This window comes from Periplaneta americana, chromosome 12 (assembly GCF_040183065.1).
Source record: "Periplaneta americana isolate PAMFEO1 chromosome 12, P.americana_PAMFEO1_priV1, whole genome shotgun sequence".
NCBI classification, from domain to species: domain Eukaryota; kingdom Metazoa; phylum Arthropoda; class Insecta; order Blattodea; family Blattidae; genus Periplaneta; species Periplaneta americana.
In genome coordinates, this window is record NC_091128.1 from 11014386 (window position 1) to 11141512 (window position 127127).

The following is a 127127-nucleotide window of genomic DNA, read 5'->3' on the forward strand; positions in this document are numbered from 1 at the left end:
AGGAAGGGAAGAATACCAAATGTTTATCGTTGAATTAACAAGTGATGGCTAAGTGGAAGGACGTCATGTCTTACCCCTCCGCCCAGCTTGTGTACAAGGGTTTGACTCGCAAGTCAAGAAATGTTGATCCTTGATTAAATAATACTAAGGAAAGCTGGAAAATGGATAGCATTGTACTTTTTTCTAAACAAAATCGAAGACTGTTATAATGGAAAAGATTATATTATTGTTTCATGAATATCTATTTCATGTTTGGTGACAAAAAGTTTAGCCGATTCTGTATTTTTAATTTTTAAAGATATGGGTCATTCGCTGTCTCGTGAAACTAAATGCATTCGTGCGTTATAGCTCATAGTAAGAACGTGATGGTGGGGGAAAGCGAGTCGAAGTTTAGCGAAGGAGGGAAGCTTGTCAGTCCACTTTTTCCTTCTCCTCACGTGCAGGTAGCTTTCACGAGGTACCGAATGGCCTATAAACATCAGGTAAAAATTATCGAATCTTTATGAAATTGAGTAGCGAAAGGTGAGTAAGTAGACTACCTATTATTGAAAGAAAATTTATGCGGATAAGACGTTTATATTGGTGAGGTTCGTGATGTAATATGATATATGATACGATATTATATGATATATTTGATATGATAAATGATATGATATATGATATGTGTGTATGCAATGCCTACCCACTTCACATGCGTGATTCGGGTTTCGGATATTGCGGATAGATGGCAGAATTGTGACCCATTTTCTAGTTGTACACCACTTCGGCGGGTCACACTGTACATGCGTAGTATCTGTGGAGAGTTATGTCGTGTACTAGGGTGAGTGTATGTGTAAGTGTTCATGTATAGTATCTGGAATGAATGATGATCATGAAGATGAGGAATGGAGAAGGGGAAACCCGGTGTCGGCACGTAGCCTACTCCTGTCGAATAGCACCCAGAGGGCCGCCAGGCTTAACGTCCCCATCCGACGAACGAATCACTATCAACAGTGACATATGCCTTCTCTTCATATGCACTACGGAGAGATTTGGGATTTAACCCAGGCATATTGGTGCACAATCTAGTGATTAGAAGTTGTGCACCGCCATCTCTCCTAGTCCCGAGGTAGAAATTTTACTCGGCGGACCGATATTTAATATGTTGTGATATATGATATGATATGATATGATATGATATGATATGATATGATATGATATATGATATGATATGATATGATATGATATGATATGATATGATATATGATATGATATATGATATGATATATGATATGATATGATATGATATGATATGATATGATATGATATGATATGATATGATATGATATGATATGATATGATATGATATGATATGATATGATATGATATATGATATGATATGATATGATATGATATGATATGATATGATATATGATATATGATATATGATATATGATATATGATATATGATATATGATATATGATATATGATATATGATATGATATGATATGATATGATATGATATGATACGATATATGATGGGAGCCACCGGCGTGGCTCTGTCGGTTAAGGCGCTTGCCTGATGGTCTGAAGTTGCGCTCGTGCGCGGGTTCGATCTCCGGTTGGGCTGATCACCTGGTTTGGTTTTTCCGAGGTTTTCCCCAAACGTAAGGTGAATGCGAGGTAATCTATGGCGAATCCTCGGCCTCATCTCGCCAAATACCACCTCGCTATGACCAATATCAGCGACACTAAATGACCTATAGGCATCCAACAAGGAAAGCTCAGTGCGCAGAAAGCAGGAGACGTATGCTCCCGTTCCCAGTATGCTCTCACGCCTACTGCAGGGGGTAAGAGGGATATAGCATGTGCACCGCGAGGACTCCCAGCTGAGTTTTGGTTGTAGGATACCTATAGTAGTTGATACAGCGTCGTTAAATAACCAACTAAAATAAAAAATAAAAAGAATATATGATGGAATGTGTTGCGACCTTAAATTCATAGGTAAGGATCCACCATCACTCGAATAGATATACCACCCATTTGTGTTCACATAAATGCACGAAGGAAAGGAATTTACAATATCTAATGGGACATCAAGAAATGGAAGGGAGGTAGTCTAGGTAAGAGAGAGAATGGAAGATGATGATAGATAAGGAATGACAGAAATTCAGCTAAAATAGAAGAATAGAAAATAAACATGAAAAAGCACACACATCATAGGCATAAATATATTTCTTTTGCACATTTCTTCTGCTGAAGATGATGGTAGAAAAAGTAAAGTATTGTTACTGGGGAGCAGTCACGGGAGAGGAATAGCAAACCTGTTGAAAGAGGAATTAGGGACTGACTATGAGATTTGTAGCATAGTAAAACCTAGTACTGGACTTACTCATGTTACAGAAGATCTGGTAAAACTATCTTCTGGTTTTACCAAGAGGGATCATATTGTAATAGTGGGTGGGCCAGGGAACAGCCTGGATAGAGATGTTAGTTACTCTGTTGAGAGAGATCTAGAGAACATAAGTGAGGACAGCAGCCACACAAATGTGGAGGTAGTGGAGCTTTTTGACAGGTATGACACGCCGTGGCTTCATAGCAGGGTGAGAAGTATGAATGCACGACTTGGACGTGCCTTGATCAGACCCAATGCCTCTCATATTGATGTGATAGAGGTATGTAGCATTAAGAGAGATGATTATACATCTCATGGCCTACACTTGAATTCTAGAGGCAAGAAGAAGCTTTCGCATCTGATCGCTAATAGAATAAAGGGTAGGATTCCAGTGATTACCAATATAATTCCTGCTGTTCATCATAGGGCATCGCCTTTTTTAGGGTAAAATATAAATTAGAAAATGAAAGTAGGCCTACAGGTAATAAGAACAGTGAAGTAAATACAAATCATAAATTTTGTAGAGTTAATTCAAATTCAAAAACAAAAGATACCGGAAGTCAGTTTAGTTTATTTCATCAAAGCATACAAAGCCTTAGAAACAAGTCACCAGAGTTATTAACATTCTTAGAAATAGAACAAATAAACCCATATATAATATGGGTCACTGAACATCATATGAAACAACAGGAATTATCGGCACTTTCACTGGAAGGATACAAACTAGGAGACAGCTATTGTAGACAGAATCTACAGAAAGGAGGTGTGTGCATATTTGTTCGAAACGATATAAATTTTAAAAATATCAGCCTTTCAAAATATAGCAGAGAAAAAGATTTAGAGCTGTGTGCGGTAGAATTGGAATTAAAATCTGGTAATCTTATAGTTATAGGTATATACAGGTCGCCCTCCGGAGATTAATTTAATCTCTGAAACATTGGACACAACTATCAACAATATACCTCTACTAGAAACATCAACAACCAAATTTCTTGGTTTGCATATTAATAATACAATAAATTGAAAAAATCATATCAAAGAAATAACCCCCAAACTTAGCTCAGCATGCTTCGCAATTAGGTCGTTACAACAATTTCTAAACAGCAGTATCTTAAATACAATATATTTTGCCCATTTTCATTCCATTATGTCCTACGGAATAATATTTTGGGGAAATTCTGTAGATAGTAAAAATATATTCTCATTACAAAAAAGAGCCATTAGAATAATAGTTGGAGCAAAGGCTAGAGAATCATGTAGATTATTTTTAAAAAAATTAGAGATTCTAACCTTAACAAATCAATATATATACTCTACAATAAATTTCCTCTTATGTAATAAAGAAAATTTTCCAACTAACTCAGCCATACATAGTATAAATACCCGCAGAAAGAATGATTTTCATACGCCATCATCAAATTTATCATGCTTTCAAAGGGGAGTACGTTACATGGCGAGAAAATTGTTCAATAGTCTTCCTGAAGACATTAAGAATCATAGCCAAAACCCTGCGTTATTTAAGACAAAACTAAAAACTTACTTAATATCTCACACTTTCTATTCTGTAGATGAATTCTTGACATTTCACAGTACTGTGTAAATATAATAATAATAATAAATGGTAAACATATTACATGGTATAAAATATTATTGTTATTAAGGTACGAGTATTAATTTTGTACATATTTCATATTTGCATTTTATATGTATTGCATTTTATTGTTAAACGTAAGAATTGGACATGTTCTTTATTCTATGCTGTAAAGCAAATGTAAGAATATTATGGAACAAATCTATCTATCTATCTATCTATCTATCTATCTGTCTGTCTGTCTGTCTGTATGTCTGTCTGTCTGTCTGTCTGTCTGTCTGTCTGTCTGTCTACCTGTCTACCTATCTACCTATCTACCTATCTACCTACCTACCTATCTACCTATCTACCTATCTACCTATCTATCTATCTATCTATCTATCTATCTATCTATCTATCTATCTATCTATCTATCTACCTATCTATCTATCTACCTACCTACCTACCTACCTATCTATCTATCTATCTATCTATCTATCTATCTATCTATCTATCTATCTATCTATTTGGCTTCAATATTAACATATTCCGGGACATAAATTTGTGTAATTAGTTATTGTTCCTCCTATCATAAAGTTTTATTGGTAGTGATAATTATAAACATCCTTGTAAATACGTGGTTGAAATTCCACAGTGGAATTCAGTTTTACAATATCCTAATGGGAATTAACAATTTTGTGAATTTATGTATCCCCGTTGATGAAACCAAACCCCATCGAAGAAGGAAATAGAATAATTTCCTATTTTCATAATTTCATCACAAATAGGCTATACCTGGTGATCGAACTCGGACCATCTGTAAAGAAAATCAGCTTTCTAGCGCTTAGCTATAGACACGGCTGCAGTTCGAATGTGTCACTGACAACACCACGTCAATTCTATTGCCGACGTGAAGGAAGGGTGGACTCTAATTCATTTAAATAAAGTAGTAATTTTAATGCTACTAATCACATAATAGGCTATATTAATATTGTCATTAAAGAAAATATGAAGAGGGTTGGAAATTAATTGGATTACATCAGGTGCTTGTTTATGCGGATGACGTAATATGTTAGGAGAAAGTCTGTGAACTATTAGGGAAAACACGGGGATATTTCTTGAAGGAAATAATGAGATACGTTTGGAAGTAAATGCCGAAAATGCAAAGTATGTGACTATGTGTCGTGACCAGAACATAGTACGAAATAGAAATATAAACATTGGAAATTTACCCTTTGAAAAAGTGGAAAAGTTCAAGTACTTTGGAGCAAGAGTAACAAATATAAATGTCACTCGAGAGATAATTAAACGCAGAATAAATATGAGAAATGCCTGTTGTTGTTATTGTTATAATAATAATAATAATAATTATTATTATTATTATTATTAGTATTATTATTATTACTATTGTTATTACTATTATTATTATTATTATTATTATTATTATTATTATTATTATTATTATTATTATTATAGCATTGTTTTCTATGTTGTCATTTATAATTTCTGTGCACTTTTAACTGGTTGAGTGGAAAAGAATACCTTATGGCAGTAGTGTCAGAGTTGTAAGCTCCAATCCCGGTTGTGGAGCTAGATCGGAGCTTAACTTGCTTATGTCTGTGGAAACACCAGTCTAGTAGAGCGCTCCGCTCCGTTTAGTCCCTGTCTGATATCGCTGCCGTATGCTCTTAACTCTGCTAGTAAAATTAAATGAACTAAATTATTTCAAATTTATTCACAATTTTCATTTGAACGGTATGATGGTTACTCAAAATGAGTATGTGACAGTCCAGTAGAGTCTACATAAATAAAATGTGATAATAATTTAAATTGTAGGAAACATCATCGTAGTATATCAGTTTGATCAGTATAATGCATTGTAAACAGTCTATGAGATCTAGTTTTGAATCTTGAATAGAACATAAACTCCAGCACATACAAGATATGTACCACGCGTCAGATACGACGTCACATTTATGAATAGCTGACATACCGTCTCTAGTGATGATATGTGAATTAATGATGGCGGAATGAGTCCGAGATTTTACGTCGAAAGTTATCCAACAATTCTGCTTCAGTTGGCTGAGAGAAATCACAGGAAAAACCCAACCTCATTGTTCAGAAAACGTCAATTTTGCCCACAATTCAATGTGTAGTGCAGTATTTTACATACCTCGATGGCTGACGGCCGAAAAATTGTTTATTGTTTGATGTGTTCCTTCAGAAGGAAAATTTTCTTCAAGATCACGCTGAAAGTAGGACAGACAGGAAGTGCATGAAAGTATTTTGGTGTCAAGAATGCTCAAAATATGTTTTCTTTTCTTAAATTTTGCAACTCACTACATATTATGAAAAGAAAGCAAGTGATTTGCTGTTACTGTAGAGACCACAAGCAATGACAGAATTGTGTAGCAACTATCGGGAGTTCAGCTCTATTACAGTGCAGACTCTTCTGCTGTATTTCCGTACAAATGTCCATTTGAAGCGAGGTACGAGAGACTTTGCTACAAGTTTGCAAGTATGCCCTTATTTACTGTGCACAGTACTTAAACTTCTATACACTGCCTCCCTCCCCAATCCCACCCCCAACACGAAGTTGAGCATATGAGATGCGAGTTCATTACTAAGCCTGCAGGCAGTTCTGGCGGGTGCAAATGAAAGTTCTGTGTTCCATTCCTAGTGCCGAATTTTATTTCTTCTTCTTTAAACGTTTTCACAATTCAGCTAGTTTATAGCAAACTTAATGCAGTATTTCGTTAGACGTAAAGTAGATGAATACATAGTGGATTTGACACGATGCTACACGTCCCGAATAGGACAAGAAAATGTGCATACTATAAACAGGAAGATTTATCCTAATTGGAGGGAATATCAGCAAATTTTTTTTCATTTTGAACAATTGAGTTGAATATTAATCAACAGCTTGGGGTCCAAGGATTATACAGAGTGTAAGGGAATTAAGTGCCATTATTTAAACTGATGATTATTCATGTCACAAGCAAGGAAAAATGTCCTTACAATTTTTTTTCTAATTGCACTATTTAGCTAATTATTAAAGTTTACAATATTATAAGTTTGGCAACGTTGCTGGATGGAAAGGAGGAAGTTTACAGGTACACAGTACTGTTCAAGCAGGTACAGATATACCCATACAAAATAGATGTCCTGTTCTAATCCTAGATCATATATACCCAGATTGCTCGGCCTTATAGGCTTTGACGGTAACAACTTTTGTCAGGTTTACTATGCTGCCATCTAGTTGTTGCATAAGGAGTCACGTCATAACTTCCATTCGAATTGCATTAGCGATTGTACTGCCCTCTCGTGTTTGTTTACGGGGAACGGGTGGCGATCCTGGCGGTTGTTCTCTTCAAAGTGCTACCAATTTTAACATAGGGATGATCAATCTGTTATATATGTGATGTGGGGTTCTAATGCAGAGGTGGACCAGGACAACACTATAGTTTACATAAAACGAGCAGGAAATACAAATTTTCAATCTCATTAATAGAACATTATGGTAAATTATCATTTTATTTAACAGTATTGCTCCATTTTTATTGTACGTCTAAAAAATAAACATTAATGGTTTACTGCACAAAATCACACGAACTTTCTTTCTAATACAACATTTTAATCTCTCCCGCTTCCGTAAAGCAGTATAATTTTTAAAGAAGTTTCTGATTGTGTGATTTTTGGAACGGGGTAAGAGACTCTTAGGGCCATATTCATAGACATTCTTAGCGCGGGCTTCCGATGGATAATCGGCAAACTAACTGTTTTCGTATTCATAAACCAATGTTAGCGATATTATATGATATGAATCCTGTACAAGTAACCAGTTTATAGCCGGGGCTAGTTTAACACGCACGTAGCGCGGGCTAGCGAAATGTCTATGAATAACACCCCTAGCTTCTAATAATCGTTGAGAAACTGCTACAAAGGTTTGCCGATTAGGTAACCTTCTTTGCGGAAAACGTTGACGGTACATCGTTCTTGCCTCACTTGAATTACGATGACTTTCTCCATAAATTAATAATATATTATCATGATATTCCTGAACTATGAATGGCATTGTAAATTTTTATCGAATATCTGTACTGAACTGTCATCCGCTCGGCAGGAGACCTATGGACAAAGAGCTTGAAGTCAGCTCTCTACGTCTGTCAGCTGTATGAATACTAATGAACATGTTGCCACATCTCTCAAGCCATTATTTTTTAATTTCACGAACACATAATAGAAGACAAATATTTAATTAAACTAATATTAACTCTTTGCTAGATATAACTACTCATATAATTGTTTTCGTAATCTTACTAACAATAGAAGCAGTATAACGCAAATAAAATAAGGAAAGAAGTATTTTTTCTGCAAAAACAATAAAGTTTTGACTCTATATTGTATGAACATTTTTTTGATCCTTTAGACTGTCCCAGAAGAATGGGAAAAGGAGGCACTTACATTCCTTACATCCTGTATATATCAGAATTTTAAGAAATGTGGCAACACTTGTAGTGAAATAAGTAGGATGTGACTTGAGACTAACAAAATTAACGCAGGAGATAAATAAGTGAAATCTGTCGGAGTCGTGTGTGTTTCAAGAATTAATAACTGAAATTTGTTGGTCCGAAATAACGACAATCCTTTCTTCTTTGAATATTATTTCTTGTTGTAAGCTATTATTTCCTATTTAAATTTAGAGTATGTTTATTTTACTGCGGTGTTTCGTTAACATTTATTATGTGGAATTATTATATGAGGCGCTCAGAATAAAAGGGATTAAGTCCAAAAATTAGAGTCTGTATAGGCCAGTTTCTATCTGATGCTTTTTCCAATTCACTGCAGGCTAAAACAGGGAGATGCACTATCACCTTTACTTTTTAACTTCGCTATAGAATATGCCATTAGGAAAGTTCAGGAAAACACAGAGGGTTTGGAATTGAACGGGTTACATCAGCTTCTTGTCTATGCGGATGACGTGAATATGTTAGGAGAAAATCTACAAACGATTAGGGAAAACGCGGAAATTCTACTTGAAGCAAGTAAAGAGATAGGGTTGGAAGTAAATCCCGAAAAGACTAAATATATGATTATGTCTCGTGATCAGAATATTGTACGAAATGGAACTATAAAAGTTGGAGATTTATCCTTCCAAGAGGTGGAAAAATTCAAATATCTTGGAGCAACAGTAACAAATATAAATGATACTCGGGAGGAAATTAAACGCAGAATAAATATGGGAAATGCCTGTTATTATTCGGTTGAGAAGCTTTTGTCATTTAGATTGCTGTCAAAAAATCTGAAAGTTAGAATTTATAAACAGTTATATTACCGGTTGTTCTGTAAGGTTTAAAACTTGGACTCTCACTTTGAGAGAGGAATATAGGTTAAGGGTTTTTGAGAATAAGGTTCTTAGGAAAATATTTGGTTCTAAGAGGGATGAAGTTACAGGAGAATGAAGAAAGTTACACAACGCAGAGCTGCACGCATTGTATCCTTCACCTGACATAATTAGGAACATTAAACCCAGACGTTTGAGATGGGCAGGGCATGTAGCACGTATGGGCGAATCCAGAAATGCTTATAGAGTGTTAGTTGGGAGGCGGGAGGGAAAAAGACCTTTAGGGAGGCCGAGACGTAGATGGGAAGATAATATTAAAATGGATTTGAGGGAGGTGGAATATGATGATAGAGACTGGATTAATCTTGCTCAGGATAGGGACCAATGGCGGGCTTATGTGAGGGCGGCAATGAACCTCCGGGTTCCTTAAAAGCCAGTAAGTAAGTAAGTGCAAAAATTAAGCATTTGCTAATTTAAAGGTTTAATATGTACGACAGTGTAAGATCTTTCTAAATGATAGAATAATATGAATCTATTATTAAAGCCATGTAGCGGCCGCGAGCTGATGCTGCTCGCAATACACTCCGGCATAAACGTCGCTCTCACAAGCGTGAAGTTGCTCTACAGATTCCAAAGGTATGTTTGCTACGAAGACTGTAGAACGGCTGAAGGTATAAAAATGCCGACCACTGGTCTATATCTTCAGTCTGTCACGCAGGCGATTTGGATTAGATTTCCGGCCAGGCCTGGGATTTTAAAAGTCCATAGTGATACTTTTTAGGAACAAGGCCACATTTAGGGATTTTCTTGGGTTTTTCCGTATTCCCAAGTTAGGTAATCAATACCATTTCCTGCGATCTCTATTCGTTTATAATGCCGTTATTATTTCATGCCATTCCCCATCACCTGCTGCGACGCATGAGTACGGCTGGTCCAGGAAAGAGTAGAATTCTTTGTTCAGATCTAGATCTGGTTACTATGGAAACTTATTGTACCCAGCTCGTGTGGGTTGTCTCGCTCAAGGATAAGCATAATAGGTCTATTACGTCGTAGTTCTGAGACGTAGTTATTTAAAGTAAACCACTTTCGTTGCCGCGTCCATATCCCAAATGTTAGTTCGCTGATTATCCATCCAGAAGGCCCGGTTTCGATCCCCTGTAGATTGTGAAGGGTTTTATGATGGACAAAGTGAACGTTCCAAAGTTTTTTTTTTTTTCGGGATATTCCCATTTCCCTCTATCATTCCTCTAGCACTCCCCTCTGCCCTCTGTTGATCTATCATCTGCAGTAGTTAAAAGTAGTTTTGGATGGAATCTTGATGGTAGACGCTTTGCCGTTGCTACTATAAGGAGGTTCAGGACCCTGGGCCTTATCAGTAGCGACCGTATCCAGGGTGTACGGAGATAAGGTTGGTTGTACATAGACCATATTGGGGCGACGTCATGTTGGCGCGTGGCACAGGTACTGTGAGGGAGCTTGTTTGTTTGCAGTTCACGTCCTATTCATCATTCAAAACTTCACCTTGGAGATTGCTGAAAATTCGTTCTAGTGAAAAACATTGATACTGCGATGTCGTTTCGTACAATTAAAACTATCTGTTCATTTGCGTATTTCATTTATTTTTATTAAATTGGAGATTTATCCTTCGAAAAGGTGGAAAAATTAAAATGTGTTGGAGCAACAGTAACAAATATAAATGACACTCGGGAGGAAATTAGACGCAGAATAAATATGGGAAATGCCTGTTATTATTCGGTTGAGAAGCTTTTATCATCTAGTCTGCTGTCAAAAAATATTAAAGTTAAGAATTTATAAAACAGTTATATTACCGGTTGTTCTTTATGGTTGTGAAACTTGGACTCTCACTTTGAGAGAGGAACAGAGATTAAGGGTGTCTGAGAATAAATTTCTTAGGGAAATATCTGAAGCTAAAAGGGATGAAGTTACAGGAGAATGGAGAAAATTACACAACGCAAAACTGCACGCATTGCATTCTTCACCTGACATAATTAGGAACATAAAATCCAGACTTTTGAGATGGGCAGGGCATGTAGCACGTATGAGCGAATCCAGAAATGTATATAGAGTGTTAGCTGGGAGGCCGAGAGAGAAAAAGATCTTTGGGGAGGCCGAGACGTAGATCGGAGGATAATATTAAAATGGATTTGAGGGAGGTGGGATATGATGATAGAGAGTGGATTAATCTTGCATAAGATAGGGACCGATGGCGGGCTTATGTGAGGGCGGCAATGAACCTGCGGGTTCCTTAAACGCCATTGGTAAGTAAGTTTAAGTTGGCAGATTTAAGGCTGCAACCAGTATAAAAATTCATATCAAAATATATAAATACCATCAATACAGAAAGCAATAGAATAGTAATAATAATAAAAATAATAATAATAATAATAATTATAATTATAATAATAATTATTATTATTATTATTATTATTATTATTATAAATAATAGTGTAAATACAAGATGTAGATGTGTTTAGATACATATAATTCTGAAAAGAGTTAAAGAATTACAATTTAGTGTAAAATAAGACAATTTAATCCGAAGAAATGATTAACATATTGAAGGAAAATTGTTAGGCCCTATATTAAAATTAAATATTCTACAAAATTAATATTTGAAGACAGATCATAATCTCAGACACGAAAAGCGGTTTTTCTGACAATCGGCTTTTGAAAGTAGCCAATGTCTGACAGCCCTTTACACTATGTACAAAAAAAAAAAACACGCTATTTTCACTACTATACTCTGATGAACAGACTTAGAAACTTAGTACCCGAAAGAAACAGTTAACTATGACCAGGATAACATAGACAGTGAATTCAGAGATCGTCAGCGTCGGTGGGTGGACGGTGGGGGCTGGAACGACAGGCACTGTAGCATGACAACAAAGATTGTACACTCCAACAAAATAATATGTTGGTGATTTTGACTTGCCTTATTTTTAAAACAAATAAAAAGAATGTTGGAATATATTATGTACAATGTATAAACTATATACAACATGAGGTGAAGAACATACCTGATACACAATGTGTAGCATAACATATGCACATTATAGCCGATCTCTATTAACACTAGTTTATTTTCATTTCTCTCCTCTTAGTTTGTGCTTACAGCGTTACAAAGAACCGCGACATTCATTCTAAATGTGTCAAATGACAGTTTTCTCCGCTTTTCTGTAAAACAATTTCTGTACTGCAAAAAACTCCACTGAACATAATACGAAGTGATTGGACCAAAACAAAAATACGGTATATTATTGATATTTATGTGAGATATTTTAGATGCACTTTTATAAAAAAATGCATGTGTCTTATTCCACATAAATGTAAATAGCCACTGTTTCGTGAAAGCATTTTATTTGTCTTCCGTTTTACTGGTTCGGTAAGTGATGTTTTTGGTGTATTGTTGATATTTTTGGCCAGTTCATCGAGCAGAGTCGTGAGATTCATCTACAAATATCCATATTTTGTCTGCCACGACTTTCCTTATTTTGTGCAATGTACTTTCATAGCATATTTTTAAATAGCTATTCCTTAAAGTAGCATCAGGCGGGAGTTTTCTAGAAGTACATTTCTCCATGAAAGCTGTGAAGTAGGCACTGTTTACTTTATTGAAAGGGATATTAGCACCTATCATCATTTCAGAGATCAAGAAAAAATTGTTATTATTTGAAACTGACGCAGAAACTAATGCTAACTCCTCTTTTGAATGTTTTGAAAGAATATAAAGATTTTACGCGGATTTTTTGCTGTTACAATGATCCATTATGAATCGACATTTATCCCCTCGTATGTGATGATGTGTCCATTTAACTGAGTGATGTTGAACTCTAATCAGCAGGCCTGTCCAACAAATCCCAGGGTAGCCGTGCCGGTACGGCCCTGCCAGCAGCCAAACTAATACTCTGGACCTAGGTAACCTAAACCAGCGGTATTCTACACGTTCGGGTACCAAGTTTCTAAGAGTGCTGATGAAGAATGAAGGCTTACATGATCAAACATTATTTACACTGTTGTACCCAATTTAAAAAATAAGTGGGCTATAATATTATGTAAATACCTTGAATTACAATACACAACACTGTACATATGGTTAATATTAAAAATAATATTCTATCAATGTACGCCTGCATTCTTTATGAAAGTAAAAATAGCCTATTTTAGTGTACATAGATTAAACAATTTCAATTGTAAATATTCGTGCAATTGTTAAAATGGTCCGTGTTTTGTTCTGCCGCACTTTATGAAACAAGAGTCGCGTGAAGTATCAGTCAAGGACTTCGCTTGCTAGACGCACGCACATCATTCACTTAAAATCTCTAGTGATACTTAATGTTGTAGCCTCCTGGAACAAAGTACGGTCTCTAATGTCTGAGGAAGGGAACTGGTTCTGCCAGGGCTGAGGAAGGATGACACATCTGCCAGCACCGGATTCACGAATGCCACGCAACACACCTGCCTCACGTACACAATCATCGCCACAGATTCGACCTTTGAGATTATAGAGAAAGTCTTTTCCCGTGTTGTATACTTATTTTTATTTAAGTATATTTTAAATTATTTAATTTATGTACGGTTCTATCTTTCAAATAATTATTCATCAAAACAAACTGTAAACGATAATATTATTCAACTCCTAAATCTTATAATATGGAGTATACATCATTTTCACGCGACTAATTATTTTCTAGAAAGAAAGCGTGTACTTGTTTGCGTGCCACACCATAGCGGCAAGTTGCGCACACCGCTCGCTTGTGGGCTAAGTACCTAATAATGTGACAGCTTGCGGGGCGCTAGTTTAGATGTAAGTTCCTGGTTTACCGTAGAAAATGGACACGAGATAATGGAATAAACAAAACACGAACGCCAACTTGGAGTAACGCTTTGACTGCCATAAAAGTGGGATTAAGGGTTCATGCAGGAGCAGTATGTAGTACACACTTGGAATTTCAAGGGCCAATTTACTTCAACTTTGCACTTATTTCACAAACATTGCCCTTTTAACATTCTACAGCTGGCCCTAGCATCCACTTTCCTCTGTCTGCAGTGTTAGAGGTTCCGTCTAGGTATAAGTCCATAGCATGCGTGTTCACTCCCTAGCAACTTATCTTTCTTCATATGGATTGATTTTGTGTCCTACGCTTTATATTTTAACATTGAATAACTATTATCTATGGGCATACAAAAGACACGCAATGTAAGTCACGCTTGCGCGTTAACATTGCTGTTTAGTCAGCTATCCGAAATTTGCAATTCATTTTGAGGGTGTTCGGATAAGTCTCTAAGTAATGTCAAATAAATGTTTAATTATATTTTTCCGTCACTGACTTATCATATAATATCATAAAGTGAAACATTATATTACATATTTCACAATTTGTATAAACGATTTCGTCACTATTGTGACATCACCAGATACATGTAATTTTCAATATGTTAACCTAATTTGTACGGCATTTGATTGTAATATGAGGGGCTCACAACAAGAGTGGACTAAGTCCACCAGTGATCAGTTTGTGGATTAATACAATCTCGGATGAAGAAAACTTAGATTTATTCATTGCCATAACAAACAAAGTCCATAACCCACTTGTTACTCCACAGAGGGCAGCATTTCCTATGGAAGGTGAAGGTTGCTAAGCGTGAGCCAGGAGCTTTAAGACTCAATATGTCAGAACTATTCCAGATGAACTTGGTCCACTCTGGTTGTGAACCCGTCATATAGTAGAATGGAATTGTTAACACAATAAAGAGTGTCCCAAATTGACATATACACATTTTGAAAAACTATTTCTCAGCAACGAGATGAGACAGAAATACGATTTTTGCGGTTTTGTATTCCTTAAGCCCATACATGCTCAAAATGGGCCCCTTCCACCACAGTACACTCGCAATAACGACGTAAAACACAGCGACATACCAATTGGATTGTTGCTAATGGAATGTCATTACAGGCATGTTCAATCTGAACTCTAGTTCCTCCAGTGTTTGTGGTTTTGTGGCGTACACTGTGTCCTTTAGAGCTCCCCATAGGTGTAAGTCTGGAGGAGTTAAATCTGGAGATCGAGGCGGGAACTCCGCAGCACTTCCTCTTCGTCCTATCCATCTCTGATTGAGTGTGCAATTCAGAAAATTACCCACATTGACATGAAAGTGAGCTGGAGCCCCGTCTTGTAAGTAAAACTCATTTTCATTCTCAAAGAGGTCATTAAGACGTGGAATCGTGGTTTCCAACATTTGCAGGAATTTCTCACCCGTGACAGTCCCTTCGAAGAAGTACGGCCCAATTATTCCTTTGGAAGACAGACCACACCATACTGTTACTCCTGGAAGATTGACGGCCTTTTCTTGATAGATGTGTGGCTTCTCGTTAGCCCAGTACACACAATTGTGCTAGTTAGTTTTGCCATAATTTTAAATGCGGCTTTATCTGACCAAACAATTAAGTCTTGAAAATCTTCCCTTTGATCGGACATGTTCAAGAACCACTCACAAATTCCAGTCGCCTATCTGGGTCGTCCTCTTTTAGTGCGTGGACAAGTCTCGGAATGTAAGGCTTTCAGTTTTGAGCTCGCAAAATTCCATGACCACTGAATTTGCTGAAACCAATCTCAAGAGAACATCGCCTCATTGGCTTCTTTGGGGATTGTGCAAAACGTGCATACAAATAACGGGGGTGACAAGACTTTTGGACCTTATTGTACATAGGCCTATCAGGTAGAACCTTAATCAGAGATGAGGGGAAGAGGTAGCGTCAATACTACTACTACTACTACTACTACTACTACTACTACTACTACTACTACTACTACTACTACTACTACTTACTTACTTACTTACTTACTTACTTACTTACTTACAAATGGCTTTTAAGGAACCCGAAGGTTCATTGCCGCCCTCACATAAGCCCGCCAGCGGTCCCTATCCTGTGCAAGATTAATCCAGTCTCTATCATCATACCCCACCTCCCTCAAATCCATTTTAATATTATACTCCCATCTACGTCTCGGCCTCCCTAAAGGTCTTTTTCCCTCCGGTCTCCCAACTAACACTCTATATGCATTTCTGGATTCGCCCATACGTGCTACATGCCCTGCCCATCTCAAACGTCTGGATTTAATGTTCCTAATTATGTCAGGTGAAGAATACAATGCGTGCAGTTCTGTGTTGTGTAACTTTCTCCATTCTCCTGTAACTTCATCCCGCTTAGCCCCAAATATTTTCCTAAGCACCTTATTCTCAAACACCCTGAACCTATGTTCCTCTCTCAGAGTGAGAGTCTAAGTTTCACAACCATACAGAACAACCGGTAATATAACTGTTTTATAAATTCTAACTTTCAGATTTTTGGACAGAAGACTGGATGATAAGAGCTTCTCAACCGAATAATAACACGCATTTCCCATATTTATTCTGTGTTTAATTTCCTCCCGAGTGTCATTTATATTTGTTACTGTTGCTCCAAGATATTTGAATTTTTCGACCTCTTCGAAGGATAAATCTCCAATTTTTATATTTCCATTTCGTACAATATTCTGGTCACGAGACATAATCATATACTTTGTCTTTTCGGGATTTACTTCCAAACCGATCGCTCTACTTGCTTCAAGTAAAATTTCCGTGTTTTCCCTAATCGTTTGTGTATTTTCTCCTAACATATTCACGTCATCTGCATAGACAAGAAGCTGATGTAACCCGTTCAATTCCAAACCCTGCCTGTTATCCTGAACTTTCCTAATGGCATATTCTATAGCGAAGTTAAAAAGTAAAGGTGATAGTGCATCTCCCTGCTTTAGCCCGCAGTGAATTGGAAAAGCATCAGATAGAAACTGACCTATATGGACTCTGCTGTATGTTTCACTGAGACACATTTTAATTAATCGAACTAGTTTCTTGGGAATACCAAATTCAATAAGAATATCATATAATACTTCCCTCTTAACCGAGTCATATGCCTTTTTGAAATCTATGAATAACTGATGTACTGTACCCTTATACTCCCATTTTTTCTCCATTATCTGTCGAATACAAAAAAATCTGATCAATAGTCGATCTATTACGCCGAAAACCGCACTGATGAACTACTACTACTACTACTACTACTACTACTACTACTACTACTACTACTACTACTACTACTACTACTAATAATAATAATAATAATAATAATCATAATAATCATCATCATCATATTCATACTCATAATATAGCAGTAAGCTTAGTAATAGCAACTTCATAATGAAATTAAAGTCAAGTAAAATATGTATTCATTTAAAACTAATTATGCACTGAACAGATTTTTATAAAGAAGGAATTCGAAAATATACATGCATTTATGCGCTGTGAGTTATTTTATATTCATTGAAATACTCTTATTTGTTTAAATATAAGTTTTAATTTGGAATTTCCAATTAGCCGACAGCTAAAACTGCATGGCATTAATATATCTACAGCTTCGTAGTCAATATAATCAGTCGGCTTCATGGAAACTTTTTGTGTGTACAAAACTATGATTTATTCAAGTCTGGACATATTGAAAAGCACGAAAATTATTCCAAATAATGTTTCCACCAGAACACAAACGACATTACTTTACATTCACAATAACGTACGGAACAGTTCATCGCCATAATACTTTTTTTTTAATTGCTTATTATCGTTTGCCGTGGCAGTATTTTTGTTGTAATGTGCGATTTTCGCCTTTTTTCGCGAATTTATTTCTATAAATGTTGTTGGTTATAATCCTTCAATTTATATTTTAAGTCTAATCTAATCTACTGCCTGTAGAAAGTGCAACACCATGAAAGAATGTAGATAGGCATTTGAAAATTATACTAAATACAGGTTGTTTCATAATTCCTATTACAAACATCTAAGGGTTGTAGAGGGGACTAAGTAGATAACATTTTGATTGGGAACCCATGTCCGGAAATGTATCGTTGCGATGCAAAATAAGTTTGTTTTATTCTGACAAAAATGGTATGTGATGGAGTGAGGCGATGCAGAAAACGTTCGTGATATATGCGCTGTGCATTACCGGTTGTGTTGCATGTTTGTGAAACTTGAGAGAGGAACACAGGTTAAGAGTGTTCGAGAATAAGGTGCTTAGAAAAATATCTGAGGTTAAGATGTGTGAAGTTACAAAGGAATGGAGACAGTTACATAACGCAGAACTGTAGGCCTACCCATTTTATTCGTCACCTAACATAATTAGGAATATTAAATCCAGATGTTTGAGATGGGCAGGGCATGTAGCAAGTAGGCCTATGGGTGAATCCAGAAATACGTATAGAATATTAGTTGGGTAGAACTCCATAGAATTGATTGTAAACAGAAGACACAATATCAGGGGACTGCAGAAGTCGCCCTCAGCCCATTTTGTTTGCGTACCGTGAAGCGGGAGATTTTAAATCGAATCGATCTGCAAACTTATTTTGCATCGAAGCGATACATTTCCTGACATGCCTTCCTAATCAAAACTTTATCTACTTGGTTCTCTCTGCAACCCCTAGAAGTTTGTAACAGGAATTTTGAAACACTCTGTATAACGTAGGTTATGACCAAAGCTCGGAACTTGGGGACTTGTGTCTTTGCACGTGACTAAGCGACCGGACTTCAATGTCAACAAAATCCTGTTTCCAGCACGGAGGTACTGTCAGGTCTGCTACAAAAGTGGTTTCTGGCTGCAACAACATATTGATAATATTATGGTAGGATGAAACACGTAATTTCATAGCATATATATAATACAAATAAACTTGAGAAATATATCAAATTTACTGTTCTGCTGTGTACATTTTATTACAGTGTATGACTATCTACATTCGAAGATTTTTCGGTAGCAGACTTAAAATACTGAATGTTTTCACTGTTACTGTTTTCTGTTCGATTTTCAGCAGTTGCTAGCTGATCTCGTATCTGAGAAAGATAAGTATATCCTAAATTTTTCTCGAAAATAGTTTTCAATTAGTGTATCACTACTAGGGCAAGCCCCTCTACGTTTCGATCCATGGCTACGGACAGATTTTTCTACAATTTGAGGGACTGCAATGCCTTTTAATGAATTTCGTTTCCAGCCTCTAGTTTGTGTGTGGCACAACTTACAAAATATAAACTCTCCATTCGAAAAAAATAATGTATCTCCTCCGAATTATCCACGAAATTCTGTATCTTAAATTTAAAACAAAATGTATTTTCAAACTTCTATAATACCCATTCGAAATAACACGTATTTTCTATTTCCTCAAACAGACCGTTTACCTTTAATTCTCTGAATGTCATTGGCTTCGACATAACAGTTTCTTCGTCCGTCTTCCTGTCATTAGTCGTGGCCACTTTCTTAGTACACACGACTGTCCCTGAGCACTTGCAGCGTGAGCTGTGTGTACGTGGTACCTGTAACCTTACTCACTCACACGACACAAGTCCCCAAGTTCCGAGCTTTGGTTATGACAAGCGAGTGAGTAGGTAGGATTTAAAAATGATTTTTAATCCCCGAATGCAGCAGTGCCCTCTGAACTGTCGTGGTAGGCACATAAATAGAGAACTATTGCAGAGCCAGACGAGCAGTGCATTAGAGTCAACAGGCAGTAAATCTTTCTCTAAGAGCCACTATGTATCGTCGTGCTAAGAGGACGCAGTATAGAGAAACAACAGAGTTTGAACAGGGGCGTGAAGATGGATTTTGTATCGCGATATTGCTGCTCGTGTGGGCCATCATGCCGTTCACTATAGAGATGCGCGGGTGGAAGCACTGGTCCGAAGAAAATCGGACACATCGAAAATCCGGCAGTGGATCACAATCTGTGACGACACCACGGGACGAAAGACACCTCGTCCGCATGGTAGTGACGGATCGTTCAGCTTCATCACAAGTACAATTATTACGATGTATCGAAGTACATGATATTTCCATAAAGAAATTCTGCGTCATCATATGAAATTTTCTCCGCTCCACCTACCCTTCATCATATGATGGCGGAGAATTTCTGCATGGAAATATTATATGTACTTCGATACATCGTAATAATATACGATATGCGAAAATAATCACCTAGTAATTTAAGACGGCGCTCATTCTGTCGGATCCCGGCCACTCAGTCACTCGTAATGAGTGCACCTCTGCACATTAATGTGTTTGACATTGTGCCACTGTCACGTCTGTGACGCAGTGCATGAGAGTTGGCCACTAGAGGGAACCTAAGAGATGGTGGAGCTTATACTGAGAGGATTCAATCCGGCATCGGAGTGGGAATCCGGTGTAGCTGAGTAGATAGAGCGTCAGCACGTAGAGCTGAAGACCCGGGTTCAAATCCCGGTGCCGGAGAGAATTTTTCTTCGCTCCACCCATCCTTCATCATTTTCATCACAAGTCTTAACACGACGGTGGAGCAATGTCTGCTTCTACTGTTCGACGATGTCTGCTTCGTATAGGGCTGGTTGCACGCACTCATTTGCGGCGAATTTCCTTGACTCTTGATTAGTGCTGACCAAAGCGGGTGTCATGTTTACATCGTGTAATCACAAACATTCAAACGGGTACGAGGAGTTTCCTCTACATTGTTGTGTGTTTCATTCGCGTACTCAAGGCAAGCAGTGGCGGTATCATGTCGCTCTACAAATTCTGTCTCTACAAGCAGTAAGAAGTGGTTTCGTAAAGAATGAGAAGGAGAACTTTTCTGTTGTTCTGTCGGACAGAATATAATATATTTACTTTGCTCACTAATTCAATTAGGAGTATATAGAAACATTGTCATGCTGGATAATGTATTATTGTTATTATTATTATTACTATTATTACTACTGACCACTAAGTATGTGTTTCTATCATTCTTCTGTACGTTCATGAATATTGATATTTTTAGATCTTCTCCCTAGAAAGGTAAAATTATTAGGTTTTATCTCAATTTTAATCTTCTTAATCTTTAGATGGTGGTAACTATTTATTAGTTATTCATTTAATAATAATACTGTAGGAAAACTGATTCAATATTATGTGGCAACGAACTGTTAAACCCAGGAACTGACGTGTCTTACATCATAGCCAGGAAGAGAAAGATGAGATAAATAAATGTAATGAAGTCATCTACCTAATAGAACGCAACTTCTCAAAAGAGTAATGCTTAAAATAGCTTAAGTAACTTGTCCATAAGAAGTTTTTAATTTTGAAGGACTATGAATTTCTCGACCAAGTGTCGAGAGAAGAATTTAGAAAATTCCAGATTATATTCAAGAGGAAGGTTAAAAAAAGAAGCAAGAAAAATCTCATTATTCACTGGCTCTTGATGACAGCACTGACATCACTGATACAGGGATGCTTGAGATTTTATCCGCGGGATTGATCAAGGTGTTAGTACAGGAACCACCACTGGTTGTAGTTTTCATGCCAAGTACCTTTCCTTCGTCTCCTTACTTCATAGGCTGTCTGTCGCATGTAATCACTGCAGCTCGAGTTTTGGTTACCGCTGCCCTAGATCATCGACGTCTCAGGCTGCAATAGGCTCGTGAAAATACCAAGTGGCGTGCAGATTGGCAACACGTGGTGTTTTTGGATGAATCCTGTTTCAACTTGGACTATAGTGATGGTCATACACGCGTTAGACGATATCGTGATCAAAGGTATTATCCATAATGCATTGTTCAGCGTCATACTGGCCGAACGCTACGCATGATGGTGTGGGGCGCCATTGGGTATCATTCACGATCTCTGCTGCTACGTATTGAGAGTAGACTCAACAGCAACCGAGACATCGATGACGTTGTAGAGGCAGTCATACCCTACCTTCAGCGCACTCCTGACGCTATATTCCAGCAAGACAATGCCCGACCACATGTTGCCAGGAATATTCAAGATCTCTTCAACTCCCAGCACATTCAGCTTGTTCAGTGGCCTGCCCGTTCGCCAGACATGTCGCCTATTGAACATGTATTGAATATCATTGGTCGACAAGTAGTGCGTCAACAATCTCCAGCAGTCAGCTGCAATGAATTGTGGGCACGTATACAAGTAGATTGGAAAGCCATTCCCAAGAAGAGATCTAACGCCTCTTTGATTCAATGCCGCGATGTATAGCAGCTCTGATTACAGTGCGTGGAACTTTCACAAAATACTGAAGCACTCATGTGTATTGGTCTGAAACGTTAATCATTTGTGTATATCAATATTAGTAATATGTTAAATAAATTTGATTTAGTTCTCATGATTCCTTCATGGTGTTGCAATTTTCACAGACAGTAGTGTAGTATGAATGGAATAGCAAATCTTTCAAAGCTCTCAACTGATTAAAAAGTGTAAATACATTTTCAGATATGTCAATATTTACAGTATAGTGTAATAATGATTGAATAATAATATAATTTCCTGACTATAATTATACATTAATAACTTTTTTGCTTTTTACACAAATAAACATATTTCTCTATTGAACAATGTAATTAATGTTTCATTTTTATGTCTTAAAATGTCAGTGATTAAAAATTGTTCCACTTCACTTCACCAGAAAATGCCTATCACATGCTCGTAATTTTATATTAACGGCAAAGTTTTTATTATTACAGCTAATTATGAACGATAATAATAATATTTATTTATTTATCTGAACGATAGCAGCTCCCTGTATTAACAGGCTGCCACAGAGACAGAGCATATTGTGCAATAGGCAGTTGGAAGTATAAATAATATACATATGTTTAAGTTGAAGGGAGTCTTACAACAATGACAAGAAATGACTGAATAAATAAGTAGCTACTAATTAATTAGTTGAAGATCATTGTTGACTGTAGAGATGGTTGCGGAGTATAAATATTGATCCTCTCAGAGCTGCAAGAACGATGTCATCAATTGCCTTCCTCTGCAGGCCGAAACGTTGCCAGGTCTGGAAGAAGAAACCGGGAATAGTTCCGCGCCCTCCAACCATAAGGCCTATTACTTCAATTTGTTGTAGACCGTATTTGTCCATGAAATATGGAACGGTACGTACATAGATGTCGTTTTTTCCCTATTTACATCTTCAGTTTGGCTCTTTTGTTTTTCAAATCTAACGGTGGGATCGATGATGTAGCCATTGTTGATATTTGGCGGGATGACAATCATGTCTATTCTTCTTGTACTGCCATTGTCTGCCAGTCCGTGATCTTCTTCGAACACTTGAAAATTTATTGATCTAAACTGTTCGGCGATCATCGAACGAATTCTATGGTGTCGTGAGTTACGGAATACTTCACCGTGCGGACAAGAGCCCAGGACATGTGCAAGTGGTTCTGGCTCTCTATGGCATCGCCGACAGAGGATGTTGTCCCGAGTCCTGCCCGGAAGGGAACGTACGGAAGACACGTGTGCAGTCATTTTAATAGCTTCGCGCCACTCGCTAGAGGTTAGGCCTTCACGATATCGTACCCAGGAATTCGCCGGAGTAAACTCGCTGTATAGCTCTACGCCAAGACCTTTCTGAGGTAGCTTAGCCCACGCCTCTAATTCCTCTAATAACACTAATAATAATACGTTCACTCGACGATGAGGGATTGCGCCAACAATATACAGACTGAACCGGATGTCATTAATTTCAGGACGTTACTATTTGAGATATTTCAAACAAATAATTTTAATACACTTTTGCTCGTATTTACTTGCTTTTCGAGATAAGAATTCCTTTATATGAAGTATTTTATAGCGTGTTTTGGGAAAGCCATTGACTTACTTCCTAATATGCTTTGCCAATTTAAGAGTGGAGAACTTTGATTGGAACAAATATACTTTATCGTTCTGCAAAGAAATTTTACAATGTTACCTTGTTATATAAACTAGATAATTTATCGTGTGACAACACAAAAAAATCACATCGTAATAGGAAAAGCAGTATAATTTCGAATTAGAAATAAAGTACCATGACAAAACAAAATAAGGACAACCACAAAGACAAAAAAGACCACGATAAGTAATACAACAAGGACCACGATAATGGTCACATCATGGACTACGAAATGAACCACAACATGGAACACGATAAGGACCATGACATGAACAATGACAAGGACTACAATAGGGATCACAACAAGGATCACGGCCTCGACGAAGACCATGGTAAAGGCAATAATGACCACGATAATTTCCACGGCAAATACAACAAAGAATCTAGATGAAGACTACGACAAGGATAATGAGAAGGACACAATTAAGGATTACTACAAGGACCACATCTACGAGAGCGATCATAATAAGGAGCATTATAAAGAAAACAAGGACCGCGATAAACACAAAAAAATATCACTATAAAGACCATGAGGAGGACAACGATAATGGTCACGACATGGAACACAATAAGGATCACGACAAGTACCAGGACAAGGATCATGAGAAGCACCACAACAAAGACCACGACAAGGACCATGTTGCTTATCGTGGTACATGTGATCCTTATCGTAGTTCTTGTCTTTGAACTTGTCATAGTCCTTATCATGGTCCTTGTTGTCTTCGTCATAGTCATTATCGTGGTTTTGGTCCTTATGTGATCTTTATAGTGGTGCATTTCGTGGTCATTAGCGCGATCCATATCGAGAATTAGATCGTGATCCATAACGTAGCGTTAATCGTGATCCTTGTGCCGTAGTCTTGTCTTTATCTTTGTCCTTGTTATAAATAATAAATAAATAAATAAACAAATAAACAAATAAATGAATAAATAAATAATAGGTAGCCACGTAGGCAGGTAGGTAGACAGAAAGTTAGGGGGACAACAGGCAAGCAGATGGATGGATGGATGGATGGATTTGGTAGATGGATTATTTGGATAGATTAGATAGATTGATAGATTAGATAAATTGATAGGCTTAATAGATGGATAAATTAGATGGATTAATTAGATAGAAAATAAAAAAATATATAAATAAAAATAAATTATAAAAAAATTAATAAAGAAATAAAATAAATCAATTCACAAGTAAATGCAATGATTGTACAGTAATATAGTCCTACATTTAAAATAATTTATGTGACTGAGTATGAACAAGTTAGTCAATCTGACTTAACAATTATTCATCGTCAGACACCGGAACTTTGTCAGAATCCTTTTTAAATGTATTAAATTCATCTCCATTTTTGTCCACACCTGTGGAGTAACGGTCAGCGCGTCTGGCTGCGAAAGCAGGTGGCCCGGGTTCGAATCCCGGTTGGAGCAAGTTATCTGGTTGAGGTTTTTTCCGGGGTTTTCCCTCAACCCAACATGAGCAAATGCTGGGTAACTTTCGGTGCTGGACCCCGGACTCATTTCACCGGCATTATCACCTTCATTTCATTGAGACGCTAAATAACCTAAGATGTTGATACAGCGTCGTAAAATAACCCAATAAAATAAAAAAATAAAAAACATTTCCATTTTGAAAGTAAATCTGTACGAATTATAGCCTACCTTTGTGATTGAAACGTCACAGTTTTATGTTGCCCTTTTCGGCCTTTTTAAATATAAATGCCTAATTTACAAAATAAATGTTTTTTTGCCTTTATTTGATTATGTATCTATTATTTATTAATTTATTATTAAAAATTTCCAACAGGTATATTTTAATTTATTTCTATAACCGCTACTACAATGAAAGTGACTTCACCGAATGTATATTATTGTCTTTCAGTCAGTTCGTATTCTCTTTGCAACAATGAGTGCTGCCGTGAAAAAATGTATAACAGTAAGCGTTTTAATTATCTCTTCTGTTTATTTGACAAGGCAACAATGAGTGCGGGTCTAACGTTATTTTTCTTTCAGTTTTCATTGCAACGTTGTTGTAGCTAGCTAAATATTTCATATCGCAACATATGAGTACAACCAAACACAAAAATGGACTATCCTAGGCTACTGGGAAGAAGATTTCTTTGCTTCGAACAGTAATTGCAACATCGAGGCGAAAATTTCAGTTTGCATTCTACTTATGTAAAGCTTTTCTTGCTGCCGAAATCCCTTTGTGGAAAGTACAAGGTTTTGGGTCTAGCGCAAGGTTTTTGTAATTGCCTTTTATTGCGTATTTTAGCTATTTATAATGCCTTTTTGCCTGTATATTTTAATGATTCATAATGCCTAAACTTCCGGTCTCTGTTCATTATACAACCCCTATTTTATATTGATTTCTAAGGAGGACTGCCGGCTACAGCTTGCTTGACCACAAAAGGAATGAACTAATTACAATAGAATTGAAAATTACACCTATTTATGAACATCTCAACCACTATAGACAAAAATGGCTTAACCATGTCAATAGAATGGACCGTTCCAGACTCCCAAGACAATTTCTCCGCTAAATACCACATGGAAGACGATCTTTGGGACGCCCCCTGAAAAGATGGACGGAGACCGTATCAGGCCACTAGGCCTAATACCTGCAAGGACGATGATGATGATGATGATGACGATTTTGTATCGTAGGAGATAGAATTCGTAAGAAATTGTAATAATTCTATGACAATGAATGAAATAAGACTTCTAGATTTTTTTTTTCGTTCCAGAAAAACAGGAGTCAGCATATTGTAACGAAATATTCTCACCTAAAAATGAAGGGTTTGTCCTAATAGGTAGGCAAAGAATCTCCTTATCCCTAATGTTAAATAAGATGAATATTATAATACTTAGGTTAAGGTACATAGGCCTAGTGAGATGGCATTTAAAACAACTGTGGAAATTACTTGAAGGAGATATTCTTACCGTAATTTCCCATAACTATGGTCCAAAACGCATTATGTACTACTTAGTCCCTAAGTTCGGTGGTTGCCATTTAAGGCGCCACTGTGATGGAATTATGTTCCCCATAGATGCTTCTATCTACCATTACACGTGGCAATGATATGGAAGCTTAACAAGGTCAGTGTGCATCGTTCTATTGAATGTGTGAAGACACGAAATCATTCAGTTTGTGATTGTCTGTTTTATTAAGCTCTCCTCTGTAGAACTGGTACGTTATAGATATATGATTCTTTGTACAATTAAACCTGGCTATATAGTGTTTAGTTTCACGTAATAATTACACTGGCAGAGGTTAAGGACTCTGCATGAAAAATGTTTAACCTCAAGGCTAGAAGTCGGTCCTCAATTATGTACCACAATTTTTCGTGGACCATAGTTGTATTTCATTTTGAAATATTTGTTTGAATAAAATGTGATCAATGTGATTATTTACTTCTGCAAATACGGTATCTCAGTATATTCTAAAACACCATTTAACATTATAGTCCAGTAAGCAAAGAAACAGGCTGTTCCAGCATGAATGGTACTAGCACGAATGATGGTCCGGTAAAACGAAAACTTCAGGGTAGAAGGAAAACAACCGTCCCTGTGAGTGACTATGAGAGCGATGAAATTGAATTGGATACAGATTATGATTCAATTTCAGAATTACAAGAGAAATGGAGATTCGGAGGATCGAAATAAGCCTAATGAATGTAGTTCTCAGTACGATAAATAAACATTATCAGTGAATTTATTTGCATAATATTTTGCTAAGAATGTGCTAGTTTATTTTGATACCGTACTTTTGTTCTTTAATATACAGTAGTTGTTCATTATTGCAGATTTCACTTGTTTGTTGAGTGTTTATGTAATGTGTACTAATAAAGAGAATCCATGTACTTTTCATTTATTTTTAATATTTCTGTGCTAGATTATGTTTCTATCCTTAAATTAGAAACCCAGTGTATTGCTTTACGAATAATTAAAGCTCCAGCTATAGTCCATTCATGCTTTCAAGCATGAATATATGAGTGGACCATAGTTGGGCAACTCAGAATGCAACTATGTACCAATGCTTATTATTTTTTTAACACTTGTAATTAAATAATTTCAAACACATATGTCAATATTTATTTAATATAAACTTACAACAGTGCGAAGCCAACATTTCATTTACTCTGGATGAATAGTACTGAAGATACAAAGAGAAATGTGACAAATGTGGACCATAGTTAGGGGAAACTACGGTACCTGTAATATAAAGTTACTAATCGTTTGAAATGAGAGAGAAGTGAAAGAAAACTTAAACAGTGAAAGATATTAAGGTAATATGTTGTGCTTTTAAGATAATGATAACAGAAGTGGAAGTCGGAGAAGGAATGATAGTTGGCTTCTTTATTGCTTAGCTCTTGAGATCTTGGAAACTCAATAAAATTCTCTATATAGCCAATCCTTATCTGGCAGTGCTACATGATGAAACATCACATCTGCTACTAGAATTGCGCCCTCTCCACCTCTGAAGGTCCACTCTTAACACAAGGAAAAGGAGACAATATGTTTGATGATGTCGCAATCGTGAGGAGGGTGGAGTGGGGGGGAGTTAAGAAGAAAACAAGCGGCGAGGATGATAATAGGTGGCAGCATTTCGGGGAAACTTGGATAGCAGCGGATTTCTCATGGGATGAACAGGTGAGATTTTGTGAAATATCTCTTCCAGTGTCCGGCCAGTTCCCGGAAACAGTGATAATATTGTTCCAAGTTCTACAATGGGAATTTCAAGTCGTCTTCATCTTCTATGTTTGTGTGTGTGTGGGATGATACTTAGAATTATAAGAAGAGATAACTTGGGTATCTAAGAGCTATGACGTAGATTGGCAAAATTATTTCAATCTAAAGGCATGTGCAGGCATTAAAATATGGAAAGAAAGAGATAGATAATTGTTTTTATAACGCAACGGATTCGTTACTCAAATGCTGAAGTATGGATCGGGAGATTTGTCACTTGAGCGGGTATCAGAATAAATTAAAAGGAACATAGGCTATAGCACATAGCAAAAAAAGAAGAGTTAAGCAATGAAACATGGTGAGAAATTGAATTAATATAAGAACAAAGGACAAAGAAAATTTAATAAGTATTGAATGTTCGAAAACGAAGATATCATACTTTATAATTCTTTTATTTTATTATTCTTATTACACAATGAAAAGTTTCTATAAAAACAAAGAATAATGAACAGGAAGTGTAAAAAATAAAATAAATGAAATGAATAACTTAATCTAGTTTAAATGCTGAGAAAGAATAAACTAACAATTACAATGAAGCGTCGTGCAGAAATCTATAAATGTGTTTATGCATTTAGTTTCTTCGTCTTAATGCGAGTTACCTATATTACTGACGCTACATGGATCCTCTTATGCTTACTTACTTACTTACTTACTTACTTACTTACTTACTTACTTACTTACTTACTTACTTACTTACTTACTTACTGGCTTTTAAGGAACCCGCAGGTTCATTTCCGCCCTCACATAAGCCCGCCATTGGTCCCTATCCTGAGCAAGATTAATCCAGTCTCTATCATCATATCCCACCTCCCTCAAATTAATTTTTGTATTAACCACCCACCTACGTCTCGGCCCCGTCAAAGGTCTTTTTCCCCTCCAGTCTCCCAATTAACACTCTATATGCATTTCTGGATTCGCCTACACCTGCTACATGCCCTGCCCATCTCTGCTCTGTTCCTAATTATGTCAGGTGAAGAATACAATGCGTGCAGCTCTGCGTTGTGTAACTTTCTCCATTCTTCTGTAACTTCAACCCTCTTAGCCCCAAATATTTTCCTAACAACCTTATTCTCAAACACTCTTAATTTCAGTTTCTCAAAGTGAGAGTCCAAGTTTCACAACCATACAGAACAACCGGTAATATAACTGTTTTATAAATTCTAACTTTCAGATTTTTTGACAGCAGACTAGATGACAAAAGCTTCTCAACCGAATAATAACACGCATTTCCTATATTTATTCTGCGTTTAATTTCCTCCCGAGAGTCATTTATATTTGTTACTGTTGCTCCAAGATATTTGAATTTTTCCACCTCTTCGAAGGATAAATTTCCAATTTGTATATGTATGTATGTATGTATGTATGTATGTATGTATGTATGTATGTATGTATGTATGTATTTATTCACACTGCAATGGGTATATACCCGGTGGCAGTGGTAACTAATTACACTCAATAATGACAATAATAAACTTATTAATTAAAAATACAGTTAATGATAATACTAATAATTAATACTAATAATAATAATAATAATAATAATAACAACAACAACAACAACAGGGAATATACTAAATTAAATGAAACGATCACTTAAAATAACATTTGAAATATTCTAATTTGTATCTTAAAACTAAGGTCGAACTAAAACCCACGAGTATATGTTCATATCTGCACAAGTACCTTTCAACATTACACTCATTTCGCTGTCAACTCACTCACTGCACTGGAACTACGACACATTTCACTGATTCTATCCTGATTTCACTAACACTTCAAAAACATTTCACTGTTCAAATACTTTGCACTGCCACTATAACCTATACAGCTTCACTGACAGGAACACGTTTCACTTACACAGCACACTTCACTGACACGACATACTTCTTCACTGATACAACACACTTCACTGACACAACATAATTCTTCACTGATACAACACTTCAATAACAACATATCGTTTACACCCTTTAAGTACTGTGTATAATTACCGTCTATTAGTAAGGTCCTTAAGCCTATTTTTAAATACATTTTTGGTTGTTGGTAAAGCCTTTAGTAAGTCTGCAGCTAAAGCATTCCAGTCCCTGATAGTACGATTGAGAAAAGAAAACTTTCCAGTGTCCGTCCTCTGCCTTCTTTCCCTCAATTTATATGAGTGGTCGTTCCTTGAAGAGTAATTTGGCGGCTGCAACCTATTTTTTATTTCTTTCCAGGCAGGCTCACCTCTGTATGTTTTGAACAGTGCGCATAATCGAATTCGCGTTCTCCTGTCCGTGAGTGTGTCCCATTTTAATGGTGAATTTTTCCGACAACACTTAAGAGCCCGTTTTTGAATCTTTTCCAGTGTCTTAATATGTTCTAATCTGTAAGGATCCCAACATGCAGCACCATATTCCATTACTGGACGTACTAGTGATTTATATGCAATCTCTTTGGATTTATCAGAACCTTTTCTTAGTACCCTCATCACAAAGTGTAACGCTCTCCATGCTTTTCCCGCTGTGTCTGTAACGTGTTCCCCCCAGCCGAGATCGCTGCTAAATGTTATTCCGAGGTATTTACATTTGTTAACTTCCGGAATGGTTTCACCCCCTAACGTATACGATGCGACTATTTTATTTCTTTTCCTTGTAAAGCTGATGGCTTTGCTCTTTAGAGAATTTATTTTCATTTTGTTGGCTATTGCCCAATCATTTATTCTATTGAGGTCATTCTGGAGAAGAGTAGTATCTTCATGACTTTTTATTTCCCTGTATAACATACAATCATCCGCGAATAAGCGAACCCTAGCTAAGATATTAACTGGCAGATCATTTACAAAAGCCAAGAATAGAAGAGGCCCCAAGACACTCCCCTGCGGGACCCCGGAAGTAATTTCAATTGGGTTCGATAATTCCTCCCCTACCCGTACTCTCTGAGTGCGACAAGTTAAAAATTCCTTGATCCACTGGAGCACTCTGAAGTCAATCCCCGTTGATTGTAGTTTAACCAACAATATATCGTGTGGGACTACATCGAATGCGCGTGAAAAGTCAATAATCACTGCATCTACTTGGCTATTGGAATCTATTCCGTCTTCTAAATCCTGACATACCGTTACTAATTGACTCTCACATGAATAGCCCCCCCCCCCGAAATCAATGCTGACAGTTATGTAACCAATTTGAGTCATCCCAATGCTGCCTTAGATAAGCTGAAATCAAGTATTCCATCTGTTTGCAAACCACAGAGGTAAGGCTGACCGGTCTGTAATTTTTTGTATCTGAGCGAGACCCTGACTTATAAATTGGCACCACTATTGCATCTTTCCAATCTCGCGGGACAGTACCATTGTTAATTGATATTTCAAATATACGCACTAGATAGGGAATCATGGCTTCCCCTCCCAATTTTAGTACGTCATCAGGTCCTACTGATTTATGAGTTTTCAATTTAGAGATCCTTCTCCTTATGTCCCTAGGCTTGATAGAAAACTGACCCGTATTTTCCACAGAAGCTAAGTGTGGTACTATTGTCCTCATCCCAAAAACAGTGGCATAATAGGAATTTAATTTTTCTGCTTTTTCGCTGTCCTGTACGATAAATTGATTGCGGTCATTTTTTAGGGGGAGGCTCGAATAATTTTCCTTGCGTCGTCTCTTCACATATTTATAAAATTCCCCCCACTCGTTTTGTTCACCTTTGAAAAGTTTGTTTAGGTAATTTTCCTGCGCTATCTTCTTCGCATTAAGCAGTTCTTTCGATAGTTGTGTGAATTTTGTTTGTTTTGCAAGGCTTTCCTTGCGCTGTCTGTAGGATTTCCTTAGTTTTCTTTTCAGTTTCAGTATGTATTTATTATAATATTCCGGATCGGGATTGTTTGATAAGCGTTTAACCGGGATAAATTTCTGTATTCCTGTTAATATAATCTGCTTGAACTCCGCCCAGCATTCTTCTACACTACTGCCCTTTACTACCCATGATGAGTACTTTTCTCTAAGATAATTTTGGAAGCCTTCTCTGTCCGCTTTGTTATATTGCAAGATATTTTTGTTCTTTTTACCGCTTTGCTTGTACTTAGCATTCCATAATATTTCAAGAATTACCGCGTCGTGGTCACTAATACCTGGAATCACTTCAATACCTGCGACTATTTCTGAGGGTCTTAGAAGAAATATGTCTAGTAACGAATCTCCCCTTGTCGCCCTGTCTGTTACTTGAATTAAGTTATGTTTCCAGATGAATGCGTTTACTAATGACTGGGCTTGACTCATCCCTCCCTCTATTGTACCCTGCCAGTTTACCTGAGGCAAGTTTAGGTCCCCTGCAACGATAACATACTGCCCGCGGACTTTTCTATTTTCCAACATATCTCTTATTTTATACAGTACGTTCAAGCCTTCTTTCGGGGCCCTGTATAAACCGATGATGTGTAATATGTTTCGCGAATAATCATCCTCTATGTCTACACCCAACATTTCGAACTCCGAGTCCTTAAAATTTTCAGCGCTTTGCAGGCACTCTTTTACACATATAAAAACCCCTCCCCCTGTTCCTACACGGTCGCGTCTGTATTTAGTTCCATTTCGCACAATATTCTGATCACCAGACATAATCATATACTTAGTCTTTTCGGGATTTACTTCCAACCCTATCGTTTTACTTGCTTCAAGTAGAATTTCCGCGTTTTCCCTAATCGTTTGTGTATTTTCTCCTAACATATTCACGTCATCCGCATAGACAAGAAGCTGATGTAACCCGTTCAATTCCGAAATCTCTTTGTTATCCTGAACTTTCCTAATGGCATATTCTAGAGCGAAGTTAAAAAATAAAGGTGATAGTGCATCTCCCTGCTCTTTTCTCTTATGCTATTTCTCAAAATATATAGATGAAGTAAAACTTTTAACATATTGTTCAGTATGCCCAAAATTATAATGAACTTTTATTTGGTGGGACACATATACAGTAGTAGGCATGGTATTTTCATAATTCCTGAATTAATACATGGTGTCCGTAAATTATCTTTACAACTTCAGATGTAAATTACTAAATAATGGAACGAGGTATCTCAGTTCTGTTTTTTTTTTTTTCATGTGAAAGAGAATGTCTCAAATTTTCCCCCCACCTAAATGCACTTCAATGTGTGCTCCCCTTGTCGCACTTGGAATATCAAGCAGCGTATTCCGAATCTCACCGAACAGGTGGACACCAATGACATCACGCTGCAGCGAAATAGCAACAAAACTGCTGGAAGGTTCGTTAGCTATCTTGGCGGCTGTACAAGTTGTACTATATCAGTAACTAATCAAATGTCGTTACATGGATATTGCATTTTTCTACGAGACATCCACGTGGTAGAAAAAGAAGAAATTTGCGATATCGAAGATAGAGTGACTCAGCAATTCATCATGAAACAAGCGACGGTCATCATCTTTATCATCGTCTTCAACATCAATCAAATTTATCCCACCGCACGAGTGTAGCGGGTGGCCTATCAGTCGATTAGCCAGTGGATCGGCTCTTGCTAATTATAGTGCATCGCGACTGTCGCTTGTTTATTAACTCGCGTTTGTTTGTATTACCACAGGGACTAGCGCAGTTTTGCGTCACAAAACACGGTCCTCTGTTCATCTGAATCGTGTATTCACATCATTAATAAGTTAGCTTCGAAATTGTATCAGTCATTTTAACGCACTTAAATAGGAAGTATGTATGATGATGATGATGATGATGATCATAATAATAATAATAATAATAATAATAATAATAATAATAATAATAATAATAATCCATCATCATATAATAATAATAAAATAATAGTAAATTAATTAAAATTGAAATAATAATAATAATAATAATAATAATAAATATAATAATAATGATAATAATAAATAAATATAATAATAATAATTAATTAAAATTGACATAATAATAATAATAATAATAATCGCCAAATAATAATAATATCTTAATAATAATAATAATAATGACAATAGTAAAAACAATCCTCCTCCTCTTCTTCTTCTTCTTCTTCTTCTTCTTCTTCTTCCTGGCACGTATTAAGCCTGGTGGCCTGTTACGGTCTCACTCCATCGTAATAATAATAATAATAATAATAATAATAATAATAATAATAATAATAATAATAATAGTGGTAATAATAATAATAATAGTAATAATAATAATACTAATAATAATAACAATAATGAATTAAAATTGACTTAATAATAATAGCAATAATAATAATAAATTAAAATTGACTTAATAATAATAGCAATAATAATAATAAATTAAAATTGACTTAATAATAATAGCAATAATAATAATAAATTAAAATTGACTTAATAATAAGAGCAATAATAATAAATTAAAATTGACATAATAATAATAATAATAATATAATAATAATAATAATAATAATAATAATAAATTAAAATTTACATAATAATAATAATAATAATAATAATAATAATAATTTGCTTATTTCTGGAACTTGACTGTTCCTCTTTCATCCGTATGAAGACACTATTACGTAAATCAATTTACCGATAGAATTCTTACTCACGGGGGGCCATAGGAGGCTGTTCTCCGTTACACTCGCGATGATGCGGGACGGGACGGGACGGGACGGGACGAGACGAGAAAAGATTATTTTGGAGATTTGTTGGGACACCACAAGGGGACCAGACGTCCCGGATGAAATCCCTGTTTTACCTGGACCATGGACTTGCTCAACACAAGTTATAAATCGGGCGTACTATAGGGATCGAACTCAGGATCACAAGAATATGAGCTAACTCTCTAGTCACTGTACCGCCGCGGTGGCCCATAATAATAATAATAATAATAATAATAATAATAATAATAATAATAATAATAATAGCAATAATAATAATTATTATTATTATTATTATTATTATTATTATTATTATTATTATTATTATTATTTTATAATTTCAGTACTTGACTGTTCGTCATTCTCCCATATGAAACTAGTGTTGTAATTCAATTTACCGACAGATTGGTTGCCCAGGGTGCTCCATAGGAGCAGCATGATCCTGAATAGGTACCTAATCAAAGTATGGATCATAACATGATAGCTGCTAGCCAGCTCTCATGCTTTCCGTACCAAAAAATGTTAACTGAAAAAACTAAATTTTACACAAGAGACAAAAATCTGAATGGAGACAAGTAGGTTATAGGTGCAACCATCACACTTTGACACACTACAATGAAGAGAAATAATTCAATTTTACTAAGATAACTTTAACATCGTGTAGAGGCCTGCTTTATATTAACGAATCCACCGAAATTTCAATTTTTCAAATTTTGGAGTTAGCAAGTTTTGCAAAAACGGTCCTCTTAGGTAGACCATGGAAGTATAAGGCTTAAAAAAAAAAAAAAACCTCTCTCTCGTAGAAGAGTGTACTTTTGGTTCAGGAAACCTGTGAAGAAGACAGGAATATTCGTATTAAGTTATTAGTTATAATAATATTAATAACAATATCAATAAATGAAATTAATTACACAGTTCTACGGTTTATTGCTGTCCGATTTCACATGAAATGTCCCGCACAGTAAAATAATTTGCTCTGAATTATTATTATTATTATTATTATTATTATTATTATTATTATTATTATTATTTTGTTGTTGTTGTTGGCCAATGCTAAGGAGCTTCGGTTTTTCCATTCTCCTGCGAGCATCCCAAATTTTATTTGTTCAGCTGCGATGGTAAATCAGCATCTACTTCCTTTATTGCTGGGCATTGTAGCAAATGTTCTTTATCCATGATGGAGTTCTGATTTCTACAGAGGGTGCACTGTGGATGCTGGTAGATATTAATTCGATGTAGATGAGAGGAGAGACAATCCTGTCCGGTTGTTAAGCGAAATATAGCAACAGTCTTTTTTCGTGGTAAATCTGGGATGTTATTACTGTCTACCAGAATGTTCGAAAGTTTTCCTTCGCTTTTCTTCAGGAATTCCTGTTTACAAAAGGACTGGACTATGTCTTTGATCCTTATTATTATTATTATTATTATTATTATTATTATTATTATTATTATTCACGTATGTGGACGTAAAGTCGTTAAATTAATGCGTTTGTACGAAAACGTATTATATGCAGAAATCCTACACAATAGAAATTAAATTTAGCTGTAGGCATTTTTGCAATATGTGCGGAGTTCCCAGTACAAATGTTTATGCTGTAGTGTAACGATATTTTTCCTCGGGTAATCGTAGAGATAATTATGTTGCGAATCTATATACCTATATAATTTGAACTGGTAATGGAAATTACGGGAAAACGGCTGAACGGATTTTAATAAATGACCCCTCATTTTGAAGCTTAGAACTCAAAGTTTTTCAGAAAAATAGTAGTTTTCAGTGAAATGTCAATTTTACAACATAATTTTCCTATTTTCCAAAATCCGTCTGTCGTCGTCTGCTATATTGATGATATGAAAGTGAAACGTTTTGGGGTTTTATAATAGCTTCAATTAGATTTTGATTTTTATATGTTACTGAATGGCGGCTATATAGTATATATAATATATGTTACTCAAAGCTATAAAACTTACGTAAGATAATAATATTATTAAAAATCAAATATTTTTATAGTTATTAATCAAGTGGGGTTGGGTCTTTTTCATATATTTAATGGCGGTGTGGTGTAGATATTTACATGCGTGGTTCTCTTCAGTATTGGCTCGAGAGAGATTATGGAAGCAAATAACTTTCAGAATGTCTGATATTCTTCATTGAAAATAAATCTGAAAAATGTTTATTTGAACGTCTAATGAACTTAGTTTGCAGCATTTGCTGCACAAGCCACTAGTTATATATATTCCTAGCTCAGATAAAGATTAGGTATGAACTTTGAAAAACTATTCCACCTACTTTGCGCCAGTCGGCAGGTCCTTACAAAATTTCGTACAATAACTGATGAGCTTGTCCCTGGAGTATATTTATATATTAACTACATGTAGTACATTACATATCTATACTAATAATAAATCTGTAGCCGAAATTTTTCTGGTAATTTTCGCTTTTCCAAAAATAATTGGTGTTAACATGTATAATTAACCATCCTGAAACCGATTTTTTTTTTTAATTTTTGTTTGTATGTCTGTCTGTCTGTCTGTCTGTCTGTCTGGATGTTTGTTACCTTTTCACGCGATAATGGCTGAACCGATTTATATGAAAATTGGAATGTAAATTAAATTCGTTGTAACTTAGATTTTAGGCGATATGGCATTCAAAATACGTTATTTAAAAGGGGTGTTATAAGGGGGCCTGAATTAAATCGAAATATCTCGCTTATTATTGATTTTTGTGAAAAATGTTACATAACAAAAGTTTCTTTAAAAATGATTTCCGATACGTTTCATTCCAAGCAAAATTTTGATGGGACCAAATTGCACCAAAAACGGATGTTCTCTGAACCAAACGATCATATTTTAATTATTTGCATGTAATAAAAATTAAGAAACATGTCAAAGGAATTAACATTGCAAGAAATGAGTGCTCTCTGGACCGAAATGATCGCATTTTAATTATTTAAATACAATTTAAATTAAGTAACATATTAAACGATTTATCCTTCTATCAAACACGAATGTTCCCTGGATCAAATGTCCTATTTTAATTATGTAATTACTTTATATTTATTTCTAACAAGTGCAGCGGAGCGCAAGGGTACAGCTAGTATAAAAATAAATTGAGATGCGTATGAGTAATAAATGTTCATCACCTAACCATTTGAGTGAAACTTGGATCCCGCTACGCACCACACACGGGAGAAAAAGTACTTAAATAATTGAAAATAACCTCAAAATAAAATCATAGAACACCATTCTAGAGATACGTTGTGATCCTGAGAAGGTTGTAAAACTATCCAACCTACCCCAAACATATTCGTTTCTTATAAAGCCAACGGATGATTTTCTACTACATTTTCACACGCTATGATCATGTAACGCAGTGGTACCACAGTCTAGTACATACAGTCAGGAAGCTCAATATATAGGGAATATGCATCCTTAGATAGTTGCTAACTGCTAGGATCGCTACTATCGCCTCATCACAGACAATGCGAAATAGTACCGGCACAGTCTATTGTTCCTAGTACCCTCTACAACTCAAGCTTCGTGACTGTATATACTAGAATGTGGTGTTACTGTTATGATGTGGCGCTACGTGGAAAAGCACTATTTCCTTTGATACAGGCTAAACCAGCCTGTGTAGCTACCGGTACCAAACTAACAAAAAGCGCATATACAAGGTAGACCAAAAACCAGAACAAACTAACCCTAATCTGTCGTATTCTAGACCGTAAGAAAACTGACTTTCTATCTATTTACTTATTTATCAAAAACGTATATGTAACGCAAATCAAAAGTCTGAACAAACCAAATCTAATCTGCCATTGATCCCCGATCTTACAGAAATTACTTATTTATTTTTCCAGATATTTACAGCAATACGCTAATCACTCGTAGAGCCAACTGCCGATTGTGATCGCAATTATATTTGACGCCTCATTTATCTAACGAATAATTTGGCGTGAAATATTTCTTGAGTGAAATTGTGGAACTATACTTTATGAAAATGGGAGAAGTTCATAACTGTACCTATTTTTAAGAAGGGGAACAAGACCAACTGTAGGAACTTTCGAGGAATGTCACTTTTGTTGACATCGTACAAAATGTTGTCCAATATTCTTTTGAGAAGATTAATTCCATATGTAGATGAACTTATTAGGGGTCATCAGTGCGGTTTTTGGCGTAATAGATCGACTATTGGTCAGATTTTTTTCTGTATTCGACAAATATTGGAGAAAAATGGGAGTATAAGGGTACAGTAAATCAGTTATTCATAGATTTCAAAAAGGCATATGACTCGGTTAAGAGAGAAGTTTTATACAACATTCTTATTGAATTTGTTATTCCCAAAAAACTAGTTCAATTAATTAAAATGTGTCTCAGTGAAACTTACAGCGGAGTCCGTAAAGGCCAGCTTCTGTCTGATATTTTTCTAATTCACTGTGGGCTAAAGCAAGGAGATGCACTATCAACTTTACTTTTTAACTTCACTCTACGAGTAGAATATGCCATTAGGAAAGTTCAGGATAACAAAGAGGGTTTTGAATTGAACGGGTTACATCAGCTTCTTGTCTATGCGGATGACGTGAATATGTTAGGAGAAAATACACAACGATTAGAGAAAACACGGCAATTTTACTTGAAGGAAGTAAAGCGATAGGTTTGGAAGTAAATCCCGAAAAGACAAAGCATATGATTGTGTCTTGTGACCAGAATATTGTACGAAATGGAAATATAAACATTGGAAATATGTCCTTTGAAAAGATAGAAAAATTAAAATATCTTGGAGCAACAGTAACAAATATAAATGACACTCGGGAGGAAATGAAACACAGAATAAATATGGGAAACGCTTGTTATTATTCGGTTGAGAAACTTCTGTCATCCAATATGCTGTCAAAAAATCTTGAAGTTAGAATTTATAAAACAGTTATATTACCGGTTGTTCTTTATGGTTGTGAAGCTTGGACTCTCACTTTGAGAGATGAACCTAGATTAAGGGTGTTTGAGAGTAAGTTTTTTAGGAAAATATCTGGGGCTAAGAGGGATGAAGTTACAGGAGAATGGAGAAAGTTACACAACACAGAACTGCACGCATTGTATTCTTCACCTGACATAATTAGGAACATTAAATGCAGACGTTTGAGATGGGCAGGGCATGTAGCACGTATGGGCGAATCCAGAAATGCATATATATTATAGATTGTTAGCTGGGAGGCCGGAGGGAAAAGGACCTTTGGGGAGGCCGAGATGTAGATGGGAAGATAATATTAAAATGGATTTGAGGGAGGTGGGATATTATGAGAGAGACTAGATTAATCTTGCTCAGGATAGGAACCGTTGGCGGGCTTATGTGAGGGCGACAATGAACCTGCGGGTTGGTTAAAAGCCATTTTTAAGTAAGTAAGTATACTTTATGAAATGTGATATATTGGCCTACTTAATTTGTGACCGTGTTATTATTGTCTCTCACTTTCATTTAATCATGAAGTAAGACAAAACAAATCAAGATATCAGTCAAGTGTGTTGAACGTAGGGAGATCGAATTTTCTATACCATTTGTTTAACTTGATTGCATTTCTGTATTCATTTAATTTCAGAATAAAATTTTGCCCCTATGAAAATGTATATAAGAAAGCACTGCTTTGAAGAATGTGAATAACAGTTCTTTCTCATTCATTTAAAGTGTTCAATTGGAAAACAAATGCATATAGCAGTCGATGTTCCTTTTTATTTCCATCCCAAGAGATTTCTCTCCTCTGCAGAAACTTGTGCGACATAATTTCTCCATCATGTATCGGTTTCGGCTGCGATGTTCGTCTGTCACGGGCATAGTCTCCATGGAGACTGCGCAGAGCGGCCGAAAGCGGCGGCTGGACGGGGCCTTGGCTCAGTACCAGTCACGCAGGCGTCCGGTCCGGACAGTTGACGGTCGAGCCGCGCGCCGCGATTCAACTGTTTCCGCGACGCGGATATCGTTAAAAAACAAATGAATGTGTCGAGTGAACTTATAAGTGTGATACTTTACCTGTTAGCTGAGTCTAAGGCTCACACTGGCATATGTTTGTATGTAAGTGTTCAGATATATTTTTTTCCCCACTAGTAAACAATTTATGTGTTGATGAAAATTATTTTGGAATAGAATAAATATTCATTAAGTGACGAAGATGGCGCTGCGTAGAATTTGAAGTTTCTGTGATTTGATGATACACCTGCAGTATAAGTGCCTCTCTTCAAGAATACTTTATTTCTTTCAACATGTAATTTTGAATAGATTTCTAAACTTTATAAATTACACAACCGATTTAAAGTTACATTTTTAACTGTACATGCGAATTAAAATTTTATAAATATATGAGATCATTGAGTCCATGAAACTTAAGTCATTTTTGATTTCGTTAAAAGTTAATTTTTTTTAACGAAACCAGCTGTTCGTAGATTGCGTTGTATAATAAAATTAATTTCTGAATACGAGGGTAATTCATTGGATATTATATAATATTATTTTATAAAGAGACCTATACGGATATTTCTACTTAAAACAGAGTAAGTTACTAAGTCACATCAGACTGAATCTTTACAGATTAAATTGAAATGTAATATTTTAGTTTTCAATATTCAGATGTCATTTAAATATGTGTTCTTGTCGTTAGGCTATCTTAGATACTTTCGAAATTACAGAATTGAAGTTGAAGATGAAGTTTTTTCTTGTGCTCTTATTGTACCATTTTTATAAAAAGAAACTATAACAAAACAAAATAATCTGCTTCTTATTCAGTCTGTGCCTTCATGTTCTTCGAAACATTTTTCAATCTCAGACTGTTCGTATTGGAATTTAAAATGACTGCCTTCTATGTTGAGAATATGCTTCGTGTCGAAGACAGAAATTTTATTAATCGAGGTAGCGTATAAGCAGTCTTCAGATCACTACATTTTATTTAACCGAAACTGTGAAAATATCGTTTCAATACCTATAAGTTACATATAATTTTACAGGATGATGATATTTTTATATTCTACAATATAATATTACGCTTATAATTTAATGTTTCAGTAGGTATGCTCCCCTGTTAGTGAGGTAAGCGTGTGAAGTATACACTTCTCTTTGTATGTATGGTGAGTTAGCTCCCATTGTGTTTCCATTTGACCTGTTTCACAAAACCAGATGTCACGAATTTGAAACAATAATTCTAAAGTTAACCAGGCTATATACAGACGTGTGGGAGACACTGCCAGAGCAGAAGTCTAAATTTCTTTATAGGCTAGATTGTCAGTTTGAGGCATGAGTCTATAACAAAGATTACGGTAGACAGCAATAACGGGTTTGACCAAGAGTTTCCCAATTAGTTAATAGGGCTAAAGCTACACTGCTTAAGTTTTTATTACAATTTTAAATGTCTCGGTTTAAGCTCCAGTTTTCTCCATTACCTTATTTGAATTCTTGGATATAATCTCTCTTTTATTTCTTCCCAAACGACTTTTATACCTTTTCATATTCGTGACGTATATGAGTGTAGCGGAGTTTATTAGTTCCGTCCTATGGTCGAAAATGTATAGCCTACTAGTTCGGTCCGGTGCCAAGAAGTAAACAGTACTAGTTCGGTCCTGGATCGGTACTGGTTGGAAATCAACATTTTCCCTCCCATTCTATGCAGGCTTAGGACTGTCATAAGGCAGGGACGGGTAAATTCGTGACTCGAGACAGTAAACTGCAAAATATCCTGCCCGTTCTTTAAGGCATGGTTAAAAATGTTGATTATCATGTACATTGTATATTACCTATAAAACTTAGTAAACATTTTTTAAACGTCAGAGTAGTCACTGATACTAGGAGCTATGTTTTTGGGAGAAATTTATAGGACAGCGTTTTTATATATTGGAGTATGTTAATTCATTTAGACACAAATTCTGCTATTTTGTCTCTAATATGTTGTTCTTTGTTTAATTGACCTGGTCTTCGTGACTTCTAATTTATATGTGTGTCAATCTGAATTCGTTTTAGAACGTTTATTAATTTAAATATGTTAGGATCAGCCGTGTAGAATAAGCCATTTAACCTTGTATGTAAAGATTCACAACTGTTTGTCGTTATTTCTGTCGTAGCTACGAACGAATTCGATCATAATTCTGCCGAGAAAGTAGCATCAGGCTTGACGTAGCGGCACTCAAAGGCGTTGTACCCTACTTATAATTATAGTATCGGATGTACTCCTCCAGGACATAAACGGTAAATTGCTGCACTTCTTATTTTGGGTTGAATGCTCATCGAGTCTTCAGTCTCTTTGTTAATATAGTCTCTTTGATATATAACTTGTCTATACCTACATAGTTTGGACCGAATTAGTACTGAACCTTCCTGAATCCCGGACCGAATTAGTATTGTATTTTTGAGGCGTGTATCTGATGGAACAGAACTACAGTAGTATGCGGTGACCAAAACTCGAACAGCAGTGGTTACACGCGAAAGACAGGCTAAGAAGTAAGGAGACGGGAAAGAAGTGCATGGCATGAAAACTACAACCAGTGGCAGTTCGTGCACTAATATTGATTTCTTCATCAACCCCGCGAATAAAAATAGCAAGCTTTGCTATATCAGTAATGTCACTACTGTCATCAAGGACCAATAAAATAATATACAAATTTTCTTGCTTTTTTTAAAATATATTCCTCAATGAACACAATCAGAAATTTCGTAAATTCTCTCCTGGATATTTAGTCGAGAAATGCAAAGTTTTTCAAAATTAATTAACTTTTATTGGACAAATTATTTCAGCCACCTCGATCATTACGCTTTTATAAAACTCTCCTTCGTTGGAAGGCTTAAGAGAACAAGCTATTTCCTTTGTCACTAGATAGACGATTTCTTTACATTTATTTGTCATCTTTCTCTTCATGACGATAATTTAAGGCTGATTTCAGTTCTCGGAGTTCAATAGCTCATTTTATTACTACACTAGCACGTAACACTCAATCACTTTGTCTATATTATTATTATTATTATTATTATTATTATTATTATTATTATTATTATTATTAATCAATAACTAGTAACTGATAATAATCATCAAAAGATTAAAAAAAGAAATTAAAGTGGACATATAACTTAGTAATTATTTTATCATTCAAGGGAAGATGTAGGCCTATATATTGAGGCACGTATGAAAGAATTATGGTAACACTTGCTTATTAATAATAATAATAATAATAATAATAATAATAATAATGATCCTGTTATGCCTGTGTATTCAGCGTAATGCCCTGTAATGTCGCTTCTACTGGGTGTTCATTTCAAAGTGTGTCATGACGTCACTGTTGTTGGGTCACCAATTTGAAGCGAGTTTCAGCTTATATGTTAGAGAAGTTGCCTATTATTTAAGGCGTTCTTCAACTGAACTTGAGAACGTGTACGGTATAACTTGAACGTCGTAGCACCAGATGGCGGTCTGTACGGTCTGTGTGCTACCATAACCTCTTTCGAACTGCGTTTTGCGCCGGCAAGTCGTACGCAGGGTATTTATCATGGGTTGCGTACGGTAACATTCCACAACACAAATCAAATGCTCCGTGTCCATGTTGACCGTCGAAGTTAATGTCAACAAATACGTAAGTAATCGTCTTCACCCTCTCCCCATATCCCGACAGTAAAAAAAAACTCACCTCAGTACGTTGTTTCCAAACAGTTCACATTCCTGCCACTACCGGCGTTACCGTACGTATCGGTACGCACTCTTCAGAACGAACGCCGTATTTCTACCTCATAGGTTATACACCTCTGCGGAAGTGTAGGAAGATTGAATTCTCTAGGCTCATCGGCTAGACACATGACGGCATACAGCGAGCCAAGACACATTTTGAACTGAACACCCAGTATATGCTACTACTAATTGAACCGTTGAGAAAAGCAACATATTACATTTTCTCCAACAGAGCAGCGAATAAATTCCTCTTCTCATTCTGTACGAAAACTTCTGTTCCTGCTCGTACAGACAGAGGGTTTGTAGAGCGACATGGTACCGACACTGCTTACCTTCAATACATGAGCTAGACAGCTATGTATAGGAAACTCCCCTTACTATTATGAATGCCTTTGATTACACGCTGTAATCACGATACCCAGTTTGGTCACCGCTGGTCTACGTAAAGTTATTTAAGAATGTATGTTTCATTCTTGTGGGATATACAGACTGTAACTCTTGTCCCTATTTTTTTTTTTAAGTTACAGAGTCCCGCACATTCACAGGCAGTGCCGTGAATACGAATCTGTGCTTCTTGAGCCGGCGTGCGTATCACTTGCGGAGGCAGTTTCGTGCACTGACGTTTAAAGATGTCTGACCTACGATTTTATGATCGTGTAAGTGAACTTTCTAACGACGGGATAAGTCAGAACCAAGATATAAAAAAAATTACGAACTTTTAAATAGTTCCGCTAGATCTCAATAGGTGATACCTTTATTGAGGAGATTATAAATTATGATGTAGATTAAGCTTAAATTATTCTCACAATTCACAATATCAGCGGTTTCCAGCTAAACCCGGTGTTGTTTTACAATCAGCAGAAGGGTATAAATATTTAATTCTGTAATGCAGATATACAGAGAGTAAGGAGTATAAGTGTCATTATTTTAACTGATGATTATTCATGTCATAAGGAAGAAAAAATGTTCTTACAATTTTTTTCTAATTACAATATTTAAGTAATTATTAAAGTTTAAAATATTAGACGTTTTGCAACGTTGCTGGATGGAGAGGAGGGAGTTTAGAAGTTTACAGTACAGCTCAAGCGGGTAGACATGCCTGTACAAAACAGATGTTATATTCTAATGCAGAAGTGGACCATGCCAATACTGCTGTTTACATAAAACGAGCAACAAATGCAAAGTTTTATTCTCATTAATAGAACATTATGGTAAATTTACATTTTATGTAACAATATTGCTCCATTTTTAATTTTAGGTTTAAAAAATGAACAGTAATGGTTTTCTACACAAAATCACGTGAACTTTATTTCTATTGCAACATTTCAATCTCTCTCACTTCCGTAAAGTAGTGTCATTTTTAAACAAATTTCTGTTTGTGTGATTTTCGAAACGGGTAAGAGACTTCTAGTTCCTAATAATCGTTGAGAAACTGCAACAAAAGTTCTCCGATTAGGTAACCTTCTTAAGGAAATCGTTGACGGCACATCCTTCCTGCCTCACTTGAATTATGACGACTTTCTCCATAAATTAATAACATATGATATTCCTAAACTGTGAATGACATTGTAAGTTGTTTACTGTAATGAATACCCTGTAATGAACTGCCATCCGCTCGGCAGCAGAGCTATGGACAGGGAGCTTGGACTCAGCTGACTCGTACTTACGTCTGTGCAGAGTACTGCCTGCTGGACACGTTGCCACGTCTCTCATGCCAGAATATTAACAAATTTAAGCATGCATTTTTACTTAATTGCACTAAAACGTAATAGAACACACAAATAATTATTTAAGCTAATATTAATTCTTTGCTAGATATACCTACTGATGTAATTCTTTTCGTAATTTTAGTAACGATATAAGCAGTATGACGCAAATAAAACAAAGGAAGAAACATTTTTTTCTGGGAAACTATCAAGTTTTCACCCTATGTTGTATGGACATTTTTTGATCCTGTAGACCGTCCCCGACGACTGTACGGCACTTATACCCCTTACACCCTGTATTTATGTACGATTGGCAACACTGAATAGATCCTTGCCATCTGTTCATACAAATAATAAATAAAGAAGCCACAACAACAAATTATCGATCTCAGGCAATTAGTATGGGTCAGATATCTTTGAACGTCAGTGTACCTACAACAAACTGTTCCATTGTTTATCTAAGTCACCAGTAGGGTAGGGATAAAACGTTTGGATTGTGTACAGGGAGATTTCCCTATACGAAAGTCGCCTTAATTCCAACGGCACTCCATAAAATGGCCTGTTGCGTACAGTTACCCTTAAAAAGAATGAGACGATTCTTGGTTGTCGGAAGTTAAAGTTCTACAGCGCGGTTCACTCGATATCGACGTATAACGATAAGTACCATGACAAATAGAACAAGAATTGTTATAAGGACCACAACAAGGACAAGGATCAGAATAAGGATCACGAAGAAGACAGCCATTTAAGGCCACGATTTCACAACATAGCTCGGGTAACAAAATATCATTGCTTCTCTGTACCGAGTGGCAAATGCCGGCTATCGGATCTACATTCTGGACTGCTGCTGTCACTGTCTTGTCTCGGTAGCTCATATAGTAGCGTGTCGGTTCCACAGTATAACCGAAATGTTTCGTGTTCGATCCCAGGTAAAACTCTTTTTTTATTGAGGTGTAATTAAGTTGTTCAGAGTTCCTCGACTGCATAATTTGTCGAAAAATATGGAGAAATGAAGGATGACGATAATACATTAGTGTAGATAATGACTATTTAGTGTGATATAGAATTATTGAAATAAGGGGCATCTTGTACAGTAAGAGTTAATAAATCAACCCTAAATTAAATATTTAAATAACAGGATATAACAGGAAGTCCAATTATTGTTACGAAACTAATCAAATTAAATCTAATTACGTTAAGTAAACAAATCCCAAGTTATGACACCACATTGCTACAGCTAAATTCTATGTTATTAACATAAGCATTGAATAGGTCCGTGCTTATGCGTTGGACGACAAAACCAAACATCGAAAGTTCGAATGTTGCCGCGGAATGTAACTTCTTGCTTTTTATAATGTAAATCAGACTTCTAACTACAATCATTCATATTTCTTACATTATTTATTAATATTTATAGCCAACGTTGAATTTGTAAAGAAAAGACTTTAGAAATCTCATATGGAATTTGTGATCTGTAGTGACATAAAAATAGATTATCTCTCGGAACGTTTCCGTAAAAGTAAATTAAATTCACTCCTTGAAACTGGAAACCTTAGTTGTAGAGCCATTTTCCCACCCGCAAACAAGCTAAAGTAGCACAGCCATTGATAAAAGTTTTGTACACAGAATTAGACTGAATTCCTATTCGACAGAACCTATAATCAATGGCTTGTCTGAACATGATAAATAAATCCTAAGTGTTTCCAATGTCACTGAACAATTTCAAAATATTAATTTAAAAACTAAAAAAGGGTCGTAAATGCTGTATCTAGTGACTATTCACATTTATGTCTACAAAATGAATCTTGGAAAAACGTATATGATACTGGTACTACTGATATTAAGAGTAAATGTATTGTATTTTTCACTTTAATTTCAGAATCACTTTAGTGGATGTTCTCCACTCAATGTTGTGAAAAAATTCAAAAGTAAAAACATGTACATAACGCGGGGACTTAAAAATCTCATGTATTAAAAAGAAGAATCTCTATGTAATGAGTTGCAATGTAATGATCCTCATGTTCTTAAATTCTACAAGAAGTACGGTGTAATTTATCAAAAATTATGAAAGAGGGAAATAGAATACATTCGAATAGAAAAGTACAACATTCAGATAATGCACTTAAACCTATTCGGAATATTATTAAATTTAAACTTGTATATATCCTAAGAAAGAAAATATTTTTTCATTAAAACCAATGATTATAAAGTAGAGGAACCCAAATCTATTGCAAATTCTTTTAACTTATTATAGTATATGGTACAGAAATATTATTGACAACTTAAACATTCAAGATTTTGCAAAAGATACTGCAATTGATTACTTAACAGATGTATTTAATAATTAGTATTAATATATGTAATTAGTCAATAACTGCAACAGTGCTTTTTCATTCAATCATAACATGAATAAAATTGAATGCACATTAAATTAAGCACTATTGCAAACACGTAGATAAAATAGTTAAAATTAACTGAAGGGGTGAGAATGAAATAATCCAAAGCCATACTTTTAACAAAAATTGTTTTGTGCGAGTGCATTTCTTACACATATGGGAAAGCTAAGCTATTAATAAAGTATTGTAATAATTACTCAACAAATGACTTAGCCTAAGGACTCTAAACTTTTGTGAAAGTTTGTCTATTATTACATATATTTTTTTTTAATTTCATTTTAATTGTTAGTTTTTAATATATATGCATTTACATTGTATATGTGTGTATAAATGCATTCATTAGATTAACGTTTATAATATTATAACTTGTAATTTTGTATTGTTTGCGATCATTAACACTTAATCTCAGGACTTTGTGAATCTCTATTTCAACGTTACTTAGCTATTTCAACGTTATTTAGACAAAAAAAATCATTGTGTAGACTAAGAATCGAACTCGCACTTTTCTACACAACACGCAGAAGTCTTACCGTCTGAGCTATTGAAACGACATGAAAGCGTTCCTTTCTGTGCGGAGTGTCGATCTAGTCATGAAGGTCCATTGTCGATTTAACTACACGATTTATGTAATATATTTATATTTTATTTACGTAATATTATCATATTTTTTGCAGTTTTTGAAGTGAATTTCGGAACGATGCTAGTAACAAACCAAATAGCCTGAATTTAAGTAACTCAATATTCGTTATCTTGTGTATCGGTGCTCTGGTCTCCGATCATGCGCAGTGTCTTACATCTGAGACTTAGGAATATTCAATCGTCTCATCCTTTTCCAGGGAAACTGTACGTATTGCCACTGTCTACTACACAACTCATATGCCTACATTTGACAGTAGCGCTCCAGCGGCAGGCAAGTTAAATGATAACACAGAAGATAAATGATACCGTATTTCACGCAGTAATGGGGATGCCAAGTAACGCAGATGTAACATTCCACAGAAGTTGCGTGCTGTCAGCACCTACACTTTTCAAAATGAAGCGAATACAATGCGCTATTATTGTTAACCTACACACAAAATTAATCGAAACTTTTGTTCATTAAATCTAATCTTCTAAAACTTATCAGTATTTTCTACTCCTGAAAGAAAAAAATTAATGCAAGACGTAAGATGGGCAAGTAGGCCTGCAGGCAAATAACTTGTATTACTTTAAAAATAATATTACATCGATTGTACGTCATTTTCCACATGTATTTAAACTATTCTTCCTGACATACGAATAGGTAACTGATAACCAATAAGTGTTTTATAGAGCATAATTACCACAGTCTAGTATATACACTCACGAAGCTTGAGTTGCGAGGGTACTAGGAACAATAGACTGTGTCGGTACTATTTCGCATTGTCTGTAATGAGCCGATAGTAGCGATCCTAGTGGTTAGCAACTATCTATGGATGCATATTTACTACGTGTTGAGACGGTTCCTCGTATAGGATAAGGAGATTTTCATTAGATTAGTATTTCGTGTTAATATTCTCATATGGATAGGATGCGCGGACGTGTAAGTAAGTTTCAGAATGTGAGGCGGAAGTAACAGGTGGGCAGGAAGACCGAAGCCAAGCTACGCGGACAGGAAACATGTGTCCAGGCGTGGAGTTGACTGATGAGGGAATGCGTGGACTTTGCCTGCGGGTGGTCAGCAGATGACGCCAAGCCAGGTTCCAAAAGAGATGATCTGGTATATGTCAGAGAATTGTCAGGACGCCGGAAGTAAAGGGATGTTCTAGTTAACGAATAATTTTTGAAGAACGCGTCTTAAGTGACGTAAGTGTAATCATGGTCAATCAGGATTCTTAATAGAGACACGTGATATATAGATAGGAGGGCGAAATTGTACGTTTGGTGGTTGAAAGTAGAGGGTAGATTTGGCAGATAGACAGAAGGCATATAGTACGCGTACGGAGAGGTTGCACTCCACATATTCTCGGCGTACCTAACTGTGAAGGATAACAATTTACGGACTTAGAATTTTTCAGTGGGTTTAGTAAGAAGTCGTGTGTTGTATCATTATTATAAGCCTGAATTCTTTTCTCATCATTATTATTACATTCGGAATAAATTGTCATCAAGTTATCAACTCTCCGTTATATTACTGGTGTTTTATAGTACAAAATATATAATTACGTGAACTCAGAAATTAGTATACCAACTCGTAGGAAGTGAGAGCAGTAAATTATACACTTGGACGCGCATTTCTGCTAATCTGAAACGAACACTTAATAATAATAAACGTTCTCATAGTTCTTACCAACAACTTCTGGTGTGCGCCTACGTCATTTCAATCTACGAGCACGTCTCCCAAACCCCATGTCCCGACCGTTTCTGCAGCTGACCTGGGACCTCATCCTCTATCGGAGTAATCTCGAGGAGGCTGGCGCCCAAATTAATCAGTGTACATAGTTAATTATTGACATCAACGTGCCATCCTCGAGATACTTTCCATATACGACGGAGCTGGCAGCCGAGGGCAAGGAAAGGCAGCCGTGGGCAACAACGACCAACGAGGTCCCACCGTCGCAGATATGGCAACCCCAACGACGACCGACCGCTTCAGTGTTGAGCTTCATGACTATGATAATACTAACGTGTTGGTTATGATTACGTTATTACTTTATGACCTGTCCTGGTCTTAGGAATTCTGAATAACTACAGACTCGGAGAGATTTTAGTTTTTTGTTACTACAGTTTACAGCACTGCACACCTTTATTTTATTCAGAGACATTATTAACAACCCACGCCCTTTTCATAAGAACATGCTGGCATTAGCGATATTGGTCTATGCTAGCAATCCAATGATCTATTGTTAAAATTTATTTGTTAATTGAAATTAAAATTTCTTCATGAAACCTGTGTACTCATTTGTTCGCACATACGTCATATTAGCAGTAAGTGCAGGTAAATGTTTCGTATAAGTAGGATAAGTTGAAAGCAGGCCTACGTGTGGAAACTGGAAATGTGTTGCAAACTGCGGTAAACTCACCATAAGAGAAGCCAAATACCTGTACTGTGACTTAAAATAATAAAAAATGCCGGTGCTTAAGGAAATAGAAAAGTGAACTTCGAAATATATTCAGTGCATCTCGTATGCGTTAAATATAGATTTTTGTTATCACGTTTAAATCAGCCGGCGAGTTCACCCCAATTTATGGTATGGAAAATAATTATTTTCTAGGAAATAGTGTGGAATGCGCCACTCGGGAAGATCTGCAACGAAGCAATATTGCTGCGACCGCTAAGACTGAAAAGACGTCCTTGTTTTTGAGGCTACAAATATTGATTTTTTCACAGAAAATACGTACAGAGTTCAAATATATATTCAGAAATAAACTGAATTTGCCATCGAAAAATTTTATATCTCAAACTATGATTCACTTGCAAGTAAGAAGCAGAAGGATTTAAGTTTATTCTCATTTTCTCGAACTTATAACTTTGTTTCTGATTAACTGGGTGAAAAAGTCTTTAGGGTTCTAAAATAGAATTAATAAGAACCATATACAGTTACTGTATGGGATAAAGGTATCAAGTATAATTTCTTTGCTCTGTTATGTATATTCTATAATATTTAACTTTCCTGCCATTGGAGCGCTACTGTCGCATCAGCAGTCACGAGTTGGCAAAAAAAAAAGTGTCGAAATTGTGCGACTACATGTGTTAGACTGGCATTGCTGTGGATTAATGGCTGCACTGAATCGTGCCTTGCGCAGTCTCTCTCGGTTTATGGAGTGCAATTCCATTTCTCTCAGGAAACGTCATACAACGTCCCTACTGTAAAATATGTAAGTTGTATTTACCTATATAATTTCACATCACATTCAAAACTAAAACTAACATTTAATTTCGCTACAGATTTATTAAGGCTGCTTACTTCACCACATTATAGTGCAACACGTTTGAGGGCCTAAATTATGTAAAACAGTTTAGGCGGTCCGTCAAAATGAAATACGAAACTCAGGGTGTCTGGGACACTCAAAAGGCTGGAGCCTCTGGTCTAGTAACAGAGATGAGATGGAGACAGGAATTCATAAGTTGAATGTGCGAGCTCATACCGTAATTTTGGTGGGGGGAGGAGGGGGCGAGGACGGCTGGTGCTGCCCCTGTTGTTCGGGGTCTCCCCCCCCCTTCCACAGGGGTGTTGGGAACTTCGCCCGGCGGCAACTCGCACTCGGTGTAGTCCGTCACCTCTATTACCTCCTCGGACGGTGCCCTGAGGTTCTCCTCCCTGGGATGCATGAACTTTTTGCTCTTTTTGAGGATCACCTCGCTTAGTGTCGCCGCTGTAGGTCTGGTAGCGGTAGGCAGCGTAGGCCAAGCCGGCCACCCCAAACACCCGCATGCCGTTGGAGAGGAGTCTTCCTGGCTTCTTAGACTCCCTCACTCTGGGATGTTCGCTAACCCGATTTAATAATCCTCTCACTCTAGCAAACATGTTCCTGCTCCTACTTCAGAATTCACCTAACACAGCAACGCATTGCTATTGTTGGCATGTCTTTTCTCTCTCTCCATAGACATTTCGGTTGTCGTTTCCCTGGATACCATTCATGTAATGTAAACCCTTCCTCTTTTTATAACATCCATACTAGTGTTGATGCAGTCCTATGGTCGGCCTGGTATAGCGCTGGCCTTCTCTGCTCGAGGTTGCGGGTTCAATCCCGACCCAGGTCGAATGGCATTTAAGTGTGTTTAAATGCGACAGGCTCCTGTCAGTAGATTTACTGGCATGTAAAAGAACTCCTCCGGCACAACGGCAACGCTGATATAACCTTTGCAGTTGCGAGTGTCGTTAAATAAACCATAATATTTTTATGGGCCTATGTTTTGCCTGTGCTGCAGGCATCACAGAACTTGAATGTTATGAATCCATTAATATATTGTAACGTGTAACGGCTTGGATTCCACAGCAGGCCGCACATTAATGAGCAGTTTGTTACTCCGCGAAGCTGATTTGTTCAATTCTGTGGATATCGATTTATTTTTTTTTTTATTTACTCATCCACTACTTTATTTATTAATAAGTCATTCATTCAATCATTTCTTTTCTCATTTATATACACATTCATTTATATACGTATCCATATATATGTATGTATTCATTTGCTCATTTATGTATTTTTCATTCATTTATAAATTTGTTCGCCCATTTTGATGTTTATTCGTCCAATTATATATGTATTTAGACATTTAAATATTTATTAAGAAATATACATATTTACTTAATCATATTTTATATTTACTCCTAAATTTAGCCTATATACTCGAATTTATTAATTCATTTACGTATTTATTCATCCATTTATATATTTATTCATCTACTTATATATTTATTCATCCACTTTTATACTTATTTATCCACTTATAGGCCTATTTTATTTCATCAAATTATAAATTTATTCTTCCACATATACATTTATATATTTATTCATTCATTCATTGTTATATTTTTCATTCATTTCCACATGTATACCTTCGTTTTTAAATTATTCATTTAGACATTTATTCATTTATGTATATAATGTATTTATTCACTCGGGGGTTTTCCGGGGTTTTCCCTGAACCAACTGAAGCAGAATTGCTGGGTAACTTTTGGCGTTGCACTTCGGATTCATTTCGCCATCATTAATCCACATACAGTATAACAACAACAACAATAATAATAATAATAATAATAATAATAATAATAATTATCATCATCATCGATACCACAGCCCGGGTTAAGTTCACGGTGCGGCGCGCTGTACTTGTACAAGAGCGCGGCCTATCTGCTACCCAACCAATCACAGAATAGGAGTGGTAAGCTCAATAACACTCAGGCTGCAGTGTAAGCCTTCGGGTCCCTCCCCCGTACAAGAGGAAAAAAGAAGAATCGTTTAGAATTTCCAGTGAATTTAAATTAAATAGCTTACACATTCATCGTTACTCCGGTATGAAAACAAAGCAATTTTTTTACGTCTGTAAATTGAATTTCAACAAAACAAAAGTTGTGAAACTAGACCTCCTCAGTTTCACGTACTTTTTCAAGTAATAATGAATTGAAAGCAGGAGTCGTTACACACTGCCTGTTCACAAAGTTCTCTGCCCTTTATAGGGCTATACTACATCTGGATTTCACAGTTTTCATTCGTGTGAAGAACTGTTGACGGATACAGCACACAGGGTGATTCACGAGGATTTACCGCCACTTACAGAGCCTATTTCCGAAGACATTCTGAGCAAAAAATAGCATGTAAACATTTGCCCTAATCTCAATACTTTCAAAATTACACAAATTTAAATTTCTTTGTAAAATACCTTTTTTCTTTAGTTTTAAGGGTAACAGAATATTACAAATAGAGAATGAACTAGTCAGAAATATCATTATTTAATTGGCTAGTGTTCTGAAGCAAAAATGTGTTCTCAGTTGCTTTGCACATTATTCTTACGCACTTATCACAAAAACTGTTACAAATCATACGCCTTTAGGAACTTAATTCTTCACAGTTTAATTATGGATCCTAATCTACAGTCTTGAAGAATTTTCAAGAGTGGCGTGATTTGTAACAATTCTTGTGAGAAATGCGTAAGAAAGTGTAATTTTATAGTTAAAATCGAACAAAAAATTTGTACGAAGCAACTATGGAATTCACAACACACTCTTAGCTTCAGAATATTAGCTACCGGTAATTAAAGAAATGATACTCCTGAATAGTTCATTGTTTATCTTTAATATTCATTTGCCCTTACAACTCAAGAATAATGGTATTTTACATATAACTTCAAATAATTAGCATAACTCTGAAAATATTGACATTAGGACAAATGTTTATATGACGATTCTTGCTCAGAATGTCTTCGGAAATAAGCCTCGTAAGGGACGGTAAATCACCCTGTATGTCAGCCCTGGGAAATAAAAGGGATGGAGAAATCCCCGCCCACGTCCTTGTAAACAAACGCAGAGCAAGGCTCTGTGCGACCAGCTTAATTGTCCGTCCGCTGTAACATAACTGTGAAGGTGGAGTTGGTAACGGTCAGGCCTGGTAAATGTAGTTCCATACACAAAGCTGGCGAAAATTGAATCTCTCTGTATTATTATTATTATAAAGTATTTTATATTGTCGCCAGCACTGCAGAAAAATTCTTCTTCCCACTCTAAATTAAATCTCTCTTTCTCCCTTTTAGTTTGAATGCTTTGTTGTAGAGATACCTTGATGTGCTTCATTGCGTTCATGTTCTAAACAAGGGATGATGCTTATCCGGGGTTGAGGGGAAGATGCAGTGCAGGTTGCATAGTGACTGCGGAGTGAGTGAAAAGGCAAGTTATATGCATGTGCTACTTGCAAGGCAGTGTGTGAGTTAAGTTCTTTGACTCTATTCAATGAAGAACACAATCGTAGATGTTTCGAAGTCTTTTATTTTCACCAAAGATAGTCTCGTCTCAGCTTACATTATTCTGTTTAGATGTACAAAAGATGAAGATCCCTACTGCTGAGCTCGAGACCGCTTATATAGCTTTACATTACAAAAATCCCTTATCAAAGTCCAAAGTCATTAGTGACTACAAAGGTCAAACCGTTAGGCGCCCTATTGATCGTCATTAGAGGGTAAACACACTGGGTTTGCCAATGTTAGAATTGGTACTTTGTACCCCCTAATGGCGACGGTGAGTCGACTTGGATTCCTAGAGGACTAGGAATGCGAGGTCCATCCTCTGATGAGGATGAGGAACATAACTCCTTCCCCCTGAGCTGAGCAGTGCTGTCCTCAGGACACTTCGAGCCACTTGGCTTAAAAAATGTATGCTTGGAAAACAAATATAATGAATACAACTGTTTCCTCTGCATTAATATTATGATAAATATTACACTTATTATAATAATAATAATAATAATAATAATAATAACATTGATAGGGTTAAAGTCTTTAAGGATGATTTTATTGGGAACAATGGGTTGTAGGTCCCAGGTTGCGACCTGTCATTTTCTAACACAGTAAAACATTACATCAGAACTACTGACGAAGAACCTGTATACAGCAAAAACTAAAGGTAACCACCCCAACTGAAGGACATAATAAGTAAGGAAGTAGATAAACTTCTAGATCGGGGCATAATAACCCACAGTGAGTCACCCTATTGTAATCCGGTTTGGATAGTCCCAAAGAAGCCAGACGCCTCAGGTTAGTAATTGACTTCAGACAATTAAATGAGAAAACCATAGAAGAGAACCCTATTCCGAAGATCGAAGAGTTCGACTTCGACATTCAATATGTAACCGGAAAAACGAACTATGTGGCTGACGCCTTGTCCCGCATGAGAATTATGGAATTTCACCTGATGAGTTATGTAAGGTTCGAAACTTAGATGGAAGAGAGGGATTTTATGGACAAGGTTAGTTGGTTTTGGCTCCAAGGTAATACCCATGGTTGTGATAGGACAGGTCTCATTAGTTTATACAATATGTGGTCCTGATATCTGCAGGATGTTCTGTGCCCCTAGGCACGTTTGTACTAACATCTCTGTGCTAGTGCTGAAGAAAAGGATGTGTTCGTTGTTTAGTAGTTGAAATATCCGTGCGTTATTTTTGACGGATGCGAAGTCACATCCACTGGACTTAGTCAGATTGCAGGTGGTTGCGTGCCTGCTATGATCAATACATATATAGTATTGGATGCCTTTGGCACAAGATACACTGGACCATACGGGAATGGAACCTTGTAGGTAGTAACGTTCGGAAGGGACAAGTATAACGTTGTCGGTTGTGGGAACAGGATATACTGTGTATAGTTGGTAAATGTTATTATTTGTTACAGGTATTGATAGGATTACCACTAAATCATTCTCCACTATGACTGACTACCTGAGTTTTACTAAATTTAAGGTTTTCATACAGATGATAGGGGTCTGTATGTATTATTGATTTCTCAGGGTAGATGGAGCGTAGGTGATTCACAATATTTTCCAAATCAGATGGAGAAAATAAGTTCACATTGGTTGTATCATCGAATGAGAAACTGATAGTGTTTTCTATTGTCTGTATCACCTTGTATAGTTTCTGTAAACACATTGACACGTATTGCAGGTGTTCTAATATGCTTATTTCAAACCCTTCTTTTTCTAACATAATTTTTACTATACCCATGTTCAAATTTACTCGGTTTATTTCATCATAGAATTTCTGGACGATGGAATTACTGAAGGATATTAGTCTATTAACATGTCGTATTTCCTCAGTACGACGCCTTTTTAAAGAGTCTAGTTGTTTTTGTATAGTACCCAAATCATCCTGATCTAAATTGCCTGAGATAAATTTGATTACACTCCCCAAGCCGTTAACTAATCCTCTTAGGTTTTACGTCTCTAAGATTTCTTATGTGTAGTCTTCCGTTTTTCATTTTACAGTGGATTTTGTTGCCTTCTATCTTGGTAACCGTTCCCTCATTATACAAGACTTTTTACTTTTTGTTCCTAGTGAGGGGGTTTGTGACATAAACAGTCTCGCCAACTTTATAAGGGTGGTTAAAGGTAGAGGTATTGGTTTCGGGGTTTTTTCCCCGTAGTATGCGAAACTGATCGCTTTGTCTCTGGATATATTCGTGGATTGGAATGGAACGAGTGAAGATGTGGTCCAATGCGTCATAGTATGGGCCGTAGAGTACATTGAAGGGCGGTTTTTTCGTTGCGGAATGGATTGAAGAGTTGTAGTTTATGCTAACTGTCGTAATTAGCTGCGCCAAGGGAGTAAACTTGTCTGAATCACGTAATATACGTAGCTTCTCGAGCAGCGTAGAATTGAATCTTTCGACCGGAGAATTCGAGGAAGAATTCAGTGGCTTAGTGGCGTGATATTCAATGTTCAGCTCTTTACAGTAGTCTTTGATTATATTATTTTCGAATTCTCAGCCCCGATCATGGGTAATTTTCTTGGCCAGACCATGATGAGTAAAGTACAGCTGAAGTTGGTTTAACACTGTTAATGCCGTGCCGTTGGATAAAATATAAGCCTGTCCATATTTTGAGAATACGTCACAGATTGTCAGCAGACGGGTTTGCTCAAAATGAAAGGTATCTGTATGTATTTGAGCAAAGGGGTGAGGTACATTAATTGGACCTTGACTTTCTACCTGGTTGGGATGTCTTTCGTATTTGTTTCTGTGGCAAAGGTTGCACTGATTTATTATACTCCTGACATGCTCTCTCAAGTGGGGCCAGTAATACTTCGTGTGCAGGTGTTCTATGGTCTCTACAATTCCATTATGGTTAATAGCATGGTATTATGAAATTAACTGTCTTTGTTTCTCGAGGTTTTCTATGTCCTCCAGAAATTTCGTAGATCGAATCATCACAAGCTCCGAGGTAAATAGTTTCTGGCAACATCTAATGAAAGGAATCTCTATGGTCCAATCGTCAAAATACACCGCGTACTTATTTGAGGGGACAACTATCCTAAGTAAGAGGGTTTCTAAATGTTGGGCTAAGTTGTCCTTAGTGACTATCATCACATGCCTCACATTCTTCTTAAACAATTTTTTTCTCAAGTAACTTACATGAGTTTCCATATTTGACAATTATCTGGTTGCGGTTCTGGTTCAAATTTCTTTCTGAGGTCTTCAAAGTTAAAATAGGGTTTTCCTGATTAGAATTAATAGTTTGATCGTCCACCTCCTGTAAGTATTCGTCATCCCCGACGGAATGTCTGATGAAGTCTGAATCATCATTCGCATTTACTTCTATGCGGGACAAGGCGTCAGCCACATAGTTCGTTTTTCCGGTTACATATTGAATGTCGAAGTTGAACTCTTCGATCTTCGGAATAGGGTATTTGTCTTCTATGGTTTTCTGATTTAATTGTCTGAAGTCAATTACCAACCTCCAACGCTTTTCGCCTGAGGCGTCTGGCTTCTTTGGGACTATCCAAACCGGATTACAATAGGGTGACTCACTGTGGGTTATTATGCCCCGATCTAAAAGTTTCTCTACTTCCTTACTTATTATGTCCTTCAGTTGGGGTGGTTAACTATAGTTTTTGCGGTATACAGGTTCTTCGTCAGTAGTTCTGATGTAATGTTTTACTGTGTTAGAAAATGACAGGTCGCAACCTGGGTAATACAACACGTCAGAATACTGGGAACAAACTTTGGAAAGTTTTTCCTGCTCTAGATCATTCAGGTGTTGAGTCTGGAGGTATTCTTTTATATCCGAGTCTGTGAGAGAGTTTATTTCTAGGTTATTAATGGTCGTGCTCTCAAGAGGCTCTACCAATATTGGCTTCTCAAAGTCTAATTCCAATGCAGTCTCGGTGGGGTAGAGTAAGATCCAGGAAAGTGAGTTTATAAAATATAATATATACTTTATGAAAATAATATATAAACCTTTTGTATTTCGTATTTCAATAGTGGAAGGAAGTTGTTAATTTTTCAAAACAACATGATATCAAAAGTACAATACATTTTATCGTCTGCTAGGGAAAGAGTCTGTGATGAGGCGATAGTAGGGATCCTGGTGGCTAGCAACTATTTAAGGATGGATATTTCAACTGTCTATGTTTGCATATTTAGTAAGTATTGAGCTTCGCAACTGTATATACTAAACTGTGATAATACTCAGACATGCTATCTACTGTCCGTCCAAGTGGTTTTGTCGCAGGGTCGTAGAAAGAGAGGACATCACGTAACAGTTAATTACTTAACGACGCCCTTTTATTTAAGCTATTTCAAACAGTTGTATTATATTACGTAGACGTCCAATTCCTAATGTTTTAGAAAAGATCTAAGACAGACCAGCCACTAGCCTTTACATAGGGGCGAGCAGAAACGCGTGTGGGGGAAACCGGGATGCGACGTAGGCAAACGGACGACAGTATCTGTGCGAAAATATGATTCAATATTTAAAACTCTTTGGTCACTGGAAAACGGGAACATATTTCTGCAACGCACTGTACTCACTAATTCAGTACTGCTGACCGTATGGCTACTTTGACTGTATACGCGACCTTGGTTCTATGTGGTGGACGGTTGGAAGTTTACTAGTAGAGGGGGTAGGAGTGAAATACATTAAAAAGCTCAGGTACAATAATAATTGAAGTAAAAATAAAATGAAGTCCCTGTATTTGCAGCTCCTTTAATTATATTGAACTAAATATATCTGAAAACAAAATCAATTGTAAAAAGGTCGTCTTATATAAACAGTGCTATTATCATGGTCCGCTACTGCATTAGAACAGAGAATCTGTATTGTCTCAGTATACCTCTACTTGTAAACCTCCTGCTCCCGAACCAGCATCGTTGCAAAACGTCTAATTTTGGAAACTTTAATAATTAGATAAAAATTGCAATTAGAAAACAATTGTGAGGACATTTTTTCTTCATATCACATGAATAATTATCAGCTAAAATAATGGTATTCATACAACCTACACTCCATATATTAAGCTGGCAGGAAGACGTAATCCTCTGCCACACAGCATGGCTGGGGTTAGGTTGAACAGTGCGATGGTAGAGCCAGTAGAGGTGATTAAATAGAAATAACTCCCTTCATTAAGTTCCTTAGATTTTGTATTAAATGGTATCATACAAATTGCTGTTACAGTTTTTAAACTTGTGATGATTTATGACTCAATGTAAATTTATATATATATATATATATATATATATATATATATATATATATATATACTTATTTAATTATTCATTCATTCAGCCGAAGTATTCAGCCCATTTGCAACACCAGAAACGGAGTATTCAGCCCATTTGCAACACCAGAAATGGAGTAGTGAGCCCAATTGCAACACCAGAAACGGAGTAGTCAGCCCATTTGCAACACCAGAAACGGAGTTTTCAGCCCATTTGCAACATCAGAAACGGAGTAGTCACCCCATTTGCAACACCAGAAACGGAGTATTCAGCCCATTTGCAACATCAGAAACGGAGTAGTCACCCCATTTGTAACACCAGAAACGGAGTATCAGCCCATTTGTAACATCAGAAACGGAGTATTCAGCCCATTTGCAACACCAGAAACGGAGTATTCAGCCCATTTGTAACACCAGAAACGGAGTATTCAGCCCATTTGCAACACCAGAAACGGAGTATTCAGTCCATTTGCAACAACAGAAACGGAGTAGTCAGCCCATTTGCAACACCAGAAACGGAGTATTCAGCCCATTTGCAACACCAGAAATGGAGTAGTGAGCCCATTTGCAACACCAGAAACGGAGTATTCAGCCCATTTGCAACACCAGAAACGGAGTATTCAGCCCATTGCAACACCAGAAACTGAGTATTCAGCCCATTTGCAACATCAGAAACGGAGTAGTCACCCCATTTGCAACACCAGAAACGGAATATTTAGCCCATTTGCAACATCAGAAACGGCGTATTCAGCCCATTTGCAACACCAGAAACGGAGTATTCAGCCCATTTGTAACATCAGAAACGTAGTATTCAGCCCATTTGCAACACCAGAAACGGAGTATTCAGCCCATTTGTAACATCAGAAACGTAGTATTCAGCCCATTTGCAACACCACAAACGGAGTATTCAGCCCATTTGCAACATTTGAAACGGAGTAGTCACCCCATTTGCAACACCAGAAACGGAATATTCAGCCCATTTGTAACACCAGAAACGGAGTATTCAGCCCATTTGCAACACCAGAAACGGAGTATTCAGTCCATTTGCAACAACAGAAACGGAGTAGTCAGCCCATTTGCAACACCAGAAACGGAGTATTCAGCCCATTTGCAACACCAGAAATGGAGTAGTGAGCCCATTTGCAACACCAGAAACGGAGTATTCAGCCCATTTGCAACACCAGAAACGGAGTATTCAGCCCATTGCAACACCAGAAACTGAGTATTCAGCCCATTTGCAACATCAGAAACGGAGTAGTCACCCCATTTGCAACAACCAGAAACGGAATATTTAGCCCATTTGCAACATCAGAAACGGCGTATTCAGCCCATTTACAACACCAGAAACGGAGTATTCAGCCCATTTGTAACATCAGAAACGTAGTATTCAGCCCATTTGCAACACCAGAAACGGAGTATTCAGCCCATTTGTAACATCACAAACGTAGTATTCAGCCCATTTGCAACACCACAAACGGAGTATTCAGCCCATTTGCAACACCAGAAACGGAGTAGTCACCCCATTTGCAACACCAGAAACGGAGTAGTCAGCCCATTTGCAACATCAGAAACGGAGTAGTCACCCCATTTGTAATACCAGAAACGGAGTATCAGTCCATTTGTAACATCAGAAACGGAGTATTCAGCCCATTTACAACATCAGAAACGGAGTATTCAGCCCATTTGCAACACCAGAAACTGAGTATTCAGCCCAATTGCAACATCAGAAACGGAGTAGTCACCCCATTTGCAACACCTGAAACGGAATAGTTAGCCCATTTGCAACATCAGAAACTGCGTATTCAGCCCATTTGCAACACCAGAAACGGAGTATTCAGCCCATTTGTAACATCAGAAACGTAGTATTCAGCCCATTTGCAACACCAGAAACGGAGTATTCAGCCCATTTGCAACACCAGAAACGGAGTATTCAGCCCATTTACAACAGAAACGGAGTATTCAGCCCATTTGCAACACCAGAAACGAAGTATTCAGCCCATTTACAACACCAGAAACGGAGTAGTCAGCCCATTTGCAACATCAGAAACGGAGTAGTCAGCCCATTTACAACACCAGAAACGGAGTAGTCAGCCCATTTGCAACACCAGAAACTGAGTATTCAGCCCATTTACAACAACAGAAACGGAGTATTCAGCCCATTTGCAACACCAGAAACGAAGTATTCAGCCCATTTACAACACCAGAAACGGAGTAGTCAGCCCATTTGCAACATCAGAAACGGAGTATTCAGCCCATTTGCAACACCAGAAACGGAGTATTCAGCCCATTTGCAACACCAGAAACGGAGTATTCAGCCCATTTGCAACATCAGAAACGGAGTATTCAGCCCATTTGCAACGTCAGAAACGTAGTATTCAGCGCATTTGCAACATCAGAAACGGAGTATTCAGCCCATTTGCAACACCAGAAACGGAGTATTCAGTCCATTTGCAACATCAGAAACGGAGTATTCAGCCCATTTACAACAACAGAAACGGAGTATTCAGCCCATTTGCAACACCAGAAACGAAGTATTCAGCCCATTTACAACACCAGAAACGGAGTAGTCAGCCCATTTGCAACATCTGAAACGGAGTATTCAGCCCATTTACAACACCAGAAACGGAGTAGTCAGACCATTTGCAACACCAGAAACGGAGTATTCAGCCCATTTACAACAACAGAAACGGAGTATTCAGCCCATTTGCAACACCAGGAACGAAGTATTCAGCCCATTTACAATACCAGAAACGGAGTAGTCAGCCCATTTGCAACATCAGAAACGGAGTATTCAGCCCATTTACAACACCAGAAACGGAGTAGTCTGCCCATTTGCAACAACAGAAACGGAGTATTCAGCCCATTTGTAACATCAGAAACGTAGTATTCAGCCCATTTGCAACACCAGAAACGGAGTATTCAGCCCATTTGCAACACCAGAAACGGAGTAGTCACCCCATTTGCAACACCAGAAACGGAGTAGTCAGCCCATTTGCAACATCAGAAACGGAGTAGTCACCCCATTTGTAACACCAGAAACGGAGTATCAGCCCATTTGTAACATCAGAAACGGAGTATTCAGCCCATTTACAACATCAGAAACAGAGTATTCAGCCCATTTGCAACACCGGAAACTGAGTATTCAGCCCATTTGCAACATCAGAAACGGAGTAGTCACCCCATTTGCAACACCACAAACGGAATAGTTAGCCCATTTGCAACATCAGAAACTGCGTATTCAGCCCATTTGCAACACCAGAAACGGAGTATTCAGCCCATTTGTAACATCAGAAACGTAGTATTCAGCCCATTTGCAACACCAGAAACGGAGTATTCAGCCCATTTGCAACACCAGAAACGGAGTATTCAGCCCATTTACAACAACAGAAACGGAGTATTCAGCACATTTGCAACACCTGAAACGAAGTATTCAGCCCATTTACAACACCAGAAACGGAGTAGTCAGCCCATTTGCAACATCAGAAACGGAGTATTCAGCCCATTTACAACACCAGAAACGGAGTAGTCAGCCCATTTGCAACACCAGAAGCGGAGTATTCAGCCCATTTACAACAATAGAAACGGAGTATTCAGCCCATTTGCAACACCAGAAACGAAGTATTCAGCCCATTTACAACACCAGAAACGGAGTAGTCAGCCAATTTGCAACATCAGAAACGGAGTATTCAGCCCATTTGCAACACCAGAAACGGAGTATTCAGCCCATTTGCAACATCAGAAACGGAGTATTCAGCCCATTTGCAACGTCAGAAACGTAGTATTCAGCGCATTTGCAACATCAGAAACAGAGTATTCAGCCCATTTGCAACACCAGAAACGGAGTATTCAGTCCATTTGCAACATCAGAAACGGAGTATTCAGCCCATTTGCAACATCAAAAATGGAGTATTCAGCCCATTTTCAACACCAGGAACGGAGTATTCAGCCCATTTGCAACACCAGAAACTGAGTATTCAGCCCATTTGCAACATCAGAAACGGAGTATTCAGCCATTTGCAACACCAGAAACTGAGTATTCAGCCCATTTGTAACATCAGAAACGGAGTATTCAGCCCATTTGCAACACCAGAAACGGAGTATTCAGCCCATTTGCAACACCAGAAACGGAGTAGTCAGCCCATTTGCAACACCAGAAACGGAGTATTCAGCCCATTTACAACAACAGAAACGGAGTATTCAGCCCATTTGCAACACCAGAAACGAAGTATTCAGCCCATTTACAACACCAGAAACGGAGTAGTCAGCCCATTTGCAACAACAGAAACGGAGTATTCAGCCCATTTACAACACCAGAAACGGAGTAGTCAGCCCATTTGCAACACCAGAAACGGAGTATTCAGCCCATTTACAACAACAGAAACGGAGTATTCAGCCCATTTGCAACACCAGAAACGAAGTATTCAGCCCATTTACAACACCAGAAACGGAGTAGTCAGCCCATTTGCAACATCAGAAACGGAGTATTCAGCCCATTTACAACACCAGAAACGGAGTATTCAGCCCATTTGCAACACCAGAAACGGAGTATTCAGCCCATTTGCAACACCAGAAACGGAGTATTCAGCCCATTTGCAACAGCAGAATCGGAGTATTCAGCCCATTTGCAACACCAGAAACGGAGTAGTCAGCCCATTTGCAACATCAGAAACGGAGTATTCAGCCCATTTGCAACATCAGAAACGGAGTATTCAGCCCATTTGCAACAGCAGAATCGGAATATTCAGCCCATTTGCAACACCAGAAACGGAGTATTCAGCCCATTTGCAACTACCCATGTTTGCATTTTTACTACATATTGAGCTTCGCGACTGTATATAGTAGACTGTGACTCTATCTACACCACGACAGAAGAAGAAGGAAGTTCTGTAGGATTCAGCAAGTGGAAGCAACTACATGGCTGCTCATTGCATTTCTGTGCCTGACTCGCTGTGGATCAGCTGCACACCACGAGTCCGCTGCGCCCCGTCGACGTGGAGTTGAAATGAACGACGGCGACATGAGTTCGAGGTCCAACGCCAAAAGTTACCCAGCAATTCTGCTTCAATTGGATTGCGGGGGGGGGGGGGAATCCCAACCAGGTAATTTATCTGAACCGCGATTTGAATACAGGATCGCTTATTTACGATCGGACTTGCTAACATTAATCCACGGCGGCGGACTTGAATGAAGGAGGGTGATGAGTGAAATTCTTATTTCATGAAATTTATTAAGCTAGAGACTTGATTTTTTGCAGACTTATTTACTCTTATTGATATCAGTAATGATGACTTTAAGTCTGATGTTCATATTTTCAGTAATGAAATTTATTTAAATTTAAAGAAAAGTAATTTGCATACATTCAACATTTTTCATCTCCCCCAAATTTTAAGCATCATGTCTGATTTTTTTTTACAATACCTCCGATCTTTGTAGAAAGTTTCTATGTTCTCATAATTTTTTTAGTTTACCTTGTAAAGATAAGAGAAAAAAATTATACATATTCATATTCAAATAAAAAAAAAAAAATAGGTGAAAGTATGCATTTTATTTTTTATTCAAAAATTATTTTCTCTTTTTGAAAACATGCGAACATGTCTCTTATACAGGGACATCATTTTATGTTTACTTCAATTTTTATTGTACCCGAGTATTTGAATGTACTTCACTCCCACCCCTTCTACTAATGAAGTTCCCCTCTACACACAGATCCAAGACCGCATATAGTAAACAGCACTGAGTGAGTATAGTACGTTCCAGAAATATGTTCGCGTTTTCCAGTGACGAAAGAGCTTTCAATATTGAATCATATTTTCGCACAGGTGCTGTCCTTTTGCCTACGTCACATCCCTATTTCCCCCACCTGCTTCTGTTCGCCCCTCTGCAAAAGCAGGGCTGTCTTAGCTCTTTTCTGAAAACATTAATTTCTGTTAGGAATTGGACGTTTACGTAATATTATACAACTATTTAAAATAACTTAAATAAAAGGGCCTCGTTAAGTAATTAACTGTCACGTGATTCCCCCCTTTCTACGATCCTGCGGCATAACCACTTGGACGGACAGTAGATAGCATGTCTGAGTAATTTTATCTGTGCAGTCGGGCAGAATTGAAGATTGAATTTACAGTACGTATGGTACTCTTTTATAGAGTAGGTACAGAATTATTTCAACATGAGTTACTAGCACGAAGGACGAAACTGGCAATTGGAATTACATGCAATAGTCTATAGCGCGATAATATGCACAAAAGAACTGAAGCCTGTATCGAAATGAACGGCCACCATTTTCAAAAATGTTTTTAAATATCCATATTATGATTATTTTTCAATTTAACTTCATTCTCTATATTGTACGCTAATGTGCTGTAGACAGTATACAGTAATATAACACTGCATAATGAATACGTTCGAATGGCTAACTCAGTTCGTGAGTAAAAACACTTGTTCTTAATACAGTACTGTATTAAGATTAAACAAAAACCTAATGAAAATTATCGAACTCAGAATCGCGATATTTCCTAGTTTACGTAAATGGATGAACTACTTTTCTTCCCTCCTTTACCTAGTAAAGTGATTTGTTTGTGTGTTACGCAAGTATCATCGAACTACAGTCGTGGAAGGGGGAGCAATCTGTGTTTCCGGTTCTCTAAAGGTATAGCCAGGTTAATATTAAAAATGTTAGTAAAAATAAAATGATGTCCCTGTACTTTAAGGAACATGTAGTAAAAATGTCCAACTTTGTAGCACAACATTTGTGGCTGCCTTAGCAATGTGAATGAAGAGACGTGGGCTGAAAAGTGCGGGAGAATGACTTTAAAAGTTGCTATAAGTTTTATAGGCCTACAAAGAGCGCAGTCTTTTTATAAATATGGCGTAAATGAAACAACCGTTGTAGAGTTCTAAAACTTAGTCAAAGTGTGAAGTAGGCACCATAGCTTCATTTTCTACAAACAATTTAAAAATGTAATTTCGGAAAAAAAAAATTACTTAATTTTCATTCATCTCGGGTTTTAAGAGCCAAATTCCCTACAGAAACAATCCAACTTAAGTAACAAATCAATACCTGCAAGATAAATCGACGTGGACAGAAGCACTGATGGTCTGAGATCAGCCACGCTTGCGAACCTCTTCCCCCCCCCCAATCGCGCACCACGCATGTCAGATTTTATGCGCTATTCAGTAAAATGTCCTTATTCGTAAATTTAAAAACAAAGAATGAAAAAGAATTGTGTTGATGGTTAGTAAATTAGGCTAATAATAAGTAAGCAACAAAAAATAATGAAATGAAGAAAAGGAAAGTTAAGTTAAGCTTCTAGTGTTATATTATTTAGTTTTATTTATTGGATAAATTTCTAATAAAATATATTAAAATGCTGAGCTTAAAACTTCTAACGTAATATTTGTGTGGCGGAAAATGGAGAGTTAAAAAGGGCAAGGCTTGCGTTGAAAACCACTTAAACTGGGAACTTTGGAACTCGGCTTATGCTACGGCTCTATATTATATGGAACGGACTAGACTGATGCCGTGACCTGCAGAGGAGGATCCTTCTGCTCAACGTAATAACATTCAACTGGCGAGTGACAACGTCTTGGCTGCGGTGTGCGTCAGCAATAATGCGTTCACAACAGACCCGTCGTTGCCTGGAAACGTTCCTCAGATTCATGTCAAAGATGTGGCGAGCGAGATTCCTTCTGAATAGCGTTTTAAAAGCGTACGCCGGCGCCGGGCCCGCTGCGAGGCTGGCGATGGCGGGGGGCGCCGCGGGGGGTGCGTACTGCCTGTATTACCTGTACCGCGAGAACCTGATGGTGCCAACAGCGACTTTAAAACATGTGGCGGACATCCAGCAAGAGCCAGGCACGAGCAACGAGAAAGAAAACGCCCCTTCAACATCAAAACGGGGCGATAAAGGTGGAAAGAAAGAAAAGAGACGAGTAACGTTCGCAGATCCCCCTGTCACACGGGAGATTGAACCGGAAGAGATACCAGAGCCGGAGCCGGAGCCAGAGCCGGAAGCGGAACCGGAAGAACAGAAGAAGTCCGGACTGTTTGACTTCATCCGCCGCATGTTCGGCACCCGCAGGGGCTGACAGGTGAGTGCAGGGTCGGCAGCTCTGCATTTGATTTGGACGTTCAAGGCAGTCAAGGGCAAGTGGTGACGCGTTCCCCAACATTTTTAAACCATTACTCCTAACGTCTGCTTTGTCCACCACTGTGGAGTAACGGTTAGCACGTCTGACTATGAAACGAGCGGACCCGATTCAAATCCTGCTCAGGACAAGTTGCCTGGTTGGGGAGTGGAGTGCAGTTCCTTTGCCCTCGATTGCGTATATCCCTGACTTGATGAAATGTGGGAAAGTATTGTTGGAATTGTAGAGGAAACGGAAGTACTCCGAAAAATACCTTTGCAATATACTGTATGCTTTTCCACCACTCAGACCTGGACAGAGATCGAACTCGTGTCACCTAACTGTAAGACCAACTGAACTACCTTCACATGTAGCGTATTGTCTCGAATGACCCGCGGCATTGATTAAGCCACGCTCCCCAATTTTGAAAGGGAATAATTTAAAACAAATTACAAAAATAAAGCTTTCAACAAAAATGTATTCACGATACATTAAAAACAGTGCAATTCAGTTAACTGCATCTTCATTTCGAACCCACCTACGCGTACGATCTGCACGCATGTCAGTTGTCTTCCTTAGTTTGCCGTTTACACGTTACCGTACAACAGCCGTGGCGAGAACGTGACTAGCGAGACATTGTGGCTCGCAATGATAGCTGTGCATTTCGCTTGCTTCTAACCTCCGCCAACCCCCACCCTCTCACTCACTGGAGTCAAACTCCGTTCCATTTGTATTTGTCAGTGCTCCTGCCGACCATGCCACTGCAGTGCTCCTGCCGACCATGCCACTCCAGTACTCCTGCCGATCATGCCACTGCAGTGCACCTGCCGACCATGCCACTCCAGTACTCCTGCCGATCATGCCACTCCAGTACTCCTGCCGATCATGCCACTCCAGTACTCCTGCCGATCATGCCACTCCAGTACTCCTGCCGATCATGCCACTGCAGTGCTCCTGCCGATCATGCCACTGCAGTACTCCTGCCGATCATGCCACTGCAGTGCTCCTGCCGATCATGCCACTCCAGTACTCCTGCCGACCATGCCACTCCAGTACTCCTGCCGATCATGCCACTCCAGTACTCCTGCCGATCATGCCACTCCAGTACACCTGCCGATCATGCCACTGCAGTGCTTCTGCCGACCATGCCACTCCAGTACTCCTACCGATCATGCCACTCCAGTACTCCTGCCGACCATGCCACTCCAGTACTCCTGCCGATCATGCCACTCCAGTACTCCTGCCGATCATGCCACTGCAGTGCTCCTGCCGACCATGCCACTCCAGTACTCCTGCCGATCATGCCACTGCAGTGCTCCTGCCGACCATGCCACTCCAGTACTCCTGCCGATCATGCCACTCCAGTACTCCTGCCGACCATGCCACTCCAGTGCTCCTGCCGACCATGCCACTCCAGTACTCCTGCCGATCATGCCACTGCAGTGCTCCTGCCGACCATGCCACTCCAGTACTCCTGCCGATCATGCCACTCCAGTACTCCTGCCGATCATGCCACTGCAGTGCTCCTGCCGACCATGCCACTGCAGTGCTCCTGCCGACCATGCCACTCCAGTGCTCCTGCCGACCATGCCACTCCAGTGCTCCTGCCGACCATGGCACTCCAGTACTCCTGCCGAAAGTTCTGTCCAATATGGGTAGTGGGTGTGGCAGATGAAATGAATACAAATTCTTATTGGTTATCCATCAACGAATACAGTACTCTACTTGCATTTCTTGCCCGCCCCGAGACTTGTGTGTGCGCTTCTAGTACCACAGTGGGTTTCGACAGTTCCGTCTCACAAACGGCACAATTCTCAAATAGAAAAAGAAGAGTTCATTAGTTTAAAATTAGTGATCAATATGGATGTCCTAATCAATAAAATATTCTGTTTTCCTTTAACAAAAGTATCACTACAAAACACAGAACCAATTCCCATTCAAATGGGAAACTCATTTCTTAGTGCCAGTATAGGGGCGTGTCTAATTCTCCTACATAAGCAGTCGAACTTGAGCTTCCACTGTATTGCCATATACTGCATATTTTGCAGACTGTGTTTTCGTAATCACTTTCTTTTAATTCATGAACCTCTGTAATTTTAAGGGGGACAATAATTGTTGAAGTTAACTTCTTACAGCCTTGAGTGCAGGCTTCGGTCCTGGGCATAGAAACGCATGAAGTTCAGAACGCACGGACGATAGTGTTGTGTTGGTGGAGTGAAGTGGGAGATGGAGCTTGCCGTTACTTCGTGTCTCAACATGTAAACAGTCCGTCACAGTACGGCACAAAATATATTTCACCCTGTACAGATGCAGTGTGTACAGTACATTCCTAGTGTAGACAACAAATGTCTACCATTAAGGTATTAACCTTCAATCAGGTGTCCGTACGCCGAAGCCTGTTACACGTACCGCAGCCAAGCAGCAATAGGCCTGCACACAACGATCACGGACCCACCTGTGCTGCTGCAGTCGGGTGATGCACACGGGTCATGACGTCATTTATACTCTAAACCTCATACTGGTTACTCTGTGTCCCTAGGGCCTACGCCGAAGCCTGCTTATGTGCTAATCACTAAAGCTCGGAACTTGGGGACTTGTGTGTCGTGCGGATGAGTAACGTTACAGGTACAACGTACACAATGTTCAAGCTGCAAGAGCTCAGGGACAGTTGTGTGTACTAAGAAAGTGGTCACATCGAATGACAGGAAGACCGACGACGAAACTGTGTCATGTCGAAACCAATGACATTCAGAGGATTACAGGTAAACGGTCTGTTTGAGGATTTAGAAAATACGTGTTATTCGAATGGGTATTATAGAAGTTTCAAAATACATTTTTTTAATTTTAGGTACAGAATTTCGTGGACGACTTCGGAGATACATTACTTTCTTCGAATGGAAAGTTTATATTTTGTAAGTTGTGCTACACATAAACTAGAGGTTGGAAACGGTGAAAGACATTGCAGTCCCTTAAATCGGTGGAAAATTTATCCACAGCCGTGGAACAAGTCGTAGAGGGATCTGCCCTAGTAGTGACACACAAATTGAAAACTATTTTCGAGAAAAATTTGGGAAATACTTATCTTTCTCAGATAGCTAGCAACTACTGAAAATCGAATAGAAAACAGTAACAGCGAAAAACATTCAGTATTTTAAGTTTGTTCCCGTTACTTCATGTGAAGTGGAAATAAGTTTCTCTCGTTTCAAATCATGTTTAACTAACAGGCGAAGAAGTTATGGGCTCGAAAATCTTCGAATGTAAGTAATCATACACTGTAATAAAATGTACAGAGCAGAACAGTAAATTTGATATATTTCTCGTGTTTATTTTCATTACACATATGCTGTAAAATTATGTGTTTCAACCTACAATAATACTATCAATACATTGTTACAGCCAGAAACCACTTTTATAGCAGACCTGACTGTACCTCCGTGCTGGAAGCGAGTGTTGTTGACATGGAAGTCCAGTCGCTTAGCCACGTGCAAAGGCACAAGTCCCCAAGTTCCGAGCTTTGCTAATCACTTAGAGATTCCGGCTTCTTGTGCTAATTTGCGCGTTGATTTTGTAGGACTCCGCAACACTATATCCGAGATTTCATCAAGTTTTTCTGTCGTTAAAATTGTAGGTCTGACACTTCTTGGTGCATCGAGAACTGATTCGTTCCACGGAATTTATTGATCAAATCACGTACAGTATCGTGATTTGGACACCTGGAATTAGGGAAACTCATACGAAATTTCTGTTTCACATTTTCCGTAAATTTATCACCTTTGCGAAAAACGCATTCCACCAAAAACGCTCTTTCTTGAATAGGAAGCATTGTCACCGGTAGTCTTTAGCCCACAGTCGCTCACAATTAGACTGCAGTCTGCCCTCAACTGATAACGTTAACTAAATAACCCCCACTTAAAGATACACGGCCCGGCTGATGGTACCAACATATCTGCAGTTGCGAGCGCTATTTCATCGAGATTACAGACAAAATTAAGCTACAGGACGGAGATCTACTAGTCAGTTTTGACATAACTTCACTGTTCACCAATGTTCCTGTCAACGAAGCCACCTACATCATACACCAGAAACTCATAGCTCAAGATCTGCCGACAGAATGGGCAACACTAGCGGAGTTCTGTCTACAATCAACCTTTTTCCAGTTCCAAAACAACTTCTATGCTCAGAATGAAGGTCTGGCGATGGGCTCCCCATTATCCCTATAGCAGCCAACATTTTCATGGAAGTGATGGCTCTCTCGGCCACTCGGTTTTCAGGAAATCTACCCACACCAATAGATACCTACACGCCTCGTCACACCACCGCCCATGAGTCAAGAGATCGGTCATCAAAACTCTCACCGAGCGTGCTCATAGAATGTGTGACTCTGAGCAGAACTTCAATTCCTACACAAAAACAACGGATACGACAACAACATTATAAGGAAGTCCACATACAAGAACTGACGACCAGAAGCACACGAACAAGATCCTGAACTTATGAACATGAAACAGAAGGCCTTCCTCCCATACATAGAAGGAACCACAGACAGAATTGGGAAATTACTGAGTAAATTCAATATCAAGACGGTATACAACGCCCTACACAAGATCTCCCACTCATTAGTCAGTCAAAGATAAACTTCCATACTTCCAATCAGCCGGAATATACATGATCCCTTGCCCCTGCGGTCTAAAATACATGGGCCAAACTGGACGTAGGTGGAAGATAGAATGAAGGAACACATCCCACTCTGCAAATACGGACCATACGAAAAATCAGCAATAGCCTTACACTCGGCAGATTCAGGCCACGCCATCGAATTCGACAATATCAAGATAATAGATAAAGAAGACAACTTATACAGAAGACTGGTTAAAGAAGCCTTCCACATCAAACTACATCCCAACACAAACAAGGGGAAGTCTATTCCAAGATCATACTAAGGAACGAGAAACCAGGTCTTTACATGTACGCGGCGCCCCCCCTTCATCCGGACATCGGGCACGATACCAAGGTCACTCTTTCGGACCTTATGAGGGCCAGTATTTAATATGAAAACTCCCCTTCATACAGATCTCAACCGGATTGGACAACGTAAGACCAATCAGATGCCAGAAGGAGAACCTACGACTTATCACCGAAAGTACTCCCCCCTCATCGAGACTACTATATAATATATATATACACACATATATATATATATATATATATATATATATATATATATATATATATATATATATATATACGAGCTCGCAGAGTATTTCCTTATCCAACTGCTCTGAAGATGACCACAACACCAAGACAACGCGGTAGAAGTCCCGAAGCTTATCCACAGACCATGTTTAGTTACTGTTCATTAGTTTGTTTCTCTAGTTACTGCTTGTTTCATTAGCTACAATTTATTTGCAATCACACAAGCAGTGGTACTACTGATAAGAAATGAGCATGACCTTCCACCGCCGCGCCACTAATGTACAGCACAACTGTGCAGCCCTGCAAGTGCAGCTACTAATGTACAGCACAACTGTGCAGCCCTGCAAGTGCAGCTACTAATGTACAGCACAACTGTGCAGCCCTGCAAGTGCAGCTACTAATGTACAGCACAACTGTGCAGCCCTGCAAGTGCAGCTACTAATGTACAGCACAACTGTGCAGCCCTGCAAGTGCAGCTACTAATGTACAGCACAACTGTGCAGCCCTGCAAGTGCAGCTACTCAGCCATGTTCCCGTATGGGAATTGTTCAGAAGTGTTCACGGGACTAATGTCATTAAAATAAGTTCATATTTTACTTCTGTAAACTTAAGAGGAATTTTAAAACTTAATTAATCATCGTGTCTGTTTAGCTCAGTTGGCTAACGCGTGTTGTTATACAATGTTATAAACCCAACTTCGCAGGTTCAAGTCTTCTCGCCTCCCAAAAGGTAAATTATTACAAATTAAAAAAAAACATATTAGATATGGATGCAATGCACAAATTACGACGTAGTAAATAGAGAAAAGAGGAGATTGAGTGTATGTATATTTAAGAAATGGTAATAAAGAAGTAGAGATAGTGACATCTAGTAACTAATATATTAACTTCTTGAGTAATAGAATAGTTCAATGGAAAAGTATACGTGTGTGCCCGGGTACTAGGAAAATACTAATGAACTGTGAGATAAAGTTCAAACTGTGACGTAAAGTCTTTATCTCACTAGTGGAATAAAGTAATGTTGAATAAAAGCCTATTTTACAAACGCAAAAGTATTCAGTAAAGGCATGTTTTTCGTTATGGTCATGGATAAAATTGTATTTATTTTAATATATTCCATTCCTGTATAGACGTTACATCCAATGATAGGAATTTCCACACATTCCTTGTCACTCGTTTCACCTGTTACCATACCCACAATTAAAAAATGAGGGAAGATAATAATAATAATTGGAGATACTGAATTCGTAGCCAAGACGGTTGTTCATATTGCAAAAATACAGTAAAACTCGAGTTAGTCCACACCTGTGGAGTAACGGTTAGCGCGTCTAGCCGCGAAACCAGGTGACCCGGGTTCGATTCCCGGTCGGGGCAAGTTACCCGGTTGAGGTTTTTTCCGGGGTTTTCCCTCAACCCAATATGATCAAATGCTGGGTAACTTTCGGTGTTGGACCCCGGACTCATTTCACCGGCTTTATCACTATCTCATTCAGACGCTAAATAACCTAAGCTGTTGATAAGGCGTCGTAAAATAACCCACTAAAAAAAACTCTAGTTCAGTGATGTCTGCACTTAACAGTGAAAGAAACAGAATTATCGCACCCTTCTCAGTCTTAGATAATCTCGAGCATCTGCCTCCATTTTTGGTCATTCATTTTTTAAAATGAAAGTTTTGAAATATGATTCTCTGTGAAACGAAGAGTTTTTGGTTTACAACTGAGTGTTGAGATTTAAGATCTCTAACGTTTCGGGATTGCTCAAACGCTTCTTTACGACATCATGAGTGTCCTATTACCAGAGATCTGAAGGATTGCCTGCTTTGTTTGGCCCAGTACAGTGGATGTTATGTTTCAACACACGACTGGAAATCCAAAATTCTTCGCCTGAGGGTTTATAAAGTTTGTTGTTCAGTCAGCTGTCCGAAGACGGGTTTGAACTTCATAAGAGACACTAATAAGGCATCACTCATGAGGCAACTAAGCCAGGAGATATCGCTGTAGATTGGCCAGTTCCTTTCCCTCTCCATTGCATAGGCTACATCGCTGAATGGTTACGTATTACACCGAAGCAAGCCTGTCCTAAAACTCAAGTACATATAATTACCAGGCAGCCAGTGGCGGTTCCTCGGGGGAGGGAAGGGAGGAACGTCCTCCTCACATTTTTCTTCTTTTGAAAGTAAATACCAAATAAAATATGTGCCTTGAAATTCGAGGAAGATTCGATAATTTTTAAGTTCACAGCTATAAGAAAAACTCGGTTGATCGAGTTTTAAACGATGCGCGCTCATGTGCTGTAGAAAACTGTGAGAAGGATGCGAGATTGTCTGTGTGGAGGAAAGGCTCTCCATTCCTCCTCTACTGCAGTTAACACACATAGACAACAGCGCACTAGCGGCCAGAGAAAGAAGCAGAGTTTTAAAGCAAGTAAATGAACGGAGAGGGAGGAGATCCTCCCCTGAATCAGCGCATGGGCGGGAACCGACTGGTTGTGCAGCAAGCTCGCTACCGCTGCCACCTAACGATGCTGCATTCAACCGGACTATAACACACCTAGGAGGAGACACAACAAAAACAGTTTTAACGCAACGCTATGAAAGACATCATGTAAACTTTTTTTTAATTATAAATAAAAAATATTATTCATTGCACTTTATATAGGCTACTATTCATGGTTTGAAACTTTCGTGGATTTTTGAAAGTTAAAGTCGGGTTTATGTAAAACAAAGAGGAAGTAGTTCTACGTAGTTGGCCCCTGAAATTCACTTCTATTCATTGTTTACTAGACAGGGCAACAGCCAAGTTGTCAGTTTTGTACAAACATATTTGAAACTGAAAGTAGGTACTCCAAACTACATCATTTTTAACATAAAAAATTAATCGGCCACCGAGAGCTTTGAACAATAATGATAGTATGACTTTACAAGAACTGACATTCTTCAAAAGCATGTGATACTGAACTTGTAAAATGTACATGTGGCAACACAGACCACGTGGGTGGGTGCAGTGTTCTCGCTTTCCTCAGATCATTTCCCATTCCCATTCCCATTTCCGTAAAACGGTTCCGGTTACGAGTTAGTAGCTAGTCTCTTCCAACACGTGTGGTGCTGTAGTGTGCTCGAAAAATGCTACGAGGTTGTGCATTTCATTGTAATTGTTAATTTGCGCAATTATTCAACAATGAATGGAAGTGAAAACATAATATATTTTGGACAATTTAGGAAACTCAGTTTACAAGAACAGATTATTGCTATACAGAAGGGAAGGCCAACCCCAACACTACCTGGTCTTACATGTATGCATGTAGGCTCATTTGTAGCATGTTTCATTCAAGAAGGTGTCATTTCGTGCTGTTAACTTCTTTCCTCCTCTTAAGAAATATGCAGGAGCCGCCACTGCAGGCAGCGCATTTTCGTTCCCAAACAAGTTATCGGTTAGTACATCCTGGAGGTTCAGTGTTTTTAAATGCTTACGTCAGGACGCTATGAAATGTATTTTTTTCCCGTGGCGTTATAGCCCGTGAAGGGCCTAGACCGACCAGCCGGCTGCTGGCCTCACGCCCACATGCCGAAGCAGAGATGGACGATATGAAATGCATAGTTCTGTATAATAATAATAATAATAATAATAATAATAATAATAATAATAATAATAATAATAATAATGAAGCATAACGACTGTAAGTGGGATTGCTACTAAATTGAAATGGTCTGTCCAGCTACTTTTTAACCACGTAAACGCAGTAACAATCCGAATCTTCCGCTCTACAAAAATATCAGTGCTACATACGACAGAAAATATAATTAGATCAATAATAATACTGAAGTAGTATATAGAACATATATTGTAAAACATAATAGTAAATATGATACACATTAACTGTGTATACTGTATATACAATAAAATTAATTAATTTAACAAAATTAGTTCCATTACGGTGAACAAAAACATAATACTATATATTCAGAGATTATTGAAATTCATACATTTTACCATAATTGCTGGTAAAAATATATTTAAGCTAAGAAAATGTTCTTCCTACGTCACATGACGTTACAGAGACACAATATATGCAAGTAATTATTCATTTATCAAAACCTAGCCCGTTACAGTGAACGAAAACGCAATCTGAGGTTATGAAATGCAGATATTTTACGAACGTCATATACAATTTGTTTAAACTGAGAGAATATTCTTTCTAGTCACATGACATTACAGGGCATAGGCGAACAGCTTCCCGATTCTTGTGCTGTCATTCTGGCTGTTAATCGCCTATCAGTACAACTTCACGTATCCTGGTGATGTCATCTGTCCGTGCAGTTGTTGGTGTTCATCTTCTGCCCTCGGCAAACATTTTATGCTATTGACATCATATTTCCAAAAGCCTGCTAAAGCTTTGCATACGTTGTCATGACATTTTCACCGAGTTTCGCGATATTATGCGATTTCATTGTATCGACGAGGAGCAAACACACAACTCCACTATTCAAGCAGTTACTCCACACTTGCGGCTTGCAGCTGGAATTCGGGTGGAGAAGGACCAAGGTCAAACACATCTCTGACAGGAGGCTGCAGGGTTGCCTGATCAAAAATCAGTCTCGTTACTTTATTGTCCGACCTCGTATTCGTCTTACGAATGATTAAGCGAATCATTTGTGGAAGAATATAACGAGTGCATAGTTTCAGTATCAAAGAGTTGCCGAAGTTAACCTTTTGCCTTTTGCGTGGGACGAAAATTAATTAGATCCCAGTTATGTTGTCCTTCAAACTTGCTTACATAAAAAGCACTTATTCGACACATTCGCAGATGTAGATGAAGTTATAAGAGTCGTACCATTATTAATAGTGTTATCGGCATCAGTAAGAGAGATACTACAGGTTAACAAGGACGTTGACTTCGCGTCTTGAGAGGCGATAGAACGTCCGAAAATAAGTGACAACAACTATTCTCAGGAACACCTCTGCGTCGATTGCTTATAAAAAAAACAACATGCGTTGTACCAGTCAGATTTGTAATCGCCGCCCAAGTGTTGCTGGGAATAAAATGTACAAATTTGATTGATGCACGATTTGTTGAATACATTGAATTCCCAGCAACACTTGCGCGGCGACTACAAATATGATTGGTACAACCAAAGAGCTTGTAATATATAACTATTACAAACTCTTTGGGTACAAGCCTAGATCATATATGTAAGAAATAGCTCATCCCTATGTTAAAATCGGCAGCACTTCGAAGAGAACAACCGCCAGGATCGCCACTGTCCGCCGTAAACGAACACGAGATGGCAGTACAGTCGCTAATGCAGTTTAAATGGGAATTATGACGTGACTCCTTATGTAACAACTAGATGGCAGCATAGTAAACCTGACAAAAGTTGTTACCGTCAAGGCTTATCTGACCGAGCTATCTGGGTTTATATGATCTAGGGTACAACGTATGTTGTAATAATCTTGGTGCTAGGTATGTTGGTTACTTTGTATTTCCAGCAACACCTGCGTGGCGATTACTTCATTTGATTGGTACAAGGTTTGTTGGATACACTGAACTCCCAGCAACACTTGCGCGTCGACTACAAATTTGATTGGTGCAATATATGTTGGCTACATTTTATTCCCAACAACACTTGCGCGGTGATTACAAATTTCATTGGTGCAAGGTTTGTTGGCTACATTTTATTCCCAACAACACTTGCGCGGTGATTACAAATTTCATTGGTGCAAGGTTTGTTGGCTACATTTTATATTATTGAATTAATAAATGATGCATTTGATGTCTTGAACTCCAGGTTCCCAAGGATGAGAAAGCTCCTCTTAAAAGTGGTTATGGCCTCAACCATCGAAGCCATGAAAACACTTTGAAAAGATTTTTAGAAATTTGTTCTGTCATGCGGCTAGGGAAAAGACAGTCTTCTTCCATTCCAGAAAGGATTTTTAATCTCAATAAATTCTCTCATTGGACTCTTTACAGATGTAAAAAGCATCGGAATAAGTTACATTCTGACTTCTAGGTTGAATCAAGACTGCCTAGAAAATTATTTTTCTAAAGTTCGCGGTCTGGGTATATTCTATAATAATCCAACTCCCTTCGAGGTGAAGAATAGAATGCGTCTCTTAATACTGACTGGAACTACGAACGACATACCTTTGTCTTGTAGAGCCTCTGTTACTGAGGAGAGAAGTCAGCCTCCAACCTCTACTGATTTCGTAACATCTGTAAAAGAAACTGAAGAAGAATTCGAGAATTTTCTTTCTAGTGAGCTGTGCATAAAAGTAACTGACGACTCATCCCAAGTTTTAAGATCTAATAATTCGGGTGAAGGAAGTGAAGAAGACTTTCTTTTAGATATCGACCTCAGCGATTCAACGTGCACTAATGAAGATGTGACACACGACGCTTTAAAATACTTGGCAGGCTATATCGCCTTCAAGTGCAAAAACATTGATGGTTCTTTGGGTATCGTAACAGAAAAATTGCAGCCTGATACGAAACTGTCCACAAGACTGGATCAGTATAATTTCTAAAGGGGGCCTCACTTCTCCATCACCTGAATGGTTGGCTGCAATAATGGAGTTTGAAATTATTTTTGCATCTTTCCACGGACAACATTTTTCCAAGTGCAACAAGGTGATGGAAACACTAACATCTATTATACAGTCGAAGTTTCCCGAAATCCATTGGAAAATCATTGCTTTGTATGTGAGGACAAGGAGTTTCATCCGCATCAGGCATTTCAACAAAATGCCAAAATGGCAAGTAATTAAGAAGAATGCAGCAGCAAAAAGGAACCTGCAATGGATTTAGTTTCTTCAGCAGCCACGGAGTAGATTTCCAGCTCCAACATCATAACGTAAGTTCTAAGTTACAATTATTTTATTTGTTTAATATGTCTTAAGTAACATATTAAATTAGCAAAACGCCTTATTTGTACGATATGTTTATTTAGTGAAAATCATAAACGCGAGTAACTACGTTTATTGTAAGGTTGCAGAGTAACGTTATGTAATTTAATCTGCCCTAATATTGTTATTACTTTATGTTTTTCTCTTGACTATGATACATTTAATTATTTAAAAATACGCTCTAGCTCACCAATGTAGTTCTTTAAAGCGGGTTAGAGAAATACACATGATAAACAGTACTTACATTTACTAGGTAACGCAAGAGAATGTTTAAACTCGCGCTAGTGTCGTCTGCCTGATGACGTCACAGGGCGCTGACCAATGATAACGCATACTCCCGGAATGGCCTACCTGTAGATATTCTGAGTTCCTTGGAAGATGGCTGCTGAGATAGCAGTCGAAAGCTTGGAGCATTCCAAAATCCTAACTCGGCTGACATCCCGCGAAAACATTAGCGAACCAACGCCGAGAAAGCCTCAAATCATACATGAAAACAGTCAATTTTCCAAAGTAAATGAACCATATGTAGTTTGAAATATATATTAGACTGTGGTAGAACGCTGCAGTCCCGCCATCTAGGCGGGATTGTGTTGCTGCTGTGTGAATGGTTTCAAATCCCGCTGTACTCACAATAATTCGCGTCGGTTTCGCACATAGACAAATAACAGAGCGTACGCAAAACATCTGTACTTGTCTATGCAAAACATCGACGCACAATTCGATTTGTTGCCATCTATTGAGGAGTTATTGAAGGAACGAGGACTTATTGCCTACCACCATCGGTAGATGTCTCTCAGTTCATGTTGTAAACACGAGACGATAAAAGTCACCCTCGGCTCCCTTTATTGCGCATGCGCTATCGGTGAAGAAATTCCGCTTCCGGTGTGACGCTGAGCCCCGTTGTAAGCATAAAAATGTTTTATTTACCGCAGTAATTGTGAACTGGATTTCTTTTACTTTCATTCGAGATTGATGGATTAGTTTTCAAACTTCTGTAATAATGCCTGTGGTATGCAAACATTGCAGTACCATATTTAGTAATCAGTCGAATTTAAACAGGCATTTAAGACATGTACATAAAATAGAGCACGTGAACATGATATCGTATCAGTAATATTATATCTTTCTCTTGTAAAATTTCCAGTTTTGGAATTACAAGGTTTTGATCGCCACCCGACGATGAGCCATTAGTTTCACTGTCATTAATATAACCCAATTTATCATTGTATTCCCGTTCACTGCACTTTCAGTGGGGACAATTTTCTTTATTAAGCATTTATCCATTATCAGTAGTTATATAGCCGTTGCTAATCAATTAACGAGCACACACCTACGACGACGATCATAACAAAAAAAATCAACCTAAAAACGAGTGTTGATAATGGTTAGTTTTAAATTTTGGGTAATTAAGTAGTAATCATCAGCCAGGCCATCTTCCCGTAATAGAGATCCAGGATAGATACATTACCAAGTATATACATATATTTTAATAATTGTGTAGAAACAAACCATCGACAGGTCGCATCGGCCAGGCCATCATCTTACTACAACGGAGATCCAGGGTGTAAAGTGGATACTGGATGACAAGTTAATCATACATATACAAACGAAATTTAATAAAAGAAAATACATATGATAACGAAGGTGCCCTGGACCTCTATTGCGAGAATATGGAGGCCTGGCTGATTATTACTACATAATTACCATACACTGTTAATTAACTGTTAGCTCTGTGTTATTTCCGCTTGGTAAGACTTAGGACCATTACTGTTCGTTCCCAATAGTTCATAGATTTGAACTGAACTACAAAAATGTGGATCATGGATAGAGAAATGGAGCCACTCTGTTGCATGTGTGAAGATTCACCGATCTCAAATTCAGGAAAGATAGCGGCATTGTGAATTGCTTTACTAACATGTTCGACAGCTGACCTCCTCTATCAGTGATTTAGATGGATAAAAACATTTAGGGCCTACAGGAACTCATAAAGTTAGTGGTATGTTTCCTAATTTACCATGATATTTAAAATGCTATTGTTCTAAGGGTGTCCCGATTTGTTCTTTAGGATGGTTCCTTGTCCATTTTGTTACTCAACTGTGGAATAATAAATAATAATGAATATAGGTCTATACCGGTAATAATAAAAAAAAAATATCTTCTTTTTTCCGAGATGTTCCAGTCGAACCAAACCACTACTCTCTACAGAGTTCAAATAATAATCTTTGGCCTATAACCTACTTCATCTTTCAAACAAATTAATTCAATTTTTAGCTAAACTAGTGCTGAAGTAGTTCCCCGCTTATATACATGTTGCATATACGAATCTGTGACAGGTTAGATTTGGTTAGTTTAGGGTTTTGTTACGCCATGCATATATTTGTCTATGATGCATATACGATCAACTGTATCTACATAAAAAGAAACCCTTATAAATTCAACAATTTTCACTTCCGAAATCACCAGAACTACTTCAGCGCTAGTTTCGCCGCTTTATTTACATAGGAATATATCTTCGAATTGTTAACAAGGTTGAGATCACTCTTAATTTTACTGGATGTGATGCCCCTGGTTTTATAAATTTGGACACAAAGTGTCTTGCAGCCCCTCTGAAGTTGGCACTTACGTTTGGTGATATTTATTTGCATATCGAGATTCGTAAGTTGGTTTACAGTTGAAATATCCAGAACTACCTCAGCGCTAGTTCTTGCCGCCCCTCTGAAGTTGTAGATGGAATATTGTGTTAGCCAAGTTTAATATCAATACTACCACCAGAAATTAACTCTTAATACATATAGCCTATCAAGACTTATGAGGAAATATTCTGGAATACAATTATACGAAAATAACGTTTGACTTGGATAACAGGAGCTGGAGTAATAATTGTGAAATCTATCAATGCACTATTATTATAATTACGTAACTTGTATCACCGAAATGTAAATAATATATGATCGTGACGAAGGTGAATCTAGAATGCGGTGAATAAAACAATTTTTATGTTTACAACGAGGCCCGGCATCACACCGGAAGCGGAAATACTACACCGATGGCGCATGCGCAAAAAGAGAGCCGAGGGTGACTTTTATCGTCTCGTGTTGTAAACAGAGTCCGTGGATATACAGAGTAGCGCAATCACCGAGTCGGCCGCCATTGTTAGTCCTTTTCAACACGCTACGGATAGGAATATTTGAAGTAAAACTCAGATATTTTTAATTTGAAGGGCAAAAACGTCTAAAGGATCTTCTCACATTATAGAACATTATTATCAGTCAACATACTAATGTATAAAAACTTCATTTAATAATTATTACAGCATAAATACGCATTTAAGTGTTCAATATACTCCTTCATAAACATCACAGCAGCATGAACTTAATAAATTACAAGTAACAAATGGAAACAACAATTTTGCAAATAAAATAACAATAAATCTAAACATTTCCAACTGCATTCCTCGTGCAAACTCTCCGGCTTCCGCATATAAGGGCACACTATACTGAAATTTCTCGAAGTTTATTAGTTTTAAGAGTTCACAACAGTGAAACCAATAACTACCATACTTACGAAGCTAGATTCACCACATTTTGATCACTGGTATATCTGCTTATTAGTGACAAGTGTACAAAATTGCATCCGCCTATGATACGTGGTTTGCATTTTATTAATTATTTTATTAAAATATTGAACCGCTTTATATAAAAAGTCGCACTACAATTGACATTATTCTTAAGTGATTTTCACTTACATGGCTCCTTACATACATGGAATCAAAGCTTACTATAAGGTTTTGTTGTAAAATTAATAAGTAAATTGCTAGAATTTTTTAGTTAATGAAAAAAAATTAATAGTCATAAAAATTCCTAGTAATTTACCCATTCGCTGTACAGAAAATTCCAATAGTAATGTTTGTTTCTAGGTATATACAGAATCTTATAAGTGAATATCAATGAAAAATAATGTAAATTGTGACGCAAGGGACTTTTTGCATTAAGCAATACACTATATAATTAAGTTATTAATAAAGTGCAAACCACTTATCATAGAGAGAGACGAAAGTTTGTACATGTGTTATTATCAACCAGAATACTAGTGATAAACATTTTGTGAGTTTAGCTTTAAAAGTATGGAAGTTAGTAATTTCATTATAATGTCCCCAAGGATACACTGATGTGAGATTTTGTCATTTTTGGTAAGAAAATCGTTTCTTTGTTTTTATCTTTAAAAATTCATTTATGGTCTAAAGATGCCCTCTGCCAATTTTCATGATCATACGACCGGTCTATCAGCTGTTTAGGGTCACATTTTTAAAAGGCTGCGAGCTCTGTTAATTTAAATTCTCCGTCCACGACCCCCACTGTGAATTCTGCGACCATTTTGGAAATTACGCTATATTTCATACATTATTTATTATATTAGATTTCCGATTGAGCCAGTGTAGCTTCTTGACTTCTCGAAATATTTCTTCATAGAATCCAACAGGTGTTAGACCTACGTACTTCAAAGGCTGCTTTCCTTTAAAAGATATTCAGTTACAAAGGAGAGCACAACTCTTATCTAAAGGAAAATTCCACTTGTTGCTAGTAGCCATAACAACGTGTTTTCCATGCTTGGTTTTTGTTTGTGATACAAGAAATATTTGCAAGTTTCTAACAGTTTTATTGTTAGTGTTATAATAGTGTCTATAGTCCATAGTGATTTGTAAATAATATTGATCTATTATAGTGTTTTCATAAGATTACATAATTTTTAGTCATCTTTATTTACTAGTGTAGGTTAGGTGTGCACAGCGTGGTAGCGTATATAAGGATAAGTTCTATATATAATATGATAGTTCTACATGTTTCAAAATGCCTAGAAAATAAAAAAGACAGAGACCTGGTTAATTATTATTATCCCAAACTTTTGAAGTCAATTTTCTCCTTTTTAATTTTCTGTAAATTTTGCATTGCTAAAAATGCTACTCTTTCTACAGATTCTGTACTACATGCATGATTTTTTTGTAGAGGTTTTTGAATATGTTCTTAACAAAACTTACTATCAGTATTATACCTAACACTCATTTTTTTTTTTTTTTTTGTTCTTGTTGTTTAGTCAATTGTCCGAAGACAGATTTGAACCCCATAAGTACCACCAATAAGGCATCACTCATGAGAAAACTAGGCCAGGAGATAATGGGGTAGGGTGGCAAGTTTCTTTCCCCCTCCAATGCATACTTCGCCGATTAGCTACATATTCCACTAATCACACTTCAGATACTTACAAACAATTGTCTTCCTCTGACACATATCGTCAAGTGAGATGTACTGCCTGATTATATCTATATGCATATCAGCCAGAAGAGGTATTTTTTAATATTAAGTTTTTTATGCTCGAGTTGAATTTTTCTGTTTTTTACACTTTTAGTGCATTAAATATGTTTAATTATTTTTTAGTAAAATAAAGAGGAAAATTGTATAGTAAGTTTCGTTTCTGAAGGTCTGACACGTATGTAGACAAAAATTGTGGCCAAAATAGTAGCAATTTTTGGAAACCTAAATTTGCACAATTTAAAATTACAAATTAAAAGTACAAAATTTCATAGATCTACTTAGAACAGTTTAGAAAATTGAAATTTCACATCAGTCTAACCTTAATAGGGTTTCTAGTTTCCACGGTCTTTGTATTTTCTAATCTAGCCAAACAGTACAATCTTGTCTCAAGAACAAATTCAGAACTTCACAAATACATTTTGTCATTCTTGCAAATAGCAAATAGGATCAAATTCAGAAATGCTTGATTTGAAAGGGAGAAGATGGTAAAAATGTGACACTGATACTAATTGGTACGTGACTTTCATTTGTTTTATGTAGAAATATCATTGCTGAATCAACTTAAATTCTAGATTAGTTTTATAAAAATATTTTGGGGCCCAAATTTTGAAAAAATAAATATCAAAATACAGTCATTCATTAATTTCACAATGTATGCTCGCTTAGGTAGCGGATCGTTCCTTTTTATATTTATAGTCACTTCTTTCCTTTTTCCTTATTTCTTTCACCTTGTCACAGAGAAAACAAATGTGCGCTTTTTTCAGTTCTCTGTGAACAGTTCTGAACACAGTAGCATTGCATTTTTTCATGTTTAAATTACATTCTTTCCCTATGCAACTGTATACTGCATAGCGCGCGCTGGACAAACAATGGCGGATTTGTCGGCATTTGCCGGCTCAAACGATTGCTGTACTCTGGATATCCACGGACTCTGGTTGTAAACTGCAGTTGTAAACACAGTCCGTAGATATCCACGGACTCTGGTTGTAAATAACTCAATACAAGTTGCATCCCCCTGGTTTCGCATTCGCTACCGCTCCCGCGTCGGTGTGCGCAGTAGCTCATAGGGTATTACCAAAGAGTTTGTAATACTTACTAGAGACACATACCCGTGAGTGGCAGGCAAGAAAAATGTCACAAATTGAATCGGCTAGCATCCGCCATTAAAGGGAGTGTTTGCGGCGCAAAATTCGAAAACAGTACCACAATACATTGATGTAGCCTGGTGATAGACACTGTTTTAAACATCTTTTACAAAGGATGAGTCGTGATGAAATAAACATGAATGGCAGAGGAGCGCTATATTTATTAAAGTATTATAATGGTTCATCTTTGGCGATATTCTAAAAAATAAATTAAATCACCCATATGCACTCGGGATAAGTATGTGAAATAGTGAATAATGGCAATGTCAGCATTAATTTTCAGTATTACTAGTATTGTTTTAAGGACATAATAATGGATATTTACTGTAATATTTCAAGTGATCTATATTTCAGTCCTTTCATGCAAAGGAAGAGGAAGGTATATGGTGCTTAGAAAATATTTAGTGGTGAAATATGAGCTCATAAAAATTCTGGAAACAGATTTAAAATATAATGAGAATAAATTTTATCATAAAACAATCTATTCATTGTGTAGTTGATGACCACCAAGTTAGAGGTCAGTACAGACTTTTTAATACAATTAGTAGCGGTAATAGTAGGCCTAAAAGTAGTGGTAATAGTAGGCCTAGTAGTAGTGGTAATAGTAGGCCTAGTATTAGTGGTAATAGTAGGCCTAGTTTTTGTGGTAATGGTAGGCCTAGTAGTAGTGGTAATAATAGGCCTAGTAGTAGTGGTAATAGTAGGCCTAGTAGTAGTGGTAATAGTAGGCCTAGTACTAGTGGTAATAGTAGGCCTAGTACTAGTGGTAATAGTAGGCCTGGTAGTAGTGGTAATAGTAGGCCTGGTAGTAATGGTAACAGTAGGTGCAGTAGTAGTAGGTCTAGTTTTTGTGGTAATAGTAGGCCTAGTAGTAATGGCAATAGTAAGCCTAGTAGTGGTAATAGTAGACCTAGTAGTAGTGGCAATAATAGACCTAGTAGTAGTGCTAATAGTAGGCCTAGTATTAGTGGTAATGGTAGGCCTAGTAGTAGTGGTAATAATAGGCCTAGTTTTGGTGGTATTAGTAGGCCTAGTAGTAGTGAGATCTAGTTAGTAGTAGTGGTAATAGTAGGCCTAGTAGTAGTAGTAGTAGTAGTAGTAGTAGTAGTCATAGTAGACCTAGTAGTAGTGGTAATAATAGGCCTAGTTTTGGTGGTATTAGTAGGCCTAGTAGTAGTGAGATCTAGTTAGTAGTAGTGGTAATAGTAGGCCTAGTAGTAGTGGTAGTAGTAGTAGTAGTAGTAGTCATAGTAGACCTAGTAGTAGTGGTAATAATAGGCCTAACTAGGCCATCAGCTATGTTTTCACTAATTTCTTTGCATTTAATACAACCAAAAACTTGGAGTACATACTGTACATTACGGAAATTACATTATTAATTCATTTATTGTGAAACAAAACAGTTTTAGACAGATATAGTCTGAGGATTTTCTTATGCACTCTGCTATTATAATCCACTGTAATATGATGGCACCTAACCGTTACAGACATTGTTGAAACCAACCTTGTAAACCTGATTAATTTGTTTCTGGAAAAACTTTATCCAAGAAATATTCCGACATTCTGTAAACACATTCAAAGGAGGAACTGCATTTGGAACATTCTTTGAAATATTAAGATATGCATGCTTTCCTGAGCATCCTACAATAGTAGCTATGTTCGAACAATTATTTGCGGCGCAGTATTTCACCATTTTCTTATTATTTCCCTTCAAGTGTACTTATATTTATTCGCACTCCTCAATAAGCACGAACTGCTCGCACTCCCGGCGAAGCATCAACTCCCTTTAATGGCGGCCGAACAGCGGTTCAATTTTGTACGCGAAACTAGCGCCGTTGGTGTCTCTAGTTATATATTACAAACTCTTTGGGTATTACGAACGCAGGAGCAGTAGCGCCACGGTTCCGGGCTGCAGGACTCCACTGGCCTTGGTCGAGTAATATTTATGGTATATTTTAAAATCTGCACGCATGGATAAATGGATAAATATTTATTTATCCATGCTGGAGGTTTTTATTCGGATTCTGCTGTTTTTTTTCGAGGGAATTTTAGCGGCTTTTCATTCTTCTGCGTTGGCGACGCTGCTCAGGATTTAATCGGAAGCAGTGTTGCCAAGTCAGCGGTTTTGTAGCTAAATCTGGTATTTTCAGGACTATGGTCAGCTACAGAATTTTACCTCCAGCGGCTAGCTATTTATTTGGCGTTCTTTGATGATTCCGGCGAAAGGAGAGGATATTTTTAAGTTTTTTTTTTCTGTAAAGATGTTATATTGTTTTTATATTGCGGACAACAACATTAGTTAATCATAAACCAGAGATTAATATGGTATTATCACAATTTTTCATTGTGCAAGTATAAAATATCAATGTTTTATGATAACTCGATTTCGTACAACCATGTCCATTTCCTGCCTCATCCATTGTTGTACAAATAATGGTATGCTACATTCGTAAACTTTTAGTTTAATCATGTAGGCATAGTTTTTGTAAATAAATTGATATTTTTAATCATAAAGCGTAGATAATGAACTAATTACTTTCATTTATGATAACTTAAGCCCGGTTCAGACGGTGTGTGTTTCTGTGATGGATTCCAAGGTGGTTGCGCGGATGGGTCGCCTGCGTGGTCACTCACCGGAAGTAATGCACTCTCGTGGCTCCGTGGATGGCTAGCTTGCTGGATTTCGAGGATAAGTTCCTTGCTATTTTTCCTGCGTGCTTCTGTGCTGGTTCAGTGTCACCAAAATAGTTGTTCTCCAACTAAATCTTTTTTTTTATGTATTTCTTAGTTTCTAAGGATAGAATAATCAAATATAGAACTTTAGTTGTTTTAAACTTCTTGTTTAATTGCTTTGTTGCAACATTTACTATTGTTAATGTAGAATTTTAGTTGTTTTCCACTTATGGTTAGTTTCTTATTTATCATGAATGTTACCTAGACTGTTCTGGGACCTTGGGAGCGAGAAAACAACAGTGTGGATCAACCTCGGGAAGGTTGCAGAAGCTACTATTTTAAGGGGAGAGGATGAAAAGTTACTAAATTAAAAAAAAATTCTTTAAAATACCCTGTGATATGTGTGCATCGTCATTTTTAAACTTCCTGCATTATGGATTTTTAAATCATTCGCCCACTTTTATTGTTGTTTCCGGTAAATTAAATTTTCAAAAAATTGTTTTTTTTTTCTTTAAAATACCCTTTGATATGTGTGGAATACATTGCATAACATTTTGTGGGTATTTGTGCCCTTATCGGATGTTGAGACGCCATTTTTAAACTTCCTGCGCTATGGATTTTTAAATCACACGCCCGCGTTTATTGGTTTCCAGTAACTTCATTTTTTTTTTTTTTTGCTACATTGCCAGACAAAATGAATATAAGTTCTGAACTATTAAAGATACATGCATGATATTTAGAACACACATTCTTTAGACTATTAGGAAACTTTTCTCTGTAACAGAATTTTGTTAATTAATTTCATTTTAAAAATACGTGCGTTTGTTTGCAAGAAAGGAAATCAGAAAATTGTTATTAAATTTTAATTGTTTATTTTACCAACGTAGGGACTAATATCAAAATTCTGTTACAGACAGTTTGTAGAACATACTTTAGCAAATACATTGCAAAAACTGTTTGAATCTATCTTTGAAAACGGTTTAGATATATCGGTTTTAGTACAATCCTGCATTGGGTATATTTTTTTTTTCAAAATATTTTTAATTGGTTGAGTTGCCACAGCTATGAGCTCTCTACATACAAAAAATTAATAATTTACACCAAATAGGAAAAAGAGTTTTGAAAAATACCATCCTCTCCCCTTAAGAGAGCAAGTCGAAAATTTTGATTATGAATTCCCACGGTTGGACCAAAACCAAGTTAGAACTTTAATTGAGGCGTACAGAGAAGAAACATGTTTATATGCTATACAAACAGCATTGTTAAGACATCTTGGCCCGTATTTCTACACAGTAACCATTTTCGGCTCCACATTCTACTCTTTTTAATTTGATCCGTCTCCTCAGCGTTCAAAGCTACCAAACAGCAAAGGCTGCTAAACGTCTTCTTCGTACAGCTTCACATACAGCTTCCATATTTGATGTTTACAAATCGTACTGCGCCAGCATCTTCAACTTCCAAACTGGCCAAAGAGTTTGTAATACTCGTTGCTTACGGGATTACACAAGCTGGCGCATAGCACGATCGAGAGTAGGTCTCTGTGAGTCATGACAATTTCTGCCGCTAGGTTCGCCTCTCTGCCCTATGAAATGATGAATGGTACCATTACAAAGCATTGTGCATCGTGAAAATAGTTCGATTAATTGTGCATTACTGATTGAGTACGAATATTATAAATATGCCAAGCATATTACAGTGTTATTTGAAGTTTGTTCTTCTAATTAATACCATAAAGTAATGAAAGAATATAGCCTAGGCCTATACGTGATTTTATACTACCGGTATTGATGTTGATCGTGGTAAATTAATCCAATTTCACAGTGTTGTCTTTTGTATTGTGGTTCATAACAATTATAATAGTATGTGCGTGGAAATGTTTTTAAAATAATAAATTCTAGCTCATGATTTTAACTGGTCGTTTCAATGAGAGGTTATATTGGAAAGATGATCACAAATGGATAATTTACTGCAAGATTACAAGAACTGAATATAAGTGAGTGTTCCGTTGAAAGTGAAAGTGAAAATTTCGTTTTACAAGAGCTAAGTAGGCGTACACGCACTAAAATACTACAGCGTTTACTATTACTATGCTCAATATATTAATCAGTAGGCCTATAGAAATGTTTTCATCACTGCAAGAAAAAATCGCGCAATAATTATACTTCTCAGTTATTGTGACGTCCGTATTTTTTTTAAAAAGAGAGGGAAACGTTAGGCCTTCTTGCAAATGCGTAATTATGAATTCAAGGAAATTAGTTGCAATATCTTATTTAATAACAATATTAATAATATTAGGTGAAAAGGGTAGGCTATAGTGCGTATATGTAAGATGTCAAGTTAATTTATTTCCGGAAATGTTTAGTGTATGAACTGAAGTACAGAACAGACAGTCCCTCAGTTTATATGTAATATGTTTTAATATCAAGAATGACAGCCTTTTATTGTAATATAATTGAGGAGTAGAAGTTTGCAAATTACGTCTATTGTCCATAAAATATTGTACGAAGCATTTAATAAGCAATGGTGAGTCCTTTAAATGTCCCAAATGTCAATGTCTTTTAAGTGTTCTGCTATGAATATATAGGGCAGAACAGCGCTCCGAGCGGTGGAATTGGCATTACGGGGGAACCACTTCAGACTCGTTTTTCAAGCTCTATGCGCCAGCTTGTATAATCTCGTAAGCAACGGTAATACTTCAAACTCTTTGGATCCAGCATGCAAGGCAGCTCGCTCCGTATGAACGAAAACCATCACCGCAGCACCACGGAACCCAGCACCGTAGCCACCACGGCACCCAGCCTGCTAGCCACCTTGGAATCCATCACAGAAACAGGCACCGTCTGAACCAGGCTTTAGAAACTAAGAAATACATAAAAAAAAGATTTTGTTGGAAAACAACTATTTTGGTAACACTGAACCAGCACAGAAGCACGCAGGAAAAATAGCAAGGAACCTAACCTCGAAATCCAGCAAGCTAGCCATCCGCGGAGCCACCAGAGCGCATTACTTCCGGTGAGTGACCACGCAGGCGACCCATCCGCGCAGCCACCTTGGAATCCATCACAGAAACACGCACCGTCTGAACCGGGCTTAGACCAAAGACGTTGTAGTTATATATCTAGACACACAATTGGCGCTGGTGTCGTGTACAAATTTGAAACCTCTCGCGCAGGTTCGCGCGACGCCATGTTTGGGGAGCACGAATGATTGTTTCTATAAAGCATTCGGAGTTTAGAAAATACAATTGAGTATATAGGCGTTTTCTTAGTGGATTTCCTCCTTCACTGTAATATAGCTAAACTTATTTACGTATTTTCTAACGTATAATATAAAATAACAGAAGTAAATCTAAATATTGTAACTAAGCATTGTTTTAAATACAAACGCCTTATATTGCTCATAAATAGACATTAGTTTATTTCTATTTCCTATGACCGAATACATGGAATATTTTTACTTATGTTATTTTATATACGTTAGAAAATACGTAAATAATTTATTTAAATTAAGTTACAAAGAGAGGGATGTCCGCTAAAAATGTCTATAATTATACCCAATGGTATTTTCCAAACACCTAACGCACTGTAATAATAATCCTCAGTGTTTTGAGAATCAGAGGCGATATGACTCTTCAACTGCAGACATCGATTGCAATTCCCTTATTCTTACATCATTCTCAATGACACAATATTGTCAAAATGTGATTGTGTTCATTGCTGGCTTAGTTGTTAAATAATTAAGAAAAATATGGTGTAATAAATCTAAAGACTCAATTTATGGTACGTAGCCTACCAGCAGTAAACAAAATGTCTTTTATTTTTTTAACGAAAGAATAATGGGAGTCTTGTCATCCAGTCATCTGAGATTATAGAAATATGCCGCTTAAGTGAAAGAGCGATTATACAGATGTTGACAGTTCAATGGCATATTACCACCCACTCTTACATCGTGTGAAAACAATGTGCTCCAGAAGTAGAACACTTGTACAATATTTCTACACTTATAGGAACATATTTTAGAAAATGGATCCCAGATTCCTCCCGAGAATCATATTTTAAACTTATTAAACTGACCATAAAAGTACATCAAGATCTACTGACGTAGCTCAGTGGACTAAGGACTGTCGGTCTGGAGTCGCGCTTGGTCACGGGTTCGATACCCGCTGATTTCCTGGTTGGGTTTTTTCTTATATCCCCAACCGTAAGGTGAATATCAGGTAATCTGTGGCGGATCCTTGGCCTCGTCTCGCCAAATATCATCTCGCTATCATCAATTCCATCGATGCTAAATAATCTAGTAGTTGGTACAGCATCATTAAATAACCAAATAAAAGAAAGTACTACATAAAGAGCAGATGTTAGCACACAGCTTAAGGTTACCAGTACAACATGACTTTACATAAAAATGTTGTAAGACAATATTTAACGGAGTCAATAATAATAATAATAATAATAATAATAATAATAATAATAACAATAAATCAATAGGCAAGATGTTCTGTACACTAGGCATGAGTTCTATTACCGTATATGACTAATTGACTAATTCATGCATGTGACGTTTATTTCATACTACAGCTGTGATAATGAGGTATTGCACGGTAGACCTACTTAAATTTCAAACTAAAACATTAGGTACATGTTTCTATTTTACAGGTGTAGGTCTATGTTATATGATATGGAAGCGAAATTGTTCATTTCTCGTCCACATCAAAGTAACGTCTTATACAGGCAGTGTTTTGTTAATAATAGTTAATACTAATAATTTTCTTTTCATCTGAACTATTACTACAATATGCATTTGTATTTCTGTTGTCAAATAACTATACAACATCTTTAGTTTCGGTATCAAATTGTTACAGTTTTCTTTCGTTTCATGTCAAACTAACGGTAACTAAGCTTGATTAATTCTTTAACGTGGTCGCTTTAAATGTTAATAAGATTTTTTTTTCATTTATCCATTCAGATTGATTTATTAGAGACACCAAACATATATATTAAACATTCAGCATTGTATAGTGCAGCCGTCTGCTAGCCGGCGCTTCTCCCAAAGCATGGCGGCGGACGCAAGCTTCAATTTGTCCCTACTCTAAACTTCTGCGCAGCCTCGGCTGTAGGGGCTCGGCTTAGACAGACATTCTTAAAACCAGACTCACTGTTGGCAGACACGTCTCCAGCTCAGTGTGAAATCAGATTTTGAACTGGCGTGATTGTGAATGTGATTGTTTCCGAAGTGTCCAGTACAATATTATTCTTGACCTACTTCATTCAATTTTGAGGAAATATGCCGCGTAAAACACCACACGTACAAAAGTTTAGAGATGTGAAAAAAAATAAAAAAAAATAAAGAATAATGTGTTGAAAGATTGAGTGGAAGAAGTTGCCAGTGATAGTTCGAAAGCTCGATGATTTAAGGTGATATTGAATGCAAAATATTCAGATTTTGCCTAAGAAGTGATAAACACTTTCCATAATTTAATCTATATTTTTATATAATTCTCCAGTTCCTAAAGCTGTATAGTTTGTATTTTAAATATGGAAGTGATGTATTAAGAAAAATCTGTAGTTTTTCAAGTACAGTTTAGCGGTTTTTTTAAGCTTGTGCAGCGGTAAATGGAATTCTGGGTTGGCAACACTGATCGGAAGATTCGAGTCGAAACAAGTATTAGCAGGGCACGTAAACACGTGTGTATTTGGTGTGTAATATATCAAATTGTAGTTATGCTATGTATATTTTAGATACGAAAGTATGTGGTAACTTCTCCATGTTACTCTTCTTACGAGGTCGAGTTTACAGAAATTTAAGTCTTTATTTTATAAGTAGTTATTGTGTCCATTGAAAATCTAACCTAATGTTGCATGTCAAAAGTTCTGCTGCATTGAAAATATTTTATCTTAACCAGGCGTTTAATATGAAGTTATAAATTTGAAGGTGAATATTAAAAGATAAACGTATCATTTTGAATATCCGAGTACTTTTGAAGGAACACCCAGAATAGGGAGTTAAAAAATTGAATAGGTCTTATATGTGTACCTTCCAAAGAGTTATACCACTATTTTGTTTAAAAAGTGTCGCCGTGATTTTCTTTTAATTTGATTGGTTATAGTTGTCATTTGTTCTAGAATTTTCGTTAATTTTGAATGGATAATGACGTTATCAGTTGTTCTTGGTTGTTTGACGTGAGTGGTGTTATGTTGTGTCTGATGGCTAAAGCTATTGAAAGTTTGTCATTTTATGATTTTCTTTCGCTTTGATTGGTTATAGTTGTAATTTATTCTAGAATTTTCACTAATTTTTAATGGATAATGATGTTGTCAGTTGTTCCTGGTTGTTTCACGTGAGTGATGTTACATTGTAGATTTGTCTGCATTTGTCGAATGCGCATCATCATGCTTACGAAAAGGCACTTTTCAGTGCCAATGATTTATTTTGTGTGCACAAGGTTGGAACTTTGAAGTAAGAGGGAAAGGAAGGAATCCGTGTTCTGAAATTATTTATTAAATTTTGTGTCGATTTTGGTTTAGTTCTTTCGCTGGTGATTAAGGATTGTGTTGAATGTTGAGGAGAAAACTGTTTTTTCTGTGGTTTAAAGAAATTACTTACTGAATTTTCTGTAGATGTTAAGGTGTAATAAGTGTTCGAAGAGAATTTCATTTAGTGTAAAGACGTGGTTTATTTATGCAAAGTTGACTGTACGACAAAGTGTTGGTTTAGTTTTTTGTTAGATTGCCTTAAAGCCTGCGTCATTTATATTGGAAGTGAAGTGGTTGTCGATGAAGACGTCAATGAGAATTGAATTTTATTTGATAAGGTGATAAATTATTATGTTTTTTTTTGTGTGTTTTTGTGATTTTTGGGGGTAAAGTGCGGATGAAAACTACCAGAAAAGTACTACCAACTACGACGTTCGAATGCCACGAAACGCCAAAAAAAATCAAAGGCGAAAAATTAAATATATTTTCATTTTTTGGAGGGCATCTTGGTGTTTGTAAGTATTACTCCTGATCACATGTATATAACAGATTGGCCATCCCCATGTTAAAAACGGTAACATAAAGAAGAGAACAACCACCAAGATCGATGAGTAACGACCGCTAGATAGAAGTATAGTTGCTCCATGCAATTCAAATGAGAGTCTTCTTTTACTGTCGTTAAATGGCAGCATAGTGAAAGTTGTTGCCTTCAAAGCCCGTAAGAGTGATCAATCTGTTATGTGATCTGGGGTAATACATCAACTATTCACACTAATTTAACTTCATTGTAGAACTCATCACAAATTTGTAACAGTTTTCTATGCTATTTCCAACAACGAATGATAGGCCTACCGTCATTCGTTTATCCGAAAATCTTTACAGTAATTTTAAATTTGGATACTTGGCTTTTCTATAGCACGCAACACTGAAACTTCCAACTTGCATTTTTCTAAGTTCTACAGTGCGGAAATCTGTGACAGATTAGGTTAGTGTTTTCATATGCCTTCCATATACGAATCTGTGCCAGGTTAGCTTTGGTTATTTTAGGTTTTTTTAATATGCTTTACATATACGAATCTGCAACAGGTTAGGTTTGGTTAATTTAGGCTTTTGTATGCTTTCCATATACTAAGTGAAGTGAAATATGCATTTCGCGTTCATTTTGAAGTATTCTACCTTTTTATTTCACATGTTAAATAATCATTTTTAAGTTATGGAATGACACACAACCAAATAGATCACATCTTGATAGATAAACAAAAACATACTAGTATAGTAGACATTCGAACTTTCAGGGGGGCAGACTGTAATTCTGACCATTATTTGGTGATTGGAGGATTAAGAGAAAGACTATCAGTAGCCAAGCGAGTAGAGCTACAAGCTAATATTAGCAGACTCAATATTCTGAAATTAAAGGACGAGGAAAGTAAGCAACATTATCAGGTCGAAATTTCAAATAGGTTTGCCGTATTAGCAACATCCGACGGAGATGAGGAAGAGTTAGATGTCAATAACGTGTGGGAGAATATCCGAGATAATATCAAAATTGCAGCTGAGCAGAGCATAGGTTATCATGAAACTAAGAAAAGGAAACCATGGTTTGATGATTGTTCCATTGTAGTAGATAGAAGGAAACAGGCAAAATTGAAATTCTTACAGGACCCAATTGAGGAGAATAGAGATAATTATTTCAATGAAAGACGGGAAGCAAGTCGTACACTTAGGAATAAAAAGAGAGATTACTTGAAGGAAAAACTGAATGAGGTAGAAACAAACAGTAAGAATAAAAACATTCGAGATTTATATAAGGGTATAAAGGAATTTAAAAATGGATATCAGGCAAGGGTAAACGTGATCAAGGATGAGAATGGTGACTTGCTTGCAGACAGTCCTGAATAGATGGAAAAACTATTTTGGACAATTACCAAATATACATAGGCCAAATAGAAATGATCGGGACGAAATTCAAATACAAACTGCTGAGCCATTTATACCCGAACCCACACTTTCTGAAGTCAAAATTGCGATAGAAAATCTGAAAAAGTACAAGTCTCCAGATATTGATCAAATTCCAGCAGAATTACTACAAGAGGGTGGAAGGGCATTATCTAGCGAAATTTATAAGCTTGTACTTGCAATTTGGGAAAAGGAAATTGTACCAGACCAATGGAAGGAGTCCATAATCGTACCTATTTTTAAGAAAGGGGACAAGACTAACTGTAATAACTTTCGAGGAATATCACTTTTGTTGGCATCCTATAAAATTTTGTCGAATATCCTTTTGAGAAGATTAACTCTATATGTAGATGAAATTATTGGGGATCATCAATGTGGTTTTAGGCGTAATAGATCAACTATTGATCAGATTTTTTGTATTCGACAGATATTGGAGAAAAAATGGGAGTATAAGGGTACAGTACACCAGTTATTCATAGATTTCAAAAAGGCATATGACTCGGTTAAGAGGGAAGTTTTATATAATATTCTTGTTGAATTTGATATTCCCAAGAAACTAGTTCGATTAATTAAAATGTGTCTTAGTGAAACGTACAGCAGAGTCTGTATAGGTCAGTTTCTGTCTGATGCTTTTCCAATTCACTGCGGGCTAAAGCAAGGAGATGCACTATCGCCTTTACTTTTTAACGTTGTTCTAGAATATGCCATTAGGAAAGTTCAGGATAACAGAGAGGGTTTGGAATTGAATGGGTTACATCAGCTTCTTGTCTATGCGGATGACGTGAATATGTTAGGAGAAAATCCACAAACGATTAGGGAAAACATGGAAATTCTACTTGAAGCAAGTAAAGCGATAGGTTTGGAAGTAAATTCCGAAAAGACTAAGTATATGATTATGTCTCATGATCAGAATATTGTACGAAATGGAACTATAAAAATTGGAGATATATCCTTCGAAGAGGTGGAAAAACTGAAATATCTTGGAGCAACAGTAACAAATATAAATGACACTCGGGAGGAAAAGGAAATTAAACACAGAATAAATATGGGAAATGCCTCTTACTATTTGGTTGGGAAGCTTATGTCATCTAATCTGCTGTCAAAAAATCTGAAAGTTAGAATTTATAACACAGTTATATTACCGGTTGTTCTGTATGGATGTGAAACTTGGAGTCTGACTTTGTGGGAGGAACAGAGATGAAGGGTGTTTGAGAATAAGGTTCTTAGGAAAATATTTGGGGCTAAGAGGGATTAAGTTACAGGAGAATGGAGAAAGTTACACAACACAGAACTGCACGCATTGGTATTCTTCACCTGACATTATTAGGAACATTAAATCCAGACATTTGCGATGGGCAGGGCATGTAGCACTTATGGGCGAATCCAGAAATGCATATAGAGTGTTAGTTGGGAGCTGGAGGGAATAAGACCTTTGGGGAGGCCGAAACGCAGATGGGAGGATAATATTAAAATAGATTTGAGGGAGGTGGGATATGATGGTAGGGACTGGATTAATCTTGCTCAGGATAGGGACCTATGGTGGGCTTATGTGAGGGCGGCAATGAACCACCAGGTTCCTTAAAAGCTATAAGTAAGTAAGTTGTGGACACTGATCAATTATTTCCGTTTTTAGTCATTTCCTAATGGAATGTTTTCAAGTCAGCAGACGTCCTGTATGATTTTTTCACATTCCAAACTATCTTCCCTCTGAAAATTAGACCATTTTTTCACTTTTTTTGTAAAAAAATCCTTCAGTGTCACGTGCTATAGAAAACCCGGATTTTTTTTCCCGCAACTTCCATCATTCATTGTTTATTTAAGAAAATGTAGCCTTTGAAATAAGCTATTACTAACTGCAAGGAGTTATAGAAATTTTAATCCGAAAGTAAATTGGCTGCTATGGACAAACAATTTATGAACAGTATTGCTGATAAGGATTTTCTGTCAAACCTTGTTGAACGATCTACAACAGGAGCTCGAAGAGGAACACGAAAGACAGTTATGCATTCTATCTTAAAATTTTGGAATGTATAAAGAAGAAAACTAACATTTTCATTGCAGATTTGACACAATGCAAGATCAATCAGTGAAACATCTTACTGTATCTGGACTAACATTTTCTTTCTTCACACTGGAAGAAATTGAGAAACTGAGTGTGTTGAAGATAACAACACCATTGTCATTCAATTCTATTGGTCATCCATTGAAGTGTGGGCTTTATGATCCCGCACTGGGTAAGTATGCACATTAGACTGTTAGGTATGAAACACAGTAAAAGCATGAAATGTGTGTAACTTACAGCCATCAGATTGAGTCGTCTACAGTTTGTAGAGATTTATATTCAAGGGTGCGGTGTAATTACATATTCCAATATAGTACTGGGGCCAGCCCATCGCCTTGTTTTAATTTAATCCTTGGTTCACTTGAAAAATAAAGTTCCATATTCTCCTTGAATATTCACACATGAGACAGTTTCTGTCATTGTTTCATTTAGCTTGACTTTTCAGGAATTTGAAATTGTTGTAAGATTTTATTAATCTGGGTTCTGTTAATTGAGTCATAAGCTTTGTTGGAAGTGCACGAAAATCTGAAATAGATCCATACATCCTTCTCAGAATTTTTCCATTATCATTTTCACTGTGTATAGTTGATTGATTGTTGACCTATTTTTCTTAAATCCTGCTTGTTATTCCCCTAGGATCATCTTAGCATATGATTCGAGTCTCATTCTCAGGATACTCGTAAAAACTTTAGGAACAGGGATGTACCCCTATAGTTGCCACAGTTGAGCTTATCGCCTTTTGGTAGATTGGACGCATTATTTCTCCCAGTCTGTGGTAATTTGTTCTATGTTTCATATTTTAACTACCAAACTATGCAAAATATTCAGGAGGTCTGTTCCTCCATATTTCTGAGGGAATTTCATTATATCCTGAAGCTTTATTATTTTTTAGTGCTGATAACTACTTTCTGTAGTTCTTCTGTGGTAGGCCTAGGTAGTTTCTCTGGATTTTCTACATTTCCTTCTTCTATCTCAATACTATGTGTTATTAGAGGGGCTGCTAAGACACATTCCAGACTAGTATAATTCATAAGCTTTTGAAGTATTCGATCTTTCTGTTTTTGATTTTTTCTTTGTCACCTATCAAATTACTTGCCTTTACTTTTGCAAAGATTTGCACGTGTTTTAAATTCTTCCTTCGTCATTTTGATTTCTTTAGAGGTTAGTAGGCCTATGTGTTTCTTATTTTAAGATTCTCATTAATTTTTTGTTGTACTCAAAAAGCTGTTAAAATCTACGCAGGTACATTACTTCCTTCCTGTATATTTTTATATAATTTTGTTTACTTGTTCCAAATTTCAAAGCAACAATTGAATACCCCCCCCCCCTGAATAAGGTTATATGACTCATTGTTTCCCTACGTACTTATACCCCTATTCCAGTGTGGAGGTATTCAATTATGATATATGATCTGTGGAACACAATACAGTTGCTTAAAATTAAAAATAAGAACTATATTCCACTTTTCTTGGCAACTCAGTGCATATTCAGATGCAATTTTAGGTGACCCAGTTTCAATACGTAGTGAAGAAGTGAAGATTTAAGTTTTTTCCATAGGGACCGGATGTGTTTTGTTTTTATCTTGGTTACAATATGTGGAAGAGTGTAATATATAATACAATAAAATTCACTTGTATTCGTTTTCTAGACTTAATAAAATGTTCTCAGATCTTATAGATAGTCTAGTAGTGGGGTTGCCACTTAACAAGCATTATTAACATAAGAAATGCATTTTTTTTATGTTGCAGGGCCTGTAAGTGATAGCAGCGATCCGTGCACGACTTGTTCGAACAATGTGTACAAATGTCCTGGTCACATTGGACATATAGAACTACCTCTTCCAGTAATTAATTCATTGTTTCATAAAGTAATCTATAATATTCTCAAGTTGGCATGCTTGAATTGCCATAACTTCCGAATTAAAGGTGAGTAATGGACTTGGAGTCTTGTCTTCTTTCTTAGTAATCTCGAATTCAGACATTATTCTCTAGGAGGGGAGAATGAGTAAATTCGCGGAGGGAAGGGAGAAACTATGCTTTATAAAGCAAAATATATCTAATGGCTCTATTAAAAAATTTACATAAACTCAGAACAACAAAACTTTCACTAGTGTTTTAAATGTATATGTACAACATGCTGTTAAAACCATATATATAAATTAATCATTCAACAGTAAGTTAACATGGGTGCACCCATTTGAAATATATTTCTGAAAAAGCTCGTAAAAGATTCTCCCTTCTGAAAAGACTAGCAGGAAAGAAATGGGGATGCTCTAGGAGTACTTTGAACACTATATACAAAATGTTTATAAAGCCAGTGCTGATGTACTGTGGAGAAATTTTAATTACTTCACTTTTCATAAACGAAATAGAATATGTTCAAAAGCAAGCTTTCAGGCTCATTACTGGGGGAATCAAGACAACTCCAATAGATTCTGTGAGATTCCTCACTAATATTGACAGCATCAAAATGACAATAGAAGAAAAACCACTGATTCAATATGAAAAATTTAATCAGATTACCATAAAACAATTGGCATTCATACAGTCCTCTCTGTAGATTAAAAACTCAAAGTTTCATATCCATGCTTCAAGAATTAAAACAGAAAATCAACATCCCAAATTTAAAAGAAAACTTACAAATTAAACCAAATCCTTTAACTCTATTAAATATAGAGTATGAGCTAAATTTAACAGAAGAAGTACTGAAATCAGAAGTAAACACTGAAATAATGAAATAATTGTCTTTAGAGACAATTAATATTAGGTACCCTCCACAAAACTGGCTTCATTTATACACCAACGGATCCTTGATCTCCAGAGAACAAAGTGCAGGTGCAGGTGTTACATGCTGTCTCTTCTCACTTTATAGATGTCTTGGGTATGGAGCAACAAGTTTTGATGGAGAAACATTGCAATAAGTGAAAGTCTCAGGAATCTTCTATGCCACATCAATAAATTAAAAATTGCAGTTACATTGTCAGATTCCAAAGCAGTTATTCTATCAATAGTCTCTAGACACACATCTTAATTTCAAACAGCAATTGAATTCTTTTCTGTAGTTTTTGAAGTTGTTGGATCATTTTGTGACATTCTTTAATTTGGATTGACATCATTTTATATGAATTTATTGCTTATAATGCTGCTTTAGAATCAGAGAGAATGACAGCATTTTGAAATTTATTGATTCTGTATAGTAGGTGTTGGAGTGAGATATGAATAGCCATTATTTCCGCATCAAAATTTGTTGTATGATGTCCTGCTGGCTGATAAAATGAGAATAACGCACACGTAATTCCTGATCCTGAGTTGTTATCGATAGTAGACCCATCTGTGTAGATATGTAACCATTCTTCTGGTGGGTATCTATTGTTCACAGCTTCTAATGCCAGCGCTTTTAGTACAGGTTTGGAAGTTTCAGATTTTGTAACTGGTTCTTCTAAATCTAGTTGAATGTTAATTGGTTCGAAGGTTAGAGGGTTTTCTCTGCTTAAAATGTTTTCTTTAGATTTAGGGAGATTCAATTCTGTTTTTATTTCCGTGACTTTGGACAGGAAACTTGTTTGTGTTTTCAACTTTGTTGGTTGTAACAGTCTTTTTTCCCATTTTGTTGTTGTTAACCGTAGCATTTTTTCATGGTGTGTTAGTGCCTGCTCCTCTAGAGTGAGATATATTGGAGGGTTCTGGGTTAGGGCTTGCATTGCCGTGATTGGGGTTGATTTTGCTGCACCAGTTATTAGTTGCAGGGCCTGATTTTGGTATACTTCTAGTCGATTCAGGTTGAAATTATTTGCTGTAATTAATACCTCCGCATTGTAGAGAAGTATTGGCTTGATGAATGTTTTGTACATGATGTTCAAAGTCTGCCGATTACTACCCCACTTTGCTCCAGCTAATCTCTTTAAAATTGGAAGTCTTTTTGTTGATTTGTTTACTACTGCTTCAATATGATTTCTCCAAGATAATTTTGCAATGGATATGTGCACATTGTAGAATTGCTGGATATGAAACTGCTGACTTTCTTGCCAAAAAAGGATCCAATTTAATTCAGAATACAAATACAAGCCTACATTTTATATCCATCAAAAGACTAATTAAAAATAAATATGAAATCAAGCAAAACCAAGCACTATGTACCAAAGCCAAAGATAAAAAATGGAGCATTTTAATAAAAAAACCAGAAATTATTCCAGAAATCCCACATAAATCTGCAGTAGCAAAATTCAGACTGCTTACAGAATACGATTATTTGGCCAAACACTTGAATAAAATAGGAATTTACACAAATCCAAAGTGCCCTCTATGCAACAAAGAAGAAGCTATGACTGAAGATCATCTACAAACCTGTGAAGTTCTACCTGATGGATCCACCACAGAGAAATATTGGAGAGCAAGAACGCTAATGGCTTCGTTGCCAAAGCCCGGCATTACATAACAACAACAACAACATAATTTGAAACAGCAGAAATAACTAAAATGCTCTCTCATTTAATATCACTCAATAAAAGAATTGTATTCCAATGGATACCATCCCATTGTGGAATCCTGGGAAACGAGAATGCGGATGCTTTAGCAAAGGAGGGCAGCACTGCTACTTACAGACCTGTTACTAAATCTACGTATTACTCTGTGAAGAGATTTATTAATTCTACATACTTAGTCCACACCTGTGGAGTAATGGTCAGCGCATCTGGCTGCGAAACCAGGTGGCCCAGGTTCGAATCCTAGTCAGGGCAAGTTACCTGGTTGAGGTTTTTTTCGGGGTTTTCCCTCAATCCAATACGAGCAAATGCTGGGTAACTTTCGGTGTTGGACCCTGGACTCATTTCACCGGCATTATCACCTTCATTTCATTCATACACTAAATAACCTAGATGTTGATACAGCGTCGTAAAATAACCCAATAAAATAAAATAAATCTACATACTTAGACTTCAACAAACAAAATTTGGTAACACAATCTCAAGGGAAAAAATGGAACTCTCTGCATCATAATCCACAGTTAATTCCCGATTTACCACGCAAATCGTCTGTAGCTGTATTTAGATTGGCAACAGGCCATGACTGTTTGGCCAAGCACCTGCATAGATTTGGAATATATCAGTCCCCTAACTGCCCATTGTGCAATTTCAAATCAAGAAATGGATTCGGAACACCTCAAAATCTGTGCTTCAGTGGCTGACCATGACAATATCTTTGAAAAATATTGGAGTGCAAGAGGGCAAATGACTTTATTGTCAAACGCCTGGCATTAGAAAACATCAGCAACATAAATTAATCAATCTTGTTTTGAGAGGATCAGTATATTTCAATATGTACCGGAAATGTAGACTATTTTTAGTAGTAGATTAGCTTACATGTAGCTCTAATATATTCAGTTAAATACAATGACTTACTATGTACAGGGTTGGTCACAATCTTTGCTTAGGGATCAAAAGTAAAAACAAATCCATATAAAACACATGGCTATTATAACTTTTTAAAATTATTAAATTTTACACATATTCTGCATCAATAATTTGCCTCCCAGTTAGCAACCAATCTTATGTGGATTATCAAAGAAGAAGGTGCATCACCGTTTTTGAGAGAACGTGGTAACACTCTTGATCTTCTTTAAAAACGAATTGCAAACTAAGTTATAATAGCCAAATGTGTTTATATGATTTTGCTTTTACATTGGATCCCTAGGCAAAGTTTATGAACTTAACACCATACTTTGCAACAAGCAGGTTTACATAGGTCTGTGCGTGAAAGTGTTCAAGTATGGACTTCAGATTTGTACTTTTTCATTTATCTTAGAACTGTTATTTTCATGCTTCCCTACTGTGCTTTGAAGGTAATGATTTGGATGTTGTAAAATATACTTAAGTTATAAGAATAATCAAAAGAACACATGTATTATTGTTGCTACTACTACTGCTGCTGCTGCTAACCACCATCACCACCGCCAACGCCACCACTGCTGTAGCTATTATTGTTAATACTGCTACTTCTCCTGCTGCTACTAATGACCACCCCGCTACTGTTTGTGCTGCTAATACTACAGCTACTGCTAACCATGAAGGCTTTTTTTCTGTAAAATAGACAATATTGTGTCAGAGTACTTTATCTTGACTTTGTATTATATGAACGATACACGAAGTATTTTTTTTTTTTGACAAATAATAGTCTGTTTTTCAGGTACGAAAAAAAAAAAAAGATAGTATTTGACTTCAGTTCATTACAATTATCTCCGAAAGTGAAAATTGATATTTCTTGGATACAGGATCATTTCCCTTTGGTCACTTATTGAATTTATCTTCATAGTAATACTGATAATTATGATTTTTTATATTGCTACGTAACTACATAAACAATTAATTTATTTTCCAGGAGTTTCTAAGCATCTTTTCGTAAGAAAGTTAAGACTTCTTGATGATGGTCTTATCACTGAAGCCCAGGAAGTGGAAGAAGTCATTGCAGATCTACTTTCATCTTCAAATCCAACAAATGTAGTGAATGAAGCTACTACAGTTCTGGTGGAAGAAAGATTGCAAGAGTACTATAGCAGAATGAAGAAAAGTTAGTTGTCCTTCATTTAAATTTACTTTCATAAATGATTTGTTCATAGTACACTTATTTATAAAATTTAAAATCTCTGTAACTTTATTCATGGAGGGGAAAGAGGAATCTGTAATGAAGCCCAGTGAGACCACAGTCTACTATATACAGTCACGAAGCTTGGGATGATTTTTTGCAATTCTCGCAATAGTTGCTAGCCGCTTGGAGCGCTGTGAGTACCAGGAACAATAGACTGTACCACAGCCATCATGATCTAATACAGGCCGTAAGGCAGACCATGTAACTCTCTTAACCCGATCACGAAGGGGGGCGTTTCAACCATATAAATTAGTTGGAATGCATAAACAGTAACATATGTTTCTCTAAAATGTAGTGTAATTCCATTAATAAAATTTAAAACAATGATTATGAGACACTTCAGATATAATTCACTTGCGAGTTAACATGTAATATTATTTATTGTGTGAAAATTACGTTGTTCGTATGTGTAATACCTGCCTTTATTTCGATTAAATGTCGCGAAATTCTTGTACATTCATTTATGCACGATTCAATAATTTTCAATTGCACCGCACGGATCTTTAGATATGTTGAAATTATAGGTTATGTTTACTGTACCAGTTGCCCCTTTCTGTCTAAATTTAGTGATCTCCAATGCCTTGCCATTCATATGAAAATTATAGGTTATGTTTACTATATTTAACTTATATTCCTAAATTCGCAGTCATACATTATAATTAAGCATAATGTCATGTATGATACCACGGACATTCAATTTGTCTGTATTTTAATACTACAATTGAATTGTATTTATCTACTACTTAAGAGACGAAGTAACACAATTGTACGTACACGAATTTCATAGGAGTGGTATGGTAAATGTTTTGTCTAAAATTAGGGAAGTTAGATGTGCTAAATTGAAATCACAATATAAATTCTCTTTTATTAAACCTCAAAATACTTTCCATTCTAAATTTGAAATGTTGACGCGAACAGATTATGTTAACATGTAAAATTCTCTTCATATTAAAATAACACAGTTTTGTAATTATTTCTGCAACATAGTATGCAACAAGAAGTAAACGGAACTTATGGACACATTACACTAAATAAAGCTTAGCAATGATACGCAATAAAGTTATAATATAATATTTCACTGAGCTCCATACGCTGAAATAGAAAACCCGAACAAACATTACAGCCTGGTCTAGATCGAAAAGGTATTGACTGTGCCATATTTCGCATTTTTGTGAAAAGCTATGTAAACTGTGAAATGTTCGTTATCGGTTGTAATAACTGTAAATGGCTAAAATACAATAATTTGAATAATAATATGGGAAAGGAGACGTTTGTAGTACTATAAATTGTAAGAAAAATAGGTTAGAGTTATGCTTCTTCCGAAAGATCCAGGAAGGTAAGTTTATAGAATATATAGGCTATTTTATGAAAATAATATATAAACCTTATGTATTTCATATTTCAATAGTGGAAGGAAGGCGTTAATTTTTTCAAAAGAACATGATATCGAAAGTACAATACATTTTATGGTCTGCTAGGGAAAGAGTCTGTGATGAGGCGATAGTAGCGATCCTGGTGGTGAGCAACTATCTATGGATGCACATTTCAACTGTCTATGTTTGCATATTTAGTAAGTATTAAGCTTCGTGACTGTATATACTAGACTGTGGTGAGACTATGTAGATTCTCCTGCAAAGAAAAGTCCACAGAATCATTGAAGCATTTAAGTCAGAACACATTAGAACAGAAATAATTCAGCTCTCAATAGTGAGTTTGGAATATTCGTTAATTTGCCATTTAAATTGTCTTGTCAACCAATTTTAGTCTCTTTAGAGTTGGGTCAGACCCAGTCGATCTCTGATGAAACAGTTTATTGTTACAAAATCTTGCAGGTAAACAATTTTGTGGTCTACGAATTAAGATTGCTTTCAACAGTGGTTAGAAAATTACATTGTTACTTGTGCTGAAATCCTGATTATAGCGGTTTCAGAATAAGAAGGCATATGGCCTAAGCCAATTGAGTGCTAGCAACAGTTCGACGTTGTCACACATTGCATGGTGCACGAGACGTGGAAGACAGCGACAACAGATAAGGACAGAACATATCAGTTGCAGCCCTCTCGCTGAGCGAGTGGGTCGAGACCTGTTTCTTCATTGTGTGTAATGTTTAAATATAATTACTCTTACTGAAGTAATTCTCATCTCAATTTTTATTACTTCTTCGCTTCATAGATCAGTAGCTCTTGGAGTCACTGACTTGCGAAATAAAGTGATAGATATGTAGAAATTTACTTTGCTAATGACTGAGAAAGAATGTTTTAATTCTTACTCAGACTTCCTTGTACAGCAAAGCTGAATTTATTATTGTTTATTTCTCCAGAGGAAAGATAAGGTACAGTTTGTTTGTACGGGCAGCCTAAGAATCTAGCGATAACAAAACGAAAACATATCTGTAGATATGTAATTTAGTATTGAAGTTGGAAAGTATTTTATTTTTCCTCCGTTAAATGAAGCCCATATAATTTAATTTAATTCTCTAGCTTATACATACCTAGGGGTCCAGGGTTCTACATTCTGGTTACGAATCTGGCTATAATGCAACGTAATCATAATGTGTTCATATATAATTCAGTACTCATACTGGAACTGTAGATTATTTTATTTTTCTCTGATAAACTAAGTCTATCTAATTTTATTTTATCATCTAATTTTTACATATATAGAGGTCCAGTTTTCCATATTCTGGCTAAGAATCCGTCTATGAGAATATAAGCATATCTGTTCATATGTAGACCTAATTCAGTACTCATATTGAAACTGAAGATTACTTTCTTTTACTTTATTAAATCAAGCCTATCTAATTTAATTTAATCCTCAAGCTTATACTACCTAGAAGTCCCAGGATTCTATGTTCTATCACTCTGGCCTGTGGCAATATAAACCTACGAGTGAAGGTAGTTGTACAGAAGCGAATATGAAAACCGTAATCCAATAATATCGTTAATATATTGAAGATAAAATTGTATATTAGAAAAAATGGTATAAATGGTATGTGTGTGTGTGTGTGTGTGTATATATATATATATATATATATATACACACACACACACATAACGAAAGGTTTTTAAAAGAGGAATTGAGTTTTGGAATTATAAAATCTCCTCGTTCCTAGCATGCCTGTATTTATTTTAAAAGTGAAATGTAGTTAATGTGCATCATTTTATAAAGTTTTCTAATGCTCTTAAGGAAGAATGTTGCTAATGCTCTTCGTATAATTCATGAAAAAAGAGGCAGGAGTGTTTATGTTTACAATATCATCCAAATATCTCATATGTTTATGCAATATATAATATTCCAATGAAAAGTGAAAATCGTACCTATGATTATTCTCAACTTTCTTCTTCTTTCCACATTCTATTATAATGACACTGCTAACACATACTACTAATGTATTTAAAATATAGTACGATGAAGTAATACACGGTTCTGAAAATTGTACAAATAATTAACACGTTTGTTTTGTCTTATTTTCCAGGAGAGGTAAATTCAAGTATACCACCTATTTTAATTGTCTCTTTGTCCTGTCCGAGAATATGAGATAACGTACTTCACTTCTAAACCACACGTCTCTGCAGTCAGATTCTTTGTTCGTGAAGAACTGACACACACTGAATCATAAATTAGTCATTTAAAAAAATTATATACATAAATACCATACTCCTCGCTTGTTAGTGTTGGACTATCCCTTTGCGTATAACAGATGAAACACCAGAGCCAATTGCAATCCCTTCAAGAGACATTGTTACGGTAAGTTACACATCACACAAGAGGAAACAGTCCACATCAGAATTTGAAAATAAACAGATTCTATCTTCGTTTACAGAGACGGAATTCAGAGCAAAATATGTTCTATGCTGTAGGTTGGATATCTCTGTTTAGTCTTAAAGCGATAACACGCGAACCAGTTGACATACAATTGTCATTCTTGTACTGTTGGATTCAGAATTCGGAGCTCTATCGAATGCCATAGCTTAAAATTAATTCCTAGACATAAGTATTGTGCGCGCAAGAAAGAAACTAATACGCGACGCTTCAGCGAGACTTCGCGATGATTTAACTAGGCAACACCGCTTCACTGTCACTGGCTAGTCGACATAGACCGGCCTGAACTAGCTCCGCCTTATATGCCTTCTTATTCTGAAAGCGCTCTAGTGCTGATTTGTTAAGATTTTGTAGGTACTTTCCTATTATGATTCTTTTCAAAATATTCATTCCAATGTAAGAACAGCAGCAACATAATTTGCTATTTTTGTCACAGAGATAAAGCACTGTCACATTTTCTGTCTTGGAAATATTCGTGCAAATATAAAAAAAATTTAATCTTCATCTTACAATGTTTGGATGACGTATATACGTCCGTTGATGTGACATATTGATGAATTAAATACAATTATAGTCACAATCATGCCATGGTATGAAAGAAAAATTTCACAACCTCGAGCGGGATTCGAACCTGCGACTTCCTGTTCTCTGGTCAGGTGCTCTACCACTGAGCTATCGAGTTCGTCTCACTCCAAAGGCTCGGAATTATTGTTTCATACAGGCGACTCTGTTATAGAGTACTGTCTGACGCTATGGACAGTACTCTATAACAGAGTCGCCAGTATGAAAGAATAATTCCGAGCCTTTGGCGTGAGACGAACTCGATAGCTCAGTGGTAGAGCACCTGACCGGAGAACAGGAAGTCGCAGGTTCGATTCCTGCTCGAGGTTGTGAAATTTTTCTTTCATACCATGGCATGATTGTGACTATAATTGTATTTAATTCATAAAAAAAATTCTTGAGACTGCCTGTTGAGAGTTCCGCTTTTTCATTTTGCTGGGAAAACCTGTAGTGCTACATTTACAATAATATTGACACTAATTACTACACAGCTGACAAATTTACAAGATTTAATACACTAATTAAACTGTTTAAAATACAAAAACATTATATAGTACCAATATTGCTTTATATTTTTTTTATGACAACTACATTCAGCTAACCTAAATAAGACTTAATAACAATACACAATATATATTCCATATGAAACAATATCTATAATACAGTATGATGCTAGCAGTGGTGGTTTGTGCCTAAAATGACAAGGGGTTCACTACTTTTATGATGTTACATAGTTTTCCAGTAATTTAAATAATATTTAATTTCTGAAAGATTAAAAAATACTACAGTTCTTTAAAGTAGATAATTGCCTTAAAATGAACCTGATGATGATGGTGATGATGATGACGATGACGACGATGATGATGATGATGATGACGATGAAGAATCATCTTTGAAAGAACACAGCGATTTTTCCTTATGTTATCATTCTGTCTTTCGATATTCTGCCTGGAAGCTTAGCTAAGCTGTTGTCTGATTTCTGTTCTTCCAAGGACTGATAAGCATTCTTATGAGCAATAGATTCCTCATGCTTCTAATTTTCCGTGTCAAATGGCTTAAATGTGACACACCAGTGCATGTCCAGCTCGTATCTTTACCCTTAACAAATAGCAGGCATGGGAAACAAGATAATTTATTTGTAGATTCACAACCGCACATCCAGCTGTTTTATTTTTCATATTTTTTTACATTGAAAGCCCTGCAAAATGTCTTACCTCGGCATGTTTGTGCTTGCTTTAAATAGAATTGAGGTAACGACCTTCCAAGCTTCTTTATTGTACACTTATCTTCCAAGATTAAAACTGAAAAATGTGTTTATGAAAGATATTGAACACTATTCATTTTCTTTGGAAACGAACATTGGTCACACTCACAGATGAATATATTAAGACGAAAACACCAAGAATGACTAAGTGGACATTTAAAGGATTGTAAGAAACCATTAATAAATACAACAATCGGTAACACACACGTACACGATCTCAGCTACAGACTGGAGCTATCTTCTGGTTTGCATCACAAAGCCTTTCGCTTGTCGGCTGTCTCACGATCACGTCACTACAGCTGTGCTGTTCAAACACCGCTGACTCGGCGAGGTTTAGAGGAGAAATTGAACCTCGTAAGCATGTATTTGTATATGTGTGCGATCCCTGTGGTTCATTAAATTTAACACGAGAAAGACATATAGTACATATTCCGAAGTAAACAATTAAATTGTTTTTCCTGGGGTTCTCTAAAGCATTGAATGCATAGGATTTACCACCACTGGAAGCTAGTCAGCAAAGTTTTATGGCCACCAATGTAGCTCAGTCAGCTGAGACACTTGCCAGTCAATCCGGAGTTGCTCTTGGGTGTGGGTTCAATTCCCACTTGGACTGACCATAAGGCATATATCAGGTAATCTATGGCGAATCCTCCGTCTCATCTTGTTATATACCATCTTGCTATCACCAATCTCATCGACACTAAATAACACAGTCGTTGATACAGAATTGTTAAATAATCAACTAAAAAAAAAAAAAGAACACGGTTTTATAACAAAGATAAGAATAACTAAGCTCATGAGCTGAACACAGATAAGACACTGAAAAGTTCCAACATGTAACATTTTTCAGAAACGTGTATTTTATTAATATTAGAAGAGAAAAATTCGCTCCGGTGCCAGGGATCGAACCCGGGTCCTTGGTTCTGCATGCCAAGCGCTCTCACCATTGAGCTACACCGAAGTTCAATCCACAGCACCGGATCGAACCCCTCTCCTCCAGTGTTTTTCTCTTTGTGGCCTGACTCCAAGTTGGGCATGTATGTTGACATTTTATGTTAAGTCAACTGCCATTATACAAGGAGCGCACTCAGTTGAGTGACTTGGTGGCCGGGATTCCACAGTAATATGCATAGTAATCTGTACAGTAATATGCACTGTTGCTAGAAGAATCTACTAAAGATTATTATTTTTTGGTCCTACAGAATACATCTGTTATGGTAATAATTAATATTAGAGGAGAAAAATTCGCCTGTACTGGGGATCGAACCTGGGTTTTTGGTTCTACGTGCCAAGTGCTCTCACCATTGAGCTACGCAGAAGTTCAGTCCACAGCACTGGATCGAACCCCTCTCCTACAGTGTTTTTCCCTTTTTTGTTTTAGCACAGTGACGTACACACAACCAATTTTTTGTGAAGTTTTTTACTCCCCCACAAAATCGACTTCCAATCGCACAGTAGTGTGTAAGGCACAGTGACGGTAAGCAAAGTACAGTTGTGATTCTAGGTGTTAAATAAATTGTATCAAATCGTGTGTTATCGAAAAATTTGTTATGTTAAAGTAACTTATTTCAATTTTTAATTTATCGTATAAATAAACAACTATATTATTGTATAGTTGAAATTGTTAAAACTTTGATTCGAAATATTTTTATTCTGTGTTTCTTAAGTGAATTTTAAAGTTTTAGTTCGCATAAAGCAAAGATATGAAAATTTGTTTTTGAATTGTGCTTGCTTGAGATGTTACTTCTTGTTTGAAGAGAAAGTCGTAGAAGATACTGTTGGTTGAGTTAGAGAAATATGGAGTTGGAGCAGAGAATGCATATCGTCTCTGTGCCTCCAAAACTCACTATATTTTTCAAGAGAAAGAAAAACATTGTCACTTTCAGTTCCCTTGAATTTCAAAGCTACATTCAATCATTACATGAAAAATGATGAAACTGTACCGTACCGAAAGTAGCTTTGAAAATGAAGGTGATTAAAAGTGATCATGTTTATTTTTTCTCTCTCCTGAAAAATCTGTTTAAATGTATATAGTGGATTTTGGAGGTGCAGCAATGGTATTTTATATATTGATGTAATATTTCACATCTGTTCTGAATTTGAACTGAGCACAAGAGAATAAATGGTGTGCGTTATGTATGTTACAGTGCATGCATTTATATTTCTACACTTCTTTAACTAATACGTTCAAATAAAGTATCAAAATTCATGATTGTGAGTAATAACAGTAACAGTGTTAAAGCATCGAAATATTGACCTCTGAAACAAATTCTATCTGTGCTTTCAATATCCTTGTGAAGTGGCCGACTGAGAGATAAGGATGATAAAAATTAACTTGGGGTCAATCTTGAAACCATAACACCAGAGGAGGAGCAATGCTTGAATAAATTGTCAAAATGAACTAGTTGTTTTGTAATAATCTGAAGAATTGTGATTAGTCTCTCTCTCTCTTTCTTTTTTTCTATATTTATTTCCTCTTATTTTTTCTTTTCTAACCCTTTCTTCCTTTGTTTGAAATAACAATGTTGAATTTTGATGCAGTGAAATCATATCCATGAACATCAGGCATATTTTTTTATCTTTATGTATGAGTATATGTATGTCTCATAAAGGTAGCTTATTCATTTTCAGAAAAAAATGTTTAGAAACCACGTTCACGTACAAAGTTTGTGGAGTTCATAATAAATGATCTTGTTAATGCAGTAGAGAAGTCTGTAAATGAATTGAAGGCTTGCCCAAATTGTAAGGCGCCTATGAAGAAAATCTCAATGTACCGAAACAAGTTGATGATCAAAGTCCAGAAAGCTTCGACAGAAACAGAAAGGTAAGAATGGATTTATAATTACTAATACAGTTTGAAAGCAAGCAACCCCTTTTTAACGAATCTTGTCCTTAAGTAGGAGTTTTTGTTAAAAGGGACTTACATAAAATGGAAAGGAAAGGCTAAAATAACTAGTACTGACATGTGTGTTGTGTGCCAAACATTATAATCATTTAATTAGGCCTACAATTTTATTTACAGTACACTTCATTATTATATTTTTGTAACTCTTCAAGTGGTAGGCACAAATGTTTTTTCACTTGGTTGAACCTGAACCATACTGAAAATAAGCATTGAAAAATGTCTTTTCTTCTTCTTCATTGTTCCCCATAATGAAGTAATCGGGAAACCATGCCTTTTTCCATATGCTATAGTGTTATTTGAGGATTGTCCTCGACATCCCTTATTATTTTCACTTTCTGTCCGATAGTTAATTTCTTCCAGTTAGTTGTCATTATAATGATGCATAAACTAACAAAAGAACTTGGAAACAGGATCCACACAACTCGTCGACCTGGTTGGCGAGTTGGTATAGCGCTGGCCTTCTATGCCCAAGGTTGCGGGTTCGATCCCGGGTCAGGTCGATAGCATTTAAGTGTGCTTAAATGCGGCAGACTCATGTCAGTAGATTTACTGGCATGTAAAAGAACTCCTGCAGGACAAAATTCCGGCACATCCGGCGACGCTGATATAACCTCTGCAGTTGCGAGCGTCGTTAAACAAAAACATAACATAACATCCACACAACTCGCGAGAACAAAGCAAGCAAAGCGACCACTCTGTGAAAGCAACACAAAGCAAGACCGTAAGCAATGATAAAGAATAATGCTGCCACATGGCACTGCATTGCCATAAATTGAGACTGCTAAGCTGGTACTATTGATTATTGAAAGTCAGGTCGATATTTTGTGCTTCGTTTTCATAAAATCCACTTGAAAAATATTCCCGAAAAGCAGGATTTCCCTTAAATCGGGTTTTCTTAAAAGGAGAATCAATTACATTATTACTTTATTTTTATGGTAATTTGACTGGAACTTACCAGATTATTCTTTGAAAACTGGAATGTTGTTGTTGCTGTTTTCAAATGCCAGGCGTTTGACAATAAAGTCATTTGACCTCTTGCACTCCAATATTTTTCAAAGAATGTTAAAATCAGATTTTACTGCAATTTCAATTTATTTGTTAGAGTATCCCTCATCGTTTTCTTTTCCACTCGTCTTATTTCTCTCCCTCCTCCTCATCTTTTCCTTCCTTTCTTTTGTCTTATTATTAATCATAATCATCATCATGATCTTTCTCCTTAATTGTGACGTAACTACACATCATGGATAAATTTTCATTAAGAATGAATATTCTACACTTCATTGACAAGGCATTTAATTTAATAGATAGCAGTTTTGAAATTTCTAATGCTAGAGAAGAGTATTTAGAATTGAAATTTTCATTAGAGTAGATAAATATTTACTATATCTGTTTTCACATTTGCTTGAATTTGTTGGTTTGACAAGTTTATGTTGATTGCAAGTTTCTTTTAACTGGCACTGCTATAGCAGTTACAGCATCCTGTCTTTTCCTGTGTTGTATTCGGACAGTTCACATGAATTTCTTTTTGTCCGTTTTTATTTCTCAGACCCAATGTAATTTGACTTACTGTATATGTTTTCTAGTGGTCAAGTTTATATTTGTAGTATGGCTTTTCTTTGTGGTTAAATTAGTAGTGTTATGGGATAAATATTTCTGTTGTCTGTTACCGTTTTGTCAAGTGTATTTTGTAACATTGTTATTCATTACATCTAGTGGGATAACACAGCGCAGTCGAGAAGTCTCTCTGCAATGCTGTGTAGCCCGTGGTGCTATCATGCAGCACACGATGGACTGGGGGGTGAGGCTGTCGAACTGGAATGAGTGGGGGAATGCCAATTGTCTACAGGGTTACTAGAATTAACAGAGCTGCGGAGGGACTTTTCGATTGCACTGTATTAAAATGGATTTGAGGGATGTGAGATATGATTGGGACTGGATTAATCTTGCTCAGGATAGGGACTGATGGCAGGCTTATATGAGGGTGGCAATGAACCTCCATGGATGAATATATAATAGGATGCGAAACTTACAGCGTTTCCCGTAACACATACTAGAGGCGCTGTTGTAGAAAATGATCTTGCTGCCACCTGTTAGAGGGAGGGGCGTTATTACATCTAGCAGCGCACCAAGTAGCGAAAAGAGTAACTAATTACTCCATGCATTTAGCAGTGCACCTGGTGACGAAAATGTTAAACTGTGCAGAAAGTATTCCCTCCCACCCTCATCGATATTCGAAACTAACCCAATTTAAAATAAAACATTTACATTTTTATTCCTCACAGCATCTTCTACTGAAAATTCTTACCGGAGCCAATAGGAAGATAAAAGAGACTATCTATTTTACACTACCCAATTAAAATATAACCAGACACAGACAAAAAAATAAAGCAAAAGGTTAGATAATTGGGATTGTATTCTTTGGGTATTTATTGTACAGCACAATGGAAAAGTCTGCGAGAACTACTTAGATAGTTCAATTTATATATTACTATTACTTTACAATACATTCAACAGCACTATTTTTACAACGTCCATAAACATCACTGTTTAACATGCACTGCTTATACACACACGTATCACTTTATGTTCACTTATTAGCAAGTTTCTGTCTGCCATCTTGTCTCCTCGAACAATATCTCGAATGGATAAATAGAGAACTCTGGGTAATGTACCCAACACATAGTTCTAATGTTCACCACCTACGACGTTGGTCGCTGATCATCTTATTTCAGCCCCCCATTGCCAGATGGTACTGACCACAGTTTCGCATCCTATTATATATTTGTCCATGGAACCTCCGGGTTCTCTAAAAGCCATCTAGTGGCTTGTTTTTATGTGTGTCTTCTGTCAAATGATTTTTTTTCGGAGCTAATAATCATTGATGAAGAAAATTTAGAGTATCTGAATGTGTAGTCAACTGTCTTTCTGTTACAGTTGCTGGTTAGTTTCTATATTCCATGCAGCTTCTGTTACAAGTTCATTTTAAAGGCTAGCTGGTACTGAAAATTTTGATTGTATTGTTATACTAATTGAGTAGTTATAGGTAGGTAAGAGCATCTTTTTGTACATTCAAGCAGGTAATTGTGTTTCTCGTGTGACTAATGATACAGTTGAACTTTTCCTTGGGTACACAGCCTGACTTCTTGTGTCAGTGGTTTCTCGTATTTACTTTCTCTGTAAGTTCCCTGGTTCAGGGATTAAGATATTGATGAGAATGATTAGTGATATTTTTGGGTTGTTATAATCCTTTCAATCTAATGTAAACATCCTTATATGTTTTGATCGTGTGATATCAATAACGTTTTTACTTTTCATCCAGAAAAATAAATTTTGATTCCTCTTAGATTATATGATGGTGTTTTTGTTTCAGGAACCAAGCATCTAGTGGAATAAATAGGGGGAAGTTCGTTACAACTGTAATTCTACCAGATGAATCATGGTATACATAAATTATAAGATTTAATTTTCTTCTGTTATCACTTTGTTTTTTTCCCTCCCAAATCTTAAACAGAGTAATATATCCTATGATGGTGCTGAATTTTTATGTTTTTAAAATGTTCGAATCATTATTTTTGTGGCTGTACTTTCATATCGCCGCTTGAATGCAAGAACTAGGTAACTCGAAATTTGCGGTTTTTAGTTACCTCTTTTATAGCATAGCAAAAATCGCACAAAATGTAATCCAGGACCTAGGTAACTGATTGAACGATACCAGCGACATCTATTTTCCAATGTAACAAATAGGTAAAAGAAAACGAGACATATTCCTTAGTGCAATAAATAAGTAAATAGGCAATGTCACAAAATATGAAAAATCAAGTTACCTAGTTCTTGCATTCAGGCGATGATATAATATTATAGGATACTACGGACAGTTGTGATACATTTGAAATTACCGTAATTTCAGTAATTTTAGATTTTCTTGCTTTCATCAGTTTGCAAGGTCAAAAGGGATGGCTGCTTAGTCAGTTTCAAAATGTTTGACAATTTAGAAGTTTGTGTCGAGTTCTTTATGCAGAATAACTGTATTAAAGAAATTTAACATAATCCTCATTCTGTACAAAAAGACTCTGCATATCAACAAACATACCACAAAATCTTCCAGCTCCCCAACTTCTGATTGGTTCTATGTTTGTGCTGGAAAATGAGGCATGTATTTACACTGACTGACACATGACATAATAGAAATTATTTTAAGCTAACAACTTAACATAAAGCATAGAATGCATGTAGAATTTTTACAAGAATGTATTAAATTATGAACGGGTATCCCCTGTTGACCTTATGACATTTTAGGCCTGAATTCCCAGCAACAACACAGCACATCACTGATACAGCATTATAATACAGTAACAGAAACTGATTGATTGGCCATCATTTCCATTACTCTGTTTGGGTTAGTGTTTTGAGTGATGATGCACCTTACACAACCTCTTTGTTATGTTATCATGTCTCATTGCAACAGTCTGTGATCGACCCCATTTACAAATCACATTCTTTCTTGACAGTCTTAATTAGTTTTCAAACTACTTGAAATATAATGTTTCGTGTTTAAAAAACCAGCAAGTTTACCAACAGGTGTGTTTTCAGACAGGGAACTGCAGTAAAACCTCGTTAATCCGGACTAATTGGTGGGGTGGGGCAAGTTGACAGATTTAACGAAGGTCCAGATTAACTGAAATAACCTAAAAGAACAGTAGAAAGTGTATTAAAACTCCGTTTATAGCAAAAAAACATGTTTAGTATAGTGTATTTAAAGGGTTTAGGGCTAAATACACTATACAATACAGCAAAATGTAAAGCAATACATACAATGTAGTACATTATTGTAGTTCCACAGTTCTAATGTATAAAAGTAAGTTTTAAAACAAGATTCTTCAATTTTTTCAAACTTATCTGTTTTTTGACTATCTGGATTAAGCGAAGTTCGGATTAACGAGGTTTTATTGCTATTAATGTCGCGTTTTAGATGCCATAAAGAGGCTCTATGTTCTGTAGCCACTAGGAAGGGCTACAGACACGTGCTTGAAGCTTATATTTCGATACAGTAAGCTCCTCATCGCAATACCATGCTACATTGGGTCAGAAAATGGCATTTAACACACTCAGTATGAGACAAGTGTTGTGTTTCTCATTGGAGGAACATAACAACGTCTGAAAATACACAAAGTGTAATCTGTGCACGACATGCATTATCACTTTGACTAGCAGAGTGCAGTTTAAGGAGTTGCACGGAGTTCTGTAGGGTTAAACCAGACTAATCAGACATACTCAGTAAAACAGGATTGTCTGATAAAACACACTTTCATTTTTTTGGACTTGTCAACAGGCAGGATTTTCGTTAGAAAAGGAAATCTTCGTGAAGTGCAGAAGGTTCTCTTTCATTTTGTAGAAGTTACAGTTTGGTGTGGTTTAACATCATCTACCATTATTAGGCCTTACTTCCTTCGAGAATGAACACAGCAGAGCAGGGAGATGTGCTCCCGAAATGAATTACCAAAGAATGCAGAATAATATGTTCTGCATTATCCCATATTTCCTTCATTTTCATGAACGTGCTATGGGCTATTTTTCCAAGACAAATCATATCTCGATTTGGGAACATTGCATGCAAGGTCAATAAATGCACAATAAGTATCTTTACAAATCGGTTCTTTTTTCTTTTTCTTGTAGTGTAAATAAGTTATCAATGCACAAACGACCAAACCAAAAATCTGGTCTGTAGAACTTATATTGTTGATTTTAAACAAATTTTTATTGAAAATTATTGTATTTCATATGCATCATTTTTGGATAAGCCTACTCATGTGTACAGAATATGGACAAAGTTTGTCCTCAAATTCAGAAAAAATGATTGCACACAGACAGATAGATGACATATCCAGAATTAATTTTTCGGTATCTCAGATGCTGGAAAAGAGATCAAATAAAATCTCGAAATCGATTTTTTGCTCACTGTACTCCGTATAATTAGAAAGTAAACTGTGTCAAATAATGATGGTGAAGAACTGAAGATTTATATTTGCCTGGTACATTTAAAATGTTCTACTGTCCATTTGAGATAGTGATTTGGTTCGGTTTTACAATGCAAAGTAAGCATGCAGAAAAACTTATGAACACTTGAATATAACTAGCATACAGATTAGAACATAATTGACTGTATGAACAGTGTAGTGATTATTGCTTCCTATAATAAATTCTACAGTTTTCAGGAACGAGAAACTTTAATATTTTTACTGTATTTTGTAATTTTCTAGGATTATTTTTTTATGGGAAAATTTTGCCATTCCTCGTGCCCCTCCCTGAGTAAACCTCTTGAGTTGGTCAGGGTTGGAATATATTCAAGAATTAATTAATTTTTATGTAAATGGTGATTGTTTCATTTTAGAACACATTTGCGCAAGCTGTGGCAGAATGAGAAGAATTTCATGTGTGCTCTGTTGCCAGTATTGGAATACTGTGATACACAGTATCCAACTGATGCCTTGTTCCTCACAGTTATTCCTGTTCCACCACCCAAAATGAGACCAGTAAGTAAAGAATTGTACTTGTGTCAGAAGAATTTTACTTAACCTCTTTCATAAAAACTGATAGCACCTTCTAACAGTAAGCTGCTCTTGGAAGTCATTTGCTGTTTGAATACTGTATTATATTGTTCTTAATTTTATGTAACTACCTATATCCACTGTACAGAGCATAATCTTTTCAGGAGGAAGGAAAAAGTAATTAAATATCAATAGGTCTACAGAAGAATATTATATAATTCGGTAGAAAACATTGGTGAATACGATGACTGCATCGAGGATCAGCGTAGGGCTATTGATATTTAATTACTTTTATGCTCGACCATGCGGAAAAGTACTAATTATACACCTGGTAGCAGTCCTTTAATGCATGTCATTAAAGTACACCTACTCATTAAAGTACAGGTCTTCAGCCAATGATAACTCAGCTTACATGTGTTCAGCCAATGACAAGTCAGCTTTGTACCGTTATAAAACAGCAATTATCGATTATTCTCGGATATGCAATCGAAAGAGAATTAGCGAAAAGTCATGGAGGCTGGATATCCAATACTGTCGCACAAGGTTATGTTCTGTTACTATAATAATTAGCGTTAATTGTAAATAATATTCAAATAAATTCAATTTGTCATCTCGTTTTTCAATGTCGAATTCAATAATCAAGGTTATAATATTATAATATTATCAAGTTAAACGGGACTACGTCAAGGTCAATGACATTATTGTTCCTCGGAAAAAATCAATACTTTCGCGTCTGCGCACATCTCACAATTCACGACCTAGAACAAGGTCACTTCCGATCTTGTCAGATACAAATAAAATGTATACATCTGAATACCGGTAATTTCAAGTTAGAAATATGGTCGAGCATAAAAAGTCATATGAAACTCGCCTATAATGGTAATTAAGAAGCTTGTATGAAAATTATGAAACTCGCTTGCGCTCGTTTCATAAATATCCATACTCGATTCTTAATTACTATCATTATAGGCTCGTTGCATAATGTACTATTTCCTTCCTCCTGAAAAATTATGCTTTGCACTGTCACATGTTTTAATTTCTTAACAATTATTAGATTTATATCCTAGTATGGACGCACGCACAAAGAAAGTGGATTGTTTGCTGCCAATCAGTGTGAAAATTGCTTATGTTTTAGCAGTAGACATTGGATGTTCAGGCAAGTGCCTGTTTTATATGAACTAACGTTTTGAAAATCTAATATGTATGCATTATTTAAATATTGAGTACCCTAATGCCCCATTTCACGAAGCTTCAATAAATCAATCCAAATGAAATATTAACTAGTGAAAATTAAAATATAAACAATTCACTAAAATGCGAGCTGTTCATCAACCAGATTTATTTAACATTTAATGAATAGTAAGTAATGCTTCATTACAAATAAATAAGTGGGTTCAGTGAATATTTCATAAGTACAAATATCACAACATTTTCATGATTTGAAAATTTGTAATTAATTTCTTTGATATGCCTGCGAGAATTCCACTACTGATCTGTCTACTTTTGGGCAACAGTTTCATACTAAAACCTTTACAATCAAAATATTTTAATTGGTCAGCATTAAGGTTTGCTTCTTGAATAAGGAAGATATCTACATTAATATCTGAGAGTATATTGGCTAGTTCAGTCTTCTTAGCTGATGTTATGGCGTCAGCATTCCATTGTAAGATGTTTAGTTGATTCTGTACCATTAGAGTAGTCCCCGCCCGGAGATCCGATTGGGGGACTATTTTAGACTATAATCTAAATTTAACAGAAGAAATACTGAAATCAGAAGTAAACACTGAAATAATGAAACAATTGTCTTTAGAGACAATTAATATTAGGTACCCTCCACAAAACTGGCTTCATTTATACACTGACAGATCCTTGATCTCCAGAGAACAAGGTGCCGGTGCAGGTGTTACGTGCTGTCTCTTCTCACTTTATAGATCTCTTGGATATGGAACAACAAGTTTTGATGGAGAAATCATTGCAAACAGTGAAAGTCTCAGGAATCTTCTATGCCACATCAATAAATTTAGGAATGCAGTTATATTGTCAGACTCCAAAGCAGCTATTCTATCAATAGTCTCTAAACACACACCTTCATCTCAAACAGCAGAAATAACTAAAATGCTTTCTCAATTAATATCACTCAATAAACGAATTGTATACCAATGGATACCATCCCATTGTGGAATCCTGGGAAACGAGAATGCGGATGCTTTAGCAAAGAAGGGCAGCACTGGTACTTACAGACCTGTTACTAAATCTACGTATTACTATGTGAAAAGATTTATTAAATCTACATACTTAGACTTCAACAAACAAATTTGATAACACAATCTCAAGGGAAAAAATGGAACTCTCTGCATCATAATCCACAGTTAATTCCCGATTTACCACGAAAATCGTCTGTAGCTGCATTTAGATTGTCAGCAGGCCATGACTGTTTGGCCAAACACCTGCATAGAATTGGAATATATCAGTCCCCTAACTGCCCATTGTGCAACTCAAACCAAGAAATGGATTCGGAACACCTCAAAATCTGTGGTTCAGTGGCTGGCCATGATAATATCTTTGAAAAATATTGGAGTGCAAGAGATCAAATGACTTTATTGTCAAACGCCTGGCATTAGAAAACAACAACATTTTCATGAAACCACAACCTACTATGTTGAAAATTGTTACCTGCTATATCATTTGCATATGAGCCAACAATGAAGCAACACAGTTATAAAATACAGAATATGGAGGAAAAAGTATTATTATTATTATTATTATTATTATTATTATTATTATTATTATTATTGGTCTAATTGGATCTATAACTTATTCTTTTTCTGCTGCTATGTGTCTATTAATTTTATACTATATATTGGTTAGATCCAAGCTTGAATATGCATCTGTAATATGGAACTTCATTACTTCTACTGACTTGGATAAATTGGAGAATATCCGAAGAAAATTTATTTCTTTGTGTTCTTATAGATTTGTACCCAATTCCAGTGATTATAAATATGAGATTAACTGCAAATATTGTAATTGTTATAGTTTGTCAGACATCAAGATCTTGATTATTTATTTTTTTGTAAAGTCATTAAGGATGGTATTGATGTGAATCCTTCTTCAGCAATATCAGTCTTCATATTCCTGCTAAAATTTTTTGCAATAGAAATTCTAAATCTCTCTCTCCGGTCAGCAGTTGTATAAAATATGCTAATTTGCATAGATTAAACTTGGATCCATTTCATGTGTAGTATATACTTTTGGAGTTTTATGGCAGTTGTTATTAATTTATGTCTTTTATTTAGATATGTATTGTATTATGGGTATTCTCGTTATATTTCTTATCATTCGTATTATATTCATATATAAGATTCCATCTTTTATTTTCAGTTGTCATATTTTAAATTGTCATTATTTTAATAATAATTATTCCTATGTACTTTTATTGTAATTTCTATCATTATTAATGTTCTTGTAGTGATATTATCATGTGCTGAACTGTTATTGGCCCCTGGCTGTTGTACAGCACATTAAATATTAGTAAATAAATAATAATAATAATTATTATTATTTTTATTATTATTATTATTATTATTATTATTATTATTATTATTATTATTATGATTGTTATTATTATTATGATTGTTATTATTATTATTATTATTATTGTTGTTGTTTTATTATTGTTATTAATATTATTATTATTATCATTATCACTATTA

The 127127-nt window shown here is 36.6% G+C and overlaps 1 protein-coding gene across 3 annotated transcripts; it reads left to right on the top strand.

The window, feature by feature from the left end:
- The first annotated feature begins 41295 nt into the window (after nt 1-41295).
- Nucleotides 41296-120308, top strand: LOC138710172 (DNA-directed RNA polymerase I subunit RPA1-like). 3 transcript variants are annotated; one of them, XM_069840809.1, is made up of 6 exons: nt 41296-41456; nt 101679-101851; nt 103428-103604; nt 108051-108239; nt 116596-116788; nt 120240-120308. In XM_069840809.1, exons 2-5 carry the CDS (start codon nt 101689-101691, stop codon nt 116607-116609), a joined length of 543 nt encoding a protein of 180 aa, XP_069696910.1. In that variant the 5' UTR covers nt 41296-41456; nt 101679-101688; the 3' UTR covers nt 116610-116788; nt 120240-120308. The 3 variants fall into 3 exon arrangements, with proteins under 3 accessions (XP_069696910.1, XP_069696908.1, XP_069696909.1); XM_069840807.1 differs by lacking the exon at nt 41296-41456 and adding an exon at nt 96835-96971; XM_069840808.1 differs by lacking the exon at nt 41296-41456 and adding an exon at nt 96835-96883.
- Nucleotides 120309-127127: the final 6819 nt, after the last annotated feature.

Bases quoted from the DNA above. Each gene is read 5' to 3' on its own strand.
- LOC138710172 (XM_069840809.1), top strand. From the start codon at position 101,689: ATGCAAGATCAATCAGTGAAACATCTTACTGTATCTGGACTAACATTT. The intron at 101,852-103,427 runs GTAAGTATGCAC...TTTATGTTGCAG, and splicing joins GCTTTATGATCCCGCACTGG to GGCCTGTAAGTGATAGCAGC. The intron at 103,605-108,050 runs GTGAGTAATGGA...TTTATTTTCCAG, and splicing joins CCATAACTTCCGAATTAAAG to GAGTTTCTAAGCATCTTTTC.